The 116,335-nt window shown below is 37.0% G+C and overlaps 1 protein-coding gene across 1 annotated transcript; it reads left to right on the forward strand.

Annotated features, from left to right (window-relative positions):
• The first annotated feature begins 30,921 nt into the window (after positions 1–30,921).
• On the forward strand, positions 30,922–113,577 carry LOC103183349 (unconventional myosin-XVIIIa). The gene is given in 48 exon segments (XM_042338821.1): positions 30,922–30,970; positions 35,155–35,351; positions 36,346–36,441; positions 37,804–38,451; positions 38,960–39,052; positions 39,804–39,878; positions 41,240–41,368; positions 45,415–45,502; positions 46,491–46,603; positions 47,055–47,231; positions 47,463–47,673; positions 47,943–48,085; positions 48,735–48,835; positions 48,932–48,995; positions 49,902–50,046; positions 56,737–56,748; positions 59,027–59,200; positions 59,445–59,535; positions 60,837–61,029; positions 61,426–61,512; positions 63,320–63,461; positions 63,667–63,826; positions 64,003–64,189; positions 64,569–64,800; positions 67,601–67,710; positions 70,466–70,531; positions 78,892–79,020; positions 79,422–79,565; positions 81,749–81,838; positions 82,929–83,048; positions 83,423–83,537; positions 84,082–84,209; positions 86,260–86,377; positions 86,380–86,413; positions 87,779–87,902; positions 88,615–88,815; positions 89,866–89,950; positions 89,953–89,975; positions 91,902–92,006; positions 92,443–92,589; positions 93,341–93,454; positions 95,828–95,944; positions 96,303–96,386; positions 97,175–97,312; positions 100,489–100,674; positions 101,479–101,618; positions 107,773–107,895; positions 111,522–113,577. Coding segments are annotated over 47 exon segments (6,189 nt in total). The 5' UTR covers positions 30,922–30,970; positions 35,155–35,312; the 3' UTR covers positions 111,670–113,577.
• Positions 113,578–116,335: the final 2,758 nt, after the last annotated feature.

Genomic DNA, 116,335 nt, shown 5'->3' on the forward strand with positions numbered 1-116,335 from the left:
TTCATTATCAGTAAGTTAATCCATGGTGTATTTTGACTGCTGACTTTGCTATGTAGCAAGTTCAGACTGGACTTACTCCAATAGTTTGAATAGGTTAGGAGACAGACCGGCTAGATTTTGTTTTGATGGAAAAAAATATTCACAAAGTTATGGGGAAAAGGCAAGTAACTCGAATTCAATGGATTGCTCTTTCAAGGAGCAAGCACACACACAATCGCGATGCTACAAATGTCCTTACTATTTGCTTGTATATTTTTATGGTTCTACAATGTTTCGGTGCCAAAAATGAAAAGAATAAAGAGAAGGCTTGTTCAATGGGTAAAGACATTACAGGTGAAGTACAGGATCACACAGACTGGAACGTTAAATGGTTACAAATCCCGGGTTGTGCTGAATTAGCTGATATGAGCTGGGAGAGCAGTTGGGACTTCTGTTAGCCTCAGAAAATTAACCAGCTATCTCTACTTCTGATCATTATCCAGTAATCTCTATTGGGAGGTACACGAGTAAATGTCCTCCACCATAACAGTATATCCTGTAAAGCGCTTTGAGACACCTCAACGATGTGATAAGGTGCCATATCAAGTGCACGGATTATTATTATTATTCTTGTGAGTAGCTGCTAACACTCGCTGTCAGGGCTCCCACATAAAGGATGGCCACTTTGATGAGATACTGGAGAGATACTGGTTTATAATGGAACCATTGGTCCAGTCAAAGACAAAACCAAACCATATAAGGTCAAATGCCTCTAAGAGAGGAGAAAAGGGAAAAGGAATAAATTTGGAGAAGAAAAATAGCCCTAGGGCCCGGCGAAACCTTAGGCAAGTTTCCTTACCCTTCACGCCTCTGTTTACCTTGCAGTAAGTAGAAACCCGGTTGTTTGACGATTGGCGGATCGCTTTCCGGGGTAATAAATTCTCAAAAAAAAAATTGGGTTATTGAACTCATGACTGGTTGTGGGACACTGCTGTGCTTAATTGGCTGCCGTGTTTCACCCGCAAAAATACAGTCATCCACTTTACAATATATTTTGTAACGCTTTTTGAGATGTCTCAACAACGTGATGAGGCGCTATATCAAATGCAAGGATTATTATTATTATTATAATTTTCATTATTATTAGAGCTTGGATAATTTCAATCCAGTTCCCAGAGAACAGGAGTCCAGAGTAATTCTGATGATAATTCATCAGTGCTTTTGGTCTCTCAGTCAGTTATGCCATTATAATGATGGATAATGTGAGAGTTGAAAAAGTACTTTGGGATTAACGGAAGCAGAGGAATGATACTCTGCATCTGGCTATGATATGTGTGATGGCTGAGCTATGGCTGTGTTAGGTTGTGGGTGGCAAACCTGAAGAAGTGTTTTTTTCATTCCTTAGCATCAACATCCTCTCTCTCGATGAGCACACAATCACCAAACGAATACAGCTTAGAATAGTTTTGCCTATTATCTCTTATCATTGCCAAGGTTGTCAGCTTGGCTTTGTAATTTTCAATGTCACCAAGTTGTCCGGTTAGGTTTGCAGTTTGAGCTACGCAAGATCAGAGAGGAAGGTAAGGCAGGATTTTTGAAGTGTTAGGCTATTTATATACACATATATATATTAAACTCAATTGCATGAGCCATCTGCATTCTCTGTTGCTGCATGCTGTATTTTTGAAGCCTGTGCTCTTTAAACACTTTATCCACTCAATAAAATTTACTTGTAGTCACACTTGAACCATACAGTTTTAATCTTCATGCTTAATCTGCTTTTATGATATGATATAAAAATAAACAATATTGATACAATTGTGGGCTGTCTGTATTATTAACAGCAAGACAGAATTATTATTATATTATTTACAACAGGGTAAAAGTGCAAAGGTAAGCCAGTATTTTGTGCGCTCACTGTGCGTGTTCTTTATAAAAATGCAAGGATTATTGTGTTCAAGACCCACTTTGAGACTTTGAGCTCACAGTGCATGGAAGGCTGCATTGTCGGAGTGGCCGTTCTTCAAACGGAACATTAAATCAAGGTTCAGGCTTCCTGTTCAGGTGGACATAAAAGATCCTGTGGCATTATTCGAAGATACAATGGAGTTTCTCTCAGTGTCCTGGGCAACAATTGTCCCAGTTAATATTAATCAGTCACTTCATGGTTGTTTGTGGGACATCGTGTTGTGCAAATTGGCTGAAGCCCTTTGAGACATCCTCCCAATGAGAAAAGCAGCTATATTTTTGTCCACAAAATATACACTTCTGTGAAGTACTTCTAGACGTCCCGAAGATGTGATAAGGTGCTGTATCAAATGCAAAGATTATATTATTATCACCATGGATACAATTTTCCAGTAGTAAGTGAAAAGTTTTTGTTTTCCAGTTCACTTTTCTCCTCTTCAGGTTTCTCTGGACCGTATATCATTCTTTATTAAAGTGGACGTTAGAATCCACAGACTCTCCCAATATTTCATCATGTAAGCAGGCATTAGGAAATACACAGGAGTGTTGCTTCACCCTGAGGTGTAATTCTTCCCTGATGACACAGTTGAGATTGTGAATTCTACATTGCGGGGAACCACAGGCATCTGTCCGTCTGCCAAAGAATTTTCATTTTATTTATTTTAACGTCAGGAAGATTAAAGTTAGATTTAAACTTTCTGCTCTGGACACTGGGAGATAGGGATCGGCACTGAGATGTCTCATCAAGATTCCCAGTCGACCTATTGAAAGTTGAGCATCACCTGACTTGACAAGCAGAAGGTTGTGGGTTTAAATCTCAGCACTATCAGACAGGTCTGGGCTGCTGCAATATACGCCTGAAGGGTGAACAGCTGTCATTCTCATCTTAACTTGTTGCAAGGACAGAACAGTAAGTTTATATCGCAGAATGCCGCAAACCATGGGGAAGAAATTGCTCATCTCGCTAAGTGCAGGAGATGACTTCTCCATCATTCGAGCACACCTTGAACACAGCTTCGCTTAGCGGCCTGAGGCATTTCACTCGCGCATGATGTATGCTCGACTGCGTTCACCTACAAAACACACAGTCACTACGCTTTACAGTGCATATTCCTGTGAAGCTCTTTGAGGCTGCGCGTTTACACGAAACAAGCTTCATCAAAGGCAAGGTGTATTATTACTTTTATTTTTATTTTACAGTTCAATATTATTCTTTTAATTAAAGAAAGGAAAAATCACGCAGTTTATTATTTATCAATCAATCAGTCAATCAATCAATCATACAAAGATAATTCATTGACCTAATTTGTTCTGATTTCACTGATTTGTGATATAATAATTACTACATCCACTTGTGTTGGTACAAATGTATGTTTGTGCAATATATCAAGTAACAACCTACAACGTACATGATTATATTTCACTAGAGGGCATTATTTCGCTCCTATATTCAGTCCAACAAACTACTTAACTAAGAGTTTGGTTCAGTCCCTTCCTTATTGTACAGTAGATCACCTGTATTGAAAGGTAAATTCAGTATATTTTGTAGGCAACCTGCAGTAGGGAACAAGGGAGTGAGTTCCAGACATTAAGGGGCGTAGAATTGGAAAGTTGATGAGCTGGATCTTACAACACACTAATAACATTCCTGCACCATTGCACATTTTTTTTCCAATGTACTTCCTTTTTCTTTGCACAAATCTCCCCCCAAGGCTCTTCCTAGCTTCTGTTGCTGCACGAATTTATGAAGTCATCCTACGCATCGTGTCCTGTCTCGGAACCTGGGCAGGGAATATACTTTCCAACTAAGATCCTTGCAGATTTTTTCATCGGCCGTGACAAACTCTTGTTGGACCTGTTTGGGGGAACATGCTTTTTGAGTGTGTTACATGACGCACCAAGGCTGTGTAATCCACAGCTGGTTCAACATTGGAAGCTTTAATCAGGTTGTTAAGATTGTACAAAACCTTCCAGTGACGCAAATTGTTAGCCAATACTTGAATGTTAACTTCAACACTGTTGCGATTACCTACAAAATACACTATACTGTCTCTGCACTTTGCGTATAACCTGTGAAGCGCTTTGAAGCGGTCTCTTGACATGAAAGGCCCTATACTAAATGCAAGGATTATTTGTATTTATTTATTGGTTTGTTTGCTTGTCCTGGAGGAATTTCAGGCAGTAACACTATGCAGTTAAATTGCTGACACAGGGGAGTGTGAAGCACTTTAACGTTCTTTGTGGGTATATCTATATGTTTGTGTACCTTGTCTTGTTGAAGGGAGGGTGGGGGGGGTTGAGTCAAAACAAGAACCAATAGCTGCCCTAAATCTAACTGATTGCTCACATGAACTCACCAAATTTTGCATTCTGTGTGAATTAGTCAGAGATAATCACAGGCACGGTCAAAGAGGTAGGTTTCAAGATAGGATTTGAAGGTGGATAAAGAGGAGGTGAGGCAGAGAACTCAAGAGGTTAGGGCAGTCATTCTGCAGCATTCCAGAAGGTGAACGAACAATGAATGCAGACACAGACTTTTCAAATAGATTCATGCAATCTTTTAACATCAGCCTGAAGCAAGCAAAATCTCAGTTTAAGAATGCAACACTCCTTAATACGTCTAGGCACTGCAGGGCAGGTCTTGACTGCGGGTTTAAGCACTGTTAGCCTAGGCTATAAACTCAGAGTCCCAAAGTAGGGCTTGAAACGCACAACTTTCTGATTCGGAGATGCGAACACCATCTGCTGAGCCAAACAGACTGGACGCCCGCTAGTAATACCTCTCGGTGCTGAGCATTTCGTGTGAATCAGCTGAGGTGTTTCCAATGCATGACAAATCATATGATTGTTCTAATTACACTAGGGCCCTCCTGCATGGATACATCAATAATGTGTGTATTCAGGGAGTGCCTCTTAATTACCCAAACGTGGCATACACAGTGGCAGAGATTCACTTGGCTGTGGCTGGTGAGCCATCTCCTCACGAGGCTTCGTTTTAACACCGTCCAACACCATAATTCTTCTTGGTTCTACAGCGGAGGGTCGGGTCAAACCGACAGCCTTCTGACCCCGTAGCAAGGCTGCAACCAACAGAGCCAAGCTGTCAACACACAATAATTTACTGTTCCAACGGCACTGCGGACTTCACCTCACCTGTGCATGGCATAGCGTGTGTGTGTGTGTGTGTGTGTAAGGGATCCTCCCTTACACACACACATGCTATAAAGCTAGGGATCCTCCCTAGCTTTATAGCGCGAGAGAGGCAGCCAAGGGTTGTATTTGCGACAGATAGTCGCTTGGCACCTGTCGGGTGGCCGTTTCTCTCAACAATGCAACGCTCCGCCAGCAAGTGGAATCTGTTCCAAGGGAATGATAATAACAATAAGGATCCTGGCACTTGATATAATGCCTTGCCATATAATAATAATAATAATAATGATAATAATCCTTGCAATTGACGCAGCGCCTTATCGCATCGTTGAGTATGACTCAAAGCCCTTCACGGAATATACTGCAAAGCGAATTGACTGTTTATTATTATGTGTGCGAATCGTGTGGTCCAGGCGTCTCACGAGGCTTCACGGGCCTGTACCCCAGAGCGGCTTTGCTTGTGTGTTTTGTGGGCGAAACGTATTTTCCCACGAAATGCATTTCAGTTGTGAAACAAAATTTTTTTTGGGGGGGGCGGTGGGTGGGGGGGGGGGGCGGGAGGGGCGCGGACATTTCCACAACAACAACAACAACCAAAAAGTACATAAGTAACAAAAACAATGAGAATAATTGCTCCAAAGCTGTGCCCTGTTATTTTGTGCCCTGTGTCTGTCTGTCTGTCTGTGTGTGTGTGTATGTGAGTGAGTGCAGTGTTTATTGGGTGGAGGGAGCGTCTCGCAGTTTGGAGGCGAAGGTGAGCAGCGGCCCCGCCCCTGGTGCCGTGGGCGGGTTGGAGCGGGTGACCGACGCTCCCTTGGCTTGGCTCTCGCGCACGCGCACCTCTCTCTCACTCTCTCTCTCTCTCTGTCACCCTGACCGCGCGCGCACGCACGGACCTACGCACGCACGCACGCAGGCACGCACGCAGGCAGGCAGTCCTCGCCCCGCCCACACCCCCACACACACACACACACACACACACACGCCCTCCCTCGCGACGGCGCTCGAGCCGCGGCGGCGGCGGCGACGGCGGCGCAGGCGCAGAGCAGCGCCATTTTAACGGCCGCTCGGCGCTGCCCGTCGCCGGGTGAGGGAGCGCGCGAGTGCGAGCGACGCAGTCAGTGTGAGGAGGGAGAGCAGAGCATCATCATCGCCATCACCACCACCAACCATCACTCTGTGTCAGTGTGTGTGTGTGTGTCTGGATGAGAGGAGGAGGAGGAGGAGAGGTGGTGGCGGCGGCGGCGGAGAAGAAGAAGAGGAGGAGAGAGAGAGAGAGAGAAAGGAGGAGGAGGTGAGTCTCGACTGTTCCCATCTGACAGACCGCCGCGTTTTTTTTTCTCTCTCTCTTCTTTTTTTTTGGCATTTAATTTCCTCTCTTGTTGCTGACATGTGTTTGATCTCTCTCTCTCTCTCTATATATATATATATATCTATGTATCATCAATAACAACGGCGGCGGTAACGTGTGGAAATAATAAAGCTGTCAATCCGACTCCCACCATCACCGAGAGACAGAGCTCGAGGGTTAATTAACATTCCTGAGTGACACACACACACACACAGGTTTTTTTTGTTTGTGTGCCGAGGTCTTTCGTTGTTTTATCGCTCTGTGTGTGTGTGGGGGGGGGGTGAGGGGGTAGTAGACTGGGTGGGGGGTGTCGACCACCACCACTGACCACCCCAGAGAGAGAGAGAGAGATTGAGATTCATTTACATTCCTGAGTCGGTGACACACACACACACATATATACATACACACACATATATATACACACACACACATATACACACACGCACACGTTTGTGCTGAGCAACTGGGAGAGAAGGAAGGGGGGGGTGTGGGGGAGAGGAAGGGAGGGAAGAGGGAGGAACAGACAGGAGGAGCGGGGATATATATTTTTTTAAAAAAATGATATATAATATATATATATATTATGTAATAATTGTACAGGAGGAATTTTCTTTTCCACCCACTCCACTCCACTCCCTCCCTTCAGAAAAGTCCAGGGAAGCAGCAGGCAAGACAAGGCGTGTGTGTGTGTGTGTGTGTGTGTGGAGAGAGAGAGAGAGAGAAAGGCAGTGCAGGAATGGCTGCTCCATAGGGTTTGACAAAGGATCATATTTTTACTCCCCCCCCCCCCTCCCTCTCTCTCTCTCCCTCTCTCTTTGCTCTCTCTCTCTCTCTCTCTCTCTTGCTCTGTTACCGCAAGCTCTCTCTTCCACTGTGTCAGTTCGGTGAGTCGGGATTCACAGGCCAGTTGTTGTTGTTGTACCAACGAGAGCTCCGTCTGGCCCTGTCGGGCCAGCTGGGGAGCAAACGAGGTAAAGATAAAAGAGCTGTACTGTACTGTACAGTGCGACGACTTGCCTCTTTAACTTAAATAAAAAGGCGCAGCAGGCAAGGGCACTGCAGTAGCTTCAATCCTGGGAAACAACCCTGTTTATGTCAAAGCTGCCCCCCTCACCCCCCAGCTTTTTTTTTCAATTTAGAGTTAAAATGCTCGGTTGTTACTTGTGCGCTGCTGTGAAACCCAAATGGCAAATTGTGTGCATTGAAAACTGGGAAGTAACGTGCAAATCTATTGTTTCAAAAGCACCCACTGCTTTCGAACAAGATGATGATGCTCTCTCTCTCTCTCTCCACAACAAGTATCGTTTCACCAGAACACAAAAAGAGTATTATTTTGCTCTGCTCCTTTGCCCCTCAGAAATTAAACCTCATCCATTGCCTCAGAGTAGGCTTTGTACTGTTGTGAAAATATTGACAGTTGAGGATAGTATCTTATTTTTCAGTATTTACCTATTGTAATTCATATTCAGTTGTCGTATGTGTTTTACCAAAGTTGTTATAACAATTTTACAACTCAGCCAACTTACTATAGGTGCTCCATGGGTTATATGATGTGTAAAAATATTTAATCTAATCAGCAAGGGGGTATTCATCTAGAGGGTTTGATTGTCCTTAAGTTCCTGCAGTATGTTCATTAAATAAATAGTGCAGAACTGACCAGTAAGATGAGTGTCAGCCTGGCTCAATAGTAGCACTCTCCCCTTGTAAGTCAGAAGGTTGTGGGTTCAAGCCCCATATCAGGACTTGGAAACATATAGTCTAAGATGACACTCAAATGCAGTGCGGTGGGTGAGTTGCGTTGTTGCAGGTGCTGTCTTTTGGATGAGACGTTAAACCGATGTCCCGTTTGCCTGTTCGGGGACGTTAGAGATCCCATGACACTATTTGAAAAGAGAAGGGAGTTTCTCCTGGGTGTCCTGGCCAACAATCCCCCAAATAAAATTGGCCACTCAACCCAGGGCTGTTTGTGGGACATTGCTGTGTGCAAACTGTCTGCAAGGTTTTGCCCAGAAAATACACAGTCAATTCCTTTTACGGTATATCTTGATGAAGCACTTTGAAGATGTCTTGATGATATGATAAAGCGCGATATCAAATGCACTATTATTATGAGTATTGCTCAGCATTGTTGTTCAAAAAGTTTTTCCTCCAATAATTAATAGCTGACATTTGAAATCTACTTGTGGTATCCGTATTTTTAAAAAAATTAGCTAAAATTGAGCATAATTTCACATTTTTGTCAAATAGTATTAATTTTAAGTAGATTTTTTTTTAGTGTGATGGCAGTTACCCCAAAACTATGCTACAAAACCTCAATTTCCATTAAAAAGTGCATTTCTTAAAATGCTGACTGTTCGATGGATCAGTTTATTGCCAATGTGAGTGCTTTTTCAATTTAAAACATTTGTTTATCCAGACAGAAAAATAACTTGTATCATAGAATGTGCCATTCTTATAAAATTACCAATTATTCTTATTGAAGATATTTGATATTGATTTGTATATAAAATTAGTGATTACTGATAACTTTTGAAGGTGAAAGAATTTGAGATGATCTGAAGACGTGAAGTGGCTGTCACATGGAGGGAAGTTCAAATACTGGATTAACTTGTTTTTCAACAGCATTCCTGACTGGAATGCTACTTTGCCAGGATATAGAACATTTCTGGTCTTTCAAGTCAAGCTCATAGTATCTTTAGGAGAAATCTGTAGTTATTTTTTTCTCTCTAAATATCAATGGACAGGGAATAGCAAATATTACTGCTAATAGCAAATATACAGCTGAAGCACGTAAAATGCTATAAAGCATCGACATTTGCATGTTTTATATAAAGAAATGCATCTGTTTTGCTTGGTTGTGCTTTCATTAGATTTGTGCACATTTCTGAGCAAGGTACCTTTTGGTACTGCATTGAATTTAATTTTAAAAATCCTTGCATTTGATATAGCGCTTTTCACGTCGGGAGGACGTCCCAAAGCGCTTCACAGAACACACTGTAAAGTGAATTGACTGTATATTTGTGGGCGAATGCGGCAGCCAATTGCGCACAGCAATGTCCCACAAACAGTCGTAGATTGAAAATGACCAATTTGTTATTGTGTTTGGTTTTGGAGGGATTATTATTAGGCTCTGTGTGGAGTAAGGAAACTTGCCCAAGGTTTCGCCCTCTGCCTGGAATTGAACTCAGGTCTCTCACTTGCAAAGCGAGTGCTCTAACCACTGAGCTACAGGACTCCAATTTGTGTCATGTCTCCATGCTCTTTTATTCTCAATCATTTATCTATATATAGCCTTGTGTATATTGTAATGTAAGTGGTACTAATTGGGCTAGAATCATTAATTGTGAGGGTGAAACTCAGGCAGTTTATTAATATCTATTCAATTCAATTTCATGACCTTGAACATCGCTCTGGATTTTGTGCATAAATACATGTAGGTGAAATCTGTAGAGCTTGTTTTTTATTTTTATGATAGGAACAGGTAATGTGTGGTTGATATTTCAAACTCTACTACGTTTCTCATATTTGTTTTCTTTTAGGGGTTGCAAGTTCATAATTTTCTAGTATTTCTGTATTTCAGCCTAATTGTAACTTTGGATAGAAAACTCTTGGGAAAGTAGAGTATTGAAGTTCTTTAATAACACTTTTATTTTGATTTATCAGAACCACTGTGGTGTTAGAATGTGAAAATGATTTAATGTTTGCAAACATGTTGTGTCATAGAAACTTTGTAATTCATCAGAATCTGAAAGATACAAGTTACCCTAATAAGTACAATTGTATTTTCCTTCTCAGATACATTTACTAATGTAATTGTAACACTTGACAATGTTACAGTATGTCAAAGGAAATTGACTCATCCAACAGTCTATATCCAATCTACACATGTACAATTTAATGTAGTGATACATAATATAATATAATTTATCTTGTGCCTTTCATGCTGAGAGAACCTGCACATCTGCTTGCTATGTGTAAGAATTGTAAGCATAGCAGGTTACAACAACAACAGCAAGATTTCATTTATAGAGCGTCTTTCACGTCGGGAGGACGTCCCAAGGCGCTGGACAGTTGGGTCAGGACCCGAGCATTGGGGAAATGGTGAGGGTGAGGGAAGGGAGGGAGTGAGGGGGGGGGGTAGAGAGTCGAGAGGAGAGCTGAAGGCACGGTCAAAGAGAAAGGTCTTGAGACCGGCCTTGAAGGAGGAAAGGGAGGAAGCAAGGCGAAGGCACTGGGGGATAGAGTTCCAGGTTAGTCTTTTCTTTGAGTGTAAGGTTCCTGATTGAAATAGTTTCCAGTGAGTTACCAGTAAGCATGAATCTATAGTATAAATCTGGCCATAATTTGACACCAGCTACTAGTTTTGTGAAGGAGATGCTACAAAAATGGCTGGGATGCAAAAGCGTTACATTGGCAGAATAGTAAGTGGTTTTCTGCAGATGAAGTTGAGCAGTTTAGGGATCCTTGCCCTAATGTGATATCTTGTACTTGACCTACCCTTCAAATGGTTAATAGTAATACTGTACCAGGTGCTCAAACTATCCATTCTCTCACCTGAATACGTCACCTGATTTTTAATTGTGTGTAGATTGGCATGTTAAACAGGATATTGAGAAACAGACTTGCAGTGGGAGTTCATTCCTCTGAGCAGTTTCATAGAATTTTATGACACAGAAAGCGACCAATTGGCCCATCAAGTCTGGACTTGTCTTTTCAACCACATGAGCCACCTAATCTCATACTGTTTCCTGCATACTCCGATAACCTTTAATATTTCTCTATTTCAAACATCTATCCCATTCCTTTCAAAATAAGTTATGAACTCACCAAACTGTTAGTGGCAAAGAATTCTATGCTCCAAATGCCTTCATATGCAAATATGTTTTTTCTAACAACCCTTTTAATTCCTTTTGTAATCAATCTTAAACGTGTGTTCTCTTTACTGACTCTGACCAGTGGCAAATCATGTCATATGTTAAATAAATGTTATCACCTCACTCAAATGTAGATGCAGTGCAACAGGTAGTGTCTGTTGGCAATTTTGAATTAACAGTATATAATTGTAGTAATTATAATAATGATCCTTGCATCTGATATCGTCACATCATTCAGATGTTTCAAAGCACTTCACAGTATATACTGTAAAGTGGAGTGACTGTGTTGTATAGGCAAAATGCGGCAGCCAGTTGCGCACAGTCATGTCCCACAAGAGGCCCTGCAGTAAATGACCAATTTTATTTGGGGGATTGTTGGCTAGGAAACCGGGAGAAACTCTTCTCTTTTCGAATAGTGCCATGAGATCTTTAACATGAACAGGGAGATGGGACCTCAGGTTTGCGTTTCATATGAGAACTGGTCTTAGAAGATCTCTTAGAAGATTCCTCTAGTTAAAACATATCTAGTTAAGCTTACGTTATAGATGTAGTGTATTTTATTGTAACTATTATTCTGTTTTAATTTCAGGCACAGAATATATTTGGTCATAACTATTTAAGAAGGAAAGTGACCTGCATTTGGCAAGACTGACTTCAGCTGAACTGTTTGAAAATCCTTTCTTTATAGAATTTTTTTAATATCTTGCACAAAGATCAACATTCAAAATGTTTAACTTAATGAAGAAAGAAAAGAAGGAGAAGAAAGATAAGAAGGAAAAGCGGGAGAAAATGTCTCAAGCTGAATTAAAGAGTCTTGAGGAAGTTGGTCTGCGGCGAGGACTTTTTAATTTGAATAGATCCTCAAAGAGGGACTCAAAGACCAAACTGGAAATTTCAGCCCCCATTCCGATAAAAGTCGCAAGCAGTTCCGATCTCAATCTTACTGATATTGATTCAGACAGTATTAGTAATCGAGGAAGCATGATTTACGATTCTGAGCAACTGAGTACTGCCAGTTCCAGTGATGACCTCAAAGTGGATGATGGTAGTTTGAAGGGGTCAGTGCTTCAGCGAGCAGCCTTGTTTGGCTCTCTTGCAAAGCAAAATTCTGTCCAATTAGTAAAGAGGTTTTCTTTCTCACAAAAAAGTCGAGATGAAACGCCATCAGAAATGTCAACGCCGTCAGAAAATTCTGCAACACCTTCACCACAGATCGAGATGCAAAACGATGCTCTGCTTCTTCAGTACTTGCAAGAAAAAACAAAAAATCCATCCTTGATGGCAACTCCCGCCAATGTTCCAATTCCAGAAGTTGTAGATAAAACCTTTGTAGCTGATCTCCGCTTGCCTCCTGTAGTTCCACCTCAGCCCACAGAACCCAGAGAGCTTGTGTTGCAGAGAAGAAATACGGGAGATTTTGGCTTCTCTTTGCGGAGAACGACCATGCTGGACAAAGGACCCGATGGGCATGTTTACCGCAGGGTGGTACACTTTGCTGAGCCTGGAGCTGGTACTAAAGATCTGGCATTGGGACTAGTGCCTGGGGACAGGCTGGTGGAGATAAATGGTAGGAATGTTGAGAACAAATCACGGGATGAGATAGTTGAGATGATTCGCCAATCAGGAGATACTGTAAGGTTGAAAGTGCAACCGATCCTTGAATTGAGTGAACTCAGTCGATCCTGGTTGAGAAATAGTGAAGGATTTCGCAAAGATGCGTTTGATGTAAGTATGAATCGTTTTAATATTTAACTGTCATTCTATTCCTCTTTCAGGTTTGAATCTGGGGCTGTAAATATCTAGGGAATTATCTTCAGAACTTACCAAGTATCTGCATTATCTCACAAATATTTGTTACAAAGCAGAGCTTAATTTTCTTAAGCAAGTTTCTTATTCAATAATTGCATAGTTTTGTCATTGCTATTAGAGTTTTCTTAAATAGATCCTGAGGAATGCATTGCATGTGGTTCTGTGCTTACAAGTCTTTATGATGTCAGTGATATTGTTCCTGCAGCTGTTTACTTCTGCTAAAAAAACTCATTTTTATTTTATGTTCTGATTCCAGTTTTGATATTGTCTTGAAAGATAACAGTACTTTATTTTTGGAGCAAATTAATGCAAATTTAGGTTACTGGACGACCAGCTACCATTGCTACTAGTTTTTCCAAATATCAAGATCTGGATGAAGTACATCAATAGAACATTGTTTTGGAAATTTGGTTATCACTAGTATTACATTAACTGTTGATATACCTTGTTTGCCACTTTGAAGAAAGAGCTGCAACAGCAGGCTTCTATGTTGTACTGTGTCATTTGATTAAAGCCATATTAAAACAAAGTCTTGATAGGATATAAGTAGATGAAAAAGACACTGTTTCAGGCTTTTTGTATTTGTCTTATGATGCATGTGTGTGTGAAACATCGCATTAGTGTTTGCTTTTGTGTTATTTTGTAACCACAATGAAGTATAATTGTTAGTTATCCATTCAGAAAGATGATTCTTTCACTGTGTAATTTTTGTCATTGTTGACTTTAATGACAAGATAGATGTTACAAAATATGTTTTCAGAACTGTTCTCTTTTGATGATGCAGTAGGAGTCCCATGCAATATTCATCTATGCGAACATTAAATCTATGCTTAGTATCTTATTATTGTGTAGAGGTTAACAATTACACAACCGAAACCTTGAATAGCAGCGAGCAACAAAAACTTGCACTTATATAGTACCCTTTCACATTAGGAATACAACTCAAACTCCTTCATGAAATTTACTGTGAATTGTTGTGACTGCATTTCACAGCAATACCCCACAAATGTTTTTTGACCAATTTAACTCGGGTTTTGTTGACTTTTTTTGAATATTGCCATGGGATATTTATCATACAAAACAGGCAGGTAGAACTTCAATTTAACATCTCATCCAAAGGATAGACCTCAACACCCTTGAGTATTGTATTTGAGTGTCGGCCTCGTGAGTGCTACCAGCTGAGTCATCATAAACAGCATTTTTTCTCTTTCAGATTTTTCGAATTGCATGTATAGAATTGTCTTTTTGTGCACAAACTAATAGTTGAGGAGTTGGGGGGAGAATAAAGAAAGCATTGCATGCATAAATGTTATTGCCACATAGGAATCCTTTAAAATTGTAGTAAATAACCACCATATTCTGCACATACTCTCTACCATATGGTACTGATACGATTTGAATTCCTGTGGTTGAAGTGACGTCCATTGTTCTCATTTACAGATTTAGTTTTCAGCAGATGGGTCTTATTTAATCCCAAATTTCCCAAATTGTCCATTCCTGTAAACTGACTACAATCAGGATGGTAGATACTGCATGCCGATTGCAAATATTGTTATTTGTTAATGAAAAGCAGACCCATGCTGTTTACTGTTTGTGCATTTCGCCCGAGAAATTAGGTATACAGGGTTGTTTAAGCAAATTGCACTATGCTTATAAAATGTTACAGAGTAGATTAAAAGAAGTAGACTCCCAACATATAATTGTGGAAGAATTAAAATAGCCTTGGGGAGTGCGAGTCAAGGGATTTGAAATCCTCAGCCCAGTTCTGTGAAATGTAGCATAGTAATTTTTGGCTTATGTGTTTCTTCGTGCTATTTTTGGACACATTATTAAATGCAGGTGGTTTTCTGAGTTGACCTTACAAAATATATCCTTAGTTGTCAGAAATAGAGAAATGCAGGCAAGACAATCCATGTTTTCATAAGATCTTAAGCATAAACAAAGCACAAGGTTAATAAATGCCTTGCTGACTGTATTTGGGCTTCCAGAAAAAAAATTAGAAGCTATTTCATGTAAATTCTTGAGCTACTGACTTTAAAGAAGTTTTCATTGGGACATCTGAATCTCCTGTCCTTGTATGAGTTGTATTTAATAGTGAATTTCAATAGCCTTGGCAGTCATATCTATCTGACTTCTTTATTTATTTGTGTAGAATGTATTTTGTCTCCTATCTCTGCTTTTCCGATTTGCTCCTTTCTCAGCTTCAAGCTACTAAGCTTTGCTGGGCTACAATTTTGCAGGTGTTGGGTGCCTTTCAATACATCACCCAGGTGAGCCTAGATATTCTATTGGCAAGCTATTTGACTGAAGATCATCACAGCCAAGCCAGATTTCATCTTCTCTCAACTAGTAAGCACTAGGAAACCGGACTGATGTTTGCTACCTAGTCCACTTTTTAGTATCCCTATACTTACCCTGGCTGAGCTGTCAGGCAGTACTGGCTTGGATGCACTCTGAAAACTCCTGTGCAAATAATAATATATATAATCCTTCTATTTGATATAGGGCCTTATTACATTGTTGAAATATCTTAAAGTGTTTCACAGAATATAGTGTAAAATGGATTGACTGTGTAATTTGTGGACAAAACTTGCACAGCAGTGTCCCACAAACAGTGACTTGGATTGATGGATTGAGTGACCAAATTTTTTTTTGAAGAAATTATTACCCCTGTAGAAAAGATCTGGCAATTGGCTAACAACAGGTTTCCTACTTACTGCTAGTTAAACAGAGGTGTGTGGAGAAGGGAAACTTGCCTAAGGTTTTGTCCTGCTGGGAATCGAACCCAGGTCCTCTGCTTGTGAGACAAGTGCTCTAACCATTACGCTACAGGGCTATACATGCATGTTTTGTATCTATGAAATCAGGACTGTGGCCATAAGTGGCAGGTGGCTAAGGTTAGAGGGGTCTCTGGATCAGAAAGTTGTGGGTTCAAGTCATTGATTGTGACCTTTTGAGCTCCTAGTTTAAATTAAAACTCCATTGCAGTGTTGGGGGAGTGCCTGGTTCTTAGAGGCGCTGTGTTTCAAATATGAAATTCAACCAAGGTTCCATCTTCCTGCACAAATAAATATTAAAGAACCCATGACACTATCTGAGAAGAGTTTCTCCCAGTGTCCTGACCAACAAATCTTCCACTCAAAGTGGTTGGTCACTTCCTGGCTGTAGCTTTGTGCAAAGTTAGCTGCCGCATTCATCTATAATACATAGTAATGGTGCTTAACATTAAATACTGAGAATTGTTTTGACACGTTTCAATGCAATAAGGCAAATGTCAAAATGCAAGGATTATGCTTAAGTTATGCATATTGAATCAGAGAAGCTAAAAATCGAACTGCCTTTGCCTTTTTTAATACAAATTTGTACAAAGAGGATGTGGGTTTGCCTCTGTGGTTTGGGGTAATGAAATCTGTACTTTTTATGTTTAGAGCTGACTGCCCCTTCAGATTCAGATGTGGTTTTTAGATCTCTTTTTGTGGCCTCTTTAAAGCCTTTATATTGCATCATATAATTCCAATGAATAATTTCTGTGGGCTTTGTTTCTTATTTGTAGAACAGCAGTAGATTTTTTTTAGCGCATATGTATGTTTGTGCATCAGTACAGTTTTATCAGTTTTAACAATAAATTGTCTTTTCTATGTGCATATTTTAGCTTCCAGTAGTTCAGAACAGTAATGAAGGGTAGGATGGTACACTGAGATATATTAAGAGTTCAATATACTGTACTAAAACAAAAATATTGTATAATTGGTGTACAACTTTTAGAATAACTGATACTTGAGAACTTTAATTAACGAGTTTACGGTGACATTATTTTTAGTAAATTTGATGAAAACTTGGAAAATAGTCTGAATATTGAGTCTTTACTGTGCAGTAATTCAAAATGTTTTTTTTGATAGCATGACAATTTGAGTGCCTTGGCAATAATTCTTGCATTTGGTATTGTACGTATAATGTTAAACATCTCAAAGGTCTGTAAAATGTAGTGACTGTGGATTTTGTAGGTGAACTTGGCAGCCAATTTGTGCACAGTAATGCGCTTCAGTTTAATGTCCCATTTAAAAGGATGGTATCTCTGACGATGCAGGGCTCACCCAGTAGATTGTGATTAAATTTTTCCAAAAAGAATCCCACCATTTCAAAGTAAAATGCTTTTTTGTGCTTTTCACGATAGGATTGTTTCTGCAATGAAATAAAGTTAATATATTTTCCATCTTGGGAATCCATTTTCAACATCAAAAACTCCCTGGTCAAATATAGCGGATAAAGAGCCTGTAGCTGACAATGAGACCAAAAGTTGACAAATGTTTTTTTTCCCAGCACAGTGGTGAATGTACCAAATGCTGTGGTACTGAAACTATTGCATTTGAGCGTTATTTAGGAAATCGTGTCACAGGAACATGGACTTGTAGTTGGCTCCTCAAACCAACAACTGAAAAATGGCAATTTGAATAACTATAGTAGTAACAGTGTTGCTTTATTATAACTTTAATAGTTAAACAAAATGAAGACAATGACAGGTCACGCTAAAAATGGTAATGTTTCATAATATAAATTCCAAATTGTGTACCATAATTGTAGTTTCAAATAAGTTCTTAAGAGCAGAGTTATTTCTCTTATTTTTGGAAGTGATCTCATGCAAACAGGAAATACAGAGGCCAGCGTGTGCTGAGGCAAGTGAATGGCTTCCTGACCTTCGCTGGTTCCAGAGCTGTGCAGTATTTGTTCCTGCTGTGTGTATGGAGCTTCCCAGTGTTAGCTGTTCAGCTGTTTTTGAAGGCTTTAAATCCGGGGAGTGTGACTCTGTGTGTGTGGGGGGGGGGGGGGGGGGTAGTTGAGTTAGAATATGATCAAGTGATTTTTTAAAAAATATTTGCTCAGATTTTGTTTGTATAAGATTATCAGGTTAACGTTTCAGCCATATTTGAATTTTTGAATTTGCAGTCGGGCTGACAATTCAGTACAGTGCTACAGGAGCACTGGGTTGTTGAAGGTGCTGTGGCACAATTGAAAAGAGTTTCTCCTGGTGTCCTGGCAACAATCTCCCACATAAAATTGATCATTCGCTTTGTGATTGTTTATGGAATATTGCTATGAATAATTTAGCTGCTGCATAAGAATTACATAGTCAACTTTACAGTAAAATCCTGTGAAGAGCTTTGAGTCATCTTCGCAAAGTGAAGTGCAAGGATTGTATTGCAAAAGAGGTATGGAACTAAATGGGAAATACATTGGAAAAGTTATTTTATTAACAAATTTATTCAAATTGATTACCTTACTTTGATTACTAACCCCATTTAGTGAAGGTAAAATCATCTCCCTTTCCCGAATAAGACTAGACTTGGCTTGTAACATTGAAGTGCTCAAGTTTAATTTTCAATAATGGACAATTGGATTCCTGTCTTTATATTTTTAAACCTGTGATCAAATCCCAGCCATGACAAATGTTTCAAATACATTTGTTTAGATGGATTTAAAGACCTCACAATGTGTAAAATCATACCTATGGTCAGCCAATGTGAAGTGAAGTTGCGGATAGTTATGAACAAAAACTTGTATTTATGTAGTGCACTTCATGCAAGCAGCATCTTGGAGCTCTTAACAGCAGCATGGGTGGGGAGGTGACCAATCGCACAGTCAAAGAGGAATTCTTTCAGTTGTGATTTGATGACTACTTTTCTGGATGAAATAATGCTGAATTACAGAAAAACAGCAATGGGGAAAAGAGAGTTGTATGCAAGGAGGGAATCTTTGACAAATTAAATTTTTGTAGATTTATTGCCTTTTTATGGGGATGAGCAATATTTTAGGTGAGATTTCCAATGTGGACATTTGCATATAGCAACTAAACTCCATTCCCCGATTACCCCAGTCCTTGCCAGACTGCACTGACTGCCTGTCCCAGAGAGGATCGATTTCAAGATCCTTACCCTTGTCTTCAAATCCCTCCACTCTTCTGCACCCCCCTACCTCTCTGATCTCCTCTCTCCTCACAACAGTGCCCATTGCCTTCGTTCCACCAGGTCTGGCCTCCTCCGAGTCCTCCGCTCCACCCTCGGCGGCCATGTCTTCAGCCACGACGCTCCGAGGCTCTGGAACTCCCTTCCTCACTCCCTTTGCCTCACTCACTCTCTCGTCTGAAGACCTTTTCGACTCCGCCTTTGGTCACCTTCCTTCCCCTCCCCCTGGCTCTGCCCTGGGATCCGTTATTGTGAAATGCTCTGAGACGCTGTTCGGCGTGGAGGGCACTATATAAATCCAAGTTGTTGTTGTAGTTGAGGTTTGCTCCGTGCATGTGATGTGGTAACTTTTATTAATGTGCACAATTGGCTGCTGCGTTTTTGTCCACAAGATATACAGTCAATTACATATATAGTATATTCTGTGAAGTGCTTTGAGATATCTCAAAGATATGATAAGGCGCTATATCAAATGCGAATATTATTATGGTGAAACATATTGTTAATAGACTTTGGAGATTTTACATTATGCAATCCAATTTATGAAGGTGACACATTTTAATGGATTAGAAATGTCTGCTCCTGGATAATGTGAATCAAAGTGGTGTTAAACTTGACACAATTGAAGAATACAGGAATGTCTCTAATCCTGTTTCCAGAAAGTTTTTATTTCCTCTCAATGTAATGAATTTGATACAAAATATGTTTCTGCATATTGATATTTCTCCAATTGATTGCTTTTCAAACAGACAGCTGGGTTGACATGTGAATGTCAAAATCAATAAGTTGCTATTTCTGACAGTTGACGCGATTGGGAGTACGGACATATTGATGATGACAACTGCGGAAACCTATTGATGTCAGTGAGCTCTTTTGTGATATATATATTTTTTTTTTTTTGCACAAATGGGCTGGTGGGATTATCAGAGCATCCTGCCAAAACATTCGATCATTTACCAATCTGCATGTTTGACAGCAATGCTAAAGTGAACACTAAATTAACTTGTGTTTTACATGGTGTATTATAGAGAAACTTAGACTGATAGTGGTTTTGTTGCAGATTTGCATGTCATTACTCTTTATGAAATTTATTTCTAATACGGCTTTTATATTTGCTTTGTTAGAATCCATTGTGGGATTTGTAGAAAGAAGGATCAGCTAAATATTTCATGTTGATTGCATTGTTTTGCAGTACTGAAATCTAGGTCCAAGTTCAATATTTTATATAAACAGTAGCAATAACACAGCTGTGATCCATTCTGGCTATGAACTCTTTGCCTTTTTCATTGCCAATGTCAATGAACGCTTCTGTATTAAAATAGGATAGTTGCATACAGAGATGTGATGCTGCTGTTTGCTTCAGAACCCTAACAGAGCATTAGAGGTTGGAGTAGAGAAGGTCATGGGGAGTTATCCACCAGGGCATAGTCATTTAGCTGAATATTTTCTCATGACATACTCTCCCATTGCAACTTGAGGAAAAATGTCAAACATTCAAAAATGTGCAGGCGTTTCCCCTGGGTTTTATTTCTGGTTCCGACAAGCCAATTTAATCATTATTTAAAACAATACCTTTGATTTTTAAAAGATAAATTTGAGATTAATTTGCAGAGTGTGCTTCTTCATAGCTGTGTTTTCAATGTCTATAATATTTAGATTTTGTGCCTAACCCAATCTTTATTTTACTTCTCTCTGTGCGATTCTGGTTCACTTTCTCCCAGCCTTCTCCCATTTGCCTTTTCTCTGTGTGACCCAACAATGTAAACAGTTCTAACTTTGTTTTATGGTTTGGTCATCGCTGGTATGTTCTCTTTCTTGGGCCTGCTTTGCTTTTCTCCCCAGCATCTTTGTATTCTTGTTCCACCACGATTCTGTTTCATAGAAGTTGACGCAGATTTACGTGCATGCTTTTTGCATTGCTGCTTTATGTAATGCTGCTCTTTTACTTTATGTTGATACCCACTGCAATATTCTTTGAATGATTTTTTCATATCCTGTTCTATGAGAAAAGTTTATGTAATGGTTAAAATATTGAAGCTTGCATCTGTGGTGATAAAGTATGTTCTGGCAGATAGCAGATGTTGCTTTGGTTTATAAATCTTTTATTGACTGATAAAAGTTGTCTAGTTCATTGGAGATAATTTGTCAGCACATGATTGCAAGGCAGCGGCATACAATTTATTTTGTCTTTTAAATGGCATGAAAACTAATATAAATGCTATTTTTCAGAAAAAAACTGCTTGAGTTTTGTGAATAATCTAATTCCAACAACATTATAATATTTGATATTCCATCTTTCATGTCGGGAGGACGTATCATTGTAAGAGATGACAAGTTATATCATTCCATTGTTTCTGTTTACCTTTAGCAATCTCAAAAGGCCAGAAAAAAATGCTTAAGTGAAGAAATGTAATGATTGTCGTGATTGTGAAATGGTTGATGAGTGATGTGTGAGCTTATTTTGCACTTTTAAACTAATGACTTAGCTAATAATAGCTAGCATGTAAAGTTAAAGAATGGAATTGGCACAGAAGAAACTAATCTGTCAATTGAACTAACGTACAACAGGATATGGAACTAGTCTCTGGAGAGTGTGTTTCCTTATTGTTTGGCTCTCACTCAAGCTTTTTATAAGGGAAAATGAATATGAAGCGTTCTTGTGAATCATTTGGTAATTCTTGTTTGGAGTCACTATACATATTCTCAATTAAGCCAGAAAATTTTCACTGCCTCGGCAACGAAAGGAAATTCCTCTCAACGAAAAGCAGCTCTAATTCTATATCATAGGTATCTCTTTGGCAATATTTGTTGGCTCACAAAAGTGACCCTTCAAATCTGCAAATCAAAAGGACACAGTGAACAAATGGTATCTGTATTAAACTGAAGTATTTGTGTTCTTCTGACAACACTACAATGTTTTAACTCTGCGTTGACCAAGCGCAGTGCCTTTTTGCAGGAAAAGCCAGTGTAGTGTTTTACAAAAATATGATGAAATGTGTATTAATATAAGACCAGCTCTGGTGAATACTCATAATAGGTACAACCACAACAAATTACATTTGTATAACGCCTTTTATGTCAGGGATTTGGACCTGAGCAGGGGGTTGGGATCAGGTGGGGTGGAGGGCGGGTAGGGGTAGGAGGGTGACGAGTGACATAGGTCAACACTGTGACTTATTTTGCTGCATGATAGAATAACTCTTTTCCCAACACTCCCTGTATGAACCCCTCCAATCCGGTTTCCGTGCTGCCAACAGTGCAGAGACAGCATTAGTCAATGTTATAAATGATATTCCGTCAATTTGTGACCAAGGCTTTCTCTGTCTCCTAGTTCTGGAATGGGAAAAAATTGTAGTTTGTGGATTTCACATTTTTTTAAAAAACTGACACATCTTGAAGGGCTCTGAAGTGTACTACATCAAAATGTATATCATTTTTGTTAAAAAACATAATTTATATTATTTATTATATCGTATATTGATATACAAGGGAAGCAATGGAATACAATTAACATCTCCTTGTGATGCTAGCCATTACAACTCTTTGGGAATAAATCATGGGATATAATCAGTCTGACTCACATTGTGCTCTGTTGTGCTTTTGATTTATTTTGTATTTGTCAGCAGGGGTGTAGCTAGCAATTTAAAATTTGTTCGCACACTAGCCATTCTGCAGCCACCTCCTGTAATCCCATAATCCTCTGACACTATGATTGTTAGCATCATGACTACAGTTGATTTGGTTTGTGAAATTAAAAAAAATCACTTAATCACTCTTTAGCTTTCTATATCAATTTACTTGTAGGTACTCAGATAGCCGGACATTTTTCAAACATTGAATAACATAATTGACTTGAACAATGTTTGGCCTGTAACAGATGGAATTGTACTGTTTAGATTGTGCAGGTTAACAAGACGATTGTTACGATTTGATTTCTGTTCTGGATATCTGAGACTTGAGCCTCCAGTGAACACACGCTGAGCTAAAGCCATCTATAATACAGCAAATTGTGACTGGAGCACTGATTTTCAACTGTTTTTCACTGCTTTTCTATGAGACCCAACCTCTTCTGTAGCTTGGATCACGTCAATGTTCACATATTACAAGTAGATATAAAGACATAAACAAGCTGAGCTACATGGCATTTTTTCTACAAAACAAATCATGGGGGAGGAAATCAACATAGAAGAAATAATAAAGTTTAATTAAATATTAAGGGAAAATATACAAGAAAGGATAATCAATATCATTTTTTTTAAATCAATTTTACAAACTGGGGAAGCTGATTCATTATGCTGTAGTATGATTCCATGGGAGTTTGCAACTCGACTTAGTCAAGGTTTGTATATAAACAAAGGCCCTTAGACAGTCTGCCAGGAGTTGCTTTGAATATGGAGGACATAACAGCTGACCCTGGTTAGGTAATAATTTGCATAAAAGTTCCATTTGGATCACATCTAGAGAGTTTACACTGTTAGTCAAACATTGTGCAAAAATTTGTTCTATTTCGGCTAAATTGCTCATGTCTTGTTAAACCATCCCATCTGTGTAAATGTCTGTCACAGTGATTTCAAGATTAAACCATTACTTTTCAATTCTGTTTTGTAAATAATTAAAACTTGAGGTTATGAAGCTGAGATTCGAACAGCAAAATTATCATTACTCTAATGCGTTTAAAAAAAACAGTCTGCAGTAGTTTATATATGGAAACATTACCCAAACATCACGATGCCACATCATCATTGTTCAAAAAAGCCAAATGAAGTTCTTGTCATTTTGCTTCATTATAGAACTTGACTAGAAGTAAATTCTGAGTTGCAAACACATTTTAACCAAGAGGTTTTGCAAGAACTTTCAGTATTTAAATCTAAAAAGGGATGATGCATCCTCGAATCAATATATTCTTTCATTACAGTTACTGAAAGCTTCCATTTAGGTAGTCAGCAATCTTTATGAATAATTTAAACTTCATGTTGTGCAGTACTCTCTTTCAGAGAATCCTGTCCAGCTAGGAGATTTTCAGATATTAGCGCGCATTAGCCCTTGCAATTGATTGTACGTCTGATGCAGAACATAGCAGGAAGTGTTTATGAATCTTGGTAAAATTTTATAGATGGAATAACAACTTTGTGAATATTTTCTAGACTGGTTTGCTAGTTTCCATGCTAGAATTGTGACATTTGTTTTTATTTTATTTTAAAGTTTTCCCTCACCTCCAAACTGATGGGCTGTGTGTGCGCAACTTAGGCATTGTAGTCAACCAATCAAAATTTAGGATCAAAATCAAGCCAAAGATATGACTAGCAACGAACAAAATGACTGAAATGTCAGGCTTGGCAGCAAGGTGTTGTAATCTCTTGAGTGTTCTCTAATCTACTAATCTTGAATTCTTTTTGGATATGGTCAGAAATGGAGATGAAACTGGCGGACTTTGATTGGGGCCCCAGACTTTAGGAAGAATTCAGTGCTTTGCTATAAATGTAGCCTGAACGATAAAATACCTATATGAGACCTTGTCATTCAGTGATACAATTCAAAAAANGAGTTAAGGCTTGTAAATGACTCATGCACAAGCTGATATGGAAACATCTCAAAACAAAGTTTACATTAAGATCTCTGAACATGTACAATGTGGGGGGTGCATCCAAGAAATAGTGCTGTTTATTCTGATCTTAGGCCAGTCTTGTTTCTGTTTTAGATCTAATTGTGGGTTTAATCCCAGTAGACCTCAGATATTTTTTTAAAAATCATGAAAAATATGAAATTAAGAAATTGCTGTGTTACATTAATACTGAAATGTAAAGTTAAAATCCTGTGCTTGCTAACTACTGCGGTTTTTATCCCTGTTATAGTGTTAATATCTTCTGTAATACTCTAGTATATGTCTAAAAGTGATCGAACCATTTTGTGCCGTAGTAGTATGTTGGAACAGCACCTCGCCTTTCCACTGTGTATGCATGCTTTGAAAATTGACTTTTCAAAATTAAGTGCTCTAGGATGCTACCCTGCGCAAAGGGAGCTATATAAGTTGTTATTGTTTGATTTACTGAAATAATTTTTAAAATCTTGTTAGTTAAAAATAAGGAGAAGATTTCATGTTATTGAAGGCGTATGATGTGAAATCAGTATTGGTTCTGAGTTTCCATCCGTTCTTACAGCCCAAAATAAAGGGTAAATGGTATTTAAGGTTCAATGGCCAAGTCGGGTATAGTTATTGGATTAACTTTTTCTGCAATATCTAATTCGGTCGGGTTAGTCAAATAATCATGTATTTTCATTTTCCTACAGACCAATTTAAAACTTGGAAGTTATTCTTTGATAAGCAGGAAATGTTTTAGTTTATATGCATCCAATCTCTAGGGAGAAGAAAGGAATTTGTTTAGCAAAGTTTACTGTTAAAAGGTTAAAGAATTTAGACTTTGGAATTCTGCAGCCCTTTCCTGTAAAACTGAGTCTCTGAAGCTATGGGACTTCCACTGAAAGTGCAGTAAGATTGTAAAACACAGGATACCTCTAACGTTGAGACAAATTAGTATTTTTTAGAAAATTTAACTGCTTTGTTTATGTGCTTATATTCTTTATCTTGGGTTTTTGTAGAAAAATAAGAAAATAAAGCTGCTGTCAAAGTTTCAATGTAGTACTTAGTTTTTGTTAAAATACATTTTGGAAAATACTAAGTTTCTTGACTTATATTTCCCTAAGAAAACATATATTCCTGTAATATAAATTTAATTCTTCAAATAGGTTTACTCTTGGAATTATCTTTTCCAGAATGCTATATAACAAGGAGAAGCAGTAGCAACACACGGTTGATTTGAATAATCATAAGTTGCGTCTCTGTAAAATCAGCAACATGAACTAGCACACCTGATACATGATTTATTTGGGGGGGTGGGGGAAGAAGCTTCACAGGATTTCCTTAAACAATGTATTCATGTCAAATTTCTTACCTAAAGAGGGTATTTGTTCCCTTTTAAGCGTTTAGAAGAGTGTGTTATTGTTTCTTTCAAAATATCTGATTCAGATGACACAACTGTCTGGTACCTGGCGTGCACAATGATCATATAAACTTCAAAAATCTAGTTTTGACATCATTTACAACAATTCTTAAGAGTTTTTACATGAAATCTATTATAAAGGTTTTAAACTATGCCAACCTTTGTGTATGTGTGGAGTGGTCATATAGACTGTGTAATGCCTCTGTCTAACATCTTTATATGTGATTTTCACTGCTACAAAATGTAACTGCCTCTGTTTTATTTTTTTGGATTGAAATTCCTCACTTCCAATAGTCTTTCCTACAATCTACAACAATTTAAAGCTGAAACTTAGCTTCATCCAACCATTTCATCTCTTTATAGTTGTAGCCGTGTTGTACACAATGATTCAAGTAGTTAACTGTGGTTAATATTGTTAAGGCAGTTTCATTTTTGCAGTGATAATCAAGATGTACAATAGTAATAATCAGAAAGTGGATGTGTTCATTTCTTGTTAATTGAGCTGGTGATTTGATATGATTTGATACCATATGATTTCAACTGTGTGTTCCACTGTTTACCATTGCTGTGCATATATTAAACTTTGAAACACAGAGATTGATTTGGCTGCATAAATAACTTGAGGCTTTCTGTTAAATCTGTTATTGTTTTCCAAACTCAAGTTTTACAGGCTTGAACACTCTCCTTGTCAATGTTTTTCATTCATGTACACTTGGGTTTTTTTTGTTTTCAGGTCTTATCCAGCTTGTAATTTTAAGGTTGAAGTTTATATTTTAATTGCCAATTTTTCTACATAGTTGTTGGTCGTATGTTTTATAGCCCATTGACTATGGCACTGGGGTCAGCTGACAGGAAGTTGGGCATTTGCAGAAAGTATTTTACCAAGATTTAATGCTCCTGTATCTGTAAGCCAATAATTTCTATTTCTACATAACAGCATACCTACTTCATGATATTGTTGACAGGTTGATTACAATAATGCTGCAGTGAAACCACAATTTTCTGCCATAATGTCGGTATTCAAACCTCTCCATGGATACTTTGAATTGACAGGGAAAAGAGGTTCTACTGTATGAATGCAGGCTTGGCACTGAATCATGCAATCAGGCAGGAGATAAGCTGAAGGCAAGTGAAGTAGGTTTGCTAGACAATTGTGATTCCACTCTTAACAAAAAAAGAGTACTTCCTCATCTGAATTAACACATCGTTCTTCTCTGTACATTTATCGGTATATTTTATTCTGTTATTCTACAACTCTCAGTGCATAATCTATTATAACAGGCACATTCTAAAAGTATCTTGCTATTTTTAATACCTGAATAGAGAAATGATGCAGTGAACGTGCACAACACTGATTTATAGTACTTTTACTGCCTTAAAAATACATTTCATATCCATAAATCTTTAGTGTGATCTTATTGTCTGCTTGTACGGAAAAAAAAATGGAGTAGTATTTTCACCATATGTAAACCATTTAAACAATTTATCTTCCACATAAATGTCTATTTATAGCACTTGGCGTGCGTGCGTCTCTGCTGGCTTCAAGTTGACTTAAAGTCGACCAATGTCTAATGTCTTTTACAAGAATAGATGCCTACCTTACATTTGTTAAGGTTAATGCATTGTGTTAAGAGATAAATGTGCTCTACTCTTAAGCAGAAGTGTGGAAATGTGAATTTCCTGCTGTTCACTAGATGAAACGGAGTGGGGCTGTGTGTTCACGTTCCTGTAGTATCTGGATAATTTAATAAAGATCTGCATTTGGAGCTGATCTCCGTTCATTGCAAATCCAGTGATACTATCATTAATCCGAACAGATTGGGTTAAATGCTGTCCAAGTTAGTGACTTGCTCAGATCAACAATTGACAATAAGCAAATGGGAGCACGGGAGTCTTGTGCCTGAATAAACTCAAATGTTTTTTAAGTGTACATTTATTGCAGTATTCTACTATATAACTTCTTCTGTTGGTTTTCTTATAGGACATCCTTTTCCTTTCAGTTGGCAAAGATTGGCAAATTCTGAATTTTATCTGACCACAATCTGACATCAAATGTTTTATATTAAAGCTGTAGACATTTTGATTTGATGGATTCAATTTCAACACAGCAGGGTCCACAAACACCTATGACATAAATTAACAATTAGTTTGGATGACTCTTGGCCAGAACACTGAGAGAAATTCTTTCAATGATGCTGTGGCATCTCTGATATCTACCTGAACAGGAATTTGGTTTAGCATCTCATCCGATGGCACTTCAGACAATATAATGCTTCCAAGTGTGAACCTGGACTTGGATTCAGGTCCTAGTCCTAAAATAAGTGTAACTATTTAGAGTTAAAAGTTATAGAGTGCTTGATGCCAAACCATAATATTGGTTGTAGGAAACAGTAGGCGTATTTTGTTTCCCAATACAGACTTCCGTTCAGTTACTTGGAAGCAATACATGTTTCATTGAACAACATTAATAGTATTCTGTAACCACGTTCAAAGAATTTGTTTTGGCACTAGTTTAGAGTTTTTTGGTAATGATTCCACTGAAAGGCATATGAATGGATGTATTTTTTTGAAGTGATAAGTAGTTGTGAAAACTAATTTGCTGCATTTCGCAAAATAACCGTAGGGCACAATTTTCTCTACCATTTCCCGTCTGTTAAACACCTTTCTGTGGATGTGTTTTGTTCCTCTATTGTTTGTTGAAGAATGTGACTATTTTCTTACAGTGAGCATGAATTGATCCTTTCAGTTCAAGCCTGCAAGTGTCCCCTTATTAATAGAAAACATTGAAAGAATGGTGTTCATTTGTATTATTTTGTATAAGATGCTATGTTATTTAGAACGTTTAGATTTTTTTAAGATTACACTCATCCACATAATATAAATTCAATTATTTCAAAACTTTACTAGTATCTTTGTAGAGTTTATCTTGTTCCTAATATAACCTGGGTTTTGAATCCATGTTTTTTCGTAAATATAACATTCAGAAGTCAGAACATTTTCAATCTCTAAAGCACGGATTGTCCTTCGACGTCAAGTGCAAATAATGTCCTGTACATACAATTCAGTACATACTGTACTTGAAGGTTTTGATTAAAAGTATGAAATTACTGACAGTAAATGGAGACACCTGGTGGTTAACAGTAGTATTTCTTATTACAGTACTTCCTTTTGCATTGTGCGCTGCCTAGTGTTACAATAAGGTACTGCTTTTAATATATATATCTACCTTATTAGAATGAGAAGCATTGCAATGCACCCCACTCAATTTATAGAAGCGTAGCAAAAGCAATCTTGTTCTGTATTAAGTGTCCACAGTATGCTTATTGTGAATTGGGGAGGGAAGGGGGGAAGGAGAAGAAGAAGTTTCTTACAATTGTAGGATATTCTTGTAAGCGATGTGTTCATGTCAAATTTGATCATAGGTAAGTGTTTTATTGTTTTAATAACGCAAGGGTTCTTCTAGCTCGCTGAAGGGCTGTGACTGAAACATCAATCTATCTCTTTTGGATGCTGATTGATATGTTATTCATAGACAGAAATAGATATTTCTGTTTTAGGTGTGACTTCCTCAAGTATCGAGCTTATTAATTCCTTCATCTGATATTATCTGTTTACTGAGAAGGCAATACGTTATTTTAAGTGAACCAATTGTTCTTTCTCTGTGCCTGGAAGGATGGCTAAGAGAGATCTTCGATTCTACATTGAAAAAAAAAGACTCATTTTATTGTTTGTTTTTTCTACAGCTGCAAAAATTAGCTACAATGGCCCTTCACTTATTTGCAGCTGCAGCGCAGCTCTAAAGGGACACAGAATAATGATGTATATTAAGTACTGAATTGCTTATGTCTTGTTCTGCACATCTCACTACCCAAATGTACTATACAAGATCAGTAGTCAGTTGAATTCTGTAACTTTTTTTTCCTCCAAATTCTCGAATCCAGTATCTTATACTGGGGGGTTAGTTCCATGAGTGTCAGTGAAACCTGGTATCTCGCTCAATTGACATTCTTTATGTGTGATCTTAAGCAGTGAGTGTTAGCAGACATTTATTTTTCATGGGGGTCATCACAGCAAAGTTTGTTGATATACCCTTATATTGACATTCACATGGACAATTTCCACCATAGGCTGTTGGATAGAAACTAGGTGTAGCATACAATTCCTGCCCCTTCTGCCCGCTTTGGCCCAAAATGCTAAGAATAATAGCATATATCAATCAATCACTAACTGATGAGATATGTTTATGAAACTTTCCTTCACATTTTCTGTGTTTATGTTGAAATAATCCAGAACTAATTGAGGATTAATGTTATTAAAGTGTTAATTACAACTTTCATTTCGTATGTTTATATTTTCAGAATGTACAAAAGTACTATAGTGGTTCTCAAAGTGTTAATCATTGTCTCCACAATAGCACACTACAAAAAAAAATTTCCAGCAGGAAAAGCAGTTCTTTCCCCCTGTCTGTCTAAAGTATGCAATCGTGGCAGACATTTACCGGGGCTTGTATTTCCCCTAATTGAATCATGACGAGTAGACAACCAAATAATGGCATAATTTCCTGACTCTTTGTCTGTGTATACACACTGCTTATGTGACTGATTGAGGAATAATCGTCAGAAATAAAGTGACTGAGAAGCACCAACTGTTGGGGCTGAAGCATACATTCTTTTGTTATTTTTAGAAGGCCTGTAGCTACTCAGCTGTCTCCTTGCAGTGTCAGGGAAATGACACATGCCGAGCCTATCACATTTCTCCATCACTCAGAACGGAAGCTTGCATCAGTGGCTGTGGCAACTTCTTCAAAACTGTGCTATTGGGAGTGTATACCGTTGGTTTGTGTGTGTTTTTAAAATGGGAAAATCAAGAGAAGCAAAGGTATTTAAAGTAACGATCAGCTTTTGTATTATTTCTTTTTTTAAAAAAATGTGTAATTATTTCCGGCTCTCAACTGTTCGATTCGAAAGTGCAGTCTTGATTAGGCCAGAGCCGTTGCCTGTACCTATTTTTAGTGATCGTGGAAAGTCGAACGTGTATGTCTGGTTCTGTGGCTCATTTTGTCCAAAATGGGGCTGTAGTAACGTCAATTTTAAATACGTTTCTCTTTTTGGAATTTACTGATGTGTGGTGTGACATCAAATGGACAGTGTTGTATATTTATTTAAGCATAAAAACAGTTGTACTGTTTCAATGTATACTGGGCAACTTGTGTGATAGCATAAAGGAGTAAGAAGCCTTTTCGTCAAAGAACCTTTAGCGTTCAGTTTATTCTATATTCACAACAATAATGATGTGTAAAGATGGAAACTTATTAAGATTTTATTTTGGCACACCTGGTATCCTAAGGTCATGTATTTACTTGTTAGCGACTCGTTTTCAGATCTCCAACATTCTTGCTTATCAATAGTCCTCAGGAGCTGTTTATTTTGCTTTTTTCCGCAGCAGTGTGACTTGAGTTCAGGAACTTACAGCACAACTATGGCACCTGTTACATTTTGTTTTCATAGGAGGTCAACAGTTTTGTGTATTTAGGTAGTATTATGTTTGTGAAATGTTGCTTTGTAAATAATCAATAGTTGAGCACAACTATTTTTGTTTTTCAAAATTAAAATGCATGGATGCTATTTTGAAACTTTTTGATAAAGTAACAAAAATATAGTCTGTTTGTTGCCTGCTTCACTGCAGTAAGCATCCATTGTGTCGTCCTTCGTACTATTATACTTTTGATCTAGACTCAGATGTGTAATGAAGTGTTCCTTTATCCATAATTCAGGCAATTGTATGATAAAAATTAGATCAGCACAAGGGACACAATGCATTCAATTGTGCATGGCAGATTGAAGGATCAAAGGAAGATGGTTACGTTATAGTTAAGGAATACTTGACCACAGTGAATGAAATTGAGGGATTCACATGATGTCAAAAACCATAGAGTAAAATTTTGAGTAGTTTTAGTTCTCTCATCTAAATCCTAATATTAAATGTTATCTAATGACATCTGGCAAGTATTCCTAATATTACAGTAGACAGTGTTAGTTGTGTGGTTAACAGTGGCTGATATCTTCATAAACAATTCTGTAATATAGGATAGCAAAGGATTGATCTGTGTGATAGAAGAGAATTGATTGGCATTAATTAACCACATTTTAACATGAAGTGCAATACAGTGTATTATGCTGTACTTGTCTGCCTATTAGTTGCAGAATTTGCCATTCTTCACATACAAGTTATTAGGTTGTGTGTTGATTCTAACCTATTTCTTGCCTGTTTCTGTCACTCACCTTTCTATTTTTTTCCAGTCCCACCGTATTGTGGGAGGTTAGGATTAAGCTTCATTGCCTGGAAACTTGCTTTACAGAGCAGATTTACAGAAAATGAGGAACTAACAAAGTGTAAGTGAAATCAGGAACCCAATAACACCTGCCTGATCCCATGCCCTATATTGTTCCTTTTGCTGCACCAAAATATTTGCTGTTATTACTTGTAATTAATTTTGTTTGCTTTAAGTGTTAAACTTTCTTTAACACTGCAGTGCCTCAACATTATTAAATATTTAAATACAGAATGATTGACTCCTCTTGCCAATAGTTCATTTTACTAGCTCCACATTCCCTAGCCCCTCTGTTACTCTCAGTGATTTTAAGCAGAGTGTTTTGTGGATAAGAATCAGTAAGGCATTTTTATACACACTGTCCAGACTGGTAGTCAATGAAGTCAACCAGTGTACTGATGACTATTACGTGATTGGAATGGGACAGCAGCTCTTTCATAATCAACAAACCTAGGTTTGCTCAGTTTAAAATTTTACATTCACCTTTTTGAGATCAAAAGTATTTAAGCATCTGACATTCGGTGATCTAGAAGCAAAACCAGTTTGTTACCATAAGGATAGATAAACAACAGTTTGCACTTGTAAAGCACCTTTTCATGCAGGAAAGCCCTTCACAGAACTGGAATGGGAGCCCGAGCAGGGTGGGAGATGTGGGGAGGGGCGCTGAATTGGGGAAAGGTCACCTCAGCAAGGTAGCTGAAGAAACAGGTTTTTAGAAGGGTTTTGAAAGCAGAAAAGGATGATGCAAGTCAGAAGGACATAGGTAGAGTTCTAGAGTATGCGGGGCAAAGTATCTAAAAGCTTCTCTGCTGGTGATAGGGCAGATTGGTTGGGGATATGAGTTAGGGCCAAGTTAGCAAAATATGGGAATCTGCAGCTTTTATGAATGTTCTGCAACGTACAGTTGACTGTTCGTTGTTTCATATTTGCCTATTTGGGGGTAGAAAGTTCTTTCTGTAATTTATATTTTGGACAAAATGAATGGAAGAACCATTTTCTGTTTGTATTTACTGAATGGCTCGTTTTAGATATTAAGATTGAGTTTTTAAATGTCACATTGTTTAGTTAAGAAAATGTTTCAAGTACATATCTAGATCGTATCATTGTATAATCTGTGTCTTAATATTCAGTAAAATGTTATTTTAACACACTTCTGTTGATTTGGTTTTGTTATATTAGTGCTTTTAAGGCAGAGACAAGCCAAGCAGACTTTTTACAATTGGAGAATAATCTTTTATAATCAAATGCAGGATCCAAAATGTTTGGCCACAGTTGGTTTCTTTAGAAATGAGAATAACATTGTAAAAATTAAATCTTACAAGAATGGGTCAGAAACTAGAAAATCATTTATATTGCCATATTGAATTTCTAGGCTTTTGGTTTGCCAAGAAGTGAAGCAATATTTTTCTTTATTACTTTTTCACACGCTTTGCAAATATAATAATATTTTGGTATGTATGTAACATCAATTTCAGACTATCACCAACTTCTAATTTGTTAATTTTGATAATCTTGCATTTCGTGTGATGTGTACAATGTTACTTTCATTGTACAATGCATTTACTGAGACTGAGTAGACTGTTGTCAAATTGTTTTGGAAGTTCATTGCTTTAATAAAAAAGAAGTTTAAGATTTTTAGGTGTTTGATAATTTTTAAATTATCAACACAAGTACTGTATCACTTTTTATACTTTGGTCACTAGATACTAATCTCTAGTTGTACAAACCTTTACAGACACTAATGATGTTACTACCAGTCATTTTTTCTCAGCTCATTTTTCCTGTTCATCCAGTTATTTAACTCTTCACATTTTTGACACTCGCATCACAGTACATAATCCAGATTCTGATATAAAGTTTAATCCTCCTGTCATGAGTCTATAATTCCCAATCCTGTTGATGATTAACATTGTCCATTTACCCAGTCACTGAGTCTAATTCAAACAGATGACCGCAGAACTCCAGGAGTGTCCATATTTAGCTTAAACAAAATCCCTTCAAAGAACAAAGTGCACTGTAAGTAAAACACAGAATGACCTGAGCACAAACATGACAGCCTCCATTTTATCTTATACTACTCTAGCACATAGTGGACAAACTTTGCAAAGAAGGGCTTGTTTCCTATTTTCTCAATTTTCAATTGATTTATTGGTTCATGCATATGGTATCTCATGCAAGTTGTCATCCACCAGAAAAAAATATAGTCTGAGTCATAAGGTGTTTTGAAAGTTCATTCAACATGCCAAGTTCATGAGCTATCAGGTTCTCTGATACCAGTTGCCAGTGATTAGTGTGTGAAAAGTTGTATGCCTTTCTGTTAGATAGACTACCAACATTTAGGGCAAAGAAATTTTACTTTTTATATTGAGGTATACCTATTATTACGTAAATTCGGATTTTGCAATAATTAGAGTTCACATTTTCTCAAATTTTCCAGGTCACTTAAATTGCAAATGGTAATAAATTACTGTAGTCCCAAAAGTTGGTTATCAGGAAAGGTAGAATTATCAGTATGGATTAAGTTGAGAAACCAACAATTAGGCAAATATTTTGCGCTTCTGAGGTTTTTTTTTCTCTCCCAGTCAGATAATTCTGCATCCCCATTGCTCCTTTTTAAAACTTCTGCTGGTGAAATTCAGCCTGGCAACTAGCTGAAGTCATTTCTATAGCTTTATAATTTTAAATGACCACTGCTGTGACTTTCTGCTTTCCACTTTCTCTGTACTTACAGTGACCATCACACGTGTGTCCAGGTCGCACTTCATGGTCATAATCCAGGGCGTTCCAATGTGCCCCACCAATTTCAGTTGCTAGGAAGAACTTGGATCCGACAACTGTTCTGTAATAGATATCTTTTCGTAAAACCATTTTCCAACTCATGACAGCAGCATGGCTTTCTCATCACGGTTTGCATTTTGGGAGAAAAAGGGAAGTCCTGTTTTAAAATTTGAATCGTTTAAATTTGCAATTAGCAATAAATTGTATTTTACATGTTAAATCTAGGTCGGGTTGCACTAATGAGGAGTTTTTCTTGTCCAACAATTGGGTGGGAGTAAAAGTAAAGTAAGTGTTTACTTGAAAATCTTTTACACTTGCTGCCAAGAAAAATTGATTGTATAAAGTACTTACTAGTTTTGGGCAGTTTATTTACTGTTGAATCTCCTATTTACTGCTGGGTGCCTATAGTAAAGGCGAAAACTGTTTTCATGTTGTGCGTTGTATCTATTTCTTGTCTTATACTCCTGCTATGTTTTCATAATAACAAGTATAGTAACACTGTTGAAGCTCAACCAGGCAGCAAGGAATTGGGAAGCCTCAGGGGATTTATTGTAGATACAAACTGTAAATACTTCATTATCTCATCCAATTCCATTTAAAACAACAAAGGTTTTCAAAATGGAATCAGACAAGTTCCTGTCATAGGACACTGGGCTTTTATATTTATTGCTAGATATAGTATATTGATGGAACCTTGTGAAAAAATTGGATGGGTAGGTGAGATGGATGATAATTTTCTTCTGCCTGAAATTGTTAAGGATTTAGTTTGGCTTTTATTCTGTAGAAGTAGCAAACTGCATTGTTAATTCCATTTCATTCAATCTTACTAACATTGTTTAAAATGGATAGAAAATAGTTATTATGCATAATGTATAGTTTGGTAGTTTAATTCAAATAATTTATGTTTTATAGATAATTAACTCTTGCAAATGTTATCATTGGGAGCTAATGCATTTTTTCTTAATTGGGTAAGCTGATGAGTTTATATTAAGAGATTTAGAACCTTGTTAGCTCTATATTATTATAAATTTAATTATGCTGAAGGTGTCCAGTTTTAATGTTTAAATGAAGTGATACGGGCACTGGTGCATGATATCTTCAAATTCAGACTGTCATGTTGCAACCTCATCCTATAACTAATCAGGTTAAGGAGGAAAAATCTTTGGATAAGAAAAAGTCAGTGCCTGTTCTCCAAGTGGGATCTCTTGATGAAGACCAACAACCAAATTTTGAACAATCTGTAAGTTTCTTAAAACGGCTGTCATATTTTTAGAGTCAGTAACTCACATTTGTGATCAGTGCAAATTTGCTTTTTAGATCCGGTTTAAAAAAAAAGCTGCATTTACATTTCCCAGTGTTAGATTCAAAACGGCTGTCAAACACGGTTGATTTAATACTCAGTCAGTTTCCTGAAAATCATAAATAGTGCAGTAATGCTGATGACTGTATATTTGCGCCTTTACTGCAGAAAATATACTTTGTCAGGTCACCTTAATTGTTTAATGACTTAAAAATATCTGACCCATTGAGGGAATGTTTAATAGAAACTAAGCTTTCATTGGAAGTGTTGACAGGTTAGTTTCCCATTGATTAAGAAGTATGCAACTGCAAACGTGCATTTCTGCACTTGCCTTTATAATGTCACAGCAACCTTGTGGTTGGCCTTCTCCTACTGGAGATAGAGATTGATACTGCATCAGCAGATGCAGTAGATGTGTTGATTTCATTTGGGCATGGAAGGTTTCCAAAGATCCTCCTGTAAACGACTGGATCATAGAAGAGACATTCAGGTTAGCCTTTATAACATATTTTTCTACAGTGCTCTGAACTGAAAAAGCTGGGAGCTTGAATTAGGTCATGTTGAGAGCTCTCGTGTGATTTGCAATATGGATTGCTGAAAAGAAAGTTGTTTCTTTAAGGAAAGGAACGGCATAACTGGTGGCCTAGAAGGCAGATGAAGCTTGCTGCAGTGCAGCATATTAAGTACGCTGTTCTTTGAGTCTTTCTGCTTGGGACTTTATTCAGTAGTGCGTGAACATTCAAATCTAATCACAGTATTGGCTTTAGTTTCTGGCTAAAAATATAATAAATAATATTTTGCAAACATAATAGGAAATTAGTCGATGCAGTGATGATTAAGACACGGCAGTTTGCTGCAGGTATTTCGCTTTGTAAGATATACATGAGCTAGAAAGCTTACTATTATTTAACCCAATATTTTAAAATGGCCATTTTAAAGTGGCAGGTTGGTTGTACTGTATTTAGAAGGTGCAGTGACACTTTTTTTTAATAGATTAGCAAGCTAAAGTGTGAAATTAATACATAGTAATACTGTACAGCTGAAACTTAAATTATATTATGAAACTGGATTACTTTTTTATAAAGGTAATAACTTATTAGAATTTTTATGTTCTACGTGTAGGGATAAACTAGTCTTTCATCATATAAATGGCTATCCTTAACTGATACTTAGGTACCAGATTTACATTTACTGCAGATTTTTCCGTTTTGCTTACTGCATATCATATCATTCATCAGCTATAGCTTTTCCTTCTGCCATTATAATTTATGAAAAATTTTGTATTGCGGTATGTTAATTTAGTCAGAAAATGGTGAAAATACTCATGCAGTGAATGACAGGGAGCGGATGATCAGCAGTCCACAACCAGAGATAAATGGTGAAAATGAAAGTTCAACTGGACAATTTGGAAGCAAGTTTAACATACAAGAGGAAGTAAAGCAAGATATGAATACTGAGAGCCAGACTGAGTTGCTTCATGAGGACCAGGGAGTTCCTCATAAGAAAGTGGTCAAAGTGGCTAAGAAAGTGATGCAGAAGGTTTTAGATGAAATAGACTCTAAGGGAAAGATGAAAGAGACAAAATCTACAAAGCAACCAAAGGAAAACAAAGCAGATACCAAACCAGTTTTGGAAACAACGGGACCATCAAAAATGGTGAACAGCAAGACTGCGCCACAAGTTAAGAAAAAAGTTCCTGTTGCTGCCAAAGTAGAACCAGCAACTCCAACAAAGAAAACAACAATTAAAGATGATATTTCAGTGGGATTGGCTAACCTAATGACACGAGGAAAATCAAAAGATCACAAACCTCGGCGAGTCCCAGAGAAGGAGGACGTTTCCGAGACTTGTCTGAATGATTTGCTGAACAAAAGATCAGCTTCACCTCCTTTGGAACAATTTGAAATGCAACCAGACAAACCACACCAGCAACAAATGGTTAAAGGCGAGGTATTTCTTCTGAAAAGCATGAACCGACTAACCAGAGCACGTGTGCAGTGTACCAGTGATACAGAAATAAAAGTTTTAATGAAGTTTGTGTTGTATTCTAATGCACTTTTTAAAATCAGCTTGGAAACATGAACAAAGGACTGTTTGGAATAGTTAGTAGCTTGGGGGAATAGTGAACCGTGCTGTGCCAGGGTATTGATTGTGACTGTGTCTTGAACAATATTCACCTTGGTTCACTAACTATTTAGGCATGAGAAGTGATTTGTCACTGTGAATTTGTTCAGGGATTTCTTTAATATTAAACTCTATGCATGATGTTGTGCTAAGAAACTATGAATATCTTATAAAATATTGAGTTTTTTTAATTGTTCTGCTAATCTAATTGAGGAATTAACCAAGGTTGGTATATGGGATATTAAAGGCATGTTATTTCATAACATTTACCTTTATTCATTGTCTTTGTATATACAAACAAGTACACTGTTTTCACCCTTTCACCTATTTAAAGGAGAAAGTACTTCTCAATGAACAACAAATATCTGATCAGGAAAAGTCGCCCTCACCTATTATTGAAGAGCCTCTACCAGATTTTACAAAGCAGGTGTGTAGCAGGTCTGTGGAGTGGAGGAGGGAGGAATGAAAAATCATACAGATGATATATGAAACTTCTAGGCCGGCTATAACTTTGTGGAAAGATCAGGTTTTGCAAGATATAATACGACTGAATAGTTATGCTTAAACAGTAAGCACATGATTTGCCTAATTTGCAATCGAGGTCCGTTGGTGGAATTTGGGAAAGATATGAGAGCATTTTCATAGTTTCTGCCAATGGCAATCAAATCTTGTTTGGACTATTCTTTATGCACCAGACTGATTGTGCCTGTTTCTATTAATCTGGCAACAAGACCATTGACTTTTTTAATACTGATTTATTTTTTTTATGTATGCATCTCGTTTTCTTACTGTTTGGCAAATATTTACATCACATTCAAAGCGTTTTGATCAAAGGCCTTTCTAATCTGGAGGGTATTATTTTGGGTGGAATTCTGTGTGTCTATTATGTATATGATTTATTTTAGATCTGCAGTATCTTTTCTAATTCAGGAGTAGATTCATACTGTATGAAAGCTGTATAAACCCACATTTTATTTGATGGCTGCTAACCCTTAATTTGCTGACAATTCTATGGAGAATTTCTTTTTAGATAGATGGACTGTTGTCATTTCCAGTCCAGCACACAGCTATATTCTTACATTGATGTTGTGTGGAAGTTCTGCAACGTTCATTTTAAGTTGTTTTAATTGGTTGATGAACTGAGAAATTGATTTTACTGTTGGTCGTGTGACCTTTAGGTCCAAAGAATAACTCAACAAATGACCTCAGTGGACAAAGCTCAGATGACACTGGAGAGAATCTTCTGTACTTCTGTAAAACAGAAAACATTTTTTTACAATACTTGAGTGGCTTGAATAATCCTGTCTGAACAATTTGCTGTCGAGAATTCATATTTAACACCTGTTGCCTTGCTTTAACAAAAACCTTATCAAATAGTGATAATTGAAGGATTAATTATTGCACAGAGCTAGCTGCACAGTAGAAATTTAATATAGTATTTGAAAAAGATTTCGTTATAATATTGTACAAATCTAAACAATATTGCATCTACTGTATGATAACAGAGGACCATGATTAGAAACCTTCCTGGAATAATTCACTATTGCAGAAGTTACCACATGGAGCATAGAACGATCTGAATGATACCTTATCAAACTTACTTTTCACCTTTTATGGCATGTCCTATCAAAATACTGGTCATTTTAGCGGTCAGCATGAAATAGGTCCACCTGTACATTTGACAGACCTCCCGCATCGATGTACTCATTACAGAATTGATATGTAACCAAAGACATGACTCATTTCTGAAAACCCTCAACTCAGCAACGTTTATAGTATATTTATATTAGGAGACCAACTACATACTCTATTATGTTCTAGAATGTGCTTTGATACGTTTGAACCTTGTGTAATCACTGCTCTGTGGGACCTATACTTCATATTTATTTTTAATGTGCACATACATTAAATGTCCACATACTTGAATTCAGCGGGAGTTTTAAACCACTGGCATGTTTTGAAGGAGCTGCTGATAAACTTTGACTTGGTATTTGCTGAAGCCATTCTGAATGCCTACTGTTTGTTTGAATGAATGAATGCTATGTTCAAATATTTGAGTTTAATTTCATGTTCAATTTGAATTGGTGCGTATGTTAATACATGCTCCTTAAAATTGCCATATTAAAAGTGATCATAGATACAAATAAAACTTTCTCATGAAGTAATGATAATTCTCCTGCTTTGTGCTCAATGTGACTTGTTACAAGCTATTGCAACCACAATGTTTGCATTCCTCTTGGTCTTAAAGCTGAAAAATTTATCATGTGTTCCTAAAAGGACTTCTGTAGTCTTTGAGCAATCTACTTCTATCAATTTGCCAGAATTTGCAAAAATTGTGATGCATGATGTGAGATTACAGAAGAAGTAGATCTGTGTTGATGGTATATGTTGAAGGGAAAAAAAATCAAATGCTGTAATTTTGGATACTATATAAAGACTACAGCAGTTCCAAAGCCATAAAGATGTGCTACAAAATAGTTTGTGAATTCACTACATTAGCTCTTTCATTATTTCTGTATGTGCGCTGTGATTTGCTTAGTAACTTCATCTTTTTCTCTTCATTCTCATTTTTACATTTGTATCTTGTTTCTTTCGCATTGCATTGCTGTCACAGCCGGAACCTGTGGTCCCATCTACTCAGAGCCTTGTTCCCTCTCAGGATTCCTACGCTCGCTCCAACGATCTCGCACAGGCAGGTGTCTGCGTCTGGGTTGGTGTCTGTGCCCGTGTGTCATGCTGGACTGTAAGGCTGCCTTCATGTCTATCCTTTGGTGCCTTTTCTTTCCATCTCTGCTACAGCATTTTGCTTACTTTGCTTGTACTGTATTCTGCTCCTAACTTGTTTCTCCAATGTCAAAAGTGTGCTGGTCTATTAAAATTCACCAATCATAAATAACTTGATTAGGTAAATTAGGTGAATTACAATAAGTTATTGTACAAAATGAAGCTCAATTTGCTAAACCTGTGTTGTCATTCCAGTGTAATACTATCAGTTTTTTTTATTAACATTGTTTTCATGTTTCACTTACAACCTTGGTTCTATTTGTTTAGTGGTTTATTTCACAGAGAATTAATCATATTAACACATTTATAATAATGAACATGTTAAAAGAAAAATTTTACTTCAATTTACCCATTGTTGATTTCATTAAGGTGCCAGCCAGCAGTCCCAAGAAGTTGCAATGATATTTTTGTTTGAAATGTGATGATATTACATGTTAAGATATGCACCAGTGTTTAAGGGTTTTGAGGACGCTTCATTTAAATGATGCCTGGAGTGAAATATGATATATATGCCTCTGCCCACCACACATATGGGAATTAAATATATTTGCTATTGAATTGGAATTTAAAGGGGAAAAGCTCAAAAATAGATTGTTTTTTTTTAAAAAAAACTGTCCTAGAGTAAGAATTTTCTTGCAGTTAGATGTTAATTGTACAGGGTGACCCCATTGTAATGCAGTGTTTTGGTATATAATATTAGACACTGAGTTATAAGCAGCTGATCCTCATTTCCAGAGTGGACTGGCTGGCTTCCTGCATGTGTGCAGGAAGCTAGTTAGTCTGGGCCAGAAACTGTATTACACTTCTGGTAACTGTTATTCACCTTGGTAGTAAAAATAGAAAAGCAAATTATTTTCTAGAGGAGGAGAGACTAGGTAATGTTAGTGTTCCGAGAGATTTGGGTGTCCTTGTACACCAGTCACAAAAGGTAGTATTGCAGGTACAGCAAGCAATTAGGAAGGCTAAGTAGTAGGGAACGCTTGCTGCAGTTGTATAAGGCCTTGGTGAGACCTCACCTGGAATATTGTGTGCAGTTTTTGTCTCCTTATTTAAGAAAGGACATACTTGTCTTAGAGGGGGTGCAGCGTAGATTCACTAAGTTGGTTCCTGGGATGAAGGGGTTGACCTATGAGGATAGGTTGAGTAAACTAGGCCTATATTCTTTAGAATAGACAAGAATTAGAAGTCATCTTATAGAAACCTATAAGGTTCTTAAGGGTCTTGACAGAGTAAATGCCGTGAGATTGTTTCCCTGGTTGGAGAATCTAAAACTCGGGGTCATAGTCTCAAGATTAAGGGTCAGCCTTTTCAAACTGAGTTGAGGAAACATTTCTTCACTCAGAGGCTAGTGAATTTGTGGAATTCTCTACTCCAGAAGGCTGTGGATGCTCAGTCCTTGAACATATTCGAGACTGGGATTGATAGATTTCTAAAGGATAGAGGGATATAGGGATAGGGCAGGTAAATGGAATTAGGTTAGAAGATCAGCCATGATCTTATTAAATAGTGGGGCAGGCTCGAGGGGCCGAATGGCCTACTCCTGCTCCTAAGTCTTATGGTCTTATTTCCACAATTGCAGGATATTGAATGTCTGATTATTAATACAATGTGTTTTTAGTCTCTGTAAAATTTGTATGCATGATGCATTTATTTAATTTAATTATTTAAATTGTATTGATTTGAAACTGTACAGTTCTAGTTTTGCACCAATGTGATTTTATATAACACTTTCTTGTGCTTAATTAGTATTGTAACACCAGATTTTATAGAGGTAGAGCTGTAAATAGACAAATACTCAACAAATATAATGCACTCAAGTACTCCCACTATCAAATTGAAAACATTAGCAATATTTAGGAAAGTACTGAAGACCTCAGAATGGCACTTTTTTTTACAGGTGTACTGCTTGTGAAAAAAATGTTGGATCATTGTTGCGAGCTTGTTTGACAGTTGCACATTACTGTAGAATGATCTGTTAACTTTTCAAAAGGCTAATGTTAAATATTTGTGTTCACTGACATTTATAGCTTTTCTGTTTTTCCTCCAAATTTTTCTTGTTCCCTTCCAATCTTCTCTTCCCTTCCTGAAGGTAGTAATTTGAATGGGACACGGTTTTAGAGGTAGAGAGTGGAACAAGAGGGCTAAACTTTAATGCAGCAATCTCAACACTAAGAACCTTTGTTATAAACACACCTAATAATTATATATTGTAACACCGGATTTTAAAGCAGTAGAGCTGTAAATAGAAAAATACTCAACATCTAAAATAAAAACAAGAATTGTGTTTCATTGTGTGTCACAAAACCGCAATACTGAATAGAATGCTATATGAGAAGTAGGTGTGAAAGACAGAATGATGTTATTTTAAAATCTTGGTTTGCTTTGCACTGCTGCGCCTATGCTGCTGCTCTCCAGACTCAGGTGGAAGAGGTACCAGTGTCTGTGCTGCAGTCTCCCTCAGCATCCGTTTCTACTGAGCCCCAGGTTGGCATTTGCACATCAACACTGTTTGGAGAAGTATAGCTTTTGTAAAGTGCCTATACATTGTGCAATCCTCAGCTTCAATGCGCCTTCACCACTCATTTCTTAGGTGTTCATGCTCGGTTTTGCTTGCAAACCATAAAAATGTAGGTTAATTATTTTCAGACCGTTTATACCAAAGAACGAGTTTTATGTGTCATCACAGGTTTGACTTTGTATTCATTTTAATTTTTGCAATAGTGCTGGTATAAATAGGTTTGGCAGAAACATTCTCTTAGAATTCCAGTAAAATCAACCTTTTAGTGTCAGTGCCATATGTATAAATTATAACTTAATTGAAGATTTAATGAATTATTAAAAAATTGCCTTTTAATAGCTATTTAGTTATTCAAAATCCAAGATGTGAAATATTCAGCAAATTTAAATTTTAGCTAGTTGGGCCTAAAACAAACCTGGAATCGTATTAATTGAATTGTTTTCCAGATGTAGGAATGGAATAATTTAAAGTAATGAGTGTTCATTCAAGGAAATTAATATTTAAAGGTTTGGTTATTTGGACTGCTCATTACATATTAATGCCTGCACTATTGTTCAAAGATTGTCATTGCATCTCATTGTAACTTTGGCTGAAGGAGTCGATTAATTTTGAATCTCTGTTTTGTCTCTTTGCTTTATGATTTGCAAAGTGTGCTGTGGTATTAAAGGTTTACTAATTAATTAAGTGAATGTTTAAGATTTTGTTGATTATCATTGTCAGCACCAGTCATGTACTGCTGTGTGTAGTGTGCAGCAAACTTAAAATCTTGATGCAATTACTTAATGCTTTTGTGGCATTTGGGCAGGCAGTAACATTGGATAAATGAGATAAACAAAAGACCATTTCTGGTTTTGCTGTCTAAAATGAGTCAGGAATGGCACAGTCATGGTTAGTTGTGGTAAAAATATCCTCCACAGTCTTCTTACTGCACATACCTCTTCAACCTTGTTATACCCTATCAACCCGCCTGCTCTGCTCAGCAGAGAGGCACTGGCTTGCTTCACGTCTCCCATCATGACTGCCCCACCATTGGAGGTTGAACTTTCAGCCTATCTGCCCCACTCTCTGGAACTCCAACTCAGAGTCCCCTCTTTCCTTGCCTTCTCGAAGGAATGTCTCAAAACCTTCCTCTTTGACTGTGCCTTCAATCATCGTTTCCCCCAACCCCCTTGGCCCCCACCTCTCCAGTGCCTTGGGACGGCCTCCCAATGTGAAAGGCATTGGGAGGAAATAAATGTAATTTGTTGCTGCTGTTATAATAGCTTTGCTCACAATGTATATTAGATAATTCTCTTAATGGTTATTAGGCATGTGAGCTGTAAACGTGCAGTGTATCTGTTTGTGCTGTTCTAAAATGTTAAATTATACTTGTGATGTATTTATTTAAAATGTGTGAGTGAGAGAGAGACTGCAGTCTATAAAGAGTGACAAGAACATATCCATGTCTGATATTTTAATCTAATTGACTGTCCAATTTCTAATTCTAGCTGAAGACCGAGGAGCAGATTGCTGTAGAGCAAGCCTGGTATGAGGCAGATAAGGTGTGGCTGGCCCACAAAGATGGATTTTCATTAGGTAATCTAGATAATAATTCCTATCCATCATTGGGATAGGATGGATATAAGAATGAAGTCCCAGATATTAAAAATAGTATCTTCAACAATGTTCCTATGTCAGTGGGATAACCTGGTTTACAAGCAGCAAAACCAGAATGTCTAATGAAACTTAGGATATGGGGAGCTATGCTCTAAATTGTCTTGTCATTTTATTTTCCCTTCTGAACTGTCTGATATCAGATTTATTCAGTGTTGATAGCATCATTTGAAACCAATTTTCAGTTTCTGCAGAGCTGTTAAAATGAGTATCAAGGCCAGTGAAAGAAGCTTCTCTCTCCCTCCCCACCTCACTGTTATTATTTCTAAACACTTTGGGAATAACTAAATATTATTGCATAAAATATTTAAGATGTATAGATTTATTGAATCTCTCTGGTTAGTAAATCTTTCTAGAAATTCTCTAACACCGTGAAGTCTCAATTCATGTGAACATAATTTACCTGCACCTTCATAACCATAGAAATATTTGTCAGATTTGTCTCCTTAAATTGCTTAAATTGTACTCATCATCTCATTTGTGAGAAAATTGAATAGAGAATTGAACAGAGATTTCAATACATTAGGGTGACTTATAGGTCAAGGCAACTATTCATATGCTGTGATGACCATTGCTAAGTATTCAATGGTGCTCATCTTGCTGATGGCTTAACAATTGATGAGTGTTTTAATGTTGTGTATTAGAATTATAAATCCAATAATTATAGTGGGTGGATTACGATTTACTCAGTCTTTCAGCTTGTCTGTTTTCTGCAAATATGATGTGCAGAGTACAGCTGAATATATTTTTTAAATTATTTAGTAACTTTAGTTTACTTTAAACTTAGACCAATTCTTATTTTGCGCCAAGGTAATATCTCTGAAGTTTATTTTGTATAATTGTAGAAATTATATTTGTTCAATTTTTTTGGGTGTGTATTTGAAGTCTAAAGTGGGTTTTATTTCTTTAGGTACTCAGTTAAAGGCTGATGCTGAAGAAACCAGCCTCCCTGACGGCAAAGTGAAAGTTAAACTGGACCACGATGGAAAAATACTGGATGTGGATGAAGATGATGTGGAGAAGGTATTTTTTTCATGTCTCAAATTACTTCTGAGGTACAAGAACACAATGTTTGAAAAGAGAAAAGATTATTCTGTCCATTAAACAATCTGCTTCCCCAAGCGTGTACAAGTTCCTCATCATTGATTCCCTATTTCTCATTTGACTCATCGCCTATGTTCTCTAAACTCCAAAATGGCTGTCCAGGTGTTTCTGAGGTGTGAAAAGACTGTATAATATTTAGTATCTTTTAGTATTACGGTAAGAATGACTAAACTGTGGCATTTGAATGATTAGTTAATAAATATTTAACTCTCTCCTTGCCAAATAACAAATAATAATAATAATCCTTCTTTAACATCAGATATGTTGTGACTTATCATACGGTCAAGGAAATGGTTGGTCAAATGAATCATGGTACATCACCTTCAAAATGTATTTTCTTTGCATAAAAATTATTGTTATATTTAACTAGGCAAATCCACCAACTTATGACCGAGTGGAAGATCTGGCTTCCCTGTTATATCTCAATGAGTCCAGTGTTCTGCACACATTACGCCAACGCTACGGCGGTAACCTAATCCACACATTTGCAGGGCCAAACATGGTTGTGGTGAATCCGCTCAGCTCTCCTTCAATGTACTCTGAAAAGGTATGGCTTTGTCATTTTTACTGGTGTGCAATTGTTACATACTGGCAAACTTACATATGTGACGGAATATTTATACTGTGAAACAAATAGATCCAATTTTGGATGAATGGTTAACTTGCTTGCGTTATCTTCGAAAGTACGTTGCATATATATTGTGTGTGTGTGTATATATATGTAGATGAAATTTTTCTGTTAACAAGCATATGGAAGCTGATTGCGTTCTTGTTGTAGGTTATGCACATGTTTAAAGGTTGTCGCAGGGAAGATACTTCTCCGCATGTGTATGCCGTTGCACAAGCTGCATATCGAAACTTGCTTACCACGCGGCAGGACCAATCCATTGTTCTTTTGGGACGAACTGGCAGTGGGAAAACCACAAACAGTCAGCACCTCGTTCAGTACCTCGTCACAATTGCGGGCAGCACAGGAAAGTTCATCACCGGTAGGTGGAAAGTACAAATTTGAAAATCTGCATCATATCCATAACTTGAGATGTATTTTTATTTAATAGATATATTTAAAATATAAAACTCAGGGGTCTCAGGCACTCAATCTCCAAAAGTTAGCATTCACTAAATTGAAGGCATCTCCCGTGATTTCTTTTATTAAAAAAAACATATTTGTGCTTTGTAAGTACCGTAGGTTTTCCTTCTTAAAATTGTACTCTGAGACTTCCATTGATTGCTATCTTCTCATGTTTGAACTTCACAGTGGAAAAATGGCAGGCTGTGTATTCTATTTTGGAGGCTTTTGGTAACAGCAGTACAAGTATGAATGTCAATGCCACTCGCTTCTCACAGATCATCTCGCTCGACTTTGATCAGACTGGTCAGGTGGCTTCAGCTTCTGTACAGGTGAGAAAAAGAGAGGTGCATTAAAGAATATTTTGAGTACCTTGTCTAGAGAATCTCAACCTTTAATTATGGGTTCCTTTTTTTTAAGATGGGGTATATGAACGTACCGTCGTGCTAGCTTTAAACACAAAGTTACTGCTATAACAGCAGCAGCTTGATACATGTGATTTTAAAAACCAAATTCAGAGAGATTGCATTTATTGTAGTCTAAAATGTTTCTTCTATTGGCATGATGCAAAATGTAAGTCAGAACTGACTGCAACAAAATATGCTTGCCCTAAATTATGGCAATTCCCTTTTTCACACAAAAATAAATCACTATGTTGGATAGTATATTTTGAGGAATATAAATGCTGACAATTGATTTAAGCATGTGATATTGGTTTGATTCAGAAAGTCTGTGTTTAAAATTTGTGACACCCTCCCACATCCCTCTTACCCCCTCTCTCCCCTTTTTCAAGTCCTGCCTGAAAACCTTCCTTTTTGACTGCATTTACGGTCACCTCCCTCTTCTCCTCCCGCCCTCCCCCACTCCCCGCGGCCTCGGAGTCAGGCTCCAACATTAAGTGCTCAGAGACGTTACTGAGCATGGAGGGCGCTATATAAGTGCAAGTTGTTGTGATACATAAATAATTTATCTCTTTAATAGACTATGCTTTTGGAGAAGCTCAGGGTTGCTAAACGCCCAGAGAACGAAGGAACATTCAATGTGTTCTATTATCTGTTGGCTGGAGCCGACAGTACTCTCAGGTACTGTTATACAATTGATTTCTATTAATCTATACCTTTGTGTTGTAAACAATACAAATGACTTCCACAGCTAAACATTTTTTTGCCCATTTACAGAACTGAGCTTCACCTGAATCACTTTGCAGAAAACAGTTTGTTTGGAATTACACCATTATCAAAGGTATTATTAACTATCTTCAGTTAAATATAGCCCATGGTTATTAATTGTAAAGTTATCCTTCCTTCCCCCCCACTCCACAATAAGTCCAGCGAGCCAGGGTTTAAATGTACTGCTAATTTGAGCAATAAGAAGGGAAGATGAAACCTGATATAGTTGCATTAAAATTGGCAATAGTGATAGATTATCTTGGGAATATACTTTAAAAAGTACAAATCAAATCACTTCTTGTGGAGAATTCAGAGTGGGAAACAAAAGATTTAATATTTTAAGAGCAGACGAGGTGATTTTAACATACAGCAACTATTCTTGCAACTTGAAGGCTGCTCAGTTGCATAAAGTTAGGCAAAATAGTGTGATATGGATTAATTCCAGGTTGGAGATGTAAATTAGAAACCGAGAAAATAAATTGATTTTGAGATTTAAATGCAAAACAGTTAAGCTGAAGGGCTCAGAGGGTTGTAGTTAAGATGTAGATTCAGAAGTGAGTAGCATTTTAAAGTGTGGCATTACTTGAAAGCATGAAATGAGGGAATACTGTACAGTTGGAATACAAGAGTAGCTCAAGGTGGATTGTTTTCCACGGCAGCAGTGTATCTCAGGATTGATAAATACTTTCATTTTTTCATTTTTTGAAGCCTTGCCAACACCTTTTCATCTAATATCTTGTAATACTCTTTAGACTCTCAGATATCCATTATCTTCTTAATTCAACGGTTATTCTGCACGATCATGCCATTTACAGCTTAATCTGGCAACAGTTTCGCGTATCCAAATATTAATCACTTTGTCGACAGGTTAAGATGATTCCTGGGTGAACCACAGATTTATTTTCTGTTCCTGATTATTGATTATTGAGCATGACATTTTATTTTAAAAAAAACTGAGAGTATTTAATTGTCTCTCCAGCCTGAAGAGAAACAGAAGGCAGCTCAACAATTTAACAAACTCCAGGTTGCTATGAAAGTACTGGGAATTTCAGTTGATGAACAAAAAGCATTCTGGCATATCTTGGGCGCCATCTACCACTTGGGGGCAGCAGGAGCCACGAAAGGTAGTGTGGAATTCATTCATTTTAACAAGCGACATTCTAAACTCTATTTTGAATGTCTTTACAATTGTTTTACTGATGACCCTACACAGCATGCAACAACGAGAGCTATTATAACTAATGTCTCCACTATTATCGAAAATATAACAGTATAAGAAGAAATGTGTATAGTTCAAGTTGCATTATATTATATAATACGTTTGCACAGTTTCTGACATGAGTGTGAGATTCTGGTCTCTATTGTAACTTGTTTTTTTTCTGCTTTGTTTTAATTTTAGTGTTGATGTGTATGCAGTTGAATTGTGTCTATAGATCTGACACTGGGACACATGGCTGTTTAATTGTTCTGATTTTTCCACTGATAATTCCCCCCTTAGTTTCATGAGCTATTAATATTTGCCTTTGTTATAAAATATGAAAATACATTAGAATTTACAGCACAGAAACAGGCCATTTGGCCCAACTGGTCTATGCTGGTGTTTATGCTCCACATGAGGCTCCTCCTGCCCTTCCTCAACTAAGCCTTCAAGCATAACCTTCTATTCATTTCTCCCTCATGTACCTCTCTAGCTTCCCCTTAAATACATCTATTGCTGTTTACCTCAACAACTCCTTGTGGTAGCATGTTCCACATTCCCACTACTCTCTGTGTGAAGAAATTTCTTCTCACTTCCCTATTTGATCCGTTTGTGACTATTTTATATTATGGCCTTGGTTTTGGTGTTCCCCACAAGTGGAAACATCTTCCCTATGTCTACCTTATCAAAACCTTTCATAATTTTAAGGACCTCTGTCAGGTCGCCCTTTACCCTCTTTTTTTCAAGAGAAGAGTCCAAACATGTTCAGCATTTTCCTGATAGGTATAACCTATCACATTTTGCTTTCTGGTGCTCCTGCACCTGTGGAGTGCATGCAAGTTTGGAGTTCAGACAAAGGGGAACTGGAATATCTAACAATACACACGTTACATTTGATATTGCACCTTTTATGTTCAGAAGGTCCAAGCTGGGGGTGTGAGCTGGGTGGTGGGGGTGGGAGAAATGCCCGAAAGTGCGGTCAAAATAATAGGTATTGATGGTCCTTGAACGAGGAGAGGGAGAGGTTGAGTCGGAGGGATTCCAGAATGGAGTTGCAGAGAGGGGCAGAAAGGCTGAAAGCCTGCCTGCCAATGGTGGGGTGGACACTGCGGGGAATATGAAATAGACTGGTGCCTCCTGACAGCAAAATTTTAGAAGTAAAATATTGATGGAAATATACAGAAATCTGGTGTGTAAGCTAAGCACTTTAATCTGTCACAAACTATCACAAGAACAGCTGATTGTTTCTGATAATGCTAAACAATCTTTCAGAGGTTGCTAAAGGAAAGTTGTGAGGGAAGTTTCAGTGGTTTAGAGTTGAGATAAATGCAAGATTTGATTTCAGTTTGGTAACTTGCTTTCTAATAACGTAAAGCAGTCTTGAAATATTTTGATTTTAAAATAAAGATTATTGAACAGATATACTGGCACATACCTGATTATGTGGGTTGTAATTTCTATGTATCAGGAGGAGCTTTTTCTTAAACGGTGATAAGTTTCAAACCTAGCAAATGAATAACTACTTAATATGCTTTGTCCTTTATCTTTTTGCTGGCACTTGTAAAATGATGCTACACTTTTCAAAATAGCATCTTGCAACACACAGGCTAGGCTTGAGTGTTTAAGATTTTTTTCACTGGAAACAGCAGAAATGTAAATATTTCTGATACATCCAGTGCGCCTGGAGGGTGACTGGAAGCAGAAGTTGATGAAATTTGACAAATGGTCAAATTAGAATATTTTACAATCTTTTTCGAAAGATTATGTGGATAATGATAGACACAGATCATTACATGCTCCATGGAACTGCATGGTTCATTGGCTGCTGGAATGAAGAATTAATTATTTGAGAAATGCAACTGCTTAGAGTTGTAAATGTGAGGTTAGATTGTAATAACAACTTGCTTGAGTACCCTTCACATGAAAGAATGTTTTGTTTTCACTGCCGTTTTGTGACACTTCCAAATTGATGGGTTATTTTCTTTTTAAAATTTGACACAGTATCTCCACGAGGGACTTCATCAGGAAGTGCTGCCACTGCTTAGCTATTTGAACCATGGAAAAAGGAACTGGTATCATGAAGTTCTGTAATAAACACAAAACTATAGTGTATGCTGGATACACTAAAGATCAGTAAAGAGAATTTTTGATGAAACATCAATTGAAATGTGTTTCCAAATTTGCCCTTTAAGTAAAATTGCTATTTTTAAAATAGATCATATTTAGAATAACATTTTGTTGAAATAAAGTTACATATTCTTAAAAATTTTCACAAGTGAAAAATCTTTGGACTTGGTAATTTATGAACCCAGTCAAAATTGATGGAATTGAATTTACCTCTCAGTCTACCTCAGTATATCAGCTAAGAAATTTGCAAATGAATCAATGAATCAGTATGAGTAATTGAAAATAGTAGCTTTTTATTACAATTTCCTCACATTTACGATTACACAATGGTTACACGTCCTACAGCTGATACAATGATCTTTCCATTCTGACTGCATTGGTGTTTAGTATTAATTGATTTCTCAAATGTAACATAAGCACAAAAGGAACTTGTGGAATCTAATGAAAAAAATCTTTACATAGATAGTTAGAGAGAATGTGGAATTCTCTGCCACAAACAGGAGTTGAAGCAAAATCCATAAATTCCATCAAAATAGATTTGCTTACGAAACAGCGGATTAAAAAGAAAAAGAAATGTGCTTCTTGAAGTAGTTTGCACGACAATATGTACTGTAATTTCAGGACGTTATAAATAACAACAATGAATTGTATATCTGACTAAAATTGAACTGAAAGTAAATGGAAATTGTTTCCATATGGAAGTGGAGGGTACAGCATAGAATCACCAAACACTGTTCAGTTTCCCTCGCAGAAAGTAATTGGTGAAAATGGCGTTTGCTAATAATTTAAGTAACACTTTTGATTGGCATTGTCACAGCTGTCTAATCTCTGTTTGATAATGTTTTCTCCATCTGCTCCATTGCAAATTGCTCCAGGTAGTAGGCAGCTTAATTTTTAAACAATCTTGTTTACAGTGTAGCACAGCTGGCTGGCTAGCAAAACAAACCTCAACAGAATTACATGTGCACCATGTATAAAAACTTTAGCGAAATGTAATTTAATTAACATAACTTTGGGTTATCATCGGAATTTATGTTCCACCCTAACTAATGCTATTCCATGGATGTTATCACCATAATCCTAAAAAGATTGGAGCCACAGTGCTCCACAGAATGTTTGTTCCTTTTCGTCTAAACTTATAACCTTCAATTCCACTCGACACCAGATATTTCTTTGAGCTCCCTTTTAAAGGCGTTTATCAACATAACATTAATTGCTTTTGATAGAATTCTGTTCCAAACATCTGCTGTTCTGTGGATGGAAAAATAACTTCTAATCTAGTCTTGCTTGAGGCTTGACAGTTTTTTACTCATGTCAGCCATCATTGTTCAAGTTCAATAACCTGCTTTCATTACATTATTGTGTCTCTCTTCATTAATAAGGACTTGGATAATATTCATCTGTAATCTTCTGCAATTAAAACTACAGTACATCAGTTGGCAGCTCATTTTTTTATAACATTATACCCTGGGATCCACTCCATTGGTCTTCTTCATACCCTCTCTAGTATGATGCTGTTCTTTTACTCACATGTTATTTCTCATAATCCTTGCATTTGGCATAGCGCCTTATCAAGTCTTTGAAACGTCTCAAAGTGCTTCACAGAGTTGACCAAATTATTATTATTATTTTCAATTTCAAAAAGTCAGGAACCTGGGTGTCTTGTTTGACCCTGAACTGTCCTTTCTCCCCCACATCCGTGCCATGACCGGCACTGCCTAGCACCACCTCCGTGACATTGCCAGACTCCGCTACTGCCTCACCCCTCAGGCTGCCCAAATCCTCACCAATGCATTCGTCACCTCAAGGCTTGGTTACGGGAACTCTCTCCTCATCGGCCTTCCCAACTCTTCCCTTCACAAGCTGCAAATCATCCAAAACTCTGCAGCTCGTATACTCTCACGCACCAGGCTCCGTGACCCCATCACTCCCACCCTCGCCAGACTCTACTGGCTCCCCATCCCCCAGAGGATCGAGTTCAAGGTCCTCGTCCTCACCTTTAAGGCCATTCATGGCCTTGCCCCCTACTACCGCTCTGACCTGCTGACTCCATACTAACCTGCCCGCTCCCTCCGTTCATCAGGCTCTGGCCTGCTCCATATCTCATGCCCGACCCGCCCTACCTTCGGTGGCCGGGCTTTCAGCCTCTCTGCCCCCACGCTCTGGAACCCCATCCCACGGTTCCTGCGCCTCGCTTCCTCCCTTGCCTCCTTCAAGGCCGGTCTCAAGACCCTTCTCTTCGACTGTGCCTTTGATCTCTCTTCCACCTCTCTGCCTTCCCTCACCCCTACGCCACCCCTCCTCCATGCTCAGGCCCTGACATCTGACTGTTCAGCGCTTTGGGACATCCTCCTGATGTGAAAGGCACTCTATAAATATAATTTTGTTGTTGTTGAAGGGATTATTACCCCTGGCAAAGTGATCCGCCAATCGAGACTAATAACCAGATTCCTACTTACTGCTTGGTAAACAGAAGCGTGTAGAGTAAAGAAATTTGCCTAATGTTTTGCCCCTCTCAGGAATCGAACCCAGATCCTCTCACTTGTGAGGCAAGTGCTCTTACTGATACGCTACAGGACTCCACAAATGTCATAGTTTAAAGATTGAAATTTGAATTCATTCAATTTGAGTCGAATAAACTGTACCTAACTTTTGTTGTAACTGTCACAAATTTATGATTATTTGACTTCTCTCATCGAATTACCTCAGTAATATGAGGTATATAAAAATAGAAGAAATGGAAAGTTTTACCAACTATCTATTTGCAAAACAGTCCATTTATTCACAGTACAGAAAAAAACAATGTTGGGTCTCTCTCTCTCTCCTCTCTCGCTTGTTCTGACCTTCAGACCTGCTCATTTACTCTCAAAGGTCTTTTGAGAATGCCCACACCAGCCAAAACGGTTTGTTCTTAGTGAATCATTGCGTTTCAGGGAAAATTCAGAAGACTCATTCAATTCAAGACGTGAAACAAATCAGCCATTATCATTTAGACAATGACCATGGAAAAACTTAGGGTTTTAAGTTGCAGATCTATCCTGCAGATAAAATGGTCATTCACTTTATGGCTGTTTGTGGGACATTGCTGTGCTCAAATTAGCTACTGTGTTTGCCGATACAATACAGAAATAACAATTTTAATTGTGCACAACTTTTTGCAGTTTTGCTTTGCATATTGAAGTGGCTTACAATGTATTAAAAAGATGAGTTAAATATTGCTCTCCAGAATCACATTAAATTCCGCTACAGGGTGGAAATGATAGCTTGAATGCTTTCCATGTCGAATTCCATTAAGCACTATAAAGGGCATATACACTAATTGGCACTTGTCTGAGCTAAGAACGTTCTCTTATATTTGCAATTGCATTTTAACGTAATTAGCAATATTACTTTGTAGTTTGCCTAGATGATGTAGACTACATGAGAGAATAAAACACTTTAGAATTGGGAGATTTTTGTAGTTTAAACATATCAGCTTCAGTACCAGCTGCTTGGCTCCTAAGCCGTTCAGTGACCATGTTGGCAACAGCATATCTGGATGTTAGGCGAGAGAAAGATTTAGCTTGGTAACGATACCTGTTGTTAAATGGTGTGTCAATACTTTCTCTCCAGGCATAAGGCCAACTGGGTGAAGTACTGGCAGTGTACATGAAACTTACTCTGCCGGGGGGTGGGGGAGAGAAAAAGGATAATTTTCTTAATTTAAAGTTTGTCCTAATGTAATGCAGATTCAGAATCCTAAGGAAGCTTATTTCAGTCTTGATGTTGTTGACCTGTAAGTTTAAAAACCTGCCCACATGATGGCACTAAAACGATGTGTTGTTAGATATACAGCCCATCCTAATTCACATTTCTGGAATGCTGAAGAAAACTGTATAATGGTACCTTAATGGTTTGAAATTGTTCACATCTTAAGGGTTTGTTAAGCACAGCATACTTTCATGCACTATGCAATACTTTTGTGCAAGAAAATTGGATTTTCACTGCTGAAGAAAGTGAATTGAGCCAATTTCTTTGAAAATGCTTCATGTATTTGGGATTTTTTTTTAGCTTCCTTGCAAAATATTCCAGTCACCCCATCAAGCAGTATAATAGTTTAGTAGAACAATCTTGCTTCATTGGCATGGAAATCTGTGAGCCCTGTGTCCCAGCTGGTAATTGGAAATGTCTGTTTTGCTTAACATTATTTATATTTACTATGTGGAAATAGTAACTTAGGCACATTGATTGGAATCGTTTTTTTAAAGTAAGTGTAATGTGTATCTAATCTTTCAAATCTCTATTCCGCCTTACCTTATTATTTTAATCTTGCATGTCTTCTCTTCTGTTTTAAAATGCGCGATGTGCTAAACACTTATTGACCTTGGAAAGCCTTTTCCTGCTTATTTTGCAGCATTTTACAGTTTTTTTTGCTGATGGATATTAAAAGTGAAACTGCTTCCTAACTTTTTTTTATTTGCATGTTGCATGCTGTGGCATAACAACACAGATGGTGATGAAGGTAAAAATGATTCATCATTGTATGTTTGTATTTTCTGCCTCAGAGCTATTTTGTTTGCAATATTGTTTTTTTACATGATGTAGATGTTCATAGATATTCTATTCTGAGCTTTTTCCTGTTTGTTGACACTCGCATCTTTCATTTAATATTTCATATCCCACAAATAGTGATTTAACTTCCTTGTATTGTAGATCTGTATTACTAAATAGTTTGTTTCACACTAATTTTGTGTTTATTTACATATAGTGAATTGTCCAGTACTATGTTTAAAAAGTTCTAGTGAGAACAGCAGAAATATATAATATATATATATTCAAATATATGAATAGCTACGTCCCAGTTATTTCCTTTCAAAATTTCCATCCGCTTACAATCTTTACAAAAATATACATTGTACATAAACTTGCTTTCCACTTTTCTTCCATTTTTCCCTCCTCCACCACCCCTGAAGGTGCAAGTTCATGCTAATGTCAGGTGAAATCAGATTTCACCTGACCATGATTGTGAGGTTCATACACCAGTAGGCAAGGACAAAATCAAGCCGAATACAAAAATTCTGAATCACATGGATGAATTCTGGATGTGTCCAAATCAATGTATGACCTGTATAAGTGGATTGTTGGAGGGAGAGGATGTCATCTTCTTATCAGCAGTGGCTCTTTAAACGTTCTTGGGATGACCAACAGTATTTATTGTTGAATAGCTGGTTATATGGCTGGCTTTTTAGTAATACAAAGAAAACACTGGCTGGTGGCACTGCATATGCATTTAATTGCATGTAGATAGAAGCCTCCTTAGTCACAAGCAAGAGTGATCAGTAAGGAAAGTAAGTCAGGCTTCTTGTTCCATATCGTTCAACCACTCCCTGTTCCAGCAATATAAACTGGGCATTAATTCTGTCTGACTTGAAGAAATGCAATATTGCTTCTTTCCCCTCATTTCACAAGTATGAAACAAAATGGCATTTCCATCATGCGAAAGGCATTCTCTGTTATGAGGCAGATATGATGAAAAGTGTCAGAAAATCTATTCACCTCTTTGTGTCCTATGGAAACAAAATTGTAGGTAATTTGTCATCAAATAAAATGGCTCATGGTTTAGCAAACAGAGCTACAAATACTGTATAGAAACATAAACCAAAATACCCATATTGATCATTCATCAGCATGTTGCATTATAGGATGTTTTGGGGAAAAAAAATAACATAATTGTTGCTTGCTTTCTTCCCCATCCCAATCATAATTACTCAGATTTAGGAATAACATGTCCTCTTTAGACTCATTCCCATGCAACCACTCCCTGTTCCAGTGTTTTATATGTACATTTATATGTCTGTAAGTCTACATGTAAGTATTGATTTGGAGAAAATATTTTTTAAACATTTAATCTCAGTTTAGACTTTACAGTATAGATTTTATGTATTTTAAAGCAAGGGTGTGGAGAATGACAAAGTAGAAGTGAGGGGAAAGGGCAATCTTTGTTGCATTTCCTCTCTTAACTTAATTCACTCAGGCTTTTTCTGGACAAAGAGATTATGTGCATACAAGGGAGTGCTGAATGTGATTTGGGAAGGACTAATTTTTCCTCTGTCCCTCTTTGGAACAGTTTGCTTAAAACTGTCAAATTGTAAGGAAAGCCTAATTGCAAGTGTCAGCCAGAATTGGGAATCAAATGCTGACAACCGATGCTTTGTTTATGCTACTGTTAGCAAAGCATTGTCAATTAGGAATGGAAAGTCTGTTTTATACTTTAAATTTCTTATCACGTTGTCTAGGGCTTAGAAGGATTTTCTCTATGGATAACTAAGTGCACCAACACGGTGGGTTTTAATAATATTAAAGAACCAGTTACACAACCATCTCTTTAGCAGCATTTAATACTGGTCCTAAATTTTCAGGGGGGCTGTTACTGAGTGGAGTTGATCTGATTCACACCATTTGCAATTATATTTCGCAGGTATAAATTGATATGCTGGCAAAGCTACCTTTATAGTAATCATGGCAACCATCTTCCATCCTTAGTCTCGTTCAGACAATACTTCTGAACACTGAGTTTACTGGGCTTTTCACAGTGAATCGCTATGAAAACTTCAGTATAAACCAAGCATTGGATAATCATTCAGCTTTAAAGCCGAGTTATGAATACAATTTGGGGATTTTAATAAGTTAATGGTTATTGTAGTGATGTGAGAATAATGCTTAAGCAGTGGATTAAAAATATTTTTGTGCACTGCACTGCATTTGTATTCATAAACTGCTCTCTATACTTCTGTTTTAAGCTGGGAGAAGGCAGTTTGCCAGACATGAGTGGGCGCAGAAAGCAGCCTACCTGCTAGGTTGCAGCCTGGAAGAACTGTCCTCCTCTATTTTCAAGCACCAGCTAAAGGGCACGCTGCCAAGATCACCTTCCATTCGGCAAGGATCAGATGAGAGTGGACAGGGAGATGGTTCAGGTAAAACAACCCCAAATTATTCATTTTATCAAAGGTACTAATTTTAAAAGTGGCTGAAATAAATACAGTTTTACAGCGCTTGAATGTATCTTGAACATCGAATATACATTGTGCGTATTGTAACTTGCACAAAGAAATGAATACATCTTTATGGAACATGTATGATCAAATAACTTTGTATCTCTGCAGTTAAGTACAATGTGCTGCTTTCAAGTTGTATGGTGATCCATGTATGCTTTAATAGGGCCTAAGATAGCTGCGATGGATTGTCTACAGGGGATTGCATCCAGTTTATATGGAGAGTTGTTCGTGTTGCTAATCTCACTCATTAACAGGTAAATCTGCAATTGTTTTCAAAACTTGCTAGTTTTACAGTTAATGTACCAGTTTAGCGTAAACCTACAGAATACACAAACAAAATTGTAACAGTTTATTTCCATAATTGTTTAATTCATCTAAATCAATAGATATTGGTAGAGTGAAACTGTTGCCCCATATGTAGGTGGTAAATGCATTTTCACAGTTTATGATTTGAGAAATGTAATGTATAGTATTCTGCATTAACCTAGATTATTTACAATGGCATTTGGTTTGAATAATTATTACTTCATGTCATTTCAGGGAACATTTGCTTATTTTGGAAAAGCACAATATGTTTTGTGCTTTGCTCCTCAGAAACCTCTACCTTATATGTGCCAAAACATACATTCAGTTCTGATATCGCCCTTCTCAATTTATTTCTTGCTGAAAGATTTTTTTATATTGAAACTATATACTTTTAACAGTTAAAAGGCTAAACGTCAAATATCCATTTATGTCATGACTTGGAGCATTTCAACAAGTTCTACTTGATGAGAAAATGGATGTTCATTGTAACTTTACAAAAAGAATTTCAATTTCAAAACCGCATGGAGTCCTGTGGCTCAGTGGTTAGAGCACTCGCTTTGCAAGTGAGAGACCTGAGTTCAATTCCAGGCAGGTCAGGGCGAAACCTTGGGCAAGTTTCCTTACTCCACACGCCTAATAATAATCCCTCCAAAACCCCAAAACAATAATAAATTGGTCATTTTCAATCTACGACTGTTTGTGGGACATTGCTGTGCGCAATTGGCTGCCGCGTTCGCCCACAAATATACAGTCAATTCACTTTACAGTGTACTCTGTGAAGCGCTTTGGGACGTCCTCCCGACGTGAAAAGCGCTATATCAAATGCAAGGATTATTATTATTATTATCTTGGAAACACTGGCAAAATCATTGTAACAGTGACACCACACTGGTTGCAACTGTTTTAGGCTACACAATAACGTTATTATATATTATAATAATACACAATAATGTTGCCATAATTGTGGTGTTGCTTTTTCCCTTGTTGGTAAGAAGATGAAAGCTATTGTCGTCTGGGCTGTTTGAGGATATTCTTTGTTATTGGGACAATTCTGTTTGGTTTTAGAAGAAGCAATTTTTGAAACCATGCACACACCACACTACTGCAAATTAAGATGACTTTTTTTTGGCATCTGAAAGTATTTTACTTTTGAATGCTTCACGTATTCATAAGTGTAATGTAAAACAAGTGTATTGTCAATTTTATTGTGGCTTGTGTTTCTCTTCATGTTGCTCTTTATTCATACTAGGGCCCTTAAATCAACTTTGCACTCGTTTTGCTCAATAATGATCGTGGACACCCCTGGATTTCAAAATCCACAGAGCACAAACCATGACAGAGCTGGAACGTTTGAAGAACTCTGCCATAATTATGCACAAGAACGTCTACAGACTCTGTTCTATGAGCGAACGTTTTTGCAAGAGATGGATCGATATAAAGAGGTATTCTGTTTGTTACAAACAAAATAAAGTTGCATTATAGTATCAGAATAGGCACTCGCCTACCAATGCTAAACTTAGTATTTACACTTAGGTGTAAGATCCACAGATCTATATTTAACTGTTATGTATTTCATTAAGACAATCCAGTAGACTCTTAGTGTTTCTTAGTTTTATAATAAAATGGTAACCTCTGTAATCTCTGACAAGTTTCACTTTAAATTTAGTGGAAAAGAATTTACTTGCAGTATTCATCACTGAATCTTGCCATGCAAGGTAATTAATGGCAACATGTTGGCAGGTGTATTTTTTTCCATCATATCTGACCCAATTAACTATCGACTGGAATCATAACTGTAATCAGAGTTGCATCTACTAATCTGTCTTCTTCCCCTCTAGGAAAATATAGAGCTTGCATTAGATGACATAGAATCCAGTTCTTCTTTCTCTGTAGCTGCCATAGAGCAAGCCTCTCATCAGGCACTGGTAAGAAACTGAGGCATGATGATCTTTCAAATTAAATATGCTGTTCTCTCTGTAGTCACTGATCCTGAAATTATATTGATGACATATACCATCACATTTGTACTCTTTTCAGGGTTCGGGAGGGGGCTGGGTGGTTGTCTTGTACACAAACAGATTTATATCGTTATTTCCGCAAGAGGGAAAATGTGTAGTTTCTCTTTTCTGTCTCTGAATAGCTTAACACGTTTTTGCTCCTTCAATAATGATTATTTATAGCAACTGTTGCTCCTATTTATCTTTGTTTCTGACATACATTTTCTTCTTTTCCCCCCTCGCCCACCATTCTGCCCTCCATGTTCACAGGTTTCAATCAAATGAATTTGATTATCAGTATAATTTTAAACAGATGTAAGCACTGCACCCTGTATGCTACACTGCGCCTTGCATATAAATACTGAATTTTATGTGTCTAGTTGCTGCCATTGACATTTTATACTCTTCTATTGCTTTTTAGGATATATGGTAAGCTTGTGTGAATGTCTTCTCTGCTTATTTGTGATTTTATAGTCCAAAATTTCCTTTTTGAACTTTATTTAGTTTACAACTCAGGGAATGAGAACTTTTTTTCATTTGAGTGGTGACAAGTTACTGTAATATTAGAGAAGAATACGATTTAAGAGCTGAGCAGTGTAGAATTGAATCAATGTGTAGTATCTGCAACTTCAGCAACAACAAATATGAGAGTGTTGAACTTGCTCAGTAGAATACAATTCATGAGGCTGAACTAATGAGGCTGTTTAGAAATAGCTATTAACAGGCTGATGTAATATTCTCAGTACAACCACCACCTTCTGAGATAGGTCTTCACCCAACCTTCAGGGCAACAGCACCTAGCATAGCAAAATAAATAACAGCTGTCAAGAGTGCTGGCTGCTATGTTTGAGGCTGGAGGAGGGCTGAAAAATCATGTTCAGACCTCTTCTAAAGTTTAGGGAAAACTTGTAGACAGACAGAATATCACGACTTTGAATCAACAGAGCATGCTTAAATTCAGACATTGAATTGGGATTTGATCCCAACTTTCTCCTAGTACCTGGATATTGCCCACAAACGAAATGGAGGCATATTTCAGGCACTAACTTTCTCTCAGAATCAGTTCTATTTGAATTGATTCTGAATTGGTTTGTAAGACTAATGCAGCACATGCTGTGGCTTCATAGAATTATACAGCACAGAAGGAGGCCATTTGGCCCATCATGTCTGTGTCAGCTCTTTCAAAGAGCTGTCCTAATTAATCCCACTCCCCTTATGTTTGTGAAAATACTGTATTTACAGATTTTTTTTAAAAAAAGTCTTTATTATATTGGCCTTTCGATTGCTAAGTAAGAATAGTTTAATTTCTACATCACCGAATCAGCTCTTGCTCCAATGAGCACAGAAAGCTTTTGCAGAAACCAACTTTGCCTGCTAATAATATATACTCAATCACTTACTGAAGTGCACCTTAAATGTGTGGTTAAATAATGCATCAATAGATTCCATTAAGGCTGATGTCACTGAGATGAAAAAAGAAGAACCTATGTGCTATTACCTCTACTATTATTAATCTAGCAAATTTCACAAGTCCTGGTGCCTGTTTATATAAGTTTCATTGATGCGCTGACATGTACTTTGCATCATAAGGAGCGATGATGAGTGAAGGGGTTGCCTTCCTCCAGAGTTGCTAACCCTATATTTCAGCAACATTATTAAGTAATTGGAAACCTCTGAATTCCTCACAAAGCAGACTGCAGAAACGATGATGTTAGTTTTGCTGTATTTCTGGTAGGTTCGAACGTTGGCCAGAACAGATGAAGCAAGAGGTTTGCTTTGGCTGCTAGACGAAGAAGCTCTGCAGCTTGGGGGGAGTGAGAACACTCTTTTAGAACGACTGTTTACATACTATGGCCCACAGGAAGGAGACAAGAAAGGTAAAATATCATCAATTAACAACAAAGGATGCAGAATAAAATTCAGCTCGTATTTGTTTAAAAATCTATTGTAATTCAATTCTTTAAAAAAACTTTAGTATAAAGGCGCCACTGGGTGTTCTATTTCTGCTGAACAATTATTTCATTTAGATTTAATTATGTTGGAGAAGGACACTGTAGAAAACAGACCTATTTCTTTTTGCAGGCCAGAGTCCGTTATTGAAAAGCAACAAACCTCATCATTTCATCCTTGGACACAGTCATAATACTAACTGGGTGGAGTATGACACAACAGGATGGTTGAACCATGCAAAGCAAAACCCTGCTGCTCAGAATGCTGCATCCTTGTTGCAGGATTCACAAAAGTAAGAAGAGCCATTTCAACAAAGTGTTTTGTATTTTGTTTATAAGACACGTAGTTTTAAAATGAAAGATTCTTATAGCAGTTTGAGTTGCAGGTAATGTGTGTAAATGAGTGAAGTGTTCCTTCTTACCTTTTTACCTTATTGTATAATACAGAGCAATTTTTTTTTCCCCCTAGGAAAATAATCAGCAATCTATTTATGGGCAGGGCCGGATCAGCCACTGTATTGTCTGGGTCAATTGCTGGCCTAGATGGTGGGTCACAGCTTACCTTACGGCGGGCCACCAGTATGCGAAAGACTTTCACGACTGGTGTGGCTGCTGTGAAGAAGAAATCATCTTGTATCCAGATCAAACTCCAAGTGGTTAGTATGTGAATAAATGAGGTAAAAATATCAAAGAAAGGAAGTAGAGCTCTGTACCGTAAGTTATTTGTCACACCTGCCCAAATTATTCATTCTGAATTTGACAGCTAAATTCCATTCTTTCTCCATTACTTCTCACCTCAATGAGCTTGTGAAAAGTTATTTTTAAACAAATCCCAAAGTGCAGAATTTTGCATCTTTCACGTGTTGATTTGACGGTTGATGGGTGCCAAAATTATTTTTCTAACAACTGAACATGTGCGATATAATTTAGCAAATGATTTGGTGCTTTTAACATTGCAGAGGTTTTTCATAAATGTGAAACATTTAAATCTATTTACCAAGCTAATTCAGTTATTTTGCTCTTGTTTTTGGACAGGATGCTCTGATTGATACAGTTAAGAAGTCTAAGATTCATTTTGTCCACTGTTTGGTGCCCAAAGCAGATGCCTTTATTGAAACAAAGGTGTCTCCAACTCCTCCTCTCAAGACTGATACAGAGTCCCAGGCAGAGAACATGGAGGCAGGTTTAATGCAACTGAACGTACCGCTGCTTCGAGCCCAGATTAGGGGCTGCAAACTTCTTGATGCACTTAGAATATACCGACAAGGTAGGTTTAAAGCATTTAATATCTATTTTTTGATTATGTCCCAGGGATTCATTTTGGTATAATAATTGGAAAAAGAATGTCAAAGGCCCTGTTTTTGTAGTTGTCCGTGAACCTGGCTTAGTGTAACACTCTCGATTCTGAGTCAGAAGGATGTGAGTTCAAGCGCCACGTTGGTTTTTTTGAATCACATAATCTAAGATGACAACAATGCAGTGTGTTGCATTGTCAGAGGCACTGTCGTTCGGATGAGACGTTAAATGAGGTCCTGTCTGCCTGTTCAGGTGGATGTTAAAGATCCCATGGCACTGTTCTAAAAGGGAAGGGAGTTTTCTCAATTTCCCAAATAAAATTGGTCACTCACGTCATGGCTATTTGTTTGATGTTACTGTGCCCATCTTGGCTGCTGTGTTTCGGCCACAAAATACACAATAACTACACTTTACACTATATCCTGTAAATATGCTTTGAGATGTCTCAACGAAATGATAAGTTGCTATGTGAAATGCAAGGATTATTATGGCTATAAAATATTGTTCAATCCTCTTTGGGTTTTGAATATTAGTTTGAGAACTACACACAGTACTACTGTGTACAATTCCAATAATTGTAAGGCCTTGGTTTCTGGTATTTCAAATATTATGTTCAAGGAAGTGTTACTTATGAATTTTTTTACATGTCTTTGAAACCTTTTATGATTTTTATCTAACAGAAACAATACTAATAATAAATATTTAATGTTAGTGGCTGAGCCATTGTAAGTGTACAGTCATAGTAATGAATAGAATTGCAAGGTAATGCAGGGGGTACAATTCCTCGATGCTTGAGATATCTATGTATGGTAGGTAAGGGACACATCATTTAGATGTTGTCATTATTGCACTATAAATTTGTAAAATTTTTGAATTTGCCATTTGCTTCTATTTTTATGTTTCATATTTATAAATAATATAATTCAATCCATGACTGTTTGTGGGACATTGCTGTGTGCAATAGGCTGCCGTGTTTCACCCACAAATATACAATCAATTAACTTTACAGTATATTCTATGAAGCGCTTTGGACATCTGGAAGACGTGAAAAGCGCTATATCAAATGCAAGGATAATAATAATGATAGGATGTGGACGTTTCTGCATGTATTGTGCTCATAAGATGAGCAAGCTGATAAATACCATATCTTCCAACACCAAAGCATCCTGTTTTCACCTTTGCTGCATTGAGTGAGCACACACATCCATCTAGAATTGCATGAAATGATATAACACTGAATCGGTTTATGCTCCACATGAGACCACCCCACCCCCCCCCCCCCCCCCAACCTAGTTTAGTTTTGGAATCTCTAGTGAGTTAAATTTGAGTCCTTACAACCTAATCAGTTATACAGACTGTCAGTTTTGTATGAATTAATAATTTTGACCTGATGCTGTGCAGCTTGTTTAGCTTAATCTTTTTATAGATTGGCCAAACATCTTTTGTTGTCTGTTGTTGCAGATATGCTATAGCACCATGTATTAATTAACTAACTGGGAAAAGAACATTGAACCAATGGTGCAGTAATATTTAGAGACATGATTATAGAACATTGACTCTTGGTAAGATCCCAGTATGCTTATGCCAGCAAGCGGAGGTACAAAACTGAAGCAGTTATCTTCCCCACAGTGTGCCTCTGCAATCTGTTTCCATGCACCTCGTAACAGTTTCCTGAAGAATGGTGTTGACAGATGCCTGGAATCAGATGACCTGTTAATCCTATTGTGAATGGAATGGTGCATTACATGGAAGATCTGCCCATGTTTCGCCCATAAAATATACAATCAATTCACTTCACAGTATATTCTGTGAAGCGTTTTGAGATGTCTCGAAGACTTGATAAGGCGCTGGATCAAATGCAAAGATAATTATTATTATCTCAGAGTTAAATATTTAACTTAATATGAGGATTGAAGAGGAGACAAAAACAAACTTACAGGATAAAACATAAACTCTTCTCAAATTATTAGACAAGATTCGGTGCAATATATATCTTTAAAAAAGAGGACTCTGAATAGATATTGAATCTGTTCATTTTCAGATAATAATAAAACTTACATTTGACATAGCGCCTTATCACCTCGTTGAGTCGTCTCAAAGCGCTTCACAGGATACACTGTAAAAAGGCTTGACTGAATATTTTGTGGGTGAAACAAACCAAAGAACACAGTGTTAAAAGCCAAAAAGCACTAATCCTTCAATGCATCCTATTTTTGAATACACATTTCTGTCCCGTTTGGTGCTTCTGCACTAATGATAATTATTCTAGTCAAGGGTAGACATGTCACTACTTTCTCCACAGTCTCTCGACAGTGCCAATCTTAAACCGGTTGCTAGGAAACGTGTGAGAGTGACAAGGATTGACTCGCTCTCTGTGGACTTCAACCTCAGGAAGTGCTGAAGGTTTTAATTGTATCAGCATGTAGAGCTGAGAATGCTTGCCCTTGCTTTTTTCCTGGCTGAAGGACCCGATATTATGATTCTCCATCAGGCTTCTTTGTCAGTAGAAAATGTTGATTTTCAGGATGAAGAGGAGACCTTTCCAAACATTTTCATTTTATAGTTGTTGGGCGAAGAAGTATATCATATTTGAACTTATTTCCCCTTTTGACCTGGCATATTTCTTTGGACATTATCTTGTTCAATCATATTGGAGGCCATCAAAACAAATACTCTTTTTGGGGGGTGGGGGTTGGTAATCTTTGAAATAAATCAATATCTCGATATTAAAACAAAATAACCAAAGATGTTTTTAAAATTGTGATCTGAAGGTTATCCGGATCACATGGTCTTTTCTGAGTTCAGGCGCCGCTTTGATGTCCTTGCACCGCATCTAACCAAGAAACATGGGCGCAATTACATTGTCACAGATGAAAAACGGGTGAGTTAACTCAAAGAGACACTACATTCTATCCGAAATCTACAGTGTTGTGCGTGGCGCAGTAAGGTACGGGTTCTCCCCAATAATTTCACAGACTCAGCCGCAAGATCAGAGAAGGCACTGACTAAATGTTTCGTGCCCGGGAAGAAGGACAGTTTAATGAGTAACTTTAATCTGAATTACCACTTTAGTCAGGCTGCTGTTGGGAAAGGGGTGTTAACGGATGGCTAGCTTATCATCTTTGTCATAAAATAGTATATGGCACAAGAGGAAAATAATGTGATTGTTGAACTCAATTTGTGTTTTGTCCTGAAGTTTATCATTTAATAATTAGATTTTTAAAGCAGCATTATTGAGTACAAAAATGTTGTGGCTTATTTTCCACCAAACTTTGCCAACTGAAAGATTATTTCACATTAATTTGATATATTAGAATTGAGTAAGTACTTTTACTATCCTCCTAATTCATTAAATTGCATGGATCCAAAAGGTTTTAAAAATATTGAAATAATATTTCATGCGCAATAAATGGGAATAGATTGAAAAAAATATAGCAGAAGCTAGGCCAGTTCTAAGAAATGCCTTTTTATACTATTGTTTTCATTATATTTCACTGTGAATCACAATTTATACTTTTGACTTTCCAGATTCAATTGATTCACCAGGCATATTAAATTACTATTCAATTGTCTGATTTTCATCAGGCACGTAGTCAAGCCTGAGACAGCTTTTCAGCCAAGACCTTCCAATTTAAGTTTAAGTTGAGATTTTTTATTTCAAATTATACTTGAACACGAAAAGCTAAGTCAATCCAAATTGTGCTTTTGCACTGTTCTTACGCACATTCTAACAGCTGTTTGCAGGGCTGTATTGGCAGTGAGCGGCCTATGTCAAGCTGTCTTCTATGATCTCTAGGCTGAGAAATAATATGTAGCACTGGGGAACTGAAAGAAGGAAAATGTTTTTTTTAAATGTTTGAAGTGTGGAATCTAGTAAAATGTCTATTTTTATTGTACCTTTTATTAAATAAATGATTAGATGTTTGATTCAGTGTTTGATAGCCACTCAGAATATTTCCTGAAGCTGAACCTGTGCTTTTCCCGGTAGTTTTAATATTACGTAAAAANTGAGATTGCAAGCATCACAAACCAGAAAAGTGGAGCTCTTCAACTTCCACACCAATTTGCACAATGAGAGCAACGTCATTACAAAAAGGAACCTAGCAGTAACAAAGAACTAGTGTGGGCAAACTGGAAGGATGAGATCAAATGGGCCAAAGCACCTTCTTTATCCAAACCTCTCATGATCTTCTGATGTCTTTCAAATAGTTATTGTGAAGCAGCTATGGATTTAACCTGTAAACCAAAAGTTTAATCATGAGTAAGCAGTTAATTTAGTATCTCCAGTTGCGTCCTGACTTGAGACAACCTTCGTATAAAGCATAGGCATCACATTCAGTTTGGCTGCTAGGATGAAACTATTTCAGGAGACCATTTAGATGGAGTTATTTGATATAAAGCACAGATTAATTCTCTGCTTTGCAAATTTCAGCAAACGTATTGCTTCTGTGTTTCCAGAGCTAAACATTTCTCAATCAACTACAGATAGTAATATGGCAACAGATTGTTTATTATTACACAGCATCAGGAAACTGAAGTACATTGATTGACAAAAGTATTCATGTCAGAAATCGAACTTCTCACCAATTTAATGCTGATCTGAAAAAGTAGCAAATGGTATTGCATCAAAATTCTTAACTTCTAAAAGGGTACACTTTAACCGAAAACACCGTAGTGCACTTTTTTTGACAAGTTGATCGATTCTCAAAGATTCTTCCTGATGCTAGTCACAGTACCTTTAATTCCAATGAAACATTATTCACAAAGGGTACCTCTCCATATAAGGCAGTACTTGCCTTCTGGTGAAGCAATCACTCTGGCAACTATTTAGAACAAAGGTCTATTTAGTATGCTGTTTATTAACCTCCAAGTTTACAGTGGAGCAGTGGGAACACACTTTAAACTGTCACTTATAACTCAGAGACAACCCTCGTTTCACACAGGAGCTTCAGACTTTCTCACTGTTCGATCACAACTACTACAGTATTGTCCTTTTCGTATGGAGGTGTTATGGTTGAAGTGTTTTGACTGTAAGCATGAGGTTAACTGCTGTTTACATTTAAGAATAATGCAAAATTATATTTTTCCTTTGATAAATGTCTAAGTAAATGAAGCACGGCAACTTGTGTGTGGGTGGGGAGAGTGAGCGAGCGCACACAAACACACATGCGCAACCCAATTATAGCACTCTTCAATTGTACTTAGCAACTCTTTGGAAAACTAAAAATTTCAAAGCTGTGCTGTCATTGAATATTATGCTGTAGGTACTATTGTAAAGGTCACGTCTAAAGGCTCATTATGTTAGAACTATTCATTATAGTTAGTATTGTTTTTTCAAAAGTGCTTTTGTTTTTCATCTCTTACAAATTGTAACCTTACAAATTATGTTCTTGGACCTGATTATAAGAGCAAATTGGTATTCATGGCATCAGCGGTGAAGTCCCACCATATTATAGCGAGCAGCAGTGAGTGAGGTTTAACCTTCAAAGATGTGGAAAAGTCTATAAAATTGTGTAGTTATATAATTCAGTCATGTAGAGATTGTGCATGTTATCAGAAAACGTTTGATTTTGATTAAAGTGAAATCTTTTGGGTTTTTTTAGTGTTTGTTTATTATGGGAATTTTTCACTTTTAGGCAGTGGAAGAGCTTCTGGAGTCCCTGGATTTGGAGAAGAGCAGTTATCACATGGGCCTTAGTCGGGTAAGGAATGCTGTTTATAAAAATAGTTATCTGAACAGTATGTTGCTACCCAAGTCTGGGGAGAAAGCCTACCAGTATTAGACTAGCTCATCTATCTCTCGGTAATGAGCAACTGTCATCACTAAGGTGAACTGTCTAAGTAAAACAAGATCAGAGTTGATGCACATTGAAGTATCTCCTCACCGAACTATATAGGTTGCAACTCTGCAGCTGATGAATTGAATTATAGTTACACTAAAGTTAGGTTTTTTTGTAAATGATAAATTCTTGGCCTATCAGATTTAATTTGCTCTTGTTAGGATTTTGTACAATCTCAAAGCCTTAAATTATTGGCTCCTTCTAGTGCTGAGCGGAATTACATAGAAGTAAAAGATGTTTACTCTGATACCACTTGCAGTTTAATCCCAAAACAATTGTACCGGCATCCCTTGAATTGGATTTACAGTTCTAATGAAAGATCAATATTGTTTAAACAACTTTGAACCTGGCATAATGAACTGTACTGCTTAATAGTGCATGATTAATTGCACGGATTAGTAAGATTAGCACTGTAATAGCAATTGGTATTGGTTTGAGAAACATGAATTGATAACAATTCATTATTATTTTCTATTAGTATTGCTTTAAAAATAATTTGGCATAAACAACAGTCCTCTTCCAGATGAACCAATTTGGAATAGGTGATGCTATTTCTGTAATGTAGAATTTAAAATTGCTTCAAGGACATATCCCTGTATGTACAGTAATTGAATTTTTTCTCCCTTCCAAAAGTACACGCTTCCATAAATATTGTCCTTATGCCCCATCTTTAGCCTTTCTGGATGGAGATCACAAAGAACACAATAGTGCATGTCTGCTCATGAAGGGCAAAGCAAACTAAATCCCCAATGTTTAACTTTCAAATCCTCCCACATTTATCATAATGCATCCCTCCCATCTCAACCAACTAAAGTAGGCTCAAAGCCCTGCCAAAGAGCAGCATCGCAATCAAACTAAAAGCATCCATAATATATGAAACTGCTTGCTCTGCAGCATGTAACCCAGCATATGTCCTGTACAATACTTAACTCTTTTTAATTTTAAAATAATTTTCCCCCACCCCACTGATTGCCAGCCCTTCATAAACCGTGCTTCTTGCTGTCATGTATCAATATGTAAAAATAACTATTTAAATGTTTTACTTCAGTGAATTTTCAGTTCAAATCTAATGCATAATTCATATCTGGTGGTATTTCTAGTGTTATCCTCTGCTGCATTTTGTTGCAATGTGATTTGCCCAATTTGTCTAGAGGCATTGAAAAAGCTTGATTAGTGCTTGGCCTTTATTTAGACACCAAGACCTCAGCTTTGAGGATCTGTTGTTGCTTGAGTTCGTTTCTGTAACCTTGCTGTATCAAGAATTTCTGTCATCTGAAATGAGCACTCTCAGGAAATAATTGTAAACCTTGAGGATTGCAACTTAATGAATTTGAGTTAGTAGAGTGCATAACTTGATATGTTTATAAGGAGAAATGATAATTAATTGTTTCAACAGCTAGTTGGAATGTAAAGTGGCATGTACAGAAAAAGACGGGCGAATGTTGAAATCTTACCTCATTTATCTTGCCATAAAATTACTGGAGCATTTTTCAGTGTTCATTAATTTTGGTCAGCTGGGTTACCTGACCCATCACCATGCTTAAGAGTATCCAAACGAAACTGATTTCCAGTCATCCAACCTACCAACATAGAAATTCATGTTTATGATATATCCAGAGAAATATCAATGTAAAATGTTGAACTACTATTCATTTCAAACCAGATTTGCAGAGAACTTGATTTTAGATTCATACTTTACGAAATAGCTTTTTGGAAAGGGAGAGCACTTTGCATCAGAAACTACTTGTAAACATTATTGATTGGACATATTTAAATTGGTGCTGGTTGGAAAAAAGCTCAGAAATCTTTCTAGTCCAGGTTTCTTGAAAGGAAGAAACCATCTTAAATATCTCTGACACTACTATTGCAGAAAGCCACCATAAGCAACATCATCCTTCCTATAAAAGCTGATCCCATTTCTAAAACTGTTTTCAATGCATCAGCACTACTGCTTCACAAACTGCTTTCCAACGTACACGGATAGAAATAATCCCCCACAGGGAGGAGATAAATATAGCAGTGTTTTTGACTGGATTTATTGTGAGTCCATTACATTGAAAGTAGTCTCATTACAACCTGAAAATAATTCTACCCTTCAAGCCTTTAATTGCTTTAAAACTGAAATAAACTGGCCACATTTGTAAATATTTACTTGGCTGAACTATTCCTTAATTCGTATTAGGTGCGTTGAGCAGATGCAAAAAAGATTTTTTTTAAAAAAAACTTGCAAATAAACCTCAAATGCACTTTACAAGCATATTTTAGACCTGGGTACTTAAAGGGGGTGATTTGCCATTTAGTGGGAAAGTAAGAGGCCTTTAAAGGCTTGCATACTTATGTATAGGGAATGGTGAGTGAGGTTTAATCCTGCAAATTAAATTCTTAATTTCCAGCTATATTTGGATTCCATTAGGTAGATATTTCCCTTCTAAAAACATTGTAATTGCATTTTAAGTTGACTGGTTTGTTTTTGAAACTTGCAATCCATACCTGCACCCGTAGGTGAGGTATCACTCAGAGTGAAGAAATGACCATTAAAGCAGCACTGAAAATTATGTACGTCCATTGTCTCATATCATGCCTAATTCACGAGTTTCTCTCCCGAGAGTGCTCAATCATCCCCAGAATCTGCTTAAAAAGGAAGCATTTTTAGCATATGTTCCTGAAGGACTTTCACCCCAAAAGCACTAATGGAGCAGAATCCTTTCACGTCAAAATTGCCCCCATAGGTGGCTCGATTTAACAATCAAAGTCTTGTTCGTTCCACGTTAAATGTCATAGCCTGTGTTGAAAATGTAGCATTGAACTGAAAGAAATGCTGCCTGCAGTATGAAACCTTGCTTCAAGGTTTTGCCCACCGGTAACTACCTTGTCATGTTGTAAAGCTTTAACCAGAATATGTTTATTTGATCTGAATTGTTTCTGAGAGTCACATTTTAAGTTGAAGTGCTTGATTTTTTTTTAAAAAAAGGTACAGTAGTGAACTTTGAAGATGCCTGTTCAACTGTGTGAACTCAAAAGAATTGAGGGGAATTTTTAGACAGTAATACAGATGCATGTTGTGATATTGTTGATAAAAGGAACAAGTTTTACTAAATTATTGTGTAATGGAAGGATCTATATTTTTAACTTATATTTGAGAGGGCAATTCAAGAACCTGTTTGTTACACAGATTACGTATGAAATCTGAAAAAACACATATTTACATTTATACAAAGCCTTTCACTTCAGGAGTATGTCCCAAGGCGCTTGGCACCCAAGCTGGGGGTGGGAGCTGAGGGAATGGGGAGAGGAAAGATGACCAAAGGATTAATTCCTAAATGAAACCAATTAGATAATTACTGCTGTATTGTTAATGATGAATCTGATTGATGTAATTGGGTTAATGCATTCAGTTACTTATCGACTGCGCTGGCTTGGTGGAATTTGTGGAACTGTGTCCAAAGCTCTAAGTGGCAAACTGCATACAAATTGTTAGATGGTGAAAATGTTTGGGGCATTGCTAAATTTGGTGCAAGTCAAACTGATGTGTGTGTTATTAGGTGTAGTTATTTAGTAAATATTCTGTTTATTCAAGTGAAACACAACAGTATTCTTGGCTTCTTACATTCGGAATAGCATTGGTACACTTTATGAATAACAGATTGAGACAGATTATATGTTTCATGTGTTTGTAATGGATTGTGCTTCAAAGGTTTTCTGTAACTGCTGCTGTTCTGATCCATTTCTTTATGTTCTTCATTGAATGGAAGTCTCACTAATTTTTACCCAAGTAAAACTTGTCAACCAGCATTATTTTATTGCTCCATTTTCCTGTCTCTGAATAAAACTATTTCTATTAATTCTTGGTATAGGTGAGAGGTATTCATTTTGGGTAATGGAAGTGATTTTCACTTTTGCACTCCTGTCAGCATCAGGTATTCCCAGAGTCAATCTAGTTGAAGAGTAAGCACTGTCTGCACTGCTTCAAATAATGCATTGACCCCCTCAGAAGCGCACTCCCTGCTACACCAGCCTGGCATTTCCATTTCCCGCAGCAACCATCTTTGCGACCTGAATGAATGAGACGGCCAGCTTGGTGTCAATTGAAGTTAAATTGAGGGTCATTTTGAGATGGGAACTCATACCCACTGGGAACTGGATTACGACTACCAAATTAATTTAATTCAAGACTCTGAGCGCCATTCAGAGAGAAGAGACTTTCTGTTGTTAGTCTGTACAAGATTAAATACAGATCCCAGACATGAAAGGGTTAACGACAGTGTCCTAAATACATATGCCACTAGGACTAGGTAGGAGTTTTAAAATTTCTGAGTGATAAAAAATGAACTGATAATTTTGTGAGTTAGAAAGTGAAGTTAGAAATCCATCAGATTCTTGCTTTTATCACCTGAGGGATAACATAAAGGAATCTTTAAGTTTGTATTTAATTAAAATACTTCTTTATCAAATAGTTATGAAATGGAAGCTATGCTCCTTGTGGAGCTATAGTGTGTTCTGCACAAAATATGTCAAATACTGAACTATAAAGTGAACAAGGAGCACTGTTTGGCTGTTAGTAAAACTCAACTCTGTAAGTAGGCCCTGAGAGTAAATTGTGAACATAATGCATGCAACTAATGATAGGAGAGATAAGCTCTTAAACATACCTATCACACTGGCTAACGCCTATCTGAGAGTGACTCAGGACTTGGCAACTTCAGAGGGAGAACAGAGCTTACTCATTTTGATGTAGACGAGTGGAATCACTACTTTTATTTTACAAATTTATACCACAAACGTACATGTGCAGCACAGAAGAACATTTTGATATCATGTGATTCACTTGGTGAGTACTTATGAACAGTACATTTAATGAATTTCTGGCACTGAAATTTTATTAACACTTAGTATTTATTTAATCCAGGATATTTAATGATCTACTACCAGATGTAATACATCACAACTAAACAATATTGTTCTGTTTTATGCTGTTTCATATTGTATAGGTATATTTTATTAACGCAGAGTTCTTTATTAAATATGTTGGCCATTGAAATGTGTTGTAAAATGTGCTTTATGGATATGAGATACATTGCTTTAGTATATTCTTAATGGCTGCTTGTGTACGAAACAGTCTGCTCAGCAAACCAGCCTGTTCACATTTGTCTTCCAATCTCAATATAAGTATGACTTCAATCATGTTAATTTGGTGCCTGACCTATAGTCCTGCTGTAAAGAGAAACAGCCCAGGAATAGCGTCAATATTGCAGAATGGGAAACTATAGATTGGTTAGGATCCTGAACTGCGCAAAATCATGAAAATACTCAAAAGTTGCGCCCCCCCCCGGCTGCTAACGAGGTGTGTGAGATCACCACAGGAAACGCGGCATTAAATCATCTGCCAAGTTTTCTTGATAGTTTTAACTGAGATCAAAAGCTCATTATGTTGGGCACTGCAGGTGTTAACAGTGTTCTACAACTCTACCATAGAACATCGAAGCTCCTATATTACTGCACCACTGCAATGATCCTACTTATTCAAAATAATTACCGGAACAGAATTGAAACTGAGATTCCTTTAAATGGAATTATGTTTGTGAAGTATTTTCCATTTTTTTTGCAAATACATTCATCATTGCTTCATGGCTTCCGTTTTTTAAAATATGTGCTTAATGAGACTAATGTAATTATCAAAGGCTCCCATCAGTAATCTTTGAGAAATTGAATTCCATGAGTCTGCATTTGTGATATTGGTGATAAATAGCTTATTGAGCAGGTTCAATACAATTTCCCCTCCTTCTGGTTGAAATCCCTCTTGGTAGGAACACAGAGACTTATCAAAACTAATATCCAGAACATATTTAATGAAAGTTTCTCAGTGAAACTTTAACAAGTCTGGTATGAAAATTACAGAATTCTCCATTGTTCCAAAGCGCTCTGAGATGCCGTCCGGCGTGGAGGGCGCTATATAAATCCTTGTTGTTGTTAGTATAGGTTTGATGCATACAAAATTCTGGTTCTTAATGTTAGATAAAATAAGCACACAAGCATTTCAATGTAACAGTAATAACTACAAGTCACAGTTGATGGCTCTGTCTTTGTAAGGGGAATGTTTGCTACAGGGCTTAAATCTAGATCTATTTGATCAAAGACATTAAACATGTCTTTGCTTATGAATGTTTGTGATTTTTGACCTTTTATTCTGCAGATAACAATAGCACTATTTTGCCAGCAGTCCCACTCGCATAAGTTGAAATGCACAATTATGTAAGAAGGGAAAAAATTGTTAAGCAGCATTGTTTCATAAAGCCATGCATCAGCACCCAGTGTTGTGAGGACTCCAGAAGCAGAGTACATTCATTTGATTTGTTACCAGGATTAGATTTTTCTATCAGAAAATTCAGATGCAAGCACAAAAAGTAGCAACATGATGATGTTTTCTCATTCAGTTTTTTGAATTTTCAGGATTGTGATATAAAATCTATTGAAAACTAAATGGTTACAAATATGGCCTGTCGCGAATGCAGTTATTTCTAGCCATCTGTAAGTGGTTGTACGCTCCAAGGTTGTGTTGTTGAATAACCTTACCGGTTGAGTGGTTTTTCAGGAGATTACAATACCAAACACAATACCTGGGAAAATATATTGCTGCATTGATGGCATTGTTAATGTTGATGGAAACAGCTTCTGAGTGACAAAACAAGAAAAATCAATACACAGAAGGTTATAAAACCTAGTTTAATGGGCAGATATTTTCTTCCTTTAAGGGGTTGAAAAGACCTTTCGTGTTCAATAAATTAAAAGGCATTGATAGAATGTTTTCGCCCACTGAAACTTTTAAGTGAGAAAACCAATAACAGTCTACACAATCTAATGTAGACAGCACAGACATTGATGTGTAAACAGTAACTTCTCACATTTGACTTCTGAAGCCATCTTGATTGAGTACACCCATTTTTCATACATTTTCGTATGATTATGGGTATTTGTTATTTAATAAGTGTAAGATTTCCATATTTAGAATTTTTGAAAGGTGGTGTGGCATTGGAATTGTGTGGTGCATAGAATGGAAGCGGTTGTATTGTACCTGTAATCCATCACTCAATGGGCTATCAATCTCAGTCATTTGTGAGGAGGCACAGGGAATGATCACAAGGCAGTTATTTAACCCCAAGGACTCCAACCCAGAATCATGAGAGATTTAACTAGTGTCTTCATGATTTTTTTATTTGGCAATGTTTTCATAGAATCATACAGCACAGAAAGAAGCCATTCGGCCCATCGTGTCTGTGCCAGCTCCGAAAAGAGAAATCCAACTCAATCCCACCGGGCCGCTTTCTCTCCATAGCCCTGCAATCTTGTCCTCCCTAAATACACACTTCCCAGTCAGAAAAGCATCCATTTACTACCACTCTCTGCTTTCTGTCTCCTAGCCAGTTCTGGATCCATGTTGCCACAGTCCCTTTAATACCATGGGCTTCTATTTTGTTTCTAAGTGTCTTTTGCAGCACTTTGTCAAATGCCTTTTGAAAATCTAGATAAACTACATCTACTGCACTACCTTTCATCCACCCTCTCAGTCACTTCATCAAAAATTGTATTAGGTTTGTCAGACTCAATCTGCCTTTAACAAATCCGTGTTGACTGTCCTTTATTAAACCATATTTTTCTAAGTGAGAATTTATATTGCCCCGGATTATAGTCTTCAGAAGTTTCCCTCCTGCTGATGTTAGGCTGATTGGCCTGTAGTTCTCAGGTTTACCCTTCGGCCCCTTTTTGTACAGGGGAGTAACATTCGCAACCTTCGAGGCCTCTTCACCACTCCAGTATCCAAAGAGGATTGAAAGATTGGAGCCAGTGCCTCCACTATTTCCACCCTTGCATCCTTCAGTAACCTAGGATGCATCCTGTCCGGACTTACCTATGTTGAGCATTTTTAGTACCATAGTTTTATAGGTGAGAGTTTTATTCGATTTTAAGTATTTTTCTATTTGTTTTTTGCTGGTAAGATATGAGGTAGCAGAGAACATCCAGTGCCCCCACAGGAATCTGCACCTTCAGGGGAGAAAATTGATGGTGGGGACATTTAAGAGAGAAAGATGCAAAATTTTAAAAACTGCAATCCCATTTTGCCAGTCTATTAAATTCAAGGTCCCATTCACCATGCGGTGAAATGAATATTAATCAAATATTTGACAAAATTACTTAATTGTTTACATTTGAATTTTCTTGATTTATAGGTGTTTTTCAGAGCAGGATCTCTCGCTAAATTGGAAGAGCAGAGAGATGAACAGACCAGAAGGAACATCACACTTTTCCAGGCAGCTTGCAGAGGGTACCTTGCACGGCAATATTTCAAGAAGAGAAAGGTAGAATGTCAGTTTCATTAGAGTAATCGCAGAGTTCGTTCTATACCCAATCCTATTTATATTCAATTTGTCATCTTCAGATCTTAGCCAAATATGTCGGCATCTTCAGATCTTAGCCAAAAATGGAAGTTGAATATTTTCCAATAGCAACTGTATTTCACTCCTGAACAATAACAGCACTGTTTGTTTAAAGTTGTAAAGTTAAAACCTCATTTGGAGTGTCATGGGTATTATAATTGGACCAACTTTATTGTGCTGTAGTTCCACAGATGCTGCATTTGCCCGTTTAAAGAGGATATTTATGAAATTGTTTAATCAACTGATCTGAAATGATGCTGATGGCACAGCAATGGTATGATACTAATAGTATGACTGATACTGATTTAATGATTGTGTTTCAGATTCAGGAACTAGCTATCCGGTGTATTCAGAAGAACATAAAGAAGAATAAAGGGGTCAAGAATTGGCATTGGTGGAAGTTGTTCACGACAGTTCGGCCATTGATTGAAGTTCAGTTGACAGAGGAACAGATACGAGGCAAAGATGTAAGTATTTTGAACTATATTTTCATATTGTTTTATAACTTGTAGTGTTTGTAAATTAAGTTTGTTTCTGAAGGTGCTTACATTAATAATGCGTTGAAGAAATGAAGCCACATACATTTTTATTGCTTTTGAATTATCTTGTTTGTACAGCTGACAACATCTTTTAATGAAAGTATGTAAACCTGAAAATGTTTTATTAATAATATATTGATGAAAAGCAAATCATAGAAATGTTATTGGTTTGAGTTATCTTTATGTAGTGAGCAGCACCATATATTAAAAGTTACGTAAATCTGAAAATGTCATTGTAATTGACAAACACAGAACTGCAAATGCAACTCAAAATTGTCATTGGGCTATATTGACCATATTTTAAAACTAACAAAAGCTTCACAGCTTTATTTTTCTGAAGTTTAGTGCATTCACTTTTAACTTCTGTTCAATACTTTCTATTAGATACTCTGGGTTTGTACATTGATTTTTGCCATGCGAATATTGACTAGATCAGGTTCTGTGGAAAAAGACAGGCTTTCAAAAGCAGTGTGTAGTCTATCAAAGCAAGTAGATTTTTTNCTTCAATGTTGAGATTTGATTAAAGGCTTTCATGGTTGGCAAGAACTGTAGCAAATGAATGAGATCCAATCTTTTTGAAGTCTGACCTTTTTTTTGAATGGATCAAGGTGTTTATATCATTATATATTTGTTAAGGTACATTTGATCTTTATTAAATCATTTAATAGCCTCACTGTGGAGAATTACTGTAAATGTGGGATAAGATTATTTCTCCTAAAATGTTACTGATTTGCTTTGGATGTGCTTTATTAGTTAATGTAAATTAACCTTGATTTCCCCCTACTGGTGCCATACAATTTATGACAGTCAATCTGGTTCTCCGTTGGTGGTCATTGGCCTCAGATTCGCAAGTTAACGAGAGAAAAATCAACCAATAATCATGCTTGACGTTCATCCCATGACCCCTGCTGAAAAGTGCCCATGTGTGGATGTTGGTTAGGAAAATCTGGATTAATTGAAAGGCTTTTTTTAGAAAGAGTCTCCAGCAACAACACACCATAGATAAAGAGGATAGTGGACTATGAAAAAGAGGAAAAATGTATTTGTCAGTTAGTGTGGCTTGCTGTTGCAATAATCAACCCAAATATAGACTGGCATGCTACTTCTGGTCCCTGCTTATGGTGGTGGTTGCTGAAATTCCATCTTTGCAGCTAAAATTTATTTATGCTGGTGCTTCTGTAAAACTAAAAATGGATGAGCTTTCGTCAAACTATTTGGCCATATATGTATTTCAGTTACCAAACAGCTTGCTTTTAGACAGCACCCTTCAAATAAGATCATGTTTCCGAGCACTTCACAAAGGCGGGTCAGATACTGAGCAAGGAGCAAAGGAGGATATGACTGTGGATATCATTGAAGAGGTTTTTAGGCAAGAATTGAAGATGGATAGAGCGGGCAGAGAGCACGATGGATGGGTAGAAGGGGTTCCAGAGGTACAAAGAGGGTGCAGTTGCTGTACGACATCAGGGATGGGGGAACCAGAGACACTGTGAAGAGTGTGTTTGAAAAGTCTAGTGTGGAGGTAACAAAGTCGTGGCAAGTGGTCAGGGAATAAACATGAACTACTTTTCGTACTTTTACTAAAATGCAATGAGATTTGTTCAGGCCGGGAACTCCCAAAATACAACATAGATCTCTCCTGCAACATCTCCTGCTGACCATTGCCATGCATTTTCCTAATGCTGTCAGAAGACATTGACTTCAACATCTACTAACACTGGGACTACCAAACCAAGAAGGAAAGGGAGGGGTGAAAGAGAAGGGCATTAACTACTATTGTTTGAAATGGTCAAATGAATTATGTTTGACGTATCTATCAGCCAGTCCTTGAGTGAGAGATTTGAGGCTTTAGCCAATTAGAGCAGAGGCGGGCTTTTTTATCCTGTTGTATGATATATGTAGAAGGAGGCAGCCACATCCACCTCAATAGCACAACCGTGAACTGCAAATAGAAAGGCTGTAACTACAATGATCGCCTGTTATTTCTGATCTGATTTCCTATTGTTGCGTGTGGAGGAAAAACAAAATCTGTTAACTTCTAATGAGAAAAATCGACAGATTATTTTTATTTTCATCCAACTTGGCTGCTAAAAACTTTTTCATTTCATCAGGAGGAGATTCAGCAGCTACGCAGCAAAGTAGAGAAATTTGAAAAAGAGCGCAACGAGCTGCGACTGAACAACGACCGTTTGGAGAGCAGGGTAAGTTTGCAGTGAAAGGTTCTTTTGTGTATATATTGTGTTCCAGCCAGATTTGCAATCAATGTTGGATTGTAGGAAGAGATTAGTCATTTTGCAACACCAAATTGATATATAAGATCTGTCAAGTCTCCCCAAATATCACACCAGTATTTCAGAATGGGGCTATTATTGAATATCGGAGTGGGCGAATACAATATGGTATTAGAAATGGAATTCTAAATTATTAGTACCAAAGTTTCCTTCCAGTTATGGGAGAGCAGAAATCCATTTAAGGTCAACTCAAATCTAGTTCAATTAAAACCAAATTTTCACTCCGATGAAAGATTTAGGTTGCAATTCACAAGGATGGATGTTCATATAATTGAATATCAAAGAAAGCTATTAATAATGTGGAAGGGAAAGCACAAAAGATGAAATTCTGCCATCTATAATTTTAAGAATTACCAAAACATCGTTTGTAATTCCAAATATGCAAACTATAATAGTTTTAAATTGGATATTGAACCTTGGTCCTTAAAGGGGACACGAGTTGGGAAAAGTACAATTTTATTTAGTTGGAGACAAAAAAAGTTTCCATTTGTAAACAAAGAATAGGTTTAATTAATGATGACTAGTTCAGCTTTTTCACTTTCCTCCTCAATCTAGTACTTTGGGAGATGTTGGATCTAAGACATTTGTATTTTGGAAGAACAAGTATTTCTGTAACAATCTGTAAAATGATAGGGTCAAACCAAATGTAAGGAATTGCAGGACGATCCACAGAGCAATAAATATTGAAGACCAACGAAGACCTCAAATGGAAGAAATTAGATTTTTACGACGTGCACACAGAGCAACCTCCTGCTTTTGGATAGATGCCACAGGACTTAATATAGTCATATGAGGTCATTTACATCTGATAAATATTCTGGATCTTTCTGCATGCTTTTATTTCGTATTTCTTAGAAAACACTTTGAGTCAAAGCAAAACCAGTGTGACATTTATCCCTGATGTGTAAATTTGAACGGATAATGTTTTGTTGTTTCTAAGCTTAATTTCAGTGATTAAAACAAACTAATTTTAGTGAATTTTGACCATTTTATCCTACAGATTGGAGAGCTGACATCAGAGTTAACAGATGAAAGGAACACAGGGGAATCAGCGTCCCAGCTATTAGAAACCGAAGCAGCAGAAAGACTTCGGTTGGAGAAAGAAATGAAAGAGTTGCAGGTGTGTAGAATGCTCTAATTGTGAAATTCTGTCCCATCTTTTACAATGTTCTAGTAATAGACATCTGCAGGATTCATAGGAGTTAGTCTGGAATTCCATTCTGTATCTGGAATTCCATTAGACACAACAAAATTTCTTTGTGTGGGTGGCAAAGATATGTGGAACTCTTGTCTGGTTTGGATATTCTCAACCATGGTGACAACTTTCCACATGTCAGACAGCAGCTAACCAAGTAAAATATATATATTTTTTAAAAATTGTACATTTAAAAAAAAGACTAGTTTGTGCAATTTCAAGTACAATTTACAAACATGTGAAGTCACTGGAATCGGAGGACTTTGATCATTAATTTATTTGGGGATTTTATGTTTCAGGCTAAATATGATGTGGCGAAGAAGGAAATGAGTTCTATGGAAATGGAAGTAATGGAAGCTCGACTTATCAGAGCTGCGGAGCTGAATGGAGAATTGGATGATGATGATGACTCGAGTTAGTTCCTTATTTCCATAGCGATCATTTTGAGTTTTTTCGACTTAAAAAAATAGCAGCTCTAACTGGCATGGATTTTGTTTTACTTTAAAAAAAGAACTATTTTCCCACACTTTTTTCTTCTCCCCAAAGTATTTGCTTTTCTTACCCCTCTGCACAAGGAAACTTTTTGCCAGCTGGGAGATTACCTTGCTGTGGACTGCTCCTTAAAAGTAATTATTCAATGCCGTTATTGGATAGCTAACCCGACTAGAAGATGGTAGCACAGATTGTTTCCTGCCCAATATAGAATCTCCCGCTTTCATAAGAAGAGCAAAACATGCCCCCGGAAGATTGCTTGAGTGCCAATCAAAACTCAAACTGAAATCAGATGTGAAATTCACAATATAATGCCGTGTTATTGGAATGTTAAAATTAGCAATTGGGTCCTATTGACACAGAGAAGTAGTATTTTTGAAGTGAAAATCTTTCACAATGACTTGTATATACAGTGAGCTTCAATGACAACAGTTAAATTTTAAGCAGCTTCCATTTATTTCTACAGGTGGAGAATGGCGAATGAAATACGAGCGTGCAATGCGAGAGATTGATTTTACCAAAAAGCGAATGCAACAAGAATTTGAGGATAAGTTGGAAGTTGAACTGCAGACCAAAAGACAATTGGAGCGAAAAGTGAGTTTGCTCTGAGCGGGACGGGTGGAGGGGAAGAGAGCTACACTAATGAATAATTTTATCTGTCATATCAGATTGTGATTGAAGGTTCAAATTCTAAATAAAGCTACATGTGCTTGCGTGCTGAATTGCCTATCCACGTAAATCAGGGACACTGGAATAGGCAACTTTAAAGCAAATACAAATAGCCAATCACTGACATCACTGGTAGGGCCTGGGTACGTGTCACCTCTCATTGCATTCTCAAATTTAAAAATTCATGGGCAAGGACTGTCATTTGAAGAAAAAAAAACAAGAAAAATGGAGGGTAAAAGTTCAATGTTTCTCTTCAACATTCACAGTTATGTCATTCTCAAATGCTGACGACCTTTACATTTTCAATAGCACAAGCTTTGCTTGAAATGTCAAAATATTCCAGCATTCTTCATATGGAAATGCAGTAATTGCAAGGCGAGGTTTTGGAATTTCTTTACGAAGATATTAACAGTGTTCGCAAATTGCTTGCGGAGTTCAGAAATTTTGAAGTAGATGATAGTTTTGAGCTCGCAGAACCATAAGGAGGAAGCAGAGTAATTGACTGTCCAGCTCTTAGTGGCTTCATGCATAAAGTGTCGACGTCAGCTGGGCTATCTGGTGCTGAATCAAAGGGAGTGGAGCAGTATTACCACCACAGACCCTCCTGCTGAGTAAATCAGGAGAAGCACGGTAGCATCCCAAGTAAGGTACCATTGGAAGAACTATTAGGCACTCTCCAAAAGTTTATCTTTCCAGCACATGCATTTAAAACATTGATTTGTATTATTTTTATGGTTGTATATTTGTATATATGCATTCAGTACAGTTGTACCTGTTCAAGTAATCAAAACAACAACTAATTACATCTGTGTAGTATCTTTCATGTCAGTAGGACTTCCCAAGACGCTGCAGACAGGCGGCGATCCGCGCCCAAGCTGGTGGTTGGGATCAGGAGTGGTGGAGGGCGGGGAGGATAGGGGTAGGAGGGTGACCGAAGCCAGGGTCAAAATCACAGACTATTGCAACCATCCTGGAACAGTCTGGTTCACGAGCCGTTAGAGGCTACCCTTATATAGAGGCCACTTTAGCCCAATCCACTGAGCGGTTGTGGAAGACGAGATTAACCGTATTTTAATCTAATAATATTGCTAGGAAATGGTTCGCAATTTAGTAGAATAAGCATTTTGTCAGTAAGCTGAAGAGGATGTGTGCGCATAGAGGGAGTTCATCTGCTATCTGAAAGTATTTCTTTTTTAAAAAGCAAAATATAGATTATGTTTTTTTAAATTGAAACTTCCATTTGCAATCACTGCTTTCTAAATAATTCACTATGCTGCATTATATTTTCATGAGTGCTCTTTCACCAAATTATTGAATGGTTCAGAAGATTAACCCTTATTCCTTAGAGAAACAGAAATGCATACAGTTAGCATAGAAAATGCTTCAATCAACATTTTAAGGGTCAGTAATGCTGTTATATATTGTGGCTCTACAAGCTCAAAGTGTGACAGCAATTGAAGGTGCTACTTAATTTCAAGCCTCCGGCACTTTTGCATCGTCTCCATGCTTCCGGAAGGAGTTTATGGAAAAATGAATGAGTGAACATCGGATATCATCCTCCAAATTATATTCTGACGGTGTGACACGATGCAAAGCAATTAAAATGTTATTTTTATATCTGCTGTTGAAATAACTGTAGCAGCAACAGCAACAGTCAGGGATACACATTTTAAACCATTTGACAATGCAGAGTTAGCACAGTATTGCTTATTCATTTGGGTACTCATTTGAGAACACCTCCGTTCTAAAATTGTTATTCATCGATGAGGCCTGTTTCACTGCTAAATACATCATTGATGATGTTTATTTTCCAAGGTAAAACGTATGCTGGTATTACAACAGCTTGCAAACCCACATAACTTTAAAAGAAGGGCCTGAAAACAGGTCAGTTTAGTCCCATATTGGCTTTGAAAAGCATATTCTGAACGCAGCTACTTCAAAACCAGAGACCTTCGACTTACTCTGCTACCTTCAGTTTACAGATTTGCAAGCTGATGGTGAGGAAGCGCAGCGCAGTATCCAACAATTGAAAAAGAAATGCCAGCGGCTAACAGCAGAATTGCAAGACACCAAGTTACACCTGGAAGGACAACAAGGCGCAACCATGATTTGGAAAAGAAACAGCGAAAGTGAGTTCAATTCATTCGTGCAGCCTACAAAGAATAAAACATTTGTACGTATAGGAGCAGAGCTGTAAACGAGAAACAATTAGATAGCATTTTGGAAGTGTGGCAAATTGAATTCCTGGCCAAAGTAATACCTGAACAAAATATATTTGAACCATTAAGTGGCGTGCTATAAAGGTGTTGTAATTCTGTTGTGTGCACTCTCAAATGATTGCTTGCTCCATAATAATACAAGTACACATTTCACAAGTCATCCTCTGCAAATATATTATTCCTTTATGTGAAACAATGTGGTTGGCCTTTCTGATTACCTTTGCATTCAAGTTTTTTGCTCATATAATGTTTATTTGCTCCAAATTTATTTTTCAGCTTTGAAGGAAAAACATTTTGCTGAACGGTGTGTCAGTTATCACAGTAAATTGAATTTATTATAAATGACAAGAGAAAATAGCTTATGTTCAACCAAGTGCATTTTTCTACCTGAGGCAGCTTCAAGAAAAATATAGTGGATTCTAATTGGACTAAACTGTAGTACTATGTTATCCATTCCATCATGTTCTACTCTGCCATGACTCCCCATAAACATGTAATCACTTGATCTCAGACAACTTGACATTCACCCACATTTCCCATTAGAATTAATTCTTAAGATATCGTCACGTCAAAAACAGATGCATAAAATGTTTGTATTTCTACCCAAATGCTTAACTTAAAAGATTCTTCGTAGGGAAATAAATTGCCTTGTAACTTCCAACGTTGCATACTTGTGACTGATTGTGCATCAGTCAATGATAAAGAAATCTAGGAGATATTCATTCATGAGGAAAATTAACTTAGTAATTAAATTCAAAAAGCTGGAACCATAAGAAACATTTCAATATACGTGCACCTACTATTGATTTGATTCCCTGTTTGTTTAACAATAAAAAAGGAAGCCTTTTTTTTGTTGTTGAACAAATCTCAGTTGGACTGATTAAACACACTGGGCACCATTACAAAAGGAAAGAACTGATTCAGTGATCATCATTCAATGATCAGTCTTTCTGTTGTATTAACCTATTCACTTATATGTCTGAAGGTAAGTTTGACACCACCGAAAGTGTTTATGTGGGGCCATACATGCCTGGGATATTCATAGTATTTCAACCAAAATAAAATAATAATAATTATCCTTTTTTAAAGAGTTCAAAGACAATGGAACTTGTGGAAATAACAAAAGAAAATGTATTTTTAATTTGTCAATTGTTTTTGTCTACACACATTACACACACGGTGTCACAATAAACTCCTTTGTATCACAAAGGAAATTTAATGTATCAAATGGAGCTTCTGTGGTCAACTAAGTTTCATTTTCAACTTCACTTCTAGGTTTGACAGTGAGTTGTCTCAGGCACACGAGGAAGTTCAAAGAGAGAAGACCCAAAAAGAGAAGCTGAGCAGAGAGAAAGATGCATTAATAGCGGACCTGTTCAGCTTGAAACAGCAACTGGATGTATGTGCCAACGTTATATTAAAATAACTTGAGTAACTTTCCTCATCCAAATCTTATTGATCGTAACTTTTTCAGAATAGTTAAATATTAAAGAATAATTTTCTATACTTCAGATTTGAGGTATAAAATAACTTTAAACTTTACCATTTTACAAAGAGAAGATTTCATCTCAGGCAGACAAAGCTCCACATTTATTATTATGGTTGAATCTCAGCATTCTCTTAATCGAGTGCACTATCTTAAAATGTTAATGTCAACGTGGGCCTTAACAAGTTGACTTTTGGGAGGATAATTCTCAAGAAGAGTTCAATTTCCTATTCCCTTTCTTGCCTTTATCTAGCAGACAGACCAATTGAACTTTCATTAAATAGCTGTTTTATAAAGTAACTGACTGGAGGATCAAGTTAAATACTATATTTTAGGTTTCATAGTGAGTTAATATTAGTTCTTTGTACTTTGTCACTGTGTTTGATGATGTCACAGAAGCACATTAGGTAGAACCAAAGGAAGTTACAGCACAGAAGGTGACCGTTCGGCCCATTGTCTGTGCTCTTTGAAAGAACAACCCATTGAGTTCCACTTACCTGCCTTTTCTCTAAACTCCTGTAAGACGTGTAACTTTTTCTCAGCTTCGTTTGCTCCCATGTAATCTGTAAACTGACGTTGATTGGCTGTAGTGGTCTTTCATAATTTGATCGTTGTACATCATTAGGACAAAGACTGTGAGATCATTTCTGCAAATCAAAAGTTAGAACGCCTGGAAGCAGAACTGCAGGATTTGTCCTCGCAAGAATCTAAGGATGAGGCCTCACTTGCTAAGGTGAAGAAGCAGGTGCGCGAACTAGAGGCCAAGACAAAGGATCAGGAAGAGGAGCTTGATGAGCAGGCTGGCACAATCCAGATGCTGGAACAGGTAAGAATATTTGTGTGCTAGGATTCAAATTCAATTCAGAAAGAATGGAAAAACATCTTTTTATTGCACAGTTAATAATAATGCTAATTACTATCTTAGGTCAAATACATTTACACTCTGAATGAGCTGTTTCAGGAAACCGTGGAAGTTTAGCCCATAATATTTCACATCCACGTGACCTCTGTCATGCTTTTATAAGGTGGCAGCCAAAGCTAATATGCAGCATGAGGAAATAGTAACGTAGCCAGCTATGTTGTTTTACATAGCTATGTTGTGGAATCCTATAGCTCAGTGGTTAGAGCACTCGCTTTGCAAGCGAGAGACCTGAGTTCAATTCCAGGCAGAGGGCGAAACCTTGGGCAAGTTTCCTTACTCCACACAGAGCCTAATAATAATCCCTCCAAAACCAAAAAACAATAATAAAATTGGCATTTTCAATCTACGACTGTTTGTGGGACATTGCTGTGCGCAATTGGCTGCCGCGTTCACCCACAAATATACAGTCAATTCACTTTACAGTGTGTTCTGTGAAGCGCTTTGGGACGTGCTTCCAACGTGAAAAGCGCTATATCAAATGCAAGGATTATTATTATTATTATTACACGTCTTGGTGTCTTGTTTCAAAGAGACATTTGGCTGACTCCTGGGAACATTTTGCATTCGTTAGCTATTTTATGTATAAGGGGGCTACATCATTCCAAGCATATATTTGTAACACTCTTGTTTTAAAGAGATCAAACTTATATTAGTAATAAATATTATGGGTAGCATATGCAGTCGTTCCACTAGTAACCTGTCCAGTATCGTATTTATAAGTAACTCATCTTTTAAAAAAAAGAGAAGTTGCTAGCTATGGGAACTTTACAACAATGCTAAGTTGTCATTTTCCAGTTTATTCAGATAATAAATAAAAGGTTTATAACTTTTTTTCATCTTCTCTCCCACCCAAGTATTTTCAGTGATATAGTCATGCACATGGATGTTTTAGCATTTATGTTTAAGATGCAGACAATATAACACTCACAATTAAACTGTTCTGTCCAAATTCAGGCCAAGCTTCGATTGGAAATGGAAATGGAGAGATACAGACATACTCAATCAAAAGAGCTAGAAAACAAAGATGAGGAGGTGGAGAAATTCGACAGTCTTGTCAGAAGAAGGTAAGTTATGTAATTTTAGCGATTTGGAAATAATTCTGTTAAATTAAGAGAAATTGGAGAAACAAATTTTAGTCTGCCAGTTGCATGCTTATGTGTCAGACAGAATCCATTCACTTTCTGTATCCCTTTGGAAATAGTTTTGTACAGTTATAAAACAAAATATAAAAGAATGTGGAACAGTTTAGCTTTTTTGATGAAGGTACATAATCTTTCAAAGTGCTTATGAAATTGGTGATCCCACTCACTGTTTTTTGTGTAAGATCATTTTTGGTTAGATTTGTAAATGAATTACAGACCATAACATTTTATTTCTGTTTACTGCAAAGTATTTTGTGGCAGCTATGTAAATAAAGACAAGTTGCTGCTATAGTGCTGTTCTAGAAAAACTTGCTGGAATTTCATTAAGAAATTGTTTGTAATCTAAAGCCTACTCGGAGCACTATTCCAGTTTGTGGCCACTCAGATCAACTTCTGTCCTTTTATTGATTAACCCTTCATTGTGAATACTATTTTTCTTGCTTTTTTTAAAATAAACATATTCCATTAAACTAATACTTGAAACAAAGAGCTGGGGAAGAGGTGTTAGAGGTGATTAGGGTGAAAAATGTCTTATGTCACATTTCTGCCCCAATTACAAAAAGTTACACTTAGGAAATTATAATAATATGAGAATGTTTTTGCCTTTAATACCTGATCATCAACAATTGGCCTAGATACATTTTGTTATTGTATGCTTTAATGTGTCCACTGTGTATTTTTAGTATCTGCTGTTTAGAAAACAATTGTGTTTAATTTAAATATAATTGAATAAGTACAGTAAGTAGAAACAATGAAAATGCAACATGGATAATGACATGACCGCAGTATTCGAGTGATGTGTGAAGTGGATTTCTGGAGTTATTGTACATTGCTGGCTCCCTAGAGTTAGACATTATGGCTCTACCCAAATAGTCTTTGACTTCAGTAAAAATGGCTGGTGCTTCCCCTGGATATGTGTTTGAAATTTTCATTTTAACAGTTCACTTGGCACCAACTGCAGATGACCTTATTCATTCTAGATCCAGTGTGAAGTTGAATTGGTGTGATACTACATCTCTCTGTTTGTCTAAATTGCGTACGTCCACTCTTACACTGCAGAGCTTGAGTTATTTCATTGTGAAAATTGCAACAAATTAGTGTGAACTATTATATAACTAACCTATTCGTTCCAGACTGTTTTGCAATTGTTATCTGGGATGCAGTACCTCACCCTTTTGGCCAGCTAATTTAATCAGTGTGAAGGGACTTGTTTTGCTAGTTAAAATGCTTTTCAAAATTATGCCTGCCAGCTAATTTCTAGGTATAACAGCACTGCAATGTATACAGAACAGCAGGGAGGAAGCATTGGTTTCTGATCCCTTTTCTGAATTTAGCTTTTTTTNAAACTGACTACTCAATTGGTATATTGTTCTTCCAAACCTGACATGTATAAGCCTTGCAAGGCTGTAGAAATAAATAGAAAGCCCTGCTTACATCAATGTTGTCAGATTGTAGAGTCATCCATTTGCCTCATTAGATACAAAGGTGGCTTGGGCATCTCATTTAAGATTCTCTCAGATCATTACTCCTGACAGTTCAAGTTGCAACAAACAAAGTTTATTTGACTGGCTATGATAACCTCTGACACAACATTGTTGTTTACTATTAGTGTCCTCGCTTGTCATCCTGCATGCAGCACTAGATACTTAATTATCTTGCTTCTCGAGAGGAGTCTCGTCCATAAACAAGCAGAATTGCTGTTCTTTGCCTTCACGGGCAGTTCTTCAGAATGCTTCACTCCCTATTTCTGCAAAATAATTCAATAAAATAATAGGTGTTCATTTCCTTGAAGGTGTGCATTGAAAATGTCAAGCCAAATCTCTTGTATTTGTGTGTTATTTTTTCTAGCTAAAACATTTTGAACTACAGTTAGAGGAAGAGTATGAAGAAAAACAGAAAATTCTGAGGGAAAAGAGAGATATGGAGAGCAAATTATCATCAATGAGTGAGCAGGTAATATTTCCAACATTCCCCCTCTTTTGTGAGGAAATAGCAAACTCTGGAAATTGAGGAAGTCTTTTTTTCCCAGTAGCAATGAACAATGACATTTGGTTGACTTTTTGAAATATAAATAATGCATGCAGTTTGTCAATTTCCCTCTATATAGAAAGAAAGATGGATTAAATTATTTTGAAAAATATTTCAGATTTGTGATTTTCAGTATTTTAATGTAAAACCCACCCTGACTTTACAGTACAAATAACCCAAGAGTGTAAATAATAAAATGTGACAGAGTGAACAAAGCCAAATGGATAGATTTCCTCTTTTGCTGTGAAGTAATTGTAATATTTGTATTGACAGGTTTTTTAAGATGAAGACATGTATGTTTAAACCTAGTACAATCACTTAATCACTTCCTAGCCTTTCACCATTTAATTCTTTTTAATAGATCAGCGAACGAGATTTTGAAACTGAAAAGAGATTGCGGAAGGACCTCAGACGTACAAAAGCACTTTTGGCTGATGCACAGTTAATGCTGGATCACCTCAAGAACAATGTACCAAGCAAACGGGAAATAGCGCAATTGAAAAACCAGGTATCATTTTCTGGTGGTTCTCATTATCACGAGGATTTAGTTGCTTTGTTTTTTCACCAGCACTGCAGTTTCAATTTGTAAAACAGTGATGGAAACATTTTGCCTATTTTGGACACACTGGCTAAAACATTTAGACTGACTTCAAAGCCAGTGCAAATAAGCATTTATTTGCACCTTTGTTTCTGAGATTATACATTTCTAACTTGTCAGTTCCTTTCATTATTTTACATACCTCAATCAAATCACCCCGTAACATCCTCTGTTCTAAGGAATATAACCCCAGAGTTACCTGTCTTAATTCTATCTAGTTATTGCTCTTGAGGCAAAATTGCTGCTAGACAAACACCCAATCTCTCTGTAGTGGGAAGAAGAGTTGTGATGACATGGCATCAGTTACATGAGAGGCATGCTTATTCTTGACAGCTTGTGAAGGATTGTTTTTGTTCAAAGACTAAAGACTGTAATGTTAAAAACTCTAACTTGCTTTGTATTTCGTCAAGCAGGACAATTCAGTAGTAGCGTAGAGTGAGGAGGTGAACACAAGAATAATATCTATCTCTGAGAATACTTTTATTAGAGTAATACGTGTGCTGATGGATTTTGGGATTACTTGCAAATTCGTATCATGGATCACAACCCTTTGTTTTTTTCAAGTAACCAGTGATATCAGTGTTCTGCAGAATGTGTTGCAGTTAACTAAATAGAATGTGATGGTAAACCACTTGTAATTACTAACCTTGTCAATCCTTAGCTTGAAGAGTCAGAGTTCACCTGTGCAGCAGCTGTCAAAGCACGGAAAGCAATGGAGGTTGAAATTGAAGATTTGCACCTTCAGATTGAGGATATCTGTAAGGCCAAAGTTGCGGTGAGTTTCTCTTCCCAGCAGGAAATGTCCAATCTATCCTATCATTTATTCCACTCCCTCACCCTCAGATAAAGTTCCGAATGAATGCTCCCTGATGAGGCAATTAAGCAAAAATCCTGAATATTCATCTAGCTCCACTATTCAACTCTGATGTGCTACATTGCCCAGGCAAACATGCCTTTGGCCATCCAAAAGCTGGTGCTGTAATGCTGCTTGGTAAAGGAGTTAAGCTATGAGATATCAATTGGTTTTCCTCGGAAGCTGTTCAATATATCAAGTGATGTGTGTGTTTGCGTGCCTCAGAAGGGCAATGTGAATGTGCGATGGGATTAGTCATGAGTCTGGAAATAAAATATAATAATAATCCTTGCATTTGATACAGCACCTCATCACATCGTTGAGACGTCTCAAAACGCTTTACAGGATATACTGTAAAGTGAATTGACTGTATATTTTGTAGACAAAAGCCTATTCGGATAACATCCACCTTTGTTATGTTAAGTAATTATCCACCCAAAGGTCTTCAGTAGAGCATTACAAATGTAACAAAACTTGTTAAGGATCTTGGAAACACAATGTTACGCAATAAAATGGACTATGCCATCCCAGCAAGGTATTAGAAAGCATTATGATTTTTTTATGCAATCAGGAATTTAAAAAGTTGAACTAATATTTTTTTCCTTGCTGATTTCATTTTTTGCTTTTACAAGATACCTTTGCACATCAAGGTCAGTGCTGTTTTCTTGTTCATTTATTTTGTAGCTCAGGTGATTTAGTGAAAAAAGATGTAATATTCGCTGAATAGGAGCAAAATATGTAGAACCTTAGAATGTGAGAAACCCCCCTCCCCCCAAAAAAAGTATTTCAGACCTCACCCGTTTGTTTTGTTCAAAAAAATGTAGATGTCTAATAAATTTTCATCTAGTGAAATGTGCTCTTAAGCAAAATAGTGAAAATTATCATAACCTTTCAGTTTAATGGTGGTGATGGAAGAAAGGTAACTTGGCCTTGCCTAAGATTGTTGCTTCATTGCTAAAAGTACTTTGATGTCTGGACTTGAATGTCTCACCAACTTTGTGGTTACCCATAGAATCTGGAGTGTTATTGCACAAAAACAGCCACTCAGCAAATGAAGTCAACTGTTGCCAATCATGTTTTTAAGAGTGCAAATGACTCTTGAATAGAACGTTTTAGTCTACAACAAAGTACATTTTTATTTGGTATTTAAAATAATTTCAGCCAAAGGAGCTTCAGAGTAGTGTGTCAGATGAGTTGAGTGCATTTAGTAATCCACTGTTCACTATGATTTTAGTCAAGAAATGCACAATTTTACCTGCATTCATTAATTGCTTCAGCAGACTTGTAATTCAGGCTTTGAATTAACTTTTGTAATGTACCGATTTTAGAAGTAATTTAATCAATTAGAGCCCGTAAAATGTCTTGGAATCCATTTTGTTGATCGTTAGTGCTTGAATATCATTAAGTCAGCTTTTTGGAAGCTTCTTAATTTTTGAACATTGTGATTCACTAGTCAATAAGAATATGTATTGTGAACTCTTAGAAGCTGAGTAATAATAATAATAATCCTTGCATTTGATATAGCGCTTTTCACGTCGGGAGGACGTCCCAAAGCGCTTCACAGAACACACTGTAAAGTGAATTGACTGTATATTTGTGGACGAACGCGGCAGCCAATTGCGCACAGCAATGTCCCACAAGCAGTCGTAGATTGAAAATGACCAATTTATTATTGTTTTGTTTTTGGAGGGATTATTATTAGGCGTGTGGAGTAAAACTTGCCCAAGGTTTCGCCCTGCCGGGAATTGAACTCATCAGGTTTATCTTCATTTCTGCAATGTCATTAATATTCAGCATTAGGTACCAGCACCGAGCAGTGTTCAATGAGCTGCTAATTAACACTTTGATCACATAACCACAATTAAGTACTGTATTAGTTGAAAGTACATTGAAAATAAGGAAAGGTAATGAGATTAAAATTAATTTAGGGATGGTCCAGTCCAACACAGTGAGTTTTTGCATTTTGGGGGGACATAATGGGTCGCATTACTGATGTAAGAATATTAAGGCAAGGTTATAAAGGTATCTTATCATATGCCAGGCATTACCAGTGTGCTGTGATTCATTCATCATATGTGGCATTAGTTTAAATGCGTTTTGAGATTTTCTTGATGCAAGTACTTTAGTTCTGTTTAAGGTATCATTCAATATAACCTTTTATTCTAGATTACCTGGTGAGAGTTCTTCACTGCTAATAAAGGCAGCCTTTCAATCATGCATCTATTGCAAAGGTGGTGTAATATTGCAATGCATGAGTTGGAGACATTAATAATATCTACAATTTCCTTTTTACAGTTGGAAGAGCAGGTGAGTCGGCTCCAACGTGAGAAAAATGAGCTTCAGAGCCGTAACGAGGAGGATCAGGAGGATATGAATGAACTCATGAAGAAACATAAGTCTGTAGTTGCCCAGGTAGGCAGAGCATGCAATGTATAATCTCCCCTCCGATGATGCAGCACGTTTGGGAATTTGTAATACGAAGAGACGAAAGCATGAATGCATAGCTGTCCCATCAGCTACTTATTCCATACATGGTGGAATTTAAAATAATTTAATAAAACAAGAATGTACAAATTAAATGTAATCCTGATTTCAGCTAACAGAATAAGGTAGAAAGGAGACGGTACACACACTAAGTTGTTTCACACACACACATCCTTTATGTAGTTTAATGCTTTATAAGTTGCTACTATTGCAGTATCTGTTTCAATAGCAAAATATTGTGTGTGTTTTTCTGAGAAGTATTGAATAAAAATATCAATCTCCTCAGTCATCCAGGGACCTGGCCCAGATCAATGAGCTGCAGTCTCAACTTGAGGAATCCAGTAAAGAGAAACAGGAATTGCAGGAAAAGGTACATTATTCAGTCTCTGTTCGGAATGTGACCTTCTGCAATTTGTTAAACATTAAAATATTTCAATGTTGTATCGCTTCTGGAATGAATTATTTTCGTGAAATCCCATGGTACTGACAGGATTGATGTACATAGTAGAATACTCTACAATCAAAATTGCTATTTTCTTAATAGCTAATGCAAATGGAAATTGCCAAACTAAATTTGTATTATTGATTTCTTAATGTTCTAAGGCTGTTTTCTTTAGTGGAATCTCGATTTATTTAAAGTTGATGCAAACATTTTTCTTTTGTCCATCGGGAATTGCAAGAGCATTTTTCATATTAAAAAAAAGCAAGTCCAAACGTCATTTGATGCAAAACCTCATTCCCCATGCATAACTGAACTATCATAAGAAAATATCCAATATAATCTCTTCACTTGTCACTCCCAACTAAAGACTTTAAAGCAGCAATACATTCAATCTTCCAAGTTTATTTTGCAGTTCCAAAAAATCCAGATTTTTTTGTAATGTGCTGTGTTTTAACTTTGCTAAATCACCTTACTAAACTACCTGGCACAATACTATTATATCAAAATATTTTGGAAAAAGAAGCCATCTTAGAAGTTGCAACAAAGTCCCTACCTCTTATCGGAGTTAATGGAGGTAATTGTAAGCGATTTCAATTCTGTCTGAGAAGAGCATTTTATGTGCTGGTATTTGTTCCTCCAATGCATTATTGAATTTAATGCAGGCGGTGATTGTTGACATGTTGATTGATATATTCTTTCCCTGAAATTTCTTATAGTTACAAGGATTACAGAGTCAGCTGGAGTTTACAGAGCAGTCCATGGTGGATAAATCCTTGGTGAGCAGGCAAGAAGCCAAAATTCGTGAGCTGGAAACCAAACTGGAATATGAGAGGACTCAGATCAAACGACTTGAGGTATACAATTTGCATCTTTTGTCTTGAAATCTCATGCGACATTTGTCTGATCTTGTATGTGAACCTTGGAGGACTTTTCAGGATTTAGTGTCAAGTGTAATGTACATTTTGTAGCCAAACGTTTTAAAATTGGTGTTATTCGCATAAATAAATAATTTATAATAAATAATAAAAGATCGAGAATTACATTGACCGTTGCTTTATTAGGCTAATCCAATGAAAAGAACTGAATTAAAATGAACGTTGTAATTTTGCCTCTGCCTTTACTATATTTCATTTGGGAAGCAGAACAGTTTGAGGCCACAGATTCACAATTTAATAATAATAATCTTTGAATTTGATATAGCGCTTTTCACGTTGGGAGGATGTCCCAAAGCGCTTCACAGAACACACTGTAAAGTGAATTGACTGTATATTTGTGGGCGAACGCAGCAGCCAATTGCGCACAGCAATGTCCCACAAACAGTCGTAGATTGAAAATGACAAATTTATTATTGTTTTTAGTTTTGGAGGGATTATTATTAGGCTCTGTGTGGAGTAAGGAAACTTGCCCAAGGTTTCGCCCGGACCTGCCTGGGATTGAACTCAGGTCTCTCACTTGCAAAGCGAGTGATCTAACCACTGAGCTACAGGACTCCAAATTTGTATCAATGCTTGTTGTTAGTGTAAAGCAATGAATAATAAAGGCTGGTACGCATGTGAAAAAAGATTCACAAGTTAAAGTTAATTCATTCAGTATCGTTATCATGGAATCAGATGGTGAGAATCATTTTTGGTGAGGACAGCACACAGTTCAAAGATAGCTAGAATATGACTTATTAAGATGAAATGGAGAAATGGATGGTTTGCGGTGAGAACAGAATATTGTTAGTGAAGAGAGAGGCCTTGAAAGGAATTACTCACATCAACAGTTTCACTTTATTAGGAATTATCCTTTTTGCTGTTATAAAAGCTTTCCATAAGTTGAGAGCAGGTTGCCATCTGAGCCACAAATGCATGGCAGGGTAACTTTCTGAAAGCTATATCAAAATCCATTTGCTAGCCATTAGATTCACTCAATCTGAACTTCTTTACTTTAAGTCTGGGCATTGAAACAGAACAAGAAGTTGCTTGTGTGATGATAATCGTTTTGCTATCAGGAACTCTGTAAAAGATGCAAATCCCGATTCATATAGCCAATGTAACCTTGTGAGGTCAACTCAGGTGGAATGACCCATGCAATATGTAATTCAAACTGGCACAGAATTGTTCAGTCATCAAATTTGCCGAGCATTTCAGTTCTCAAAAAAGAGATCCTTTAGTTCAGTATTGAGGATGTTTACATGTCTCAACTGAATGTACTTATATTTGTATAATAATAATAATCCTTGCATTTGATATAGCGCTATATCACTTTTTCGAGACGTCTCAAAGCGCTACACTGAATTGATGTATATTTTGTGGGCGAAATGCGACAGCCAATTGCACACAGCAGTGTGTCACAAAACAGGCGTGGATTGAAGTGACCAATTTTTTTTAAGGAATTATTGCCCCCAGAAAAACAATCTGCCAATTGACTAACAACTGGGTTCCTACTTATTGCTGGTAAACAGGAATTTGTGGATTAAGGAAATTTGCCCAATATTTCTCCCTGCCGGGAATCGAACCCACATCTCTCGCCTATGAGTCGAGTGCTCTAACTACTGAGCTACAGGACTTCACAGAGTTCTGCATAAGAGCTTCATTCTCCTTCCAACTTACTGCAAGAACCTGCAATTTATTGAGTTGATGACCTTTTTTTCAATGATTTAGGCTTTTCTAAGTCATATTCTGTAATTACTTCATGAGATGAATTTTTAATGTAACAACATTGCATTAGTTATATTTTAGCCCCAGTTGGGTAAATTGTTTCAGAATAAAATTATCTTATTTACTTCTTTATGGTTCTGGTTTAATCTGAAAATATGATTAGTTACAGTCATCCATCGTTACCAGAGATGCGAGTATTTTCAATTAATACAGTGGAGAGAATAAATAATTCTCATGCAAAGAAGTACTCTATAGGAAGTATTCATGTAAGACCAAATATGCAAATAGGAAAGGGCAATTTATTTTACTAAAATCAGGTTAATGCAAGATTATAACAACAACAAAATTACATTTGTATAGCAACTTTCAGCGCCTTGGGACGTCCTCCTGACGTGAAAGGCGCTTTATAAATGGAATCTTGTTGTTGTTGTTGTTTCACATCGGGAGGATGTCCCAAGGCACGGAGAGACAGAGTTACGGACCCGAACTGAGGGTCAGGATGGGGTAGTGGAGAGGGCAGGGATGGAAGCAGGGAGATTGAAAGCATGGTCAAAGAGGAGGGTCTTGAGGTGGGTCTTGAAGGTGGTGAGGGAGGGGGCGAGACGGAGGGACTGCGGGACAGAGTTCCAGAGGGTGGGTGCAGAGTGGCGGAAGGGCCCGCCTGCCGATAATTGGGCGAGCAAAGCAGGGGATGTGAAGCTGGCCGGTAGGGGTTAGGAGGTTGGAGAGATAAGGGGGAGCACAGACCATGGAGGTCTTTGAAGGTGAGAACCAGGATCTTGAACTGTATCCTTTGTGTGATGGGAAGCCAGTGGAGCTGGGCAAGGATGGGGGTGATAGAGTCGTGGAGCCTAGTGCGGGAGAGGACAAAAAGGTTATGACAATAAGATTATTTAGTGGTTAAAGTCAAGTTGCAACAAATACTAGTAAGCAAAAATGTATTTCATACAATATATTCTGCTTTTTTAGATTACACTGCCTGACAATAAGGCGCTCAAAATGATGGTTAACTTTCTTTCTCAGAGATGTTGGCGATGCTGAAAAAATTCACTTCCAAATAATAAACCGTCATTAACCAGTGGAGAGAATTTGACATTTATGATCCTTCAACCACTGCTCATCAAAGTGAAGTCTAATTTAATTTACACATATGGAACTCATTCTGCTCCTGTCTCTCTGTGGAAAAAAATCCAAATTCTAGAATGTGTCTACAAAGTTGAACCATTTAGATCTGATGTCACATTTGTGTAGTTTTCGTCAACTTAATACATATGAGCTTTGATTTACATGCAATATGATAGTAGATTGCTAAGTTTTAAATTGTTCACAGATTCCATTTTACCCCACTAGCAAGAAGTTCATCTTGGTTTTTTTCTCGTTTCCTACAGAGTTTAGTCGGTCGTCTCAAGGAAAACTTGGAAAAGCTGTCAGAAGAAAGGGATCAGAGGGGGGCTGGAGAGAATCGGGAGAAGGAGCAAAATAAGAGGTTGCAACGGCAGCTCCGAGATGTGAAGGAAGAAATGGGGGAGCTCAGCAAGAAAGAAATAGAGGCGACACGGAAGAAACATGAACTAGTAAGTGAACATTTATCATGTGGACATAGCTATTTTTCTTTGGTTCTCCTATATCCTTACAACATCTCTTTAAAAGGGGGACAAAGAAGGCAAATGTTGCTCGAACCAAGTGGTCACTACTACTGATTTGCTAATCCAGGGTGATGCTCATTGTGATACAAAATTGAGTGACAATTGCTCGTGCTGGGAAATGTGATCTTTCTATTTTGTACCAATGACCTACACTCTGATAACGCAAAGCTCCCCTCGGAAGTTGGTATCAAGCCACACTGACAGGTTGTGTTTGGGGAGCTCATTCAATGTGGTCTATGCAGTATCTAACAAGTAATATTAGCCACAAGTGTATAAATAAATGGCACAAATATCAAAAAAGTATCAGTTTTACAGTTTCACAAATTATGCTGCTGTTAATGTTGTGAGGAAATTCTAGAAGCATAGAAAGTAGAAAATTGGTCATTGCAAGAAAATAAATGATACAAATAAATCCATTAAAGTAACACAAATGTATTCAATTGTTTCTGTATAGTCATGATTTTAAAAAAATCCTACTATAGTTGTTCTATATATGAATGAACCCAAGTACATAAATCATTTTTAATTAGAGGTGAGAGCATTATTCATGTTCCTCTGATATAACTATATGCGCATGATTCAGTGCATTGCATTTTTTTTTGTAGTTATCCAGGGAATTATTCAATATTTCTTAACTTATCCTTGATTCGATCAATATCAGTAAGTGAAAGTACCAAGCCATTCTGTTTTGAAGGTATTTGGGTAATTGAGTGATTGTATTCTGTTCTGCAGGAAATGGATATTGAGAGTCTTGAAGCAGCAAATCAAAGCTTACAGGCTGACCTTAAACTGGCCTTTAAAAGAATTGGAGACCTGCAAGCAGCAATTGAAGATGAGATGGAAAGTGATGAAAATGAAGATCTGATTAACAGGTAACAGTGCGACTGTTCTAGTTACCAATTGAAATTTTATTTGACAAGATCTATCATCTTCCAACTAGCAAAGTACTTTGAGTTGCAGCCAAAGAACGAAAAGGTATCATACAATTAGCAGCCAAGGCCAAATTTAAAGTAATGAAAAGAACATTGAAATTAAGCTTGTACAAATGTGGTCTATAACAATAAAAATTATCACGCACAAACATTTTCTTTTAGGAATCACAAGTAAAAATGCAGGAATCATCAAATTACTTTAAATTTGATTCCTAAACTAAAATTTTGTTTTGGCTATGATTTTACGTACGAAGGTAAGAGAGTCATTCACCCCAAGTTCAACTGTCTCGTGCATTAACTCTCCTTAATTGTATTTTAAATAACCTCAATGATTTTACCTTTTGGACATTGTTCAAAATATCTCTTAAGTAATTATTTATCCAGATATTTGTTCTAAATTTACTTCGCATTATGTTGTCTGAATCTCATTGAACTGAGCTTCCCTTCCATAACCACTCTCTCTGCAGACTTAAATATTCTGTAATCTTTCATAGCTCGTCTCTTTATACTTGAGATGATTCTTGTCCTCTATTATTTCTTTTGCAAATATGTATTTTTATTGTGTGGGATAGCGTCATATCAGCAAAGTATTCTAAGTACGGTCCGATCAATGCATTGTAAAGTCTAAACATAAGCTCTGTATAACTAAAGCTTATGATTGACAGTGACTATAGAATGACTCTGAGCAATATATTCAGATCATGGCTGTCTTCATTATAAATCATCAATCACATACACAAGCCTTGAGGCAGTATTCTAACAGGTTCCGGATACTCTCAGCAGGATAATACACTGTGTTCCTGTGTCAAAGTTGGGTAATATTCTTCCATGCAGTGAATATCCTGTTTGTTTCTTCTGAAATTTATAATATTTTGTAGGAATTTGTGGTATTTGCTTAAGGAAAATACATTTTTAGAAGTAAATTCATTTTTTCAATTATAAAGCCTATGTGCCCCTGCAAAAAAATTATACGTGGCACGTGGCAATACTGTTTAGACTTATGTTTATCTTGTCTTTACCTTTGTGACGTATTTGTGTTTGAGGTTGACCCTTTTTTTCCTTGATTTCATTTTTTTTTCCTGGATTCTATTTCGTCCTTCTTTTTGTCCTTATAATTTATTTTATTTGCAGTTTACAAGATATGGTGACAAAGTATCAGAGACGAAAGAATAAAACGTGAGAATTTATCGAAATGAATTTCACGTACCATGCCTAACCTGAGCACGTTATTCAGCTTTGTGTTTAGTTTCTGGCTGCATGGCATCACTATCAAAGCAGATGGATGCATGCTTATATAAACCAAAATAACTCTTAACTCTTAAAGATTGTTGTAGCGAATGGGCAGCTTGTATGAAATGAGCAATGGAATAAGTACACAATTGTAATTTCAAGGGCTCTGCTTTGGAAACCAGTCCACGTCAGAGGAAGATATGACAAATAGTGATGTGCAGTTACAGCTGTATCGTAACCGTGCACAATGAAACCCTTTCTGAGCTTCATTGAGATTTTGTCTTGTGTTAACTAATGGGCTACCATGTTGAACATAAATTAAATGTGACACCAGATGTAATTTAGTTTTTCCTGCAGTATCAGGTGCAAGCGCTGTGCTTACTGTTTAAGATCCAGCAAAATGACAGGAATATCAGTGGTAGGGTGCAGATCAAGGTACACGTCAAACAATTTTTGTTGATTTTTTTTGCATGTGTATGTGCAATACAGCACAGTATAGTACAAGATTAAAAGGGGAATGTTAGGAAAAAATTATAAAATTGAGAGTGCTTGGAATATTGAATTCTCTTATAAACCATTCTTGAGGCAGAGTCGATAAATTATTTTGAGAAGAGGGAAATGCTTGAAAAAGAGGAATATTATTATATATGGGAAGTGAGCAGGAGAAAAGGAATAGGTGGGGGAACGAAGGATAGACTGGATGGGCTAAGTAGTCTGCTTCTGTTGTAACATGTATATAACTGTGCATTATATTTAATAACCAATATAAAAATAAGTGCATTGTAACATTGCAATTGTGCTGCTAATTATATTTGTTCTAATATTTTAATGTCTTCAAAGTGTGAAATATATAGAACAAAGCTTCGTACAATTTGTACAAATGCCATTTTATACAAACTGTATGTTCCACTTTTTTGATATTGGTTAAAAATGACTATAGTACGTTATAACACATCCACCATTTTCATATGTCTGGTTAAAATCATTTAGTTTTTTCTATGGAAGACTGGAATAATTTTTATCCATTTCAGCCGCTGAACCAAGGTTTGAATTGAAGTGCCTCCAGGATGGCATTTCCTTTTCTTTGATCTAGTGTTTTTTTTTTGTTTAGTCATTACATTTCTTATTTGAGTGGCATTCTGTGTAATTGGTTTTGGTGGGTTTATTTTTGCTGACTTTGTAGATGGAAGGAAAAATCCATGAACTTTAAAATGTTAACACTGTTACCATTTAGACTGCTGTCCAAAGAGAAGGAAAATGGAGGAAAATGAAACGCATTCAGGGAGCTAGGTCAAAATGAGCATAGGTGCTGAGTAGAGTGAGTTAGAGTTCTGTACTTTTTGTATGCTTGAGTGACCTGATTTGCAGACTCACTGCAAGGTAGTTCGATTTGCAAGCGACATTAAATTACGGGTAACTTTGAAATCAGGAAAGCTGAAGGCTTGACAACCGACTGGTTTATCAGTAGATTAGTAATGAACAATTTGAAAGTGTATGATTATAAATAGTATGGGACGTTGAAAGGTCACAAGTTGCATACCACGTGGACAATATGAAGCTTTGCATCACAACACTCAGCACTGTAGGGTGGATGAATGCTGGTGTAATCGCTCAACTCCAGTGCTGTGTGAAGCATTAAATGAAGCTGTGGTGTTTCTCTTGAGCAAGATGATGAGCATACAAACCTTTCTGGCAGCTGGGTAAATAACAGCATTGAGATAGGAGAAGGTCATTCGCCAGCTGATTGAGGTGAAAGTCCAGGCAAGACCGTAATGGAGAACAAAGGTGGAAACAGAGTTCAATGAATTAACTGCTCTGCAAGACTGAATCAAGTCTCTTAAAGGAGGCTGCTGGTGTTGTAATAATAAATTCATGTAAACTTGCTCAGCTGTAAGAAGGTGTGCAAATGATAATGTTTTTGACTGAAGTAATGGCATGTCGGTCAACCCATGCAAAGCTAAATAATTAATAGCCATGTTTAAAAAGATTTTTTTTTAATTCTAGAGGCAAATGAATGTCCCAACTGAACACATCTAAACAAATCACTAGGCATGGTCTGCATGCACTGAAGATCCAGATTTCATGTAATGAAGCATTCAGAGGACTTTATAATTTAATAGTACTATTTATTGTTAGCAGGTTGTTGATTTAAATATCTTTCATTAGGGCATACCTTGAATATCCTTTCTAGTTCTCACGAGGAGCATTTGATTGTGCACATTGTTTGGCTGATAGATTTTTCAGACTCATTCACAAAGATCCATCATGTACTAATTATGCTAGTCATACACAAGCTCTCACAGAAAACAATTTGAAGAAAACATGTTTATGTTGTTATCCCATTTTGCAATACCCAGTCTATAAACTTTTACTGTTTCTCAGAACGCCTCAGGAAATATCTAAAGTGGCTTCTGCTGAATGCCTTGTAACAAAAAAAAGTGTTCATTCTTTGGTTACTTTTAAATTCGCAGCAGGGTAGATGAAAGATCCCACATTGTAGCTATTCAAAGTAACTGCTGTATCTTCCTGGTTTTATATCCCATTTTTAGTACTTCGATATGTAAAATATGAACTTCAATCTCTTGTGTATGCAAAATCATAATGGCAAAACAAAGGAGACTAAGCAAGGGCTTATGATTGTGTAACTCGTTTATTACTATGTATGCATTTACCTAAAAATATAAAGTAATTACATTTACCAACGGATATCCTGTGAAGTGCTTTGAAACGACTTGGTGATGTAATAAGGCGCTGCATCAAATGCAAGGATTATTAATGGATTAATATTCTGTGTCAGTGGACTGGACCTAACTATTTAAAGGATAGATCATGAAACTGGTACGAAAAGTATCCCCTTCATGTTTTTACTTAAATATCTTCAGCGTTTTGTGCCAGAATCAGTTACAGCAATAAAGCTCCATTTGCAGTGCACAACAATCTGCTACTCCATGAGCAAGATAATTCTCCTTTTTGTCACAGCAGCCATTCTGGAGCTTCTCTGATTGAGATTTCCAATTTAGGACCAAATGAATAGAAGTTTTGTGTCCGTTACAGAAGCAAACTCCAATTCCATTGGGATTCTTTTCTCACACATTGAAATCTGCCTTTGTGGCCATCTAATGGCCATTAGAGTTGTTGATTTAAAGAATAGACTGACACTTAGTGCAGTAAATATTAACTCTAGAGAAACATTGTAAAGGAAATTGATTGCTTTTCTGATACGGCAGACCGAAATTGTACGACCCAAGACAGTGACTATTTGACTAAGGGTACCATATTAAAGCCAGGTTGTGTTATCAGTCGATATTTACTTTCCAGCAGCGGTCAAATAACTGCTCAGGAAATCTGGCTGATTTTTCCCCTCCCCCACCTTTCTCCTTTTGTCCAGGAGCACTGAGGTTGCTTGTAGTGTCCTTCCTCAGCACAGCCTGAGATTGAATCAAAGATATTCCTTGTCGGTGTGACTGAATCGGTATGCAAGATAGTGCATTCATTCAACAAGCCGTCAGAATAGGCCAGCTTTTTCCTATTCAACATTATTTTCACAATTATGTTTGGTAAATCATGCTCAGCTGTGAAGAGCAAATGCACTTGAATATATAAATTCATCCAGTCATCACTAAATGTTGTGTATGTTTCAAAGAACATGCTGGTTAACCTTCTTTTGTGCTATGCTCTTTGAACACATCATATGAAAATGAGTTTCCCAGTGGAACTACTGCAAGCTCGTACAGTTTTAAGATCTGCACTGACTTAATTTGGTTTTGTTGGAATTTGTGATCTGTGATTTGTCTCTCTTGTAATTAAAGTTGATGGTTCAGTAACTGAAGTTTCAATTTGCAGGGTATGGCAGCAATTTATTTTACAGTAATTGAGCGTCTTAAAAATAGCTTTTGGGAGTCAGGTGAGATAGTTGACTCATAGAATAAGGTTAGATTTTTCAACCCAAATTCAGATCCTAACCTTGACTTTTTTTGAACTTAGCTCCCTGCTCAATTAGTATCAGTTCTTGGTTACACACTTTATAGAAGATGTTGTGGTAGCAAATTGAGTGCTGTGGTGGGAGAGGAGAGAAAAGCATCTTGCCTAAGATGGTCCACAAAAGTACACTTCTGATAATTGATGATAAAGTGATGCTTTGACTCTTCGTGACTTTTAATACACTTCTTTGTAATTCCTTCTGTGCAGATACTTGAGAAACAGGAAAAAACAAAAGGGGAAAGTAATAAAATCCGAAATAAAATTGACAGTGCAAATTCTTTTAGAAGTATTGTATCAAATGCAATAGTTTTTTTTAAAAAAGTATATATTTTTACTTGTCAGTATAGATTTCATTCCTAAAATACGTATCATAACAAACACCATTTCTAAATGATTTACAAGACCTCTATCAACACTTTACAACAGAATTTGGCAATGACGCATTCAACTGCTATATTTTTCCATCTTCCTACATTCAGTCCAGAATGTGGAATACCTTTTTAACCTTATTTTCACAACACTGCTACAAACACTTGAAATACAACGGTATTTCACATTGATTTAATTATTCGTGAATAAATAATCTATATAATGGACATGTATACTATTAGATTCAGTGAAGGTGACTAATTGGTTTATTAGTTTTACTAACAGCATCTTTTGTTTACTCATGACTAAAAAAAAATGCCTTTAAAATATATTTTTAAAAGAACTCACGGCTGACCGAGCTGGAAAGTGATGTGTATGATATTTAATCTGATCATCTTACACCTGCATGAGCATTCTGTTCTGCCTTTCTTGAAGCCTGAATATATTATCATTCCTTGAAGAGACCAATTACTGGATGCTAAAATGTGTCCTTTTAATGCTTGTCTTGGAACAGTGAAGGTGATTCAGACACAGACTCTGAAGTGGAAAATCGTGTGGATGATGTCAAATCCTGGCTGTCAAAGAACAAGGGCTCGTCCAAAACATTTTCAGATGATGGAAGCTTAAAAAGCTCAAGGTTAGTTTTTTTTTTTAAATTTTAAAATCTGAAGAATGTTTCCACAATTTGAACAGATAAAATCTAGGTTGACTTCCAAATAATTGTTAGAGTAATACCAGTCAGTAAAATATCTAATAAATGTTATCCTTTCCTGAAAGCATTTTGCTTCATTTTATCTTTTATTGGGGTATGCTTGAGTGGGTGTCCTCTGATACCTTACCCAAATTATCTCAGGTTTTGTGACCTCAGACAGCAAGTATCAACAGACATCTTTGACCATTATGGTCACACCCAATCTACCCAGCATCCATATGACATCATCCAGCAGGGTCTGCTCAATACCAATTTAGCATCAACCCTGCCTGGTTCATGTTCTTCTTTAAAGCGGGGGTGGGTGAGGCTAAATCAAAATGTCATCCATTAGTCTCCATTACCCCACAATCCTAATGGGATTAGGAATCGAAATTGGGACTGTCTTGGTTTGTATAGATCACATACTTGTGGATACACTCAAGCCATTGGAGGAGAATGAAATGTTTAAAATATTAAAATTACCAATATAATAATTTTCTACTGTTTTTTCCCTGACTATGCATTGATTGAATAAGTAAATGAATTAAAGTTTGCTTATATCATTTCATAAAAGGCAATAAAATTAGCATCCATATTGAGAAAATCTTTCCTACATCTTTATCTCCTGTCATGCCCATCATAAACATCTACTGTATTGTATCCTGTTTACTTTTTGTTTGTCCTTTTTTCTCTTTTATTTACCATTGTAAATTCAATTTGTGATTCTCCTACTTTGAATTTTCTTCTTTACTTCTTGTGTGTATGTCGATCAGATTTTCTGTTAAGTTGGACCTAAAAGAGGGGAAGGAGGGGAAAGAATTGAAGGAAGGAAAAGAACTGGAGGAGAGTAGACCCGTCTCTGTAATGAGCTCTCTCAGCTATCGCAAGCGAGGAAATATGAAGGATTCTATAGGTGGAAAAGTCAGTGATAACTCCCTTCTTTCGACTCTCAGTAAAGAACGGTCTTCATCCCCAGATAGGTCATTCCGAAAACTCAAAAAGACCTCGAGTGCAGACCATTTGGAGGACTCCCTCCAGTTGGTTCTTGGAAAAAATCTCAGGGAGATGATGACTTAGATGATGGGGGATCTGTCATTTCCCAGGCATATTCAGAGGCCACAAGTAGAGCCAGGAAGGGTTTAGATCGCAGATGGGCCCTGACCAGTCCCGACTTTGATAAAGCTTCTACCTTGTCACTCCCTGTAGCTCGTGCTTCTTCCAGGCGAGCCTTGGAAGTTGACGATGACGTGAAATCCTCACATTTTAATTTAACTAGTCCGTCGACTAGCTTGAGGCGAAGCCTTTCACGCCTCGATGACCAACAAAGTGATTTGTGCAGTCCCCTTAGCCCCTCTCTCAATCGTAGATCAGAATTGGGATTGCAAAGCCCAACACTAAGTAGGAACATGGATTCAAGATTGTCCTTTTCACGGAGCAGATACAGTGAATTGGATGATGATGATTTGGACGTTGGTAGTGTAGCATTAAGTGAAAGTAGGTCATCGTTTAGTCAGCATTCAGTAGGTCGAAGTTTTAGTGTGCCTCCCAGACCTAGGTCATCTGTCTCGGATGATATGAAGCTAGATAGTTCCGATATTAAGCCCGTGGGTCACAGGAACTATTTGGATCCAAATTTAGAAGCAGCTATCAATGAAGTTCTGAACTACAAACCCATTAAGTTTAAACGGACAAGTCTAGAACCAGACTCTGAAGGAGATGAGGAAAAAGTAATTAAGCCACAATCCAGTCTTCAGCGATCTTCCTCGGCACTAGACTTCAGCAAGTCACGAAGCAAGAAAAATAAAAGCAAGAAGAACAAGAGTTCCGATACTGAGTCGTCAGAATCCGAGAAAGGGCATAGAAAGAAAAGCTCCAAGAAAGCCTCCAAGAAATCGAAGAAAAAATCCAAAAAGAAGGAAACTGATTCTGAATCCTCCTCCTCGGAATCGTCTTCCAGTTCCTCCTCTTCAGGCTCCACCGTTTCCTATCGCAGCATAAACAGTCTCAAAAAGAGTCTGAAAAAGAGAGACTCTGATTTGGAAGAGGAAGGTGGTGGTGTAGAGAACGATGGAAAGAAATCCAAGAAAGAGGAGAAGAAAAGAAAGAAGCAAGTTGATAGTCTGATGATGAAGTACTTATACAGACCTGAAAGTGATGAGTAAAGTAGGTTTTATCTGGATCTTTGTGTGGAGTGGAGCATGAAGATGCATGTGTTTTTTTAAAAAAAGACTAATACCACTTCCTCTGACTGAGATTTACTAGTGTTCCAAAGTGTTATTTTTGATTTACGAGTTGACTATTGAATAGCAATGCTGCAGCTCTCATTTCAGAATAGTCCCTGCGGTTATTCATTCTGTTTTCCATATTGTGGTCGAGGATGGTAATGACAAATTGTAAATGGAATTTGTTTCAGGGTGTATACAATTTCAAAACGTTTTTCCCTGCTCAATAGGTTTTATTAAACAAACAAACCAACCAACAAAGCTTTACTCTGCACCCGACCTGTGATGTATATACAGAATTTCCAGAATTGTCATCCTTCACCCAAGGAAAAAGAAAGTTGCTGAAAAATAATCATGGAATGATGAACCTGTTTCTCTGACTTCCTCTGATGTTGGATATATTGCACCTTTATATTTTCCTATTTCACCTCCGTATATTGTTACCTCTGATTGTGTAGTCATCTCAGTGTTTGTTTCTGTTGAAAGAAGGCAAAAGGAATAAACACTGGTACTCCAGAACACTCCCAGGTTTTGACCCTGTTGAATGGTCCCTTTTCCCCCTATTTCCTGCCCGTTCACCCAAAAACGCACACTTAGACATGTACAGCGAAATGCGAGAGAAAGTGCCACCACAACTACTTGAGCCTGTATTGTTAATTGTACAATTTGTTAACCACCCCATTTACCAGGCTCGTTAAATATTTCTTTCGTCTTTATGAACCAAAGTGAATAGCGTCGAGATTTCCTGTGGATTATTTTGCTTCCACTAGGTTTGTTTCAGTTCTAGGTCAGCCTAATGAATGTAAAACAATACTTCATCTCCAGAAGAAAAAAACAGAAGCGGACCGTCTTTGAATATTTAATGTGTGATGCATGTTTGTTGATGATCAATAACTAGTTCTCAGAGGATGTAACGTTATGTAGCTGGAGCCGAACATCATGTTCTGTACGCCGTGATTTTATAGGAAGTGAGGGAAACTAACCTGCTAACTGACATTCTTCCTACAACGATTGCTGACCAGCAAAATTGCTTCAGCTTTGTCAGAATAATAATAATTGTAATAATAATTCTTGCATTTGATATAGTGCCTTATCACATCTTAGAGACATCTCAAAGCGCTTCACAGAAAATACTGTGAAGTGTATATTTTATGGGCGAAACGCCTTACACTTATAAATATATTAAATATAAGTATATATTCATACTTCTGATAAAAGTACAAGTGATCCTGTTTGCCTAATTTTTAACATTTCGTATATTGGTAGCTTAAAATGCCTGTTTAAAATCCTTGACAATGAATGTGAACAGCGTTCATGTTTATTAATGTGGTTTTGCTATCCATTCTGCAGCCCTCGTACATATCGGCAGCACATCTCTGTTCTCAACTCTGATGATGAACTGGACACTTTGGAAAGCACCCACAAGACCAGGGTCTCTACCAATCGACGGCAACCAGACTGTGACGGTGATGCCAAAATCTTGGAATCAAATGGATAATGGCATTTGTGACTGTTTTAGATTAACGAAAGCTCAGCCAGAGACTGAATATTTTGGAGTAACACTGCAGTGTTAGGCAAAACCATATGGAAATGCAAGCTGGCTGAATAAATACAAGCATTTCTCCGTATTTTTTCACCTTGGTGATAGATTTGCATGGTATTGAAGTCTGTATTTACTTTAAATTTAAATTATCTCCTGCGTAAATATACTATTTGAGTATTCCTAGCCTGTTAATAGTGTGGACAATGCTGCTGATGCCGAAAGAGTTGAAACCCAGAAATATAAGGGTTTGATTTTGTTTTTCTATGGGCATGGCAGAATGTTCTTACCAGTGCCTGCTGTCAAAATCCAATTTAAACTCATCATCTCTGGTTGGGGGTCAAGGATGCCACTGTGCATTTTCATATAATTATTTTTACCTGAGCCAAAGATTAGCTTTTTATTTAGCTGCTATCGACTGGAAGTATAAGCGACTACAATGATAGCAAAATAACAGAACTCTTTGGCTTAAACCTTTGGCTTGTTTTCCTTTATTTTGAGGTGTGTGTGCATTTGGTAATGCTTTTTTTTTCCGCCCAGAAATGAAGTTGGCGTGGGTGTTGATAGTTTGCTGACGCCTATACTCTTACACATTCTGTTTATCTTGTATTTTGAAAAGTGCGAGATGCATTTTGTGAACATTGTACCTTTGCTGTTCTTTACGATATGAACTGAAACAATAAAACAAATCGCTAATCAGTTGTATATTTAATCAACAATAGTCGATTTATATTCCAAAAGGTGGGGGGGGGGGAAATAAAATCGAGGGAAGGGGAGACGAAAATGGGTTTAGAGGTAATTGCTGTGTGTCAGTATATAAGTGATCGATTTACAATTTTCTTCACGGTTGTACATCACCTTCTCTACATATAACCAATGCAGCAAATAAACAAACAATCAAATGGTTCTAATTTGAATTAGATCACACTATAAATCATATCTTTAGCAATTTATAAAAAAAATCTTTGTAGGTCTGCAAGTAGCAAGGGCAAAGAAATTGCTTGAGGCCTATGCAGACACTGTAAAACCAATGGCTCTCTTCACTCCTATCCATTAGAATTCCTTTTACTCTCTGAAGAACAACAGTCCACTCGCACAGAATTGTTGACTTTGATTAAGGATATGCTGTATATAAAACCAGCTCTATTAGTGTTTGTTTATTGACCCACTTATAGTGATCAGTGAAATGAAGGCTTGCGCTTCAATAAATTCAGTAACCACAACTATTTTGACATGACCCAGGCTTCATTTTTCATAAAGTTACATGGAGTGTTGAAAAGGACCATCTGGAAGACTAAGACACTGCTAACAATGTAATCCATAGAAAGTGAACTGCAAAATTTTATTTTGATAGTTTTCCAAATAAGTTTCCTTGAATGCATAGTGACGCATCATGTCATAATATTGAATATGAAGTTTGAATGAAGATCTATTCTTCAGTATGCAACTGTGCACTTTTCAAGAATGTAGACTATGAAATTGTCCTTGGTCAGTATAGATAACAGAAGTGAACAATTTGGGGATGTTGCAGTTTTTCCAATATATTTGTACTGTGGTGTTATTGAGATGGTACTGTTTTCATTAAGTCATAATATAACTGATGTATAAAATCCTACTCTGCCGCTAATTTGCAAATTGAATTCATGATATCAAAATTTGTTGCTCCAGCTTCAAAGCATTTTCTCCGAGTTTTAAGTGAAACCAATTGATGACATTTCAAAACCAGGTGAGCAAATGTGTAAGGTGAGGATGGTCTGAAGTGCTTTCGAAGACAGAAAACTTGCAAAGGCGGTATTGTCCTCCATTATGTTGTATTTTTTGGTGACTATTTATGTGATAAAATAAACTCTTGGGTTGTCTTAGAAATTTCATGACTATTTTCTTCGTATTCACTACTTTTCTTCAAATTCAGTGCCACTGATTGTCATTGATAATGGAATTGGCCTTCAATATAATTTTTGCTTCTGGTATAAATATATTTCCAGCTTTATTTACTCTGTTCTTGTCTAATATTCTGATTATGGGACTTATGGGAAATACAAGTTACATTGACTCCTTGTCCATCATCCTTTTGCTAAACCCATTATGCAAAAACCCATACCTATGATTTAGATATACTTTAATAACCACATTTGTGCACGCTTGTTGCATAATTTGCCTTCATGGATTAGTTTAGGATGGTCTATATTGAACAAAAAGGTGACTTATCAAATATGTTCATATGAGTTTTTTCTGGACAATTGGAATTATTCACTGATAGCTGGAGAATAATGTGCTAAAAATGAGAGTGATCCATTGACGGTAAATACAATAACTTGAATTTCTCCATTTTTGTATTCTTTTTGCTACCCGTTTTTGTTAAGAGATAAGTCTAAGCTTGGTGTGTACATTTTATGTCTAGCTCTAGGCTAATTTTTGTTTTGACAAAGACTCTCTTATTGTTCCTGACAATAATTAAGGCAATAAATCCGTACTGTCAAGTTAAGGTGTTAAAATATAATGCTAGATAGTTCTACACCACTCTCCCAATGGTAATTATTTGCTTAAGATCTAGAATCCATGAGAACAAAACAAAAAGCATCGTGGATGTGATGGAAAATTTGTAGTATTTTAATGCATACAAATTTAGAAACCAGCGAGCCATTCAGGCCACAGGAATGTTGCACTATTACTTATCCCATCATCCCATTTCCAGGTTAAATTGTGCTTTTTCAAAGCAGAACAGAAAAGGACACTGGTAAGCAAATGAAAGAATTGAGCTGACCAAAAATAATTCCTCAAAATTAACTTGAGTTAAGCAATTCGTTCCTATTGAAATAGACAGGCAGTTTAGTCTGAAATTGTAAGTCTGGAAGAGAAGAGCCATATCTGGTGTGTGCTTGTGTGTGGTATGTGTGCTGTGCTGACATGAAGCAGAATAGTTGGAGAAATACTATGTGAATGCTATTGTACAGCAAAGGCAAATGGCCACTTAAGATCTCCACGCATTTCCATCTGTCCTTTTGCCATAATACACACAGATGCCCTTTGTAATCTGCATGTCAGAATATATTTATGCTCTTTATGTTTGAAACATAAAATGAGCACAAGCTCCAATTTCCCTTGTGGCATATCTTGATGCTTCTGCAGAAATGCTGTCAAAGATGATTCTTTGTACTGTCATTCTTGTGATTGCATAATTTACATCTGCCATAGTCTATTAGTGCAGAAAGTCCCAAATATCTTTGTTCCTGTGGCTTACTGTGAGACTGGGAAATGTAAGATTTAGTTGGAATGGATTTATTTAAGGAGCTGAAAAGGTATTTTTTGTGTATATTCTTTACAATACACAAAGTTAAAAATGCGACTGCACAGGAAACAATTGTGTCAAATCAGCAGTGTGATTAAATCGGATCATTTTAAAATATTTGAGATAACTGGGGATGAAAAATGGATGTCTCTAAATAATAAAAATGAAAATACATTCTATTCTTTCCACTTTCATTTCGAATTTTATACTGAACCCATTTTCTTATTAAATTTTATTCGAATTTGAGACGTACTTATTAAAAAGGCTAACAACGTTCCTCATAAATGCATGAAAACAATTCTGTGTTTTGTGCAAAGCATTTTTAAAGAAAGCTCAACGGTTAATAGAGGCAAACCACACCTCCATGGGGCATAATTTCTTTTGAAGAGACGTACCTATCAATGTCAGACAGATCTGAGGTAATCACGTTAAATTCTGTTTGGGATAGGAGTGAAAATGTTTGGGGCGACCGTTTGACTAATTAAAATTTGCAGGGCACTTGCATTCCATAGAGGTTTGCTGCAAGTTAACTAGACTAGATAGAGGGAAAAAACTTAGGATAACTTTTTTTTCTCCAAATGCTAGCATATCTGAGCGTGATGGTTGCTGTTTGGACTTGGTTGGTAATTGTACAACATGTAATGAATACAACTGTGGAAGAATTTTGCTGCCATCCCTTCTAGGAAAATAGACCCAGAATAATAGGTTTGGATGCACTAAGACAGTAGAACAAGAGGACACTGGTTTAGAGTTGCAAAGGGCAATTTCAGAACAGACAGCGGGAAGTATAGTTCGAAGAGAGGAAGCAATGTTAGAGAAGCTCTCTTGTACAAACACATTCGTTCACACAGTGTTTTGTATTCAATACTGATGGATATGCACCATCACTCATCTCTGGTCTTTACAGAAAGATCCTGATAATCAGATGCTGGACATTGATTTTGTTTAATTTGGTGTAAAATGTAAAATTTATAACAAGAGTTGCACTTTGAAGCACATCTGTAGTGTGTCATTTTCAAGACTTTTCGAGAAAATCTCAATCTTAACGGATTTCATGGTGCAGTACATGAACCTCTTTAATGAACGAACATGTCAAAATAATTTTGAAGGTGAAATTCAGCATTTTTGCCACTATATTCTACAATATAGAATAATTTTACATATTCTATATTCTAATATAGAATATTCTACAATATACAATACAGAATAAACCCCGCTCTTACCCCAACTATCCCCCACTCCTCCCCGCTGCTCTTACCCCAACTAGCCCTCACTCCCCCCCCACCCTCACCCCAACTAGTGGTTAGAGCACTCGCTTTGCAAGAGAGAGACCTG

The sequence above is a fragment of the Callorhinchus milii genome, unplaced genomic scaffold (genome assembly GCF_018977255.1).
Source record: "Callorhinchus milii isolate IMCB2004 unplaced genomic scaffold, IMCB_Cmil_1.0 Scaffold10, whole genome shotgun sequence".
Lineage (NCBI taxonomy): Eukaryota > Metazoa > Chordata > Chondrichthyes > Chimaeriformes > Callorhinchidae > Callorhinchus > Callorhinchus milii.